Here is a 141,054-nt window from a genome sequence, read left to right on the forward strand (position 1 = left end):
TTCAACGGGGAACCTGGAAGAGATGAAAGTTTGTGGGAAGGGAGGGGGATGCAGACCAGGGAGAGAGTGTTGGCTCTGGATCCTGGGGTTGAAGAATGTGTGTTCAAACCTTGGTCCCCCTGACCCAGCCCTTCTAGAACGGACTGGCTTGTCCCAGGGGATGCGGGGATGCTCTTCTCCGATGAGAATGCCAGCTCACCAGTGCAGGAGGAAAGAGAGCATTAGCGAAGTCACCATTTGCAACTCTCGATAAAATAATTTATTCGGAAAAGGATCATCAGTGGAGATACTAAAACCAGGAAGTGAGAGGTTGTTGGGAGAGCAGAGTCCTTGCGAGAGGCCAACATATCCCCTTCAGAACCATTCAAAGGGAAAAGAGAACTCATCATTGTGGAAACGTTAGTGGCCACCATCTCCTCCAGGCGACCCCACTTAGCATTGCTGAGAGCGCGACAACCTTCTGTTATGTGTTTATGGGAAATAGAGGAGAGAGAAGAACAAGAGAAATCCAGAACGTGACGTAGGCCACGAGATAGCTAGATACGTTCACTTCAAAAGTCAATGACATGGGGAAGAAAGGTGGAGGGAAAATGTTCTAGGTTTCAAAAGATTCAAGAGATGAGAAAACGAAATGCAATGTGAGAACATTGTTGGATCCTGGCTCAAAAGCAAAACAGCTAAAAGGATATTTGGAGGATAACTGGGGAAATTTGACTGTGGCCTGCTCAATAGAGAGTACTAAGGATTTATTCTTAATTTTCTTGGTGAGAAAATGGTGGTGGACATAAAGGAGGATGACCTTTTTCCTTAGGAAATGCAGCTGAAGTGTTTAGGGGTGAACCGTCACGATGCCTGCAACTTTTAATTAATTCACACATATGCATGTGCGTGTGCGTGCGTGCACACGCACGCACGCACGCACACACACTTACAAAGATACGGCAAACTTGGCCAAAAGTTAACTTTTGTTAAATCTAGGTGGCAAACAACTCCTGTGTGTTTGACAATTTTCATAATAAAAAGTTGGAGTAGGGCTTCCCTGGTGCCGCAGTGGTTGTGAGTCTGCCTGACGATGCAGGGGACACGGGTTCGTGCCCCAGTCCGGGAAGATCCCACATGCCGCGGAGCGGCTGGGCCCGTGAGCCATGGCCGCTGAGCCTGCGCGTCCGGAGGCTGTGCTCCGCAACGGCAGAGGCCACAACAGTGAGGGGCCCGTGTAACGCAAAAAAAAAAAAAAAAAGTTGGAGTAGAAACCCAGCCCCATCTCTTACTATGGAGTGACCTTGAGAAAGTGAGTCTAGGGCTGTGACTCTCCACTTCCTCGTGCATCACATGGGAACAATGACAGCCAAACATTCATCAAGCCCTTGGAAGTATTCAATGAGACAATCCGTGTAGAAATCTTGATTTTAAGGCTTGTCCCCTCACAGCACTCAGTAAATGGTAAATATTAGCGTCATTAGCAGGCAATTAACCTAAGTAGCCCTTGCTCTAACCCCAAGACCCTAATCCAAATAAACTCAGAAAGCACAGAATAATCGTCCAGGACCGGAAACCAGTGTTTTCCCTGGTCTCACCCACCCAGTGCATTGACCCAAATTCAATACTCCTGGGAGACAGGCTGCATAGGACCACAGTAGAGCCAGGCCCCCTGGAACGCATCCCTCTTTGATCATCTCCTAGGATCTTGGTTTCTATGTAGGGAGACAAATGTAGGGTTCTATTCCTTGCAATAACACGCTGTGGTTATGTGTTCAATCGGCAGAGATGGAAAAGGTTGATCACCTTCAGGGTTGGTGACAAGGGGTCCCTCACATCCACTCCCGGTGGACTGTAGCCTGGTACAGCTTTCCTGGAGGGCAACTGGCACCGTGCAGCAAAATCCCTGGGAACACGCGCGCCCTTTAATGCAGCGAATTCAGTTTCCAGGAATTCCTCTTAAGGAATGAAGGACACGAGCCCATAAAAAGATACAAGGACATTCATCCCTGAGCCCATTTGTAAGAGCAAAAGGCAGAAACTACCTAAATGCCCATCAACGGGGAAACGTAAAACAAAATAAGAGCCATCCAAACCATGGAATGATGTGGAATCACTAAAAACGGTGACGTGAACAAACATGGATTAACGTGAAAAGATGTTCACTGTAGATTAATGCAGAAAGAAAGAGTTAACAAAATCATGTGCGTAAACTAACCTGACTATGGCTTAAAATGTGTATGGGGTTGTGTTGTTGCATGAAAAGAAGTATTAGGAAGATTGGTTAAATATGTCATGGACAGCCATGTGATGGAATATCACACGGCCATTTTTAAAAATGGGGGAACTCGGGCTTCCCTGGTGGTGCAGTGGTTGAGAGTCCACCTGCCGATGCAGGGGACGCGGGTTCGTGCCCCGATCCGGGAAGATCCCACATGCCGCGGAGCGGCTGGGCCCGTGAGCCATGGCCGCTGAGCCTGCGCGTCCGGAGCCTGTGCTCCACAGCGGGAAACGCCACAACAGTGAGAGGCCCGCGTACCGCAAAAAAAAAAAAAAAAGTGGGGGGGGAACTCTTCTAAGTGCTGATGTAGGAAAATCTCTAAGATGTATTGTTGGTAGTAAGGTAGACAGCAATATGCATAATACTACACTTTCTGTGAATAAAACAGGATTAAAATACATATTTGTATTTGCCTGTAAACTATATACAGATCCTTACCACTAAACTAATAAAGGATGTCACCCGTTGGGTATAAGGAACTGGGCCAGCGGGCACCAGGCAAGGAATAAAACTTTATAGTACATGCATTCTGTGTTGTTTTTGTTTTGAACCATAAGAATATATTACCTATTCAAAACTTTTTCTTCTTCTTTAATGTATCATAAAATAATTCTATAAAGACATATGCTAAAATGATGTTAGTGGTTGTTTCCAGTTAATAAGATTCCTAGTAATTTTTATTTTCCTCTTTACGGCTTTTTAAATGTCTGCCTCTTTTTTTCACAATGAGCATGCATTATTTTCATACCTAAAAACTTCTCAGACATTTCCATTCTAAAATGAAATTACAAAAACAGCCACACGTGCTTTTGTTTCTCCTCTATTTCCCAGTTTTAGCAAGCCCCCCACCCAAATCTGGTCATCAAACCCTGCCCTTAGCACACACATGCGCGCGCACGCACACACACACACTCACACACACACATTTTCACGGCTTTATTTCCTGACCCCTTCAGCTCTCTATTTCAGGTCTATTTATTTATTCTCAGGATTTGAGCAAACAGCTGAGGGCTCCCACACCCAGGGACAAAGCTAGAACCATTTCACAGAGCACAGGGCAGAGAGGGGCGAGCCAGACGAGATGGCCACAGGCCTGCAAAGTAAATAGGAAATGATCTTCTCTAGACAGAAATTAAAATCAAGTCCAAAACCATGACAGCTGTGTTCCAGAAACTAATCACAATGGCAGCTTACTTTAAAAATAGGAGAACAAAAAAAAAAAAAAAAAAATAGAACAACTTTTCTACGTCAAAGTGAAGAGCAGCTTCCCCTCAACACTCAACCATTATAGATGGAGTCAGAGAGAGAGAGAGAGAGATGTTTGGTTACCTGTCTCATCTAATCCTCACCACAAACAAGTAAAGAGTATTAGAATCCTCATTTAAAAAGAAGAAAAAACAGTAATAACTAACATGAATATGGTACCTAGTGTGTGCCAGGCACTAATCTAGTGTTTTAAAAGATGTTAACTTTTCTAATCTGAATAACTATGATTTTTCTTAATGTATAGCTAAGAAAGCTAGGCACAGAGAGCTTTAGTAACTTTAGTAACTTTAGTAACTTTTAGTAACTTGCCCAAGGTCACACAGCAGCTGAACAGCGCAGCCAGAATTTGGCCCCTGGCTGTTTGGCCCCTCTTCCATGCTGCCACCACTGATCCACACTACCCCACTGTCCTGGGGAAGGAAAATGGCATGAAGATAATCTTAAAAGCTTGCCCAAGGTCTCAGAGCTACTGGCTCACCCCTCCTCTCAGTTAGGATGATTTTGGATGCAAGTTACAAGGGAACCCTGACTCAAAAGTGGCATACATAAAAGGACCTGGGGTTCTCTCACCTAACAAGAAACCCTGTGGCAAGGAAGCTCAGGGCTGGTCAATATGGCATGGTTATGAAGGACTCGGGTCTTATCCAAACTCCCTGCTGCTCCACCTACCGCCACACGCTGGCTTGGTCCTGGCTGGTTTCCTCCTGGTCCCAATATGGCTGCCATTGCCCCAAGAGTCACATCCAGGCATGACTACATATAATGAGAGAAGGGAGACTCTTCCTCTGGTGCATCTCTTTTTAAGAAGAAAGATAACTTTTCCCAGGATGGATCCTCTTCACATCTCATTGGCCCCAACTGGGCAGAGCCCAGCCCCAGGGAAATGGGACTACCTTGATTGGTTACGCTGCTCAGGACCAGGGCTGGGGCTGGGGCTGAAGTACAGACCCCTGGGAGGAGGGTGGATTCCCTCAACAAAGCCAGGGCTCTGTAGAAGAGGAGGAAGGGAGCAATGGCTGCTGGGAAGCAGACAACCATGGCTCTGCCCCCTTCCATTTACCAACGGGGAAACTGAGGCCAAGAAGGCAAAATGAGTGCGGGGATCCTGACCCCCGCCGGCACATTTGTACACCAGCCTAAGCCCAGCCAGCGAGCTTTGGGGTTGGGTATTCCAGGCGAGTGGTCTGGGCTCCAAAGGATGACAACACGGTGGCCCCCTCCCCCTGTGGCCCCCTGGGCAGGGCGGCGAAGGGTTGGGCTGGCTTTCCATGCCTGCAAATGCATACAGGGCGCACACATGTCCCCGGGCCGTGGGGGCCCCCAGTGCCCTCGTTTCATGCCCTGATTAATCCGTTCTCAATCAGCGCTTGCAAGGATCTGATCTCAATCCGATCTACTGGGGTCCAGCCTGGGTTCCCCCAAATTACATTGTTTTTTGTGCACCTGACTTGGAGGCAAACAGCGAAGAGGTGGAAACGGCCTGTTTCCTGAAGGTCGACAGCGTGGCTGGAGGACAGTGGCTCTGCTCTCAGTGTGCCGGGCACCACGTCCCCCTTTCTTTCATAGCAGAGACACCCCAGAGAGCTCCCTTTGCTATTCTGGTGACATGGGCATCCCAAGGCACCATCTCTCTGACGAGGAAAGCCATCGTGGCCTGAGGTTGGACAAGCTGGACAGTCCAGCGCAGGCTCTCAACCTCTGACCGTCTAGAGGAGACATTGTCTCCGGTTGGGTCTTAAAAGATTCCATGAGGCACTGTACCATCTCCAGGTGGAGGCTGGGACTCAGAGTCAGGCCCTGCTATGCCCCACTTCGGCCTGAACTGGGACCCCGGTACTTTTCACAGCCCTGTCGTTTCTCAGCACCCCACACCATCAGAGTTACAGACCCTGCATTACTCCTCGTCTCCCCACACATGTGTCCTGTGCACCCACGCATCTTTCAGGCCCAGCACAGGGCCTGGCACATACAAGGATCAATATTTGCTCAATCACGTGACTAGAAAAATGAAATAACGAGGATTTTGAATCTCCACTAAGTAGGGAATGAATGCAGTAGCAAAGAAATTAGGTCACACCACGGGCTCTGATGGCCGTGGACCCCCCTAGCAAGCCCAGTCTGGCCCCCCCGGCTGTGAACGAACACCTTCTCCTCGGGCTGCTCCCAAGTGGGGTCAGCTGGAAAGTACTCATGCCGGCCCCTCCCAGTGACTGACATTGGAATCACTTTGGCCTTAGAGTTTTGAAAGAGGTTGATTCTGATAAACTGACCTGAATGTTAAAGGCATGGGAGTTTAATTTGTATTCAGACGGGAAGAGAAGCAGCCACTCCGAGGAGATGGTGCTGTTTAATTAGGTCTAGTAGTTAACTCAGAATAAAGACGACGTGCAGCAGGAACCAGGAAAGGAGAGGAAGTCTCTTGGGAACTCGCAGACTTCAGAGGAGCTGCAAACTAAGGAGCCAGTGGTTTAGAAATGACGGATTTGCTTCCTGAAAGAAGCAGGCTCCCAGTCCAGCGCCAAGGGTGCTTGCCCTCCTGGCTCCTGATTCAGCCAAAACTGAGGAGAAAATAGCTAAAAATGTGCAGGTCAGGACTCAGGCGTGTGTGCAGGACATACGGGTCCACGGGTCCAGCTTTTCATACAAGCAAGACAAACCCCTTCTAATGCTCACGACAGCACATTTGGTTCATAATAGCCCCCAAACTTGGAACAACACAAATACCCGTCCACGACAGAACGGATGAGTCATACGCTGGACTACTATGCGGCCATGAAAAAGCACGAGCTCCTGCCACGCACGAGAATGTGGACAAAATGCAGACAAATAATGAGGAGTGAGAAGGGTGCCGCCAAAGGTCATACCCCGTGTGCTTCCATTAATCAAAGAAGAGAAAATACAAGAAAAAGTAATCTACAGTGCTGGGAGGTAGACGAGCCCTTACCTTGGCAGGAAGCACAAGTGGGTGTTGAAAATGCTCTTATCTTGGTCACAGTGGAGGTTAGACAGGCACGCATGTGTGCAAAGTTCAACATGGCTACATGCGAGGTACAGGAACACTTTGAGCCACGTGTTTGGTAAGACCCGAGCACTGTGCTGTCTGTATGTTAAACCTCAGTTTAAATATGTGTATATTTAAAGAAAACCCTATTCTAAGTAACACGGCAGCTAAGGCGGGCTTCTCTGCCATGGCTCTGCTTGGTGTCACACTTCTGACACGTGCAAGCTCGCCGCCCTCATCCCTCCCCACGCAGCCGACAAGCACGGTTCAAGTAATGGGAGCGATTATCCTCACAATTATAGGTTGAATCCTTTGCAGTTATCTCTCCAGTTTACAAAATATATTATACATCTTCCCTGCACTGTCTTTGCCCACATGGTTTAATCAAGTGGGGAGACTTGGCACCTCTTGCTTTTGCTTCAGGGCTCCAAGCGGCAGGGAGACAAGAAGGCACTGCAGAGTATGAACTGCTTTGCTCCTCGTGAAATTATACGGTAAGTGTGAAGCCGTCCCCATGGCCACGCAGGCGCAGGAGGGAGAAATGAATTATGCCGCAAAGTTCTAAGATGTGAAAATTGATTCGGGAGAGCTAGCTGTTTTCAATTTTATATTGCCATTTATTTTAAGAACGCCCGGGCTCTCCCAAACAGGAGTTTATAGGCGGATAGAAAACATAATTAACACCTAAAGTGACACTCCAGGTCTTGGGGAGGTGTCTGCTTATATGCTCTGATCTGCATAGCCAAGGCAAATGGGATTCCAACCAGCCTTAAACGAGGCAACTATGAAACAGCGAACAATCAATAAAACATTAAAAATCTGCTGCCTTTTTTCAGTTTCTTCTCCCTATCCTGTCTCTCTCTGAGCTTTTATGTGGCAACTTCTCTGAGAGGGGAAGGAAACAGTTGGTGAGACAATTCCAGGGACTTTTAGATTCAGCGTTTGAGAGGAAACGGATCTTGTGAAGTTAAAGTGCCCAAGAGAGACGATTTTGTGTGCGCACCTGCAAAAGGGGATCACGGGGTGGCAGGGGGATCATGGGGTTAAAGACAGAAAGATCTGCATCCCAGGATCAGCTTGGCCCGGTTCCAGCTGGCGCACAGCACGCCACCTCTTGAGCCTCAGCTTCTTCATCTGTAAATTGGGGGTAACAGCAGTGCCCGTCACCTAGGGTTGTTGGGAGGATTGAACGAAGTGATTCATGCTAAGCAACAGCAGGGCATCGGGACGAGCGGCCAGCGCCGGCTCTTTTCATCATTACATCCTGTTGCCTAGTTTCCAGCAACAAACAGGTCAGGGGCCTGGTCACAAACGCCGAAAAACCAGGGCCCTGCTTATCACCTGGAACAGGGCAGCTACATAATTTGTGGGAGCCAGTGGAAAAGAAAACTATGCAGCCCTTCTTCAAAAAAGCAGGGGAAAAGTGCCTTTAAAATTACTATACTACCATCCTCTTTCCTTCCTTCTGCAGTCTCTCTACTTGTTGTGGTGCTTCCTATTTGCCATTCGAAGTCATACTAAGTAAAGAAAAACTGTTAAATCGTTAGCATGAATTTTATCATTCACCTTTATATTATGCAATGTCCGTTTTAAATACAAATATATGAGCGTTTAACTCATAGGCAGCATCACTGAGATGACACAATTTGTATTTTGTAGCTCGTACAGCACACGTGTTTTGTTCTAACCAGAACGGAAGAAACACCGCACAAAACTAACTCGACTGTTCTTACTTCCCTGCTTGGTACGCACACATTCCGCCGACACTCCATCTCTGTCTGGCTGATGAGAAAGGAGCTGGGGTTGCCTTCCTCTCCCTTTCTCTCTACGGTGTGGTTTCCAGCCTACATGTCTGGCTGGTGCAGGGAAATGGCAAAAAAAAAAAAGGGTATGATGGGTCACTGGTGTCTCTCAGAGCACAGTTGCCTTCTGTCTGCGTCAGAAGCAAGTCCTCATTCAGAGGGAGAGCCTTCGGGTGTTTGCTGTGAACGGAACACACTCCCCTTGAGCTTGCTGAGTTGGCCCACATCTTGGGCCCCCAGAATTCAGCCTTGTGTCGGGGTCATCGTGAGGGCTACGTGTGGACGGGGCAGCAGGGAATGAGGGCTCACGGACCGTGCGTGTTCCCTCTGCTTACACGCACTCTCCATTGCCCCATGGACTTCACTTACAAAACACAAGTTCAAAGATAAGATGATTCCACATGTGGAGATGGCAGCGACAGCAGAGCATTGATCCAGGGCGTGATCGCAAGGGGTCCCCCCCGTGAAGGTCCTGGGAGGCTTGATCTGCATTTGAGCGGAAGCCTCAGACTCCACGCCGTTGAAGAGCGTGGACGCTCAATCCAAGGGCCGGGGCTCTGGGGCCAAGGTGGGTACAGTCATCATCCCCAATTTACAGACAAGCAAACTGAGACCCAGCAGGTTGTCTTGCCTCAGGCCCCACCTCCAACAGGGGTAGAAGTTGGGCTGAAACAGCAAGAGTGCAGCCAGAGGCCCTGCCTCACTCCCCTGGCCCCTTCTTCACATCTTGGGCCCCATCTTGAAAGGCCCAGGTGTAACACAGATATTGGTCCTGAGGTCAGAAGATGTGCTTCCTCCCTCCCTCCCTCCCTCTCTCCCCAACTTCCTCCTTCCACTGCTTCCTTCCTTCCTTCTAGGGTCGGGACTCGGTGGGGACAAGGGGAGGGAGCAGGGCGATGTCACAAAGGGCCTCGGACCTCCTGTCCTCGGGGACCAATTGGTTCATTCTTATGTGGTGACGGGTTCAGCTCCTCCAGGCCCTGGTGTGGCGTTTCCTTTTCTCCTGCACCTACCGTATGTGAGTGAAGGAGAGGGAGGTCTCTCCTGGGAGTGGGCCCATTTAAAGACATGAGACCTCACACCCTGCTTCCCACTAAGTCCCCCCCTTGGGGACCCCTGCTGCCCTTGCCTGGGGAAGGAGTGGAGCCTGCAGGACGGATCTCAGGATGCGCCCCCCTTGCCTCCCCATCTGCCTGGACCCCTCCCATTTACCACCCAGCCTGGAAGAGGAAGGAGGCTGGGGTGACAGGAGCCCTTGAGCCCCCAGGAAACAAGCCCAGAGACGCTGCATGCTGTACCCAGCAAGCCAGCCATGATGCCCCAAATCAGTGCCCACTCTCCCCCACCGGTCCCCTCACTCCTGGAATTCTGCTCGTGAGCTGCCCTCTGGGGAGAACAGGATAAACCGGGCCTGCCTCGGCCATTCATCTGCATGACCAGCTCCTGAGGACACAGATTCTGTTCCCCATTTAACAGAGGGGGAAGTCGAGGCCCAGAGGGGTGAAGTCGGGGCTGGAAGTTCACAGCCGGGAAGTGGTGACGGGAGACTCGCTCGGAACGGGGTCTCTCCAACCCCTCGTTTCTCTGCTCTGACACCAACAGAAAGGCATGGATACGCTGTATTTTCTACACCTCAGGCTGCTACTTTTCCTGACTTGAAAAATCCTAAAATCCTGTTGTCACAGTTTCCCACTGCTGTTCCTTCAGCTCATCTTTTTTTTTTTTTTGGCGGCACGCAGGCCTCTCGCTGCTGTGGCCTCTCCCGTTGCGGAGCACAGGCTCCGGACGCGCAGGCTCAGCGGCCATGGCTCACGGGCCCAGCCGCTCCGCGGCATGTGGGATCATCCCGGACCGGGGCACAAACCCGCGTCCCCTGCATCGGCAGGTGGACTCCCAACCACTGCGCCACCAGGGAAGCCCTGCTCATCTTTTTTGAGGCTGTATTATTAAAAATTTAAAAAGCAAACACACAAACCCTTTTCACCAAAGGACTGTTACCCATAATGCATATAAAGAAACCAAGCCAATAAGAAAACGCCAAAACCAGTTTGTAAACAATGGGCCCAGTATTTGGATAGACACTTCACCATAGAAGATACACGAGTGGTCGGAGTACAAGCGGCCTCTGTTCCCTCCTGTGTAGGGGAAGGCTGGCTTCTGGGGTGCCCTTCTTGCAGTCTCACAGGGCCCCGAGGTAGGGACCCACACACATGGTTTAATGTTCAGCTCTTGCTCTCTTGAAGTTCTCAATACATTTTGAACAAGGGCCCCAAGGTTTCATTTTGTGTCGGGCTCTGCAAATTCTGTAGCTGGTCCTGGTGTGGCGGCTTGGCCACAGTGGGAAAGACCTCTGTTCCTGTCTGTGTGGGGATTGACCACAGTAATAACGACCTCTGCTCCTGGCCAGGTCATAACAACTTCCATTTACTGGACTCACTGCCTACCAGGCCCTGTGCCAACAGACCTACAAAATCATTCACTGCATTCTCACAACATCTCTGGGATAGATGGCATCCCCATTTTATAGATCAGGAAACTAAGGCTAGGAGAAACTTGCCCAAGGTCACAAGGCCAAGAGGTAGCAGACAAGATTTGAACCCAGGTCTGGTTCAAACACAACGGGATTTTGAGTTCTGTTTGAATTCCATCACACCATCAACATTCCTGATGTGATACTGAAAATTAAAAAGCAGGACACCAGAGTAGGACTAGAAAAGGAGACTAATGAGGGTGCGGACGCAGGCCCTGGAGGCCTGATCAAGCCATTCCTGAACTCCCACTCACACAAGTTGTGCCCTGGGAGGCTCCCCAGTCTTATTCCTCAGAAGAATCGCTCCCAGGGCCTCACAGAGGAAGCTGGCGGGAACAGACAAGTAACCCCTGATGGCGCTGGCACGTGCTGGGCTCGGCCTCAAGCTCAACCCAGAGCCCAGGACTTTCCTTTGGGAACACATGGGAGAATCACAGAGAAGGGCCAGAGCCTGGGTCTGAAGCTGGCAGAATCAGGGTTTGCACCTTGGCTTTAGCACTTAAGTCTGTGGTTTGGGGAAGTTCCTTTACCTCTCTGAACCTCAGCTTCCTCATCTGTAAAATGGACTAGAACTTCCCTTGTGGAGCCTTTGGGGGGATGAAAAGAGTCTAAACAAAGCCCTCAGCTCTTGTCTACCAAATGCTGATCACTCAGTGCTAGGCCAGAGCTCCTCGGCCTCGGGAGCCACGCTGTTCTCAGAGGAGGGGTCTGGGGCAAAGTTTCTCAAAATGGAAATGTGACACACCACATCCCTGATGACCGACAGCATTTTCCTGCTGATAAAAAGGTCAATTCAAGGCTCAGAGACTGACTCCTTGCTCGCCAAGGATTCTTTTGTTTTTCTCTGCTGAGGAATGTTTTGCTTTCCCTTCTTTCTCCTGGGGGCAAACCCACTTCCCTCTCCATATCGCAGGCTACAAACCAGAAGGGAAGAGAAAAGCATGCTTGGTCCTGGGGCAGGGGGGGGGGGGGGGTGGTCCATTGTAAATGCACGATTTAATTATCTCCAGTTGAAAACTGGCAAGCTGTCCAGGGTCTTCCGGCAAGACAGCCTGAAGGTTTCCCTTCGTTGAATGTTAATGATGTTTTGGGAAACCTTTAAGCCACACTCCCAAGGAGAAAATGACTCCATGTGGTGGGGAGAGAAGGAGGGGGGCTACCTGGGAAACGATGGCTGGATTCACCACTGTGGGTTCTACACCCTGACACTGGCTGAGCACGCGCTCCCTGCAAGGCCCTCTCTCAGCTCCTTGCGTGTCCCAAGCAACTTTCCCACCCCAGGGCCTTTGCACGTGCTGTTCCCATGGATAGAGCACTCTATTTCCAGATGTCCTCAGAGATGCTCATCCTCATGGCTTCAGGGAAGCCTTTCCCAAGTCCCCCCTCTAGCGATGGCTTCCCACACCCCCATGTACACACGTTTGCTTGTTTCCTGCAAAGCACTTACCTCAACCTGCAATAATTGTAGGTGCTTGACCTGTTTATTCATCTTGCCTGCTATGACGTAAGTACTTGAGGTCAGGGCAGGGTGTCAGCCTCACTCGGTGCCCCTGAGGCATAGCACGGTGCCTGTAGGTGGGCGGGGCGGTGGCAGGTGCCCAATGAATTAATGAAAGTTGAATGAATGAACAGACAGGCTCAGTGTTTGAGAAAGGGAGTGACAGGGCAAAGAAAGAGTAGGCCCCTTCCCCAGACCTCAGTGTCCCCTGGGCTCACCTGCTTTGCGCCAGCTACTAGACGCCGTGCCAGTGTCCTCTTCTCCCACCACAAACATCCTCACCCCTCCTCCCCAGAGTGTGGCTGGATGGGCAGATGGGTGGATCCAGGGAGGGGTACATAAGTGGGGACGCGCTGCGACTTTCCTGATTTGGTTTCCATGCGGGGAGACAGGCATCCCTGAGGCCGGGACGGTCACACAGCAGGCATCTCCTGGGCCCCAGGCAGCTGCTTACGCTTCCTCCCAGCCACCCTGCAGCCCTGCACTCGTGCCAGGACACACTTCTACCTTCACTGTTTCCTTGCTGCGGTTTAAGGTCAGTGTCTCCTCCTGTAACCTTTCTCTTGCCTGGGCCGAGCCCCAGACAGCTGGGCTGAGAAGGCACCCTCGCGATTTCCCTGCTGGGGCAGAGCAGGGAGGGGCGTCGTCAGGCCCTTCTAGGCACATTGAGGCTGTCCCCGGGTTACTGGTTCTCACTTCTCTCAGGCCAGAAACCCAGAGACAGCTTTCCCATCCTACAGGCAACCAAAGTTTCTGAGCAAGTAATCTGGGGGCGGGCAGGGATCAGTGACTTGCCTCTGGGCTGCGGGAGGTCCCTTCGTTGAAGGGGTGACTGAAGCATCCTTATCAGCTGAGTTAGCGCTAACTGCTCTTGCTAGGTTTTGTTCCCATCTCCGCAAAACTGTTGAGATTTTTCTCTTTCCCATTACAGATCAAATGACACTTCTGTTTTGCATTTTATGCAACTGATCTCATGCACTTGGTCACTTTCTTCGAGCTTATAGAGCTTATATCAGCTGCAAAAGCCCTGGGGAGACGGGGCTGGGGTTCCCCCCCTTTGCGGTGTTACACTCACAAGTCACAGCTCCACAGGTAAGGCCCACAGGTCCCCCCAGGTGGGAAGCAGCGCTGCCCCCAAGAAAGGGCTCGGAGCCCAAGGACGGCGCCCTGAGTGTTCACAGCAACACGCCCTTTCCAAATTGCCACCCCGTCACCTCAACTGCTTCTCACCGCAGCCCAGGAAAGGAGGAGGGACATGACACGTGAGGGACAGTGGGGCTCTGGGGTCATTCGCTCATCTCACCGCGCGTTCATAAAGCACCAACTGTGCGCCAGGGCTGCCTGCGCGGTGCCGAGAACGCAGCGGTGAGCAGAGCAGACCAGAGCCCCGCCCCGCAGGTGTTCAGTCTCCAGTGGTGAACAAACGAGGAGCTCCGGCAAACCCACAAAAAAAAGCGAGAAACCCCAAAGGGAAAATGGACAAAAGATATGAACAGGCAATTTGCAGACAAGGAGACTCAAAAGCTGATAAGCACAGGAAGAGAGGTTAACATTCACCAGCAGTGAGAGCTATATGCAGATGACAGCAAAGTCTGACAAGAATTTAAAAGGCAGCCGAGGGCTGGAGGGGTGCACAAGGATGGCCAGGGGCATAGTGTCCAGTGCACTCGGGGGCATAGTGTCCAGTGCACTCGGGGGCATAGTGTCCAGTGCACTCGGTGCATACAGTGTCCAGTGCACTCGGGGGCACACAGTGTCCAGCGCACTTTATGGCGTTTCAGCAATTCTGGATTCTGGGTGTAAATGTCAAAGAAATGCTCACCGAAATCTAGAGAATGAATGAGTTTTTCATCACTGCCTCGGTGCAGGGCCCCTGGCAACCAGCTGGCATCCTTTGTGGGGGATGAAATCCACGGACAGACAGGAAGCAGTTAGAAGCAGCAGCCCGGATGTACCCGTAGCAGCGTGGATGTGCTTTACGGCAGGAGGCTGAGAAAACAGAAGAAACAGTGAGATCTGGCTTCTGAGATCAGGCTTCTATCATTTCCATAAAATAAAACGCACACACACAGAACAACAAAAGGACACACATCAACACCGTGGGAGGGGTGGGTTGGGAGCGCTGACCAACCAGAATAAAACAAATTAAAGCGAACGTGACAATGGTGTTAGCTATCATTAAACGTGCTGCTCGAGGCTGGTCCAGGGTACCGACTCGCCTGGCTGGGAGGGGTGGGCTCTCGCTGGAAAGCCTTGACTTTGGGGAGGAGGAATGTCAGGGGGCCACAATCTCCCCACCTCAGCCAGGCTGAGGGAGGACCCCACTGGGAGCCTCGGGGACAGAAGAGAAGCCCACTCCCCTTCCCACCCGGCACAGCCCACCCACCTGCCGGCAGCAAGTGCCTGAGCATCGTTCCTCTGTCCACCCCCAGGCCCCGGGGCGCTGAGTTGTGCACGAAATCATATATTTGGACCAGCTAGGCCTGGAGTCAAACAGCCCCCGAGCCTCCTGCCTCAGAAGTGAATCATCACCTCCCAGCTCTGCCATCTGGACACCGGGTCTCCCTCCCACCACCAGCTCCTGGGCCCCCAAGGTCTCTCCGTTTCCCCTTTGACTTGTCCCTTCCTTCCCTCTCCACTGACCAAGGACTGAGTCATTGTGCGTCGAGGCTCCATCTCCACTCCATCCTCACACTACCCACACTTCCTGAGCACCTGCTCTGAACCCCGGAAGTTTTACACTCGGCAAGCTGTCCTCAAGCTGGAAGGTTCATGCGTTATGATACCCACTTTGCAGATGAGAAAACTGAGGCCCAGAGGGGCACAGAAACCACCCCAGTTCATGCAGCTGTGCAGAGAGGAGCACAGGCTCTGTCTTCTTCTGCCACTGGCGACCAACAGAGAGAGTTTGTGGGGCCAGTGTGGAACTTTCCAGAAAAACAGCCCCTTCTTCGGAGCAACATCCTGACAGAGCAAATCTGCTCTTTCCTGGCATCCCCTCCACTCCCGGTCTGACCTCCCCGTTGCAAGTCTGAGCCAAGAAAGCCAGCTCACGTTCAGAGGATCTGAGGTTTCACAAACACCCCTCAGGCCAAGAACCCCTTAAGGACCAGCCTGGGTCTCGTTCCCCTTTGCCTCCCCACACTCAGTCCTGAGCAGAGGAAGGTGTCTGGAGTCACATAGACTGGGTTGAAATCCAGTCCCCCAGGCTGTGTGACATGGAGCAGGTCCCCTCACCTCTCTGAGCCTCCGGGGTCATGGGGGTCATGACCTTTGCCACGGGCCTGGCCCCCAGCTGGCGCCCACGTTCCACTTGTCAGCACGGACTGGGCTTCATTCTGGAAGGTATTTGCAAACGCTTATCCACCCTGGACCAACAGCCCCTTGGGGAAAGGAAGGGAAGGAGAGGGGTGACATCTCCCCCACAGGCTGGGATGCCTGAGGCCTGCGGCCTCGGTGAGCCGGCCAGACAATGCCCCAGAGGACGGAGGGCGAAGCCAGGATGGGGGACAACATTCCAGGGTGGAGAAGCCATAATTCCAGTGGGCGCCACAGACTAGGTGAATGTCCCTCTGCTCCCAGCGACCCCGGTCTTCTCTTCAGGGTTCAGTTTCTTTCAGTTAATCCAATTATTTCTGCTACCAGCCCCAGACGTCTGGAGACCTGGGGTTCCTGTCACCACAGGCCCAGAGGGGTTAGGTCCAGTCTGGCCGGAGTCACACGATGTGAGCAGAGCAGGACCCAGGGACCCGTGTCCAGCCTGGCCCGGTGCCCTGCAGGACCCGCTGCTACAGCCCCTACTCAGGAGGTTAGCTCAGCCAGCACTGACTGAGCACCTGGCACCATGCAGAAGGGGGAGACCTGGGAGACAGAGGGCCGGTGGGCAGGCTCCCTGCTCCCACCAGCTCAGTCTGGGGCAGGAGAGGCTGAGCAAGAGGATATCTGATGATTAAGAGGCATGGTTGATAGGGGGCGGGGTGGTTTCTTCCAAGAAAGAGGCCCTGGAGTGAGGGGAGATTTGAGACCCAGACTACAGGAAGGTGACAGACAGAGAGAGAGCTGGAGGAGAGCACTCCTGGCAGAGGGGGCGGCAAGTGCAAAGGCCCTGGGGTGCGAGTGTGCTGAATATGCTGAGAGAAGGAAAGGGGGCCGTGGTGCAGGGATGTGAGCGGGGCTGGGGGGGTAATGGGGAGAGCGACGTGCAATTCGAGGGAAGGTGCCAGGGGACAGATCACTCGGGCCTTGCAGGCTGCAGTGAACAGTTCGCATTTGACCCCAAGTGCCCTCGGAAGCCGCTGGAGGGTCGCAAGCCTGGCAGTGACACGACATGAGCCTCCAAGCGTTGAAGTCTGAGCTGTGCTATCCCAGGAGGCCACCATCCCCCTGGGCTCTGTGCGCCCCCGACAGGGTCCTGAGATCAGCCTGGGGCAGGGCCGGGCTCTGAGGCCTTCAGCCTTAGAGCAGTGATTGCGGGCTGCAGATTTGGCCCTTTTACTTTTCCCAGAATCTTCTGCGTTGCTTCCCACATTGGCCGTGCCCATTTCACTCCAGCCACAGTGGGAGAGGGTCCCGCTTTCCCCACACTTGTCCAAATATTTCCACACTTGCCCGGGTGATGGGAATCACAGGGGTCCCTGCTGCCCACTCAGCCCCAGGCCTGTGCTCATTGGGGGTCCTGCTGAGGGGGTTCATGACCTCTGCAGGCCCCCAAGAGTCCAGGTCACAGAGAAGACCTGCTGTCTGAAGCGCCCACCCCCCTACTCATGGCGCATGGCCAGCATCTTCCTCCCTTCCCTCTTCCATTTCTATATAGAAAAGGCGTCGACGGGAGCCCACCATGGCCGCCTCCCACCACCCGGGAGCTGATCTGGACAGTGTCTCACCCAAACAGATGGGGGAGACTGAGGCCCGGGGAGGCAGAGACAAGTGTCCAGGGTGTGCGGGTAGATAAGTGCCCCTCCAGAGAGTGCCCCTGGCTGTATGTCGCTGTCGGTTACTGTCTTTGTGTCTCACCATCCCCCTCCTGTCCCGGTGGTTTAGCTCCACGAATGAAACAGGTTTTGGTGAAGAGGGGCCTGGGACCCAGGGGCCAGGAGGCAAATGTTCAAGCCTCCCTGACCTCCTGAGTGCAGTGGGGAGGTGACCCCAGCTCTCACCCAGGAGTTGGGAAACCAGGTGGAGGTCCCAGCTTCCCCCAAATGCCTCCACAGGACCCTCAGCTCATCATAACTCCCGGGACAATTCCTGCTCCATGTTAAATTGGATAATAACTCTAGCTATTCAGCTGCATCATGGGCTCTGAGAGCCTCGAATGAAATACTGGATGACGATAATGAGAGTGGTGATGACGATGATGACGACGATGGTGAAGGCGGTGATGGTGATGATGGTGAAGGCGGTGATGGTGATGATGATGATGGTGAAGGCGGTGATGGTGATGATGATGATGGCGATGATGGTGAAGGCGGTGATGGTGATGATGGTGATGATAATGATGAAGGTGAAGGCGGTGATGGTGATGATGGTGAAGGTGGTGATGACGATGATGATGATGGTGAAGGTGAAGGTGGTGATGGTGATGATGATGATGGTGATGGTGAAGGCGGTGATGGCGATGGTGATGATGATGATGGTGAAGGAGGTGATGGTGATGACGATAGGATGATGGTGAAGGTGGTGATGATGGTGATGATAATGATGAAGGTGAAGGTGGTGATGGTGATGATGATGATGGTGGTGATGGTGATGATGATGATGGTGAAGGTGGTGATGGTGATGATGGTGAAGGAGGTGATGATGGTGAAGGAGGTGATGATGGTGAAGGAGGTGATGATGGGAGTGTCAGTATGATGGCTGCTCCTCTGCCCTGACCCCCGTCACTGGCTAGGGGCATCCATCCCCCAGCTGCTGTGGGTAGGGGCTGCCTGTTAATGGTTCCCAGTTAACCCCTGATACAGAAGTGACGCCTTTCACAGGGGGTCAGCAACCTGCAACCAAAACCCGACTGAAGGGGTACGAAGGACCAGTCCCTTGCCTCAAGGGAGGCCAAGTCTGTTGTGCAGTACACGCCAGGGCTCCCCGTGGGATCAGGCTGAGGCCGGACTCCAGCTGAGACCACACCCTTGTTCACCAACCTCCCCCCATCCTGCACCCTCTCTCCCTTTCCTCAGAGAGCAGAATCGCGCAGGCCAAAGCCCCGTCTCAGGACCTGCTCCTAAGGAGCTCGGCCTGAAGCAAATTCACAGGAACATGGCCGTTTATAATCTTACAAAGCACATCCCAGAACGGGAGTCCTGAGGCTTGGGAGGTGCCGGAGAAAGCCGCTGCGCCCTTTGCCCGCCTGGCTCTGTGGCTGTGTGGTCAGGTGCAGCCACCAGAGCAGGGCCACTGGCCAACTGAGACCAAGTGGCACGCGAAGCCTAAGTATTCGCCCTCTGGCCTTTCACAGGAAAGGATGGCTGACCCCCTGCTGTAGACCCGCCCCTTCCCAGCCTCTGATGAGGGAGGGAAAGAGGCGGAGGATAGTGACTGGACTTTTCATAAACGGTATCATTTAATCCTGAAACAGCTTCGTGAATGAGGCACTAACGTTATTCTCATCTTAGAAACGAGGAAACTGAGTCTCAAAACGATGAAAAAATCAGAAGTCAGGAGTCAGGATCCCAGCACAGGACTGCCTGGCTCGAAAGCCTTTAAGGTTCTTGCATTTGAACGAGGGGGATGGTGCAGACAGGAGGCTGACTTTGACGAGGGTAGCCTCAGGGAGAGACACCCCACCCAGCCTGGGGACAGGCCCTCAGCGTACTCTTGCCTGGGGCGGATGACTCATTTTTTAATTATAAAAGCAAACTGGGTGTAAGGTGTCTGCCTGGGCCTAGCAGCTCCAGCTCTTTGGGGGGTGGGGAGGGGTGACGAGCAGGGTGATGGCTGTTAGGGGCGCGAGACAAGGGTCCCAGCCTGGCCGCTCGGGTCCTCCCTCCTGCATCCTGACGACTGGTGAGTAACCGCCCTGTGGCATCGCGCCACTTCCCTCCCAAACAGCTGGTGGAGAAAAACAGCAGACACAGGGAGGTTTCTTCTCCAGTGATTTCTGGTCCCTGGAGCAGAGCTGGCTGTGAGAAGCTTCTCGATACAAGCCTCGGCCACCCAGGGAGGGTCTCGCCTGGACACTGCAGCGGCCTCCCCTCGCCTCCCCCAACCCGGGCCCACTCCATCTGCACCCCCGCGGCGGCCAGCTGACCTCATCACCCGGCCTGGGTCGTGTTGCTCCCGGCTTCTATCCTCCTGGTCTGAGAACAAGTTCCTTGCATGGTCTGCTAGGCCCTGCAGGTAGGGTTGCCGGATAAAATACCGGACACCCGGTTTAATTAGAATTTCAGATAAATAACAAATACGTTTTAGTATAAGTATGTCCAATACAATACTTGGGATATATTTATATGTTTTCAAGTGTGTTTGGCGTTTACCTGAAATTCAAATGTAACCGTGCAACCGTATTGCACACCTTTTAACCAGCCCTCCCCATCCCCCTTGCAGCACCGCTCCCCATGTCTGTTCTGGAACTTACCATGCCCCACACACCACAGGGCCTGTGCCCAGGCTGGTTCAGCCTCCTCCCACTTGGCCTCATCCTTGTTAAATTCCACTCATCCTTCAGACCTCAGCTGAAATGTTACTTCCCCAGGCAGCCCACCAGCCTCCCTGAGCAAATCACGTTCCTGTCTTCTGCACACACAGCTCCCGCCCTGTCCGTACCCTTCGCACATCTGTGGTTTACACGTGCGGATGTGATGCTCGGGCTCGTGTCCAGATCTCTGACCAGACGTCCATCTGTACAGGCAGGATCGTGTCTGCCTTGTTTGTTGTTGTGACCCTGGCACCCCGCACAGTGACCGACACACCGGATACTCAGTGAACAAGTGTGCAAAACACAAATGGACCAGGGCCGCAAAGGTCGAGTGAAAGCCCACGCAGGCCCCAGGCCTGATCCCGTCACCGTGGTGTCCTGCATGGGGGTCGCAGTTTTGCTGCACACCAGCAGGCAGTCCAGCGCCCCTTGTTTGCGTGGATAAGGACTCAGAAGCAGTGTCTACTTAGCAGAGCTGGTCTGGGGAAATAAAGGGTGGAAATTCTGAATTACAACAAATTCTGAATTACTGCAATGCATCTTTTTTTTTTTTTTTTAAAGTTTTATTTTCCTGGCAGGAAAGAAAGATGCCTTTTCCAGAGTTAATATGGAAGAACTGACGGGGCTTGAAAAACTGGCCAGCACCAGCTCCGTGTTCTTCCACGAGCAACAGAGAGATGCTTGTGAAGATAACCATGAGACCAGCCTCGGGCCCAGCACTGTAAAAATACACATATTTTCTCATTTACCCAATGGCCCAGTGGCGTAGAGCTTACAGATAAGGAAACAGATTAAGAAGTAAGAGAACCAGCTAGAAACCAGTGCTGGAAACATCTGTCTTCTAAGAACCAGGTAGGAGATAAAAGGACACTCACTCAAAGGACCCCAAAATTCAACCAGAGGACTTCCACTCCTGGTAAGGACTGAACAAGTCCCTCACAGAACCCAATAATAAAACCAGAGCCGGGCTTCCCTGGTGGCGCAGTGTTTGAGAGTCTGCCTGCCGAGGCAGGGGACACGGGTTCGTGCCCCGGTCCGGGAAGATGCCACACGCCGCGGAGCGGCTGGGCCCGTGAGCCATGGCCGCTGAGCCTGCGCGTCCGGAGCCTGTGCTCCGCAATGGGAGAGGCCACAACTTTTGGCCTGAGGCTAAGTGCAGGTGGCACAGTGCAGCCACAAGGCAACAGGACACCAGGGGAACTCGGTCTCTCTGGACCAAGAAACCAGAAAACGGAAGCTGGTAAACCATGACTGTTGACGAGAGCAGGGGACTCCTGGATGGGAAAGATTCAGAGGAAATCCCCCCGGTTCTGTCTACCCCCACCTCTGACGGACCCCTGACCACTCCTGGAGCAGACCCAAAGCCGCCCAGGTAAGATAAAGCCGTGAACGGGGCCAGAATTGCCGCTCCGGATACAGAATTTGAAGTTCAAATTCGGCCAACGTCACTGCTTGCTAAAACACAAGAAACAGCACTCACTGGATAAAAATAACAAAATCTTAGAATCTTCAAAATGTAACATTCATTATATCCAGGTGTATTCATTTGCTATGATTTAACCAATTCCCGGGAATTCCTGGTGGTCCAGTGGTTAGGACTCAGCACCTTCACTGCTAAGGGTGCAGGTTCGAACCCTGGTCAGGAAACTAAGATCCCCGTAAGCCTCATGGCATGACCAAAAACAAGCAAACAAAAAACAAATTCCCACAAACTTCGTGCCTTAAAAAAATACAGTTATTATCTCACGGTTCTCTAAGTCAGGAGTCTCAATTCGGTCAGCAGGGGCTGTGCTCCTGAAGGCTGTAAGGGGAGATCTGTTTTCTTCCCCTTTTCAGCTTCTAGAGGCTGCCTGAGTTCCCTGGTTCATGGCCAAGGTAAGTGAGGAATAACCCTCTGTCATATTAAATCACTGCAATTCTGGGACTGTTTGTTACCACAGCATAACCCAGCCTATTCTGACAGATACACCCTGATATCCATGTTAAATAGGTCATTCTGGATGCTCTTTGAAGAGAAGATTGAAAGGTGGCAGGACCTGTTAGGGGAATCTTACAGCCTTTCAGGCAAGACCAGGGCAGAGGGAGTGAGGATCAAGAAAAGTGTACTGATTTGAGGGCTTTTTAGGAGGGAGGATGAGTGAGCTTGGGGGCTGGATTGCATGTGGGGTGTCTGGAGGAGGTCGATGACACCCAGGTCTCTAGCTCAAACACCGTGAGGACATTAGGAGAGGACCGTTCACCACGAAAGGGAACACAGCAGACAGTACCGTGGGGGCTTAGATAAGGTAGCCAGCCGAATAATGGCCCCTTCAAAGATGCCTGCACCTTAACCCTCAGCTCCTGGACTGTGTCAACTCACGTGGGAAAAGACACCTTGCAGATGTGATGAAGGGCACAGACCACAGCTGGAGAGAGCAGCTGGGTGGGCCCAGGCCAATCACAGGGACCTGAAAACCAGGGGACCTCTCTTAGCTGGGTCAGAAAGTTAAGATGATGGAAGAGGCCAACAGATGCAGCTTGAGAAGGGCCCCAGCCGTCACTGCCAGCTTTGAAGATGGAGGAAACGCCACGGGCCCAGTAGGGCAGTGGCCTCTAGAAGCCAGAAAAGGCAAGAAATGGCTTCTCTCCGAAAGCCTCCAGAAAGAGGTGCAGCCCTGCCGACACCTTGATTTGAACCCACTGAGGCCCTTGTGGGACTTCTGCCCTCCAGCACTGTAAGATAATGAATGCGTGTTGTTTTAAGCCACTGAGTTCGTGGCAAGTTGTTACGTCGGCCACAGAAAATGAACACAGAAGGCGAGTTCACATTTGGACACACTGAGTTTCAAGGGCGTGGGACCTCAGGTGAGGGACCAACTGTAGTTAAGTGAGGGATTTGTCAGTGCCCTGCTGACCCCTGGGGACACCTTGCGCCGCTTCTGTTGCCTGTGGCATCTCTACAGCGCACCTCCCCTGGGCCACTGGAACCAGAGTGCCTGGAAGTTAGGGTCTCCTATGCAACAAATCGTCACCAATGCCTGGCCGGTGCAGGGGGACAAAAGTCCAGCTCTGCGCCTCCAAACAGGACAAGCTCAGAAGCACGATTTACACACCAGACTCCCAAGGATCAGACGGCTGGTCCTCCCCTGGGGCTGCACCTTCTCGCCTTGCTTGGCGTCTTCTCCTGCCTGAACTGCTGCCCCATCCATCCCAATTCCTCCTGGGAGTGCTTCCCTAATAAATCATGTTCACGTGTATCCTTGCTGCTGGGGAGCCCCACGTAGGTCCAGGTAGTTGAAAAGGAAGGTCAGGGGCGCCACTCTGCAACACAGTCACCACTAGGTACACGTAGCTGTTTACACTTACAGGTAAATGACTTAACATTATATGAAACTAAAAATTCAGATTCTCAGCTGCAAGCTCTCAGTAGCCTCGCTGGCTGGTAGCTACGGTATCAGAGTAGAAAAAACGTTTTCGTTGTCAAACGGTTCCATTGGGCAGTGTCGGTTTAGAGCTTAGGAAAGATGTCAGGGCTGGGGGCGGGGAGGGGTGGTCATCGGGTCTGTAGATGGAGAATGAAGCCAAAGAGACAGGCTGAGCTCCCAAATGCACACAGCGCAGCGCTGGTTGTTCCTGGCCATTCTGGACGCGCAGTCCAGCCACGGCGCGCCTGTCTCTCTCTCTGTGAGCTTGGAACCCCTGCTTCTTGCCAGGAGGAACTAGATCACTGGGTGCTCCATGGAAAACCAGGAGGAAAGATGTATCATTTCCCCCTTCGGCCTGTCAGTCACATCATTAATATAGATGCGGTGAGCGAAGGCAACCTCTTTCTCGTTGCCTGTGAGCTGCTTGAATACGCATCCGCAAGCTGACAACCAAGTGCTTTCCCACTGCTCCCCGCTCATCTACATCCTGCTAATACCGTCAATGGGCAACAAGTCACAGCTCCAGCTGATGGGTGACGAGGCCACTCGGGGATGACGGGCCACGGGCTGGAGTCGGCGTTTGTTGATCTGCAGTTAGAAGCACGGGGCTTGGGTCCAAGGCGACCTGGAGAGAAGTCAGTAGCTGCAATGCCGTGGGCTTATCACCTGATGCCTTTGAGACTCAGTTTCTCCTTCTCTGGCGGGGGCGGAGGTGGTTCTAGAAATCCCTACCTCCCTGGACCACTGCCGTGAGGACCAGATGAGATGATGCTGGAAGATGGTCTCACGGGACGTCGTACAACATAAGCCCTTAACAAACAGTAGTTGTTGTCAACATTGTTTAAATATGGAAGATGGTCCATGAGTGGCCTGTCCCCTCTCGACCCCCTGAAGTCAGAAATATAACAGCACTACTTTGAATCAACAAGTTCAAATCTTCTAGGAGATTTTCCCCTAACTAAGAACTGATGTAAGAGGGAGGGCATGGGTTTAGTGTCACACAGACCAGGGGCCCCTGGGTGGGCCATCTCACCTGTGTTTCCCACTTTCTTTGGTAACAGTGACAATGCCTCCTCCGAGGAGGGTGTGGGGATCCACGTGCAAACCACTGGGGAAGGGGAGGTACTTCGTTAAAGGATTTCTCCAGTGCTTTCCTGCAAGCAAGAGTTCCCTACTGGAGAGAAGAGTTGGCCTTTTGGCGAACGTGCGTAAGAAACTCTCCTGGGGGACCCCATGGAGGGTCTAATTCAGTAGAGGTGAGCTGTGGCAGAAAGCCCCTCGGCCCAGAGGAAGTGCTGAGCTTGTGTGAAGGCTGGACGTGTGCCAACACCGAGGACATGCAGGTCTGCTCCGTAGACTTCAGCATGGAGAGAGTTGAGAGGTGAAGAGTCTTGTGGCTTTAAAGTATGTCCACAGGTTCTCCCTCCTCCAAGAGGTGGAGCTGCGTTCCTCTCCGTGGAGTGACAGCTGGATTTAGGGACTCGCTTCTAACAGCTGGAACATAGAGGAAGTTACCAGGGCATAAAAGACACTGCAGCCTCCTCCTCACTCTTTCTTGGATGACTCAGTCTGGGATAAGATGCTGCCATGTCCTGAGGACACTGGAATAGTCCTACAATGAGGCCCAGGTGGCAAGAACTGAGGCCTGTGCCCACCTCCGTTGTGTGAGCCAACCTGGAAGCAAGTACTGCGGCCCTGGTCAAGCCTTCAGATGGTACAGCCCCAGCCAGCATCCTGCGTGCGACCTCAGGAAGGACCCTGAACCAGACTTACCAGCTCAGGGTGACCATGGAAACTGTGAGATTAAAAAAAATGGTTATTGTCATAAGTCACTAAGTTTTGGGGAAATTTGTTACATAGCACTAGATAACTAACACAGGCTTTCACTTGCTTATTTGAATGAGTGGATGAATGTTGGTTTTATTCTTACTTGGTAATGAGAGACAGGACAGAGTAATACAGTGATACTATTGGTTGCCTACAAATAACCATTGCCCCTTCCTTCTTTCCCCCCGAAATTTTAATTTTGTTCAGGTATCTACCTCTCACAGGCACCACTGTAACTGAGGAAAAGCTGACTCCCTCCTAGATGTAGTAATTGGCAGGTCCCTGATTAACCGACCTAAGCCAGTCGTGGTAATCTCATCTCTCTTGCTAGGAGTTGGTGCAGTTTAGCCAGTCAGCTCATAGAAATGCCTAGGCAAATACTCCTGTTTAAATAAGGGGCATGGGATTTAGGTTAACCCAAAGAGACCCAAGAAAAGGGAGGCTTATATGCCATAGGCTGTTATGAACAAGGAAGCCTGCTGCTGCTGGCAGCATCTTGTGACGTGAGGGAAGCCAGCCTGAGAACAAAGCAAACACAAGGAGGACGGCAGAGCCAAGAGACTTGCAGCACGATGGAAGCAGAGCCTTGATCACAACATGCCTGAAGCCCTCCCTCTGGACTTCCTGTTACATCAGATACTAAGTCTCATTTTTTAAAGTCTTCTTTTTCAGAATTTCCATTTTTATGCACCTTGTTCACCTGTTTCTTTCCATCATTTAACAAAGATTTATTGAGCAACTACTCTGTGCAGGCATGGTGATATTCATCACTGAAGAAAACAGACTTAGGGCCTGACCTCAAGAACTTATAGTCCATGGGGCCCTAGTTGACCTTCAACCTCTTCAAATATAATGGAGAGTGGGAGACAAGTGATGGCTATGAGGATGACCTAAGACCAGAAACAGCCTTCTTCATCTAACAAGCCCATACTGTGGTGGAGTGAGGGGCATAGATGTAGACAGCCCCCGAAAGCCCCAAAGGGAAGGATGACAGTGGGACTGTGAAGGCCCCAGACCCTAACATCTGTAAGATGAAGCTAATATTAGGATCTACCCCATAGGGATGTTTGGAGGATTAAATAACCACAATTTAGTCGAAAGAGAGGGTGGAAAAGTGATCTGTAGAGCCTGAACGTGGGAAGTGGGCTTGGCCTCCCACCAAGATGTATAACAAAGGGGGTCCCTAAATGTAAGAGAGGGGTTCAGACTCCGGGTGGCCAAAACATGACACATGCCTGCAGCCCAGGTGTCTGGGACAAAAGCTTGCACATTGAAACGCACGTGTGGCCCAGCCACCGAATGGCTAAAATGAAAAGGACAGACACTACCAAGTGTTGACAAGAACATGGGGTAACTGGAGCTCCATACAAGGGGTGAGGGTGCACGATGGCAGGGCCACTTCGGAGAACTGCTTCACAGGATCCACTGAAGCTAAGCCTTCACCTGCCAACAATTCCACTCCCGGGAACACGCCTGGGACAAATGCACCACAGTGCACCAAAGATGTGTGCCAGGTACTCATAGCAGCACCATTTGTTAGAGCTGGAAACGACCCAAACGCCCATCAACAGCAGGGGGGTGAGACACGGTAGAGCAGGGCTTCCAGCTTCAGCACCGCTGACATTTTGAGGTCGATCTTTCTTTACAACAGGGGCTGTTCTTTGTATTGTCCTCTACCCACTAGTGGCTAGTAGCGTGCTCTCCCCAGTTGTGACCATCAAAAATGTCTCCACACATTGTCAAATGTCCCCTGGGGGCTAAATCACCCCCAATTGAGAACCACTGCTGTAGAACAAGAAGAAGAAGGAAGGAAGGAAGGATGGAAGGGAGGGAGGGAGGGAAGGAGGGAGGGTGGGAGGCGCAATCCCACGTGCAAACACAGGAACACATCTCCAAAACATTGTGTTGAGCGAAAGAAACTAGACACAAAAAAGTGCCCAGGGAGCATGTGGGTCCATGTACACGAAGTTCAAGAACAGGCAAAACTAACCAATGGTGATTCCATCAGAGCAGTGGTTATCTAGGGAGGGGTCGCTGCCAGATGGGCTTGAGGGAGTCTTCTGGGTTCTGGGAGAGGCTTATACAATGGACACTCACGTACAATTTCATCAAGCTGTACAAATAAGAGTAATTAAGTTTACTCTAGGTTTGTTAGATCTCAGAAAGTACTTAAAAAATAGATGTGACCACTCTAGCCATCTGTCTCCTAGGGCCCCCTCGTCATTCTCAAGCCCTCCCCCTGGCAGAGAACCCCAGCATCACTACCATTACTCCTCTCTCCAGCTCCTTTTCTCCCCCTTCCTCACTCCCATCTCCCAGGGAGCCACGCCCCCTACACACACACACACACACACACACACACACACACACACACACACACAGAGCAGCGCAGGGCTCCCACCCAACACGGGTGCCGTGGCAGGGGGTGGACCGCATCTCGAGCTGCAGTTCTCTCCCAGGAAGCCAACAAGCTCTGTAGAGCCCACCTTGGGCCTCCGGCTCCAGTCCGCCCTCCTGGGGGGCGAGAGGAATCTCTCCTCTTGTTTCACAGTCCCAGACCAGCCCACAGCTGACCCCGACCCTGGTGGGATCCAGCAGCGTTGGAAGAGCCCCACGCTGTGGCCTGGGGGTTGGCAAGCAAAGCGGGCTCTCTGCGTTAACTGAGGTGCCCTTGCAGAGTCTGGGATCGAGGGCAGGTGGCCCTGTAACAAGACTCACCCACCCTGGAACGTGAGGGCGTCCAACTGCTTCACTGGACGCATGGAGCTGCAGGAAGATGCATACACACAAGGAACCCAGCGTGGACAGAGGACCAAGAAGAGCCCTGGTTTATGCCCCCATCCTTCCATTCAGCTGAGAGGCATGGAGTCTGAGTCCATACCAGTGTCTGTAGGAGGTGCCGGGGATGCAAAATCAGTCACTTCTCCAAGGCAGGTGTGCAAACAGCCAGTGAGCACATGAAAAGATGCTCCACGCCGTTAGTCACTAGGTTAATGCAACCAAAACCACAGTGAGACACCACTTTACTCCCACTAGGATGGCTAGAATCAGATAAACGGACAAGCACAAATGTTGGTGAGGGTGTGGAGAAGCCAGAATTCATATGAACACTGGCGGCAACGTAAAATAATCCAACCGGTGTGAAAAACAGGGCTGGCGATTCCTCAAAGAGTTAAACACAGAATTACCACAGGATCCGGTAGCTCCACTCCTAAGAGTATACCCAAAGGAACTGAAACAGGAACTCAAATATAATGTGTACAGACGTCCAAAACCACATTTATCATGATAGCCAAAAGGTGGAAACAACCTAAATGTCCATCGGGAGACGAATAGATAAGCAAAACGTGGTGTATCTATACGGTGGAATATTATTCAGCCTCAAAAAGTTATAAAGTACCGACCCAGGCTACAACGTGGAAGACCCTCAAACACATTATAACCAAGTCAAAGAAGCCAGCCACCAAAGACCACATATTGTACGATTCCACTGATGTGAAATGCCCAGAACTGGCAAATCCATAGTGACAGAAAGTAGATTGGTGGTCGCCAGGGGCTGGGGGACGGGGGAGGGAGAAGCGGGGAGTGAGTGCCTCATAGGTACGGCTTTCTTTGGGGGGTGATGAAAATGTTTGGGAACATGTTAGAGGTTGTGGTTGTACAACAACATTGTGAATGTATGAAACACTGCTGAATGGTAGGATGAAAATGGTTGATTTTATATTGTGTGAATTTTGCCTCTGTTTTTAAAAATCAATGAGATAATCCCTGTTCTGAGGAATCCCAGAGGAGGCCGACTCTTTGGAAGGCAAGGACACATACAAGCACATTGTTCTGATTATTTATTATTATTACATTATTCTGATTATGTCTTATTATAATTTGAGTAAAAAATTACCCAAAATCCAGCGGCTCAAAACCATTTTACTTTGCTAACAATTTATGGGTCAGAAACTCGGACAGGACACAGCAGGGATTAGTTGTCTCTGCTCCACTATGTCCTGGGACTCAGCTGAGAAGACTCAAAAAGTCAGAGCATCTTCCGGAGGCCTCTTTATTCACATATCGGGCACCCAGGCTGGAGTCATTCGTAGCCTGGGCTCAGAGGGGAGCCAGAGCACACCTTCACTGGACCTCTCCACATGGGCTGGGCTTCCTCAGAGCATGGCAGCCTCAGAGCCCAGGCAAACCAGGCAGAAGCACTATGGGCACTTCTAACCCACCATGTGGTCAGATAGCATCACTCCCGCCATACTCTATCGGTTGAGGCAGCCACAAGGCCACCCACCTTCAAGGGAGGGAACATAGACCTTACCTCTCAGTGGGAGGAATGTCAGAGCATTTAGCGATGTGTGTTGAAATCTCCATGCCCATCACTAGAGTGTTAGATAACTTATGCCCGTCTATATAACGGAATACTATGCGCCTGTCGGAAAGAATGAGGCAGCGTATGATGTACTGATAAGGGAGATCATTCGAGGTGCAGAGTTAAGTGAAAATAAGCAAGGGGTAGAGCAGAGCACCAAGAAAAGAGGGATGTAGTTACAGCAACTGCTTCTACATGCACAGACTGTCTAGGAGGACGCATAGGAAATCTGTCATAGGCTTTGCTTCTGGGGAAGGGAAATGGGGGCTGGGGACACTGTCAGGAAATGGAGACACACATCATTTTCACTTTCTATCATTTTGCACAATTTTTTTTTTACTATGTGTCTGTATCATAGGTTCAAGGGAAAGATTTATAAAAATTAAAAATAAAGGAATAAGTTAGATAAGCAGTGCCGTGGAAACACGCCAAGACGTTGTTTTCAAATTTACTTGTTTTCCTTAATATGCATAGTACAACCACTTTTACAGACAAAACAAAACATATACACACACTCACGATCACACTCCTGAAGGTCAGGAAAGACACGCACCAAACCATAAGGAGAGGTATAGGATCGGGTGGGGTGAGACGGCCTCATTTTACTCCTGATGCTTCTGGATTTTTTTTTAATCTTTCATAATAAGAATGTTTGCAAAATACTTATAAAGACGTTTTAGGGAAAGTTTACAGCTTTAAACAAGAGACATCACCATTCAGGGATTTCCCTGGTAGCGCAGTGGTTAAGACTGCACGCTCCCAATGCAGGGGGCCTGGGTTCAGTCCCTGGTCAGGAACTAGATCCCACATGCATGCCACAACTAAGAGTTCTCATGCTGCAACTAAGGAGCCCATGAGCCATAGCTAAGGAGCCCACATGCTGCAACTAAAATAAGTAAATGCACAACCAAATAAGTAAATAAATAAATAAATATCAAAGAGAGAGAGAGACATCACCATACGGCATGATGTGTGCTAAAAGGGGAGCCTGGGGCAGCAGAAGGATAGAGGAGGGCGGCTAAATTGAGCTGGCAGTCAAGGAAGGCTTCCTGGAAAAGGAGGCATCTGAGTTCTCAGAGGCTGTTGTCTCTCCCTGAGTCAATGGAGGAACTGCCCTAGAGGGAGCCCCTCTGCTTGGTCTCACCTGCTTCTCATCCAAGAGGACTAAGTCCCAGTAGGACCTGCCTCTCCTTCCTCCATCCAATGCCATTGGGATTTGCTGGGCCAAGACTGAATGCCTATAGACATGGGAGCCCCTGCTTCTCTTTTCCCTCTTTTCCCTGCTCTTTATAATAATAATAAACTCAGATTAATTAATAATCACCACTTTGTGCCAGTTGTTGCTGAAACACTTTATTTGTCTTAACTTAAAGAGGAGTACTATTATGATCAGTGTTCCAATTTTACAGATAGGAAAATGGAGGCACAGAGAGGTTAAGTGACTTGCCAAGGTCACACAGCTGGAAAGTGGCAGAGCTGGGATTTTGAACCCTTGATGTCTGGCTCCTCAATCCAGACCCTTACCCTCTCACGGGGCTGCCTGGCCTTCCGGGTACTCACTCTGTCCCCCAGTGGTCCCCAAATCCCTCTTCCTCCCGTACGTTTCTCCCTCTCTCCTCTCATCTCTTCCCACCTTTCCTCCCTCACATCTGCTGCCAGGTTGGCCTTGAGGAAGGTCAGCTTCCTTCCACAGACACAGCACATTTCAGCCAGCTTGGGTTCCTGAAGGCGACCCTACTCCCAAACTCTTTAAAGTGTATTTATCTAATTAAAAATCTCTCAGCAGCCCAACGTGCTGGAAGAGTTCATATTTAACCAACATACATGGTCAACTCAACCTGTCCGGGCAGGGCAGCCCCATCCCAGGAGCATCACCCTGCCAGGCCTTGGGAAGCCGGGGACGCCCAAAGGAGCCATCCGTCCCGCAGAGTCAGCGCCAGCCAGCTGCGTTTCTGGCCACTGAACCTGCCACTCAAAGCCCCCTTTTTAATTAACTCCAAATCTCAGGGGGCCGGAGCACGTGGGCAAACTTCTGTCTGACTTCACTGCAAAGCCCAAGCACATCCCAGTTTGCTTTCCAAGAATAGAAGTGGGAGATGGGGGAGGGAGGAGGCTGGGATCTAAAAATGAATTTGCAGCCCAGAGCAAAACAACCCAGCCGAGGAGAGGGGCGAGAAAGCAACACACACGCATGCAGCCCAGCCCAGTGGGGGCTGTCTGCTGCCATCCCGGGTGTGAATCGCGGACCTGGCAGTCTGCCCAACTGTCTGGCAGGGACGGTGGGGGGGGTGGCGTGGCTCATGCCAGGAGCAGGCAGCTGGGGACGCCCATGGGTGTCTGGATGTTTCCCGGGCTCGTTGGTTTTCCCCAGTAGACAGAAGTGACTCACGGGCTTGCAGGCTGGGCTCGGGGGGTTCATGAGTGCCCCAGATGTCAGTCGCAGGAGGTTTCAGGCATTCAGAAGCCAAACGCCTGAGGGGCAAGGGACGAGATTCCACCTTCAGGGATACCCTTACCCCCACCGGGCCCCACTTAGGAATTGATAGGTGTGGCATACTTACCTGCAAATTATAACAAAATCAATAACAGCAACAAGAATAATAATAAACAGCTTCTATTAATTGAGATTTCACTCTGCCCATCGCTGCTCCGAACACTTTGCCTGAAACATCTCATTTGAGCCTCACGACAACCATGTGGGGTATGAGCTATTCTTGCCCCCATTCTACTGATGAAGAAACTGAGGCCTGAGGGTTTGTCCCATGCCCAAGTTTGTCCCATGCTCAGGAAGGGATACCCTAGGATGGGAACCCAGGTGGGCCTCTTGTACCGCCCAGGACCTTCACGTCTCAGCGGCAGCATCTCCCTGACAGCCCACCTGCCTCTGGTCACCCACGGCCTACGGCAGTGCCGCCTAGGCATGGCCTGCCTCCCTCAGGAGGCTCTTAGGGGTCCTCAGACCCAGCATCAATTAACAAACTACACAGAAAGGGCTCTTGCCTTTCCATTCTCTTTCATCTCTTCCAGTGAGATCTGTCACAGAGAAAGTCTCTGTGGGGTACTAGCTCGTGGCCTGTCCTTAACACCCCCTAGCCCTTACTAGGCTCCCTCTGGGGCCAAGAGAGCAGGCTAGCACCACCCAGAAGTTTATGACACTGATCTGTTCTCTTTGTGTTTATCTTTCCATCTTTATGGAGAGTGACCCAAATTTTCCTTTTAAGGTTGCGATACAAGAGTTCGCTTTTAAGATAAACTCAGTTTAAAAAGTCGAATGTTTTAGAGACAGGTACTGAAATATTTATGGATGAAATGACATGATGTCTAGGATTTGCTTCAAAATAATCTGGAGTGGGGGCAGACTCTGAGTCAAGGTATAGAAGAAACAAGATGGGCCACGAGCTGAAGTTTTTTGAAGTTGGCTAATGGGTAGTATATTGTAATAAGTATAATTCAAAATATGTTTATATATAATTTTATATAAAATTTATTTAAAATTTTAATATACCATCGAATATAGTATATTATAAATTATATATATTAAAATATTATCAATTATGTAATAAATAATTATATAACTAGACCCTATATTAATTACACATAATATATTATATTGCAATATAGTTTATATTTTATGTATTACATATTGTGGGTACCTTGTATTATTTTATTTAAGCTACTTTTGTATGTATTTAAAATTTTCCATAGATACAAATGTTTTTCTAATTCTATATAAAAAATTCTATTAAAAAAACTTTTCAGTAAGTTGTTTTAAAGAAAAAGGTGAAGTAACAGTGTAAGCAGTACCCAGAGATGACAAAAACCATGGCCGGGAAGAGCAAAGGAGCAAGGCGTGCAGAACACTGGCACGCGACTTATTTTCAACATTTACAAGTTTATTTTCCTTCCCAGGAAATGGGGAGGGGGGAGTACTCCTCCCCCTCCCCAGGACTTTCTTCCTCTGGCTGCAGGACGTGGGCCCCTGATGAGGCTAGTGGTCTGATGTCATCCTTGCAGAGCTTGGGAGAAAGGGCAGGAAGGAAAGCACTGCCTTTTTATCTTTCCCTTTCAACGATATAAAAGTGCAATATTGCTAAAATGATCCCATCTGGAAATCCAAATGCATTAGGAGCAAACAGGCCTGGCTCGTGGAGGGGGAGTGTTGAAGGGCTCTGTGCTGAGGGCATCCGCAGGCCACGCTGCAGGCTCCACCCAGAGGACCTAGGCACTCGGAGCCTGGGGGAGACAGGCCATCTGGTCTACCCAGAGCCCCGCCCCACGGAGGCTGCAGACCCTCGGTGGAGCCGAGCCAGACCCTGAGCGGAGCGGCTCTGGGCCCTGGGAGTCGGCCCAAAGGGACCTCACAGAGCAGAGACCATGAGCCCAACAGACAAAGGCAGGAGGGGCCTCAGAGTCCCCACCCAGAGTCCCAGATCCGCACGTTTCCCCCCTCGGGCCCCTCCCCCCAGCAGGGCTTCAACTGTAGCTTCAAACCCCAAACAACTACACGATGCCCCCCTTCTCATGGACTTTCATGTATTCATGCATGAGTTCATTTAGTTATTTAACTAACACTTATTAAGCGCCTACCGTCCACAGGGCGGGGGGGCGTGTTCTAGAAGCCGAAAATACAACAGGGGTAATGACACTTCCCAGGAGTCTTAACACCGCCAAGTCAGAAGAACACTTTCATCACATCCATTCTCAGGTGGGGCCTCTGGGGCCCACACACAAGGTGCCAGGGCTGCAGACAAGGAAACAAAGAGGTACAAGCAGCAGCCGAGGCTGACGTCCACTGAGCCTGCGCCGGGGCCAGTCCTCCCCACGCGGCCCCGGGAAGTGTGCGGTCAGCAGGTGCCCTCCTCACACTGAGCTGAGGGGTGGGAATGAGGCTGGCCCGAGGTCCCCTGGCTGCCACGTGGCCAGGCAGAGGTTCCATCGATGGCAGCGGTGGACCCCCGGCCACCGGGCCGCGCTCTGCATCGCCAACAGCCCCGCCAGACTCCTGTTGCGGTGACCAGTCGGTGACCGAAGATACCGAGGCACAGGAAGAAATGGACCCTGGTCTGAAGTCGATGAGCACTTGCCTTGTTCCAGGCGCCACGGGGGCCCCTTTGCCTGGATCTGCGTGGTCCGATGCTACAAGCCCTGTGAGATTTGAAACGTGGCTGGTCCAAAATGAGACGAACCGTCAGTGTCAAATACTTGCTGGGTTTCCGCTGGTTGATATGAAAACGAAGTATAAAATATCTCAATGATAATTCTTTTATTTGCTTACATGTCAGAATGATAAGATTTTGGATATATCAGGTTATACATAATTTTAAGTATATCGTTAAAATTAATGTCACCTGTTTCTTTTTACTTTTCTAATGTGATTACTAAATTTTAAATTACATATTTGTCTCAGGCTGTTTTATAGGTGGGGAGACTAAGGACACAGAGCGGGGAGCAGAGTCAGGGGAAAGAAATCCGTCCAGTCACACGGGCCCCCGGCTGGGAGAGGTTATTGCCATCTTGAAATTCTTAAGAACCCAGGAACGAGGGGTTGGGTGTTTGCATTTTGCGCTCGTGCACACACAGAGGAAGGCCCGCTGCCCACGCTGACCGCAACGCGAGTGTGCAGCAGAGTTAGCTTCCAATGCCGCGGCCCAGGCGCTAACTCTCAGCGCTCCAGTGCCGCCGTCTGGGTTTGGCGGCTGAGCGCAGCCCAATGGCTGCAGCTCCACTGTGCATCTATCCGCGAGGATGTGGCCTCTTGGACCCCAGAGCCCACACCCTCGCCCCCTTAACCATATCCTTGGTGGTTCCTTGACCAGATTCCTCTCCCTGAAAATCTCTCCCATGTCAGGTATGAATGTGCAATGAATACCTCCCGGCCCTTGCTACTTATAGTTCCCAAACGGGCACACCTCCTCTCTGCCCCAGAAGGCTCCATCTAGCCCTCCAGCCAACTCCTCACTCATTCCCTGGGTAAACAGAAGCAAAGAGACCTAATTGGGAGCAGTTTATGATAGGCGGGAATATTATCCAGGCACTTAAGAGGTTATTAACACCTTTTATGAACCTCATTGTTTAAAAGCCTGCCATGCTTAATCATTTTAGCACCATTAACTCAGTATTAACAACAACCCCACCACTTGTACTCCGAAATGTCACCATTTGATAGCACTCATGAAACGCAATGCCTTGGAAAATCCGAGCAGAACAGTTGAGTGTTCAGCTTCCCTGCAAACGTGTGTCCTCAGCTTGGCAGGTCCCAAACTAAAAGGGAGGGGGGCTGCTACCTGGGGTCTCAGAATCTGTCCCCTACCCAGCTGCTTCCCAGTCATTCCCCCTTCACTAGAGCAGGCCTGGGATCCTTCCAGGAGACCTTCCGAAAAAAATCACCCATGAGCCCCACTCAGAAGAACACCCTGGGAGGTAGGAGAGGGCTTGAGATCAAAAGGGTACCTGACTGGAATTGTGTGAACACCTCACATTTTTATTTTTCTCATGCTTGCCCAACGATATACCCTTTTGTAAAGTAAAAAGTGTTTGCCCTTCTCCTCCGCACTCGAATCCCAGCTCTGCTACTCGTGAGCTGTGTGACCTTGGCCAAGTGACTTCACCTCTCTGTGCCTTCATTTGCTCATCTGTAAAAAGGGCATCAGGATAGCACCTACCTCCTGGTCATGTTGTAAAATTAAGTGAGAGACTCTGTACCTTCAGCACAGTGCTTAGTACCTAGTTAACACTCAGCAAAGTACGCGACCTCTTAAATTCCAGAGGTAACATTGTCAGCAGATTGGGGTGTACCCTTTCAGACTTTGGTGCACCTATAAAATACATCTGCATGCATATTTCTAGAATTTTTTCATTTCATTGTTCTTTCACTGTTCTTTATAGAACTGAAACCCTCCCATTTATGCTGTGGTACATCTCCACCCCTATTTAGGTATTTTTCTCATGTGACAGTAAGTCCTGGAGAGCCTTCCACCCCGATGTTTATTGATGTAGCAGTTTTTCTGAAAATGGTCAAAGAGTAAATACTGTAGGCTTTGCAGGCCATCTGGTCTCCATGGCAGCTACTCAACTCTGCCATTATAGCTTGAAAGTAGCCGTAGAAAATATGTAAATAACTGGTGTGTTCCAATAAAACTTTATTTACAAAAACAAGCAGAGCACCATCCCTAGCCCTCAGGCTGCAGTTTGCAGAGCCCGACTCCAGCCCCGCCCTTGTGGATAGCTCCCCGGTATCCCCACGCAGTTGTACTGTTGCGTACTCAGTTCCCTTTTGTAGGGCATTTAGGTCATTTCCAAGTTTGACTTTTCAAACGATGCTTCCAGGTTTCACACCCAGGTCCCTGGGCGTCTGTGGCAGGAGGCTGCATGTCTCCCACTGGGATTGCTGGGTGATGCAGGAGGGGCCCCTTGAACGTTACGAAGGAGTATTTTAAATGCATAAAGCACATCCCTGGGCAAGTGCAGGCTGAAAGCACATTGAGGGATCAACTGTTTCCACTCTTGCTTTCTGAAAAAAAGCAGGGCTATTCTATGAACTTGACCTCTTCAAGGTCACTGACAAGGTGGTGGGGAGTAAGGCCATAGGGACCATATTTCATGAGTGGAAACTCAGCCTGGGCTGCAGGACACAGCCCCCTCCTGGAGCTCTCCCTCAGATAACCATGACCGACCTGTAACAATCCTACAAGGTAGGGACCAGTGTCGTCTGCACTGTTAGCTGAGGGGGCAGAGGTTCAGAGAGGGGATGGCAGAATATACTTGGTCTTGCCCCCAAATGTATTCGGATCTCTGTATAACTTATTTTAATTTTTTTTAACCTGGTTGCTAAAATGTACATATCAGGACATTTCCCATAAAAATCAGGATTTGGGCTTCTCTCGAGTATTCAGACAGGACTCGTTAAGGGCGCAGACTCGGGCAGAGGACCATCTGTGCTGGAAGCCCAGCCCCGTGAACTTGGACAAGCCACGCATCTCCTTGTGCTTTGGTTTCCTCTGAGTTAAAGCAGTGATGCGAAGAGCACGTGTTCCCTCCTTCCTCTTGCTCCAGAACGTGCCTCTCTAGTTTCTCAAACTCACCAAGGTCTTGTCCTTAACGGGCCGGACTGTTCCTCGCACCCCAGCCTCTTTCCAAAAAGAGCTCCTTCACGTCTGGTCTTTCTGGCCTCAGCACAGAGGCCTCGACCCCAGGGAAGCCCTCCCAGACCTGCAAATCCAAAGCAGGTCCCTCCTCTCCTCCTGTTCCCTTATCTCCCCAGGAGTGCCAGGATCTGCCATCACTTGGTATCATTTGCTTGTTTGCTCCTTTGCTGTCTGTCTCCTCCCACCTCCATCACCCCCTCGATGAACGCCCATTCAGCCACTCAGCCCTCAGCCCCCATAAAAAGGCAGAGTCGGAATTCGAACCCAGGCTCCTCTGACCACCGGGGTTCTTCCCTCTAACCCTCGCGCCCCCCTCCAGCATCGTGATAAGAGATCCTCCATGGTGGACATCGGGGCTCCAGAACCACACCACTGCAGAGTCTGAGTCCCCCTCTCTGTCGTTCATCTTCCTCAGCTGTAAATGGGAACCAGCGCCCAGCTCCTGGGCTCATCCGGGCATTAGATGAGTCCGTAAGGGTTAGAACAGTGCCCCGTGTGGGGTATACGCAGTGTGAGCCATCACTATGTCATCATGATTCTCCACTTCTCAGCAGGTACACAGGTCCCCAGAATCCCTTCCCAATAGCAAATCCAAGCTGTCCTGGCTTCCCCGAGGGGCCAGCCAACAGCAGTCCTAAGCACTTTCCAACTCACGGACCCCTCCCAGCAGCTCCATTTCCAACTCATGGACCCCTCCCAGCAGCTCCAGGAGGTGCATTCAGTTCTAATTCCCACTCTAGAAATGAGGAGACAGAGGCACCGAGAGGTTAAGGAACGTGTCCCAGATAAAATGGTTGGTGAAGGGCAGAGCCCAGATTCGCCCTCACGCCCTTGATTCCAGGACCCACTGTTATAATCGTATGCACACGAGGCACCGCCTCTTCGGAACACTCTTTCAGGCATCAATTCCACCGATGGGAATTCATCCCAAGGCAAAAATCAGACAGTTACACAGAGGATGATGTTCAGGGGTGCTCTCTGCAGCACCACGTACACTGTAATGAAAAACCAGAAACAACCTAAATGTCCATCCACCGGGGATTGCTCACATCACAAATACTACACCCAAACCTCGATGCTCTGCCGCCATGAAAGATGATGAGAAATCTATGTTCATTAGCATGGAAAGCTGTGACAGCGAAGTAGAAAAAAGCAAGCCACTCAACAGCACTCGTAGTGCAAGTCTATTTTTGCTTCAATATGTATTTAAATATATATATTAAATACATATATATCCCCATGTGTGCAAATATGCATAGAAATGAGATTGGAAGAAAATGCATCAGAATGTTAGAAGTAGTGTTTGTTTCTGGGCAGTAAGATTCTGGATTCTTTCCACTTTCTTTCTCCTTATAATTTTCTGTTTTCTCTATTTTTTGCCATGAGCATGTATTGCTTTTATAATTGGGGGCGGGTGGAGATGCAAAAACCGATTTAGCTCTTTTCATTTGGAAAAATGTACAACTTGCTTTCTGTACTTCAAGATGAATCGTGGGCACCTCTCTAGACCTACAGATAGGAATCAAAGCCTTCTCTGTGATCGCTGCCCTTGTTCTAGAGTATGGAGGGATCACACTTATTCAACCATTCCCCCAGTGACAGTTAAGGGTACAGGGTGTCACCCCTGTGATCACCTCACGGCACACGGCAAAGCTGATGGCGTGTCACTCCCACGCTTACATTATGCTGTAAGGACCGTCTTGCTGCCAGCCTCCCTCTGGACACTTGGCTTCCTCACTGCCTTTGAAGAAGCAAATGGCCATGAGTCCTACAGCCACAAGGGAATCAATTCCACCAATAGCCTGAGGGAGTGCCGAAGCTGATTCCTTTCCAGCCTCACACCCTGATTTCAGGTGAGACCACCACCCCAGTTAGTACCTTGATCTCAGCCAGGTGAGACCCTGAAGCAGAGGCCAGCTAAGCCATGCCTGGTGTCCTGACCCACAGCAACTGTGAGATGATGAATGTGGATTGTTTTTTTAAGTATAGTTGATTTACAATATTATATTAAGTTTCAGGTGTACAGCATTGTGATTCAGTATTTTTACAGATTATACTCCATTAAAAGTTATTACAAGCTAATGGCTGTCATTCCCTGTACTCTACAATATATCCTTGTTAGTTATCTATTTTATACATTACAGAGTGAACGTGGATTGTTTTACACTGTGACGTTTATGCAGTAATAGAGAACTAAAACATCCTTGGTAATTCATTCACCCAACTCAGCTTTGCTAGGTAGGGGTGTCTGATTTAGGAAATAAAATACACGATGCCCAGTCATGTTTGGATTTCAGTGGAACAATGAAGAATTTTGTAGTATAAGTATGTCCTCTGTAATATGTGGAGCATATTTATACTAATAAATTATTTATTGTTGAACGGAAATGTGAATTGACTGGATGTCCTTTCTTTTATCTGGTGCCCCTACCGCGGACGTCATCGGTAGAGAGCTGGGCATATACCCGTACCTTCTGCTGGAAAGGCCTGCACAGCAAACCCAGGGACACCCTGCGAACAACCCTACAAGACCAGATAGGTGAAGACAAGGGCCTAACCCCAAGTTCCTCTTTCGTAACCCCAGATGTTCAGCACCATATCTCTGGCCCTAAATTGAAGCGCCCTGCCCTGCATTTCAGCTCTCCTGGGTCAGAACACACCCAGGACCCACCTCCAGGACTCCTGGCCCCAACAGCAAGGGCTGGTCCCTTCACACGTGATGCTCTCCCGTCCAGTGGAGACAGCCCACCCTCCGCATAGCATAACCCAGGGCCTGCGACTCTTGGCACCAAGCTACAAAGGTAAGTAAGATATAGTCTCATCCCTCAAGTGGGTCACGGCCTAAGAGCCAGAGAGAAAGAGAGAAAGAAAGGGGGGAGGGAGGAGGAAAGGAAGGAGGGAGGGAGGGAGGGAGGAAAGAGATTCATACGTGCAAAACTGTCCATAGATGCATTATTCATTATGGCCAAATACTGGAAACAGCTCCCGCGTGCCTCACAGGAGAAGGGATAAACACACATCGGGGGGCTACTCAGCAACAGGAGAACCAACCGCCGACACAAGACAAGGGTGACGTTTCAATCATCATGTGGAGTGAAGACGCCAGAGACACAGAAAAGAACATCTTGTATGATCCGTGCACATGAAGCTCCAGAACCATCAGCTTAATCTCTGTGTTAGAAACAGGCTGGGGGCCCCCTTGGATGGGAGGCAGGGACGCGAACCGGCACGTGGTCTCCGAGCTGCTGCTCTCGTCCTGCATCTCTATCTGGATGTTAGTTGCAAGGGCGTGTCCACCATGAAAATTCACCCATCTGGTCACACAGGAGTTGTGCACTTTGCTGTATGTGTATCATACGTCAGTAAATAATCTCATTGTAAAAAAGAGGTAGGTTGATAGGCAGGTGAATGGAGCTGGGGTCTATCCACACGACGGAATACTACACAAAGATAAAAAGCAATGAACTATTGCTACACACTGCGACATGCCCAAATCTCAGGCTAATTATGTTGAGTGAAAAAAGCTAGACCCAAAAAAGCACATACTGTATGATTCCATTTATATAAAACTCTAGAAAATGCAAAGTAATCTATGGTGATAGAAGCAGATCAGTGGCTGCTTTGTGGGAGGGGGCGAGAGAGATGGCCGGGGGCACAGGGAAACTTCTGGGTAGTGACAGAGATGTTCCGTATCATGATTGCGAGGATGGTGTCGTGGGTGTGTCCCTAGGTCAAGACTGGTCAACTCGCACATTTCAAATACGTGTAGTTCATTGTTTGTCAACAATGCCTCAATAAAGTTATTGTTTAAAATAGAGGTAAAACCCCAGGATGTGCCAATAGATGGCACGTGGGGGGCAAGGGACAGAAGGGAGGTGTCGGAGGGACCCCAGACTCATGGATGAAGGAATGCGGGAGAGGTGGTGCGCCCCCCAGGACAGAGAGTTTTCTGGCCCCAAATGTCAATAGCGACAACACTGTTAGATCCCAGCCTAGAGGTAGACCTCCAGGGGTTGAAATTCTGGATCTGCCGCTGTGGGGTGAGAAGATGCAGCAGAGGGAGACCTAGGCCAGCTCACGCCTCCCTTGGGAAGCTCACAAACGAGGAACAGAGAGCACCAGCCCCCCCCACCCCAAAAAGAACAGGCACATTGTCACATGCCCTGAACGCGTGTGTCTGACGGTCGAGTTTGTCAGGAGGATGTGTAAAATGATACACAGGGGTCTAAAAATAAATAAATAACTGGAGAGGCCCGAATTAGCCGTCTGATGGTTTTAGCATGGAGATTTGGTACAGCTCGCTCCAAGCATCCTGGTTTCCCTGGATACGTTGGCCACGCATTAGCTGTCTCAGGCCAAAAATAAAAGAATTGCAAGAAAGAAGCCACGGGACATTGTCGCTGCCACCGCTGCTGTCAGGATCGCTCGTCATTTTAAAAACCAGACACCCCAGGCTCCTGGGACAGACGAGTGCCTCACTCTCTCTTCATCCTGACGGCAGGACAGTGCAGTGCCTGACGAGGTGGACCCTGGAGCCAGACTGGTCTGAATTCAAATCCTGACCCTAGGACAGCTTGTAAACGTATCATTTGACCTCCCCCAGCCTCTGAGAAGTTGCCTTCTTTGTTCAGCAAAAGGGAAGATGTTCCCACCTCATAAGGCGGTCCGGGGTGTTGGCACAGAGTGAGGCCTTAAATCTAGAAGCCACTTTCATCACTTCCAGAATAGCTGGCACAGGCGGCCAGCGTGCAGCACGCGGAGAGGGGGCACCATTAGATGAGGCGCATCCCTGAGCCGGCATCCCCCCGTGCCCACCCTGGCTGGAGCCCAGGGAGATGGCCCTCAGACAGGCCTGCCCCGCCCCCTGCCCCACGGCTCAGTCTCTCCCTGGGGAGCTGGTCCTGGTCTTGCCGCTGCGTTCTGGTTCTCTATGCATGCTCTGCGTTGTATCGACAGCAAAAAAGAGGAGTGGTAATTAACGGGCAGCACCTAAAGCAGCACTCTCGGCCCTGGCTGCCCATCAGAACCTTCTGCGAACTCTTAAACATCCCCAGGGCTTCCCTGGGGGCGCAGTGGTTGAGAGTCCGCCTGCCGATGCAGGGGACGCGGGTTCGAGCCCCGGTCCGGGAAGATCCCACATGCCGCGGAGCGGCTGGGCCCGTGAGCCATGGCTGCTGAGACTGCGCGTCCGGAGCCTGTGCTCTGCAAGGGGAGAGGCCGCAACAGTGAGAGGCCCTCGTACCGCAAAACAAACAAACAAACAAGAAACATACCTATGCCCAGGTTACTCCCTGGACCAGTCGGGATCTGAGGCTGGGCCCTGGGCCCCAGTGTTATTAAAGTTCCCCCAGTGTTCAGTGGAAGTTGAGACCCAATGTCTAGACAGGGGTCGGCAAACTTTTCTCTTAAAGGGCCAGAGAGTAAACGTATTCGGTCGTGCAGGCCCTGAGGTTTGTCGCAACTACTTACCCCTGTCCTTGTAGCAGGAAAACTGCCACAGCTGACTCGTAAAACGATGGGCATGTCTGTGTTCCAATAAAACTTTATCGATGGACACAGAGGCTTGAATTTCATAGAGTTTTCATGTGTCATAGGATATTTCTCTTTTTGTCTTCTAACCTTTTAAAAATGTAAATACCACGCGCAGCTCAGATGCAGGCGGCAGGCTGGATGTGGCCACGGGCTGTGTAGTTTGCGCCCCTGGTCTAGAGGAACCAGTGAATTTTTAACTCGCGTTGTTTTATTGAGCATCTACGATGCGCCAGGCACTGGCGTACACAGCCAGACTCTGGGATACAGCGAGAAACACAACAAAGTCTCTTATTTACAAATCAGGGGCACAGAGGGGACCACATTTTCACCTCTTAACACCCCCAGGAGGGGAGGCCCCGCAGCTGCCAATAGAAGCCTGAGTCTAGACCAGAACTCAGATTCTGTGAATTGACACCGGAAGCTGACCCCTTCCTCCTCAGCGAGGGGCCCGTGTGCCCCCTGACCCCTGTGTGCCCCCTGACCCCCGTGCAGGGTGCCAGGAAGGGCCACACAGGAATGCGGTCCACTCCTTCCCTCCAGGGGAGGGGAACCAGCACTGAATCTCAGCCTCACACCTCTATATCCCAGGGAATCATTTTTATTTTCCCACCCATTTTACAGATGAGCTAACTGAGCCCGGAGAGGTGAAGCAATTTGCCCCAGGACCTTAGCTGGGCGGGTCCAGCTCTCAGGAAACCAGCCCCACGGAGGGGGTTGAGGTGATCCAGTTTCAGACAAGTGAAGCTGTGATGAGACCCAGGCACCCAGCAAGCTGCCCCCACCCTAGGGCTGGACTGACCACTTCAACGTCCCCCTCATGGCTTCCCCCAGCCTGGTATTTCCCCAGAGCCCACCATGGTGCTCTGAATAAGAATAAATATTCTTATTTATTTCCAGCATGCGGACATTTCACCCAGTTGTGCACGTCTGTCGATATTTTCTTAAGGGTTTTTGTTTTTTTTTTTAAACTGAAAATGTAAGCTCTCTCCTTCCACATTTATCCCCACAGTCTCCACCCCGCAGGCGCTCCTTTAGGACAAACATACTTGCTTCTCCCCTCCCTCTGAGTTCCTCTTCGATGGGTCAATTTCAGCATCTCTAAACCTACCCTCAGGCACTTGGATCCTGAAATTGCACTAGCTGAAGCCAGGAAATGGGATTTTTCCAAGCTCACCTCATCCCAGCTTCTCCATAACTTGCCAGGGTGGGTCCTTGCAATATCCCGTGCTCCTGATGAGGCCAAGAAAGGTGGGAAAGGTGTTTCTGGGCTAATGGGTGGCAGAGCCTCGTGGATCCACCCAGACCTGGGTACTTGGGTGGGGTAACCTGGAGAGGTGGGCTCCCCCATGGGCAGGACTCATGGGCTAGTATACTTTTTTAAAGGGCATTGAGGAGACCACCATAGGTCAGTAAATTTTATTGTTTATTTATTTATTGGGGTGCAGGATCTTAGTTCCCCGACCAGGGATCAAACCCATACCCCTGCAATGGTAGTGCAGAGTCTTAACCAATGGCGCCAGGGAAGTCCCTGGTTAGTAATTTTTAACTTGCCAACAAAGAACGTTTTGCAAGTTACTTTCTGCGGTCAACGTCATCTCATCAGAGGAAGAACTCTTTAATATCAACAAAATGGAAAGCAGACTATCTCTGCAGAAAGTTCACACATCTCCCTGTTGGTCTCATTTCACAGTGGCCTGATGGAAAGGTCATCCCAGACCAGAAGCAGTCCCTAGCCCTGAGAGGGACAGTCACTGGACACGTTCATTTCTCTGAGCCTCAGTTCTGTCATCTGCAAAATGGAGATAAAAATAACCGCCGCCCAGGGCTGTTCTGCAAGCTGGCAGACTCATCCCTAACAGCGCCCTGCACCTTGCGCTGTGCTGCCCGCGGGAAACGGCTGGAAGGCTGTAGAAAGGAGCTGCAGGCAGCTCTTCACACAGGGCTCGGCTCAGAGCCAGGCTCGTCAGTGGCCGCTACCCTGGCTGGGGCTGCAGCGTCGTGGGTGTCACTATTACTGCTGGAGTTGTTGTTGCTGCCTTCATATCCTCCCCCCGAGCCCCGTCCTATCTTCTGATTCCAAATCTGAGTCCTTCCATTAATCAGATCCCGTGTCTGTAAAATGGGGACCCTACGGAGGCCCACGTCGCAGGATCCTTGTAAGGATCTTGTGAAATAATGCAGGTAGAGACCTGAGAACGGTGCTTAGCACGTGGCAGGAACTCAGACTGAATTCACTGTCATTATTGCTGTGGCTGTAAGCCAGCCCGCCCAACTGCGGACCCCATGCTCTTTCCACGACGCCATCTGCCCTTCTCTCTCCCTCCCTCCCGAGTCCATTTGACTAAAGATGTCGGGACCCACAGGCCAGAGTGCCAGGCTGTCCTTGGCCGTGAACGCAGGAGCACTGAGGGGCCCTGCAGGTAGACGCAGTGTGGCTTCTACACTGACCAACTGAGACCTGCCCCAGAAGGAACCAGACCCTCCAGGAAAAGGAAGCCTGGGCCACCTGTCCTTGCAGAACCCAAAAAAGTCCCCCAAATGTCAAACCAAGAAAGCAGTTTGGCTGTTGGATGGCTCCTGAACTAACAGGTGAGGCTGGTCCTGCCGGAGGGGCCCACGCGGCCCTGCTGACTTCCGATAGGTGTTTCCCATCCCCCCAGTCAGGCTGCCTCGGTCACTTTGAACCCTGATACCTCACAAAAGCAGTCAAAGCACACGGCCCCCTAAACGGGGCACCTGATGACCCACCCCACAGGAGAACGCAGCAGGCTCGGACATCTCCGAAGCCAGTTTGCCTCCTGGGGAGAAGGCCCGAGTTCATCTGACACATGTTCATTCAGCAGCTCTGCTGGGCTTTCTCTGTGCCGGGCAGGAAGCTGGGGTCGTGCAGCAAACAAGCCAGACGGGCCCCTGTCTTCGCAGCGCTTGTAGTTGGTGAGGCAAAGGCATGAACAGCAAACAAACACACACGTTCGTACTCAAGGGTTCTTGCTAGGGGCCCAAGGGAAAGAAACAGGGCGATGGGGTAGGACACCGCAGGAGGCCAGGGGGAGGCTTCCAAGAGGAGGTGACACTTGAGCTGAGCCCTGAACGACAAGATGGAACTGGCCGTGAGAAGACCATTCTCAGCAGAGGGCACAGCAAGAGCAAAGGCCCTGGGCTGGGGTGGGTCGGGAGGTGTCATGTCCAAGGTCATGCAGCTTTGGATAAGGAGCAAGAAGCAGTGGGAGGAAACCAGGCAGGGCAGGTGACGGGGCAGGTCACGGGCGGCTTGAGTGCCACAGGCAGGGATGTGAAAATACAAGAGGAAGCGTCCAGAGACTGCAGCTGCCCCTGCCAGGTGGCTCTCCTCAGCCAGCGCTCCTAAGGCCCTGGCTGGCAGGAGGCCTCATCTGTCTCAGAGATTCAGCCTGAGGTGGGAGAAATGTGATCTTCTCATCCAGGGGCAACACGTTTGGAATCGGATTGCTTTGTCAGCCTTTGGGTGAGGAGAAAAGGGGTAAGAGTTGAAATCTGGTCCAGGATGGGCATTTGTGGTTTTGCCTGTTTCCCTGACAACATCTGCTCCCAGAGGCACGAGCAGAGTCAGGGGACTCAGGTGTCCTTTCTGATCGCTGGACCACAGGCTGCATGAGGTCAGAGACTGCGTCTGTTCTGCTCCAAACCAAATCAGCAGGGGCCTGAACGTGGATGAGCACATGAGATGAAGGAACAGGGAAATTCTGGTAGGTGTTTTGGCTGTACCTGAGATCTTCGAAGCAAACTTACAGAGGATTTCCTAGGGAGCCATCAACGCGCCGTGGATTCGAGAACACCTTTTCCAGGAAAGGGAGCCCTGAATGATACATGCCTATCCACTGCAACTTATGTTCCGTTTCAGAAACCGAGGACTGGACCTCCTGGAGAACAGGGTGATACCGGGTTGAATGGCAGCCCCAAAATTCGTGTTCACCTGGAGTCTCAGAATGTGACCATATTTGGCAATAAGGCTGTTTCAGATCTCATGAGCTAAGATGAGGTCCTACTAGACTAGGATGGGCCCTAAATCCAACGGCTGGTGTCCTTATAAGAAGGACAGAAGAGATGGCGTGGCCTCTATAAACCAGGGATGCCAAGGGTTGCTGGCAGCCACCAGCAGCTGGAAGAGAGGCCCCTCAGAGCCCCTAGAAGGATCCAACACTACCGACACCCTGATTTCGGACTCCTGGCCTCCAAAACCGTGAGAAGATAAATTTCGGTTGTTTGCAGCCCCAAAAAGACAAGGACCCTTTTGCAGCTCCCTTACCGTGGCCCACAGCGGCTGATGACTGGGGAGCCGTGTGGTCCAGACATTGGAAAAACAGCATTCCAGACCTTCCACATTCAGTTCCTGGGGCTGCCCAAACCAATTATCACAAACTTGGTAGCTTCAAACAACAGAAATTCTTACTCTCACAGTTCTGGAGGCCAGAAGTCTGCAATCAGTATCACGGGGCCGAAATCAAAGTGTCTCAGGGCCACGCTCCCTCCAGAGCCTCCCGGCGAATGCATTCCTGCCTCTTCCAGCGTCTGGTGGCTGTCTCTGTGCCATGGCTTGTGTCCGAATCACTCCGATCTCTGCCTCTGAGGTCACATACCTTCTCTGTGTGTATCAACTCTCCCTCTGCCTCTTGTGATACCTGTGATTGCCTTGGGCCCACCTGAATAACCCCGGCTAACGGCCCCATCTCAAGATCCTTAATTTCATCACGTCTGCAAAGAGTGGATGGTCAAGTGACATGATTTTCAACAAGGTGCATGGCTGGCTCTCCTAATCAAATGACCGTCCTGGAATCCCCCCCAGTCACATTCTGGAACAGATCTGTGAGAGGCCCTGCCTCAAAGGCCCAGAAAAGGAAGTGATGCGCAGGGTCTGGCAAAGGTCCCCTCGGAATAAAGGTCACTTCCATTTTCCATCAGTAGACCCGACAGGCAGGCTGTGGTGATGCTCTCAGGCCAGGCTGCACAAGCGGGGAGTGGGGAAAATGAGGCAAGCTAGGCCTGAGGTCCTCACCCCCAGGACACAGCACCTGCTCAGCTCTCACCCCGTGTGGTCTGATCGTTTGGTTTATCAGGAACAGCCAGAAATTCAGATTTGTGAAGGTGAAATTTCCTCATTAAGTAAGCAACTAATTTAAAAAATTTAAAGTGCTCTGTAGATCAAGCAAGACACATCCAGTGGGTGGCCAGTTCCCAATGCCTGCTGTTGACTGGGGTCTATCAGAACCCAGCCAGCGTTTAGGAAGGTCTTCTCTGGAGCAGTATGGGAGGAGTGTCCACAGCTGAGGCTCTGGGGACAGATGGACTCGGGTTCAAATCCATCCTTCACCAGCTGTGGAACCACAGGCAAGCTACAACTTCCAAGCCTCAGTTTTCCTATCCGTAAAATGGGGTGATAAAACCAACCTGCCCGGAATGGGGACTGACATGTACACACTACTATATATAAAATAGATAACTAATAAGGAACTACTATATAGCACAGGAAACTCTACTCAGTACTCTGTAATGGCCTATATGGGGAAAGAGTCTAAAAATAGAGTTGATATATGTATACGTATAACTGATTCACTTTGCTGTACAGCAGAAACTAACACAACATTGTAAATCAACTATACTCCAATAAAAATTTTTTTAATTTAAAATATAAAAATTAAAAAAAATAAAATCAACCTCCCTGGGAAGTTCACATTGAGATGCTCCAGGCCCCCAGCACAGGGCCTCCCATTGTGAATGTGCTATAAGGACTGGGCGTTATTATTATTGTTGTGTTTCTGAGATGCATCCTTTTGCATATTTTAATCATTCATTCATTTGGCTGCAACCTACAATCACTGTGTACATTTAACATCTGTTCTGCCCCCTCTTCTCTCTTCCAAAGATGTTCTTAAATAGATTGTGTGACTTTAAAAAGATCGGATACCTTCCTGCTCAAGGTGTGGAAACGAAGTGCACGATGATCACGTCGGGAGAGATCAAAGACTCGAGACCCAGCTGGGGAGAGAAGTGTCCAGGAGGAAGCTGGGGCTCTCCCTGCTCTGCGGTCTGTCCTGTTCAGAGTTTCATCACTCACTTAGATGAAGTCCATGCTTGTGAAATTTGCAAGTGACCCCAAGGGGGAGGGGGAGCTCCAGGGCTGGTGTGTGAAAGTCCAGGGTTCGCCAGCGGTCAGGAAGGAACAGCAAGTGTGAGTCGCGGCACTCGGCTTCCTTAGGTCAGTTCCAAGGGTCAAGAGTGACATCACCAGCATAGCTGCAGTGAAAACAGTGGCGATGGTGAGTGTCGGCGAGGCTGCGGAACACCAGCAAGGCTCACGTGACTGCTGGCAGCAGGGCACGCTGGTACCACCGCCTCTGGAGACTCTGGAAATATCCGCTAAAGCCAAACACAGGCCGACCTCTGCCCCAAAGCCCCACCCCTGGCAGTGACCCCAGGATAACGAGTGCACACGCACGGTGAGCACGCCGAGATGGTTCCAGAATGCCCGCGGCAGCCCTGCCTGCGACGGCCAACAGCTGCAAACAACCAGAATGAACAGGAGGACCCACAGGAGAATCGTGGTGTGCCACGACTGCTACAGAGCAACGCAAAGGAGCAAACCACGGGTAGAGCGACGCCACGACTGCTACAGAGCAACGCAAAGGAGCAAACCACGAGTAGAGCGACGCCACGACTGCTGCAGAGCAACGCAAAGGAGCAAACCACGGGTAGAGCGATGCCACGACTGCTACAGAGCAACGCAAAGGAGCAAACCACGAGTAGAGCGACGAGGATGAGGCTCCCAGAGTTAACAGCGAGTGAAAAGGTCAGACACAAACAGCACGTACTGTAGGATCCGGTTTATATAACGTTCAAGAACAGGAGAAGCGAATCCGCGGTGAAAGAACGTAGAATGATGGCTACCTGCAACTGGGTGTGGTGGGTAGTAACCGGGAAGGGACTGGAGGGAACTTTCTAGACTGGTGGGTGGTGGTTACATAGGTGTATACAACATGAAACGTCATCCAGCTATAGACTTTGGATCTGTGCAGTTTACTCTAGATATATGTTCACAATGACAGACAAAAAGTCGAGTGCGGAGAGCGCCAGCGGCTGTAGGGCAGGTGGCAGGGTAGGATCTGTGAACCAGGACTCCCGAGGAGGTGTAGACCATGCCAGCCGGTGCCTTTCCCTGGGCCCAGCTGGAAACCCTCCTCATTCCGTCCTGGTCCAGGCAGACCTCTTCCAGCAACATGCGGATCTGGAGGACATTACAGGGCCAAAGACCACCCATGGGAGCAGGGCCCATCCATGGGGTGTGACATGGGCAGTCACATGGGACTCTGCCCTCAGAAGGGGCTCTGAACTCTGCTGTCACCACCTTGACATTCTTACTAATTTTTGAACCAGGAGCCCTACATTTTTAGCTTGCACTGGGCTCCACAAATTATGCAGCCGGTCTTGAATGGGAAGCCGTGATGTGTAGCTGGGTCCTCAGTTTCTGAAGGGCTATTCTATGGAAACAGAAGCACATTTTTGGTGGCAAGAGCATGAAGTTATGGAAGTTATAGAGCAACTGGACCTCAGCTTGATGTAAGGAAGAACTTCCTGCCGGTGACAGTGCCTCCCAAAGAAAGATCAGCAGCCCGTTTAATGAGTGCCTGCTGTGTGACAAGCATCTTCCCTGCATCATCTAACGCTTCACAATAACCCTGAGAGGAGGGACGATTGTTATCCCCATTCTGCAGAGGAGGAAATGGAAGCAAGTTTTCATGGTCGAGCGTCACTCAGCTGCTTAGCAGTGAAGCTGGGATTTGAACCCAGGTTTAAATGAGTCAGAGTTGGCATCCCCCACCAGAGTTTTCAGATATTCCAGTGAAGGCTGCACGTCACGTCAGGGGCCAGTGGAGGGGCTTTCAGCTTTGGGAGGTGCAGGACTCCAGGGCTCAAGGTGGAGATTCTGGGATTTTAAATGCAGACACGAGGCAAGGTAAAGAATGCCAGAGCCTCACCTGAGTGCCACCCCTGAGGAGGCTGGGCTTCAGGTGCCTGGCCCCACCTGGGGGCTTCCTTCATGGTTAAACCAGGGGACAGAGACACTCAGGCGCTGGCAGGGACCCTTGAGTAAAGGTAGGCATGTGTGATACAACAGGGAGGGGTGGGCACTGTGGCGACTTATGCTAAAAAGCTTAGAAAAATTGCAAACATTAGGCAGGCAGAACCTAAAACACTTCCGCAGGCTGCCCACAGGTCACCAGTTAGTGGTTGCTGGTTTAGACTGCCAGCCCCATGAGGGCAGGGATGGATCTGTCATGCCCATCAATGTACCGCTGGCCCAGCCCAGCACAGGGCCTGGCACGCCCCAGTGGCAGCCTCTCTGTTCACCCCTCTTTGACCTCTGCTACCCAGCAGAGCTGGGCAATGTGGTGGGTGGCAGGACTCCAGCTCACCTGGCTGTGCCACCCCCACCTGATTCCTCCCTTTTCTCTGAACTCCCAGGAGCACAGGCTGATTTACGAGAATTTTCTTAGAAAAGAAAAACAAGTACTGGATAAATATTGGGATAAGGCAGTGGTTAAGACCAAGGCCTCTTGAATCTAACCCCACTGCCTCCTAGCTACAGGATCTTGGAAAAGTTACCTGGCCTCTCTCTGCCTCGGTTTCCACATCTGTGAAATGGGAATAATAATGGTACTTAGCCTGCTTGTTGTAACTCTTAAATTAGGGAAGACTTGAATCTTGTGACTATTAAATGAGGTAATACGTGGCAAGTGCCCAGAGCGCCTTGCACACGGTAGGCGTTTAATCAATGCTAGCTATTGTTCTTTATTGCACAAACAGCTACCATTTATCAAATCTACTACCTGGCAAGCCCTGCGCTAAAAATCGGTCTTTGAAATAATTATTCCACAAGTACATGTTGAACATGAACTATGGGGCAGACCCTTCACAAGGCACACGGTATCCCCGTCACTTACTCCCCTGGGAAGCTCACATCTTGGGAGAGGTACTGAGTTAGCGCTAGAGAGCACAGCAGGGTGGAGGTAACGGTAAGACACTTGCTGGTCGTTACACAGGAGCGTGGATTCTCAGGGTATCTCTCGTGGGTTCTACCTTATCCCACCAGGCCCTGCTTGGCACACAGTAGAGGCTAGCAAACATCTGTCCGATGAACGAATGCCACTGGACACTCACAAGACCCTATACGGTACCTGCTGATACAAACAGGTGCGGTGAAGCTGATCACCTGGCCCAGGACGCAGGAGGCGTGGAGGATGGCAACCACGCACACCCTCCAGGGCAGAGGACTCTCTCCCCAAAGGCGCCGCCGCCGCTGCCGCCCCGCCCTTCCACCACCATGTGGATTTAAAACCCACGCTGCCGCCGGGCTCCTGCCCCTCTTCTGCCATTGGGCGAAGACGCCCGCACTTGTGTCCAATCGAATGGCTGCTCCCAGAATGCAAACTTGGGATTGGCTCGTCCGCTGTGTCATTTTGGGCTGCTTCTGACGTCAGTGGTGTCTGGCACCCCCGCCTCTTCCGCATCTTGACTGGAGTTAAAGGAGCCGCAGGGGAGAAGACGCGCGAGTTGCTTCAGAGACACCTTTAAGTAGCCTTTAATTTTTTTTCTTTATTAACGTTCATTGTAAAAGCTACAACAAACAGTGTAAGAGAAATATAAGTTTCATTTAATCCATTACACAAAACTAACCACTGTTAACATTTTGGCAGTTATCATTTCATTTTTTTTTCTAATAATATAATTTTATTTGTACAAAATTCGGATCGGTTCTGAAGCCTATTTTAAAATTTACTTCATGAAGGACTTCTCTCTGTATCGTCAAATAATCTTTGAAAACATGTTTTTACACAGTTGCATTATCTTTGACCTTTATTCAAGCAATCCCCTATATTTTTCTTAATTTCATTGAATTTTGCTTTTCCAAATGAAAATAAATATTCTTGTCCTTAAAAATCAGTTCTCTGATTATTTCCTTAAAATATGTTGTAGAAATGGAACCAGAGGGTGAGGACACTCGTCCTTTAAGGCACATTGCAAAATTGTCTTGCATTCATTCATTCAGCAGGTACATACTGAGGAATTATACCTGCCAGTCGCTGCTAGGAGCTGTGGATACAGCAAAGAACGAGACATGTGTAGCCCACGGCTCTTTCAAAAATGCTGCGCCAGTTTCATCACCTCTGAAGCCAGCTCTGTGTTCCCAAACCCCTTATCTGAGCCCAGGGCTCTCTGTGCAGAGAAGAGGTTGTACCTCCAGCTCTGGCACAGGGAATGCAGGCAGAAGGCATAGAGCATATGCTGGGTGCCACACCCCTGGGGGGAGGGGGACTGTTGGGGTACCATGATGCCCCATTCCTCTGGACTCCAACAGTTCCTGTCTGGCATTCTGGAGGCCCTGGGGACATCTGAGCATCTGTTCCTGGGACCAAACACGGGACACGCAGGGCACAGTCCAGCAAGAGACACTGAACGAAGCAACTCACAAATTTATTTGAAAATTACAATTTGGGCTAACTTCTCCAAAGGGAAGGAGGGGATTTCTAGGGTTCATTTGTGTTTTGTATGGAACAGCGAGCTCCTGCAGCACGGAGCATGCAGTAATAGCAATAATGAAATTTTTTCAAGAGCTTCTTCCTAGCCAGGCCCTATGCTACCTGCCTTACAGGAGTTTTCTTATTTAATCCTCCCAATAGCACTCTAAGTTCCTTGATGATCTCCATTTTAAAGATGATGAAACTGAGGCCTGGAGTCATTAAGTAACTTTCCCAATCAAGGCCATGCAGTTAGAAGTGGTGGCCTATACTTGCGTGACCCCAGGTTTTGGCATGCAGAATTCAGCGTTTGGGAAATGAATCACTGAATGATTGAGCCCCCAGAGAGTAAACTCTACAAAGGCAGAGCCTGGCTTGCCACGGCTGCAGTGTGGAACAGTCTCTGTGTGCCAGGTATGGTGCCCGTCGCTGGCCCAGCCCAGCCAGGCGGACGCAGCCCTCCCTGCACCCTCTGCGACTAGCCTGGCCTGTACCCTCATACCCACCTCCTTCTTCACCAGCCCCCCTAATCCCAGCAGCAGAGTGCCACTGCCCAGCCTGGCACAAGTGCCTTTCATGCCACCAAGTATCACAGGTTTACATTATTACTCACTTCTGACAACAGTAAAATGTATCGTTCATGAGAACAGAGACACAGAACATCTCTGCCCCAGTATTTCTGGTCCATGAAATCAGCTTCAATGACAAACAGTTCTTTCTGGACGTGTTTTAGACATGAGCTGAACATCTGGAATCTTCCAAACCCCTCTCAGGCTCAGCCTGTGGCAGGAAAGTCTGTATCCTAAGCTACATAAGGTAACCAAAGACCCCGCAGGGCCTGCGCCGGGAGTCAGGAGCAGGGTGCTGGCTCAGCTTGGCCCTTCTCCAGCAGCTTGACCTTGGCCAAGTCATGTCCCCGCCTGGGCCTCAGTTTACCCATCTGTCAGAAGACAGGATTTAGCTGAAATGTTTCCCTCTGTCCTTTCCTTCGGTCCACCCCTCATCTCCCTGCCTTGGTCTCAAAGCCCTGTCTTCTCTGTAGAAACCAGTTCCCTGATGGAAATGAGAAACTACACAGGAGAGAAGGAGGTGACTCCCCGGTGGCATCTGTGACCAGTTTAGCAGGGCTCCTTTGCTGGTCGCTGGAGAGCTCAACCATGTGACATCTGTCCAGGAGCTAAGCTCCTGCATCAGCACCTAAACACGCACAACACAACCAGCAAAACACACAACACACACACACACCCCTCCCCACAGCACGAGTGTGTCTCAGGATACAGCCCACACACGTGCAACACATATATGCACACACACACACACACACACACACACACTCCTCGCATCTTTATGGTTACGACTTCTGGATCTGGTTCTGGTACGAGGCAAGCACTTGTTCTTGGTAGGCACTGCCCAGGTCTCTGGCTTCTGGACACTTAGAAGCTGGTCATTAGGAGAGCACATGGAGACCGGAAGTGAGCGAGTGAGCCAGCCAGGAAGACAGGACTGTCAGCCAGGCAGGAAGGTGCCCCCAAGTGTGGCTTATCTGTGTACGTGTGCGAGTGCCACTCATTTACTCCACGGAGGTTTGCCAAGTGCCCGCTGCATGCCAGGCCCTGCTCAGTGCACTGGCCAGGGATGCATGGGGGACAAGCCAGACTGTCCTGCCCCCGTGGGGTTACCACTCAAGTGGAGACAGACGGTGAACACGCAGACACGTGTCTGATGCTGCTGGTCACTGTGTTGAGGCCTTGAAATGCTCTCCCCACCCCACCCCATGAAATCCTGTTCCTGCCCCGCTGAGGAGTAGAGGAGATGTGGCTTCCACGAGGTGAGGCAGCCTGCCGGGGTCATCTACGGGGCGCCCGGAGGTGCCCCTGCAGAGGTCAGCTGCTCTTGGTCTTCGAAGGCGAGGTTTTACAGACAGAAATCACCAAGCAGTGGGGCAGATGGTGGCGCTGGGGAAGCCGCTGTGGAGCGCAGGACCAGCGGGAAAGACAAGGCGGACCCAGGCAGAGACAGTGAGGATGGTGCAGGGGAGCAGAAACACCGTTTGCTGAGGTCAGCCCACGGGCTCTGGGGCTCTGCATTCACAGCCTGCTCCACATCGTTCATGGGTTCCAGACCCTCAGCGGCCCCATCCGTCCAATGGAAATGCTGTTAGCTTGTACTTCACAGGGCTGACGTGGGGATCCAGTGAGCTGAGCCCTGGCTCCCTACAGGATCCCGATGCACAGTTGGTGAATGATGAAATGTACAAATACGAAGAGGCTAGAACAGGGCCTGGCACACAGGCAGTGTCCGATAAACATTAGCTCTTACTGGTGCTTAAAAGCAAAACAAGACAAAAATAATAATAAAAACACAAAGTCCAAAGATGCTAACTTGGGAAGATCGATAGGCCCATGAAAGCACCAGTAGCACTGGGGGCTGGAGGAGCTGAGGGAAAAAGTGACTCAGCGGAAGGGGTTTCCAAAAGTGGTGAGGTGGGAGAAGACGTGGTTAAACCACTTCAGGCCACCAGAGACTGTTTCTGAAAAGGCAGCTCTGTCCCGCAGGCCTGGGGATGGCATGAGGTGAGGGGGCAGGGCTGGACCTCACAGGCCGGGGTCTGCTTTGTCCCCACTGGCCGCTGTCAAAGCAGGCCCCAGCGAGCACAGTCAGGACACGGCCGGCCACCCTCGACCACGACCCAAACGCACGCTTGTTTCCCTGGTCCCTGCAGGGCCGCCGACGAGGGCCTGGCACCTGAGTGGGACCGTCTGCAGGACTCGCAGTGCCCATTGTTCAAAAACTATTAATTATGAAGAACTTCAAGGTGGTGACAATAGAACCTCAAACCAAGCAAGGGGCCCTTCGGAGCCTGGGGCCTTGGCATCTGCCTGGGCTGCACACCTGTGAAGCCGGCCAACAGTGCAGCCCAGACGGCAGGTACTGGCAGGCGCAAGGCCTCCTTACGGGGCTGGACCTTAACGTTTCTATCTAAAGATCCCCCTGTGGGAGATCCAACCCCTGCTAGGGGCAGACAGCCGCATGTGCTGTCTGGAGGCCCAGAAAGGCGTGTGCCAACGGTCGTCTGGGGACACACACCCATTTCACAATCCCACGACCTGTAACCGGGTTGGGAAATGCATTCCAAGTCCCAGATTTCCTTTAGTTCCTCTTCCACCAAGGGCTCTGGCCTGGCCATGTGCCGCCCCCAGCCTGGGGCTCCCTCCCTGCTGTCCCACCTCCCCAGAGGGGCCACCTGACCCCTTGGGCTCCAGCTGCATCCAGGCCGGGTCCCTTTGTTTCTTTCCAACTCTTGTCCCTCTGAAACCATCACTTGGACTTACATGTTTACGCATCTGCTGTCTGTCTCACCCGCAAGAATCCGAGCCCCAGGAGGGCCCTAGGAAGGTGCTCGGTAAACATGAGTTGAATGAAACACCACCTCCTCGGAGTGGGCTGCCCCGATCGGCAGCCCAACCTCTAGCCCATCATTACCGTGTCTGAAGTAACCGAGTTTAGCTACGGGTTTTCGGGCCTGTCTCTCGTCTCTCCTGACTCCCACGATGTCACAGGAGGGTAGGGAGTTTGTTTTGGTGGCTGCCCTGTGTCTAGTACCCAGCACAGAGCCTGGCACTGAATAGAGGCACAACATTTACTGAGCGAAGGAAGGAAATGTCTTTCCCTGACTTTCGGTCTCCTTCCCACGGACTCAGGCTGGCCCAGCAGAGGTGGGCCACCTCCCAGTACCCGCACTGCCAACAGAGTGAGCTCTCCCATCTCAGTCCACATCACCTCTTCCCGTGCCCAGCCTGACAGCGCGCTCTGTGCCCCGATCACTGCGCTCCCGGCACCACATAGGGTCATGCCTGGCACACAGAGGGTTGCCAGATTTAGCAAATAAAAACACAAGACATCAAGTTAAAATTAAATTTCAGGTAAGCAACACATAAATTTCCAGGATAAGTATGTCTCAAATACTGCACAAGATACACTTATGCTAAAAATTGTTCATGGTTTATCTGACATTCACATTCATCTGGCAGCCCTAGGCACACGTGAAGCCTCCCATGAGTGTGGGTAGTCAAGTGTATGCTTCTTCCAAAGCATCTTTGTCCTTTCCTGCTACCCACTCAGCCAGGGGCCCTGTCATTGTGGGAAGGCTTTCCAACTGTCAATATCCTCGTCTGCAAAAGTGAAAACAACATAAGGCCAGAGCCTCCCCGGCCGGGGTTCCATGAGGATTAAATAGCATAACTGCTAATATATACTCAGCCCTCTTCTTATGCCCTTCCAAGGCACTGCCCCCCTCACCCCCTCACAATCACCCCAGGCAAAGGCACCTTTAGCATCCCCACTTTGAAGAGGACGAAACTGAGGTCAGAGAAGTGAAGATACTCAGCAAGGTCACATGATTGTGTCCCACTCGTCCTTGGAGGTGCTGTTGCCACCACCATACTGAGACCCTGCATTAGGCCTCCAGGCAGAACTAGCTTTGGAGCCAGGACGGAGACCACTAACTAGTCCCAGGTGTCACCATCAAAACAGTGGGGTCACATTATAGGTGCTCATTAAATGTGACCAGTGCCGTTGCTCCAGACAGATGAACCAGAGGTCAGTGTAGTGGGTTTGTTTTTAATCCACTGAATTAACTGGTTATTTTTGCCTGGTGGCAGTTTAACCTGAATTGTGTAAAATGTTGCCTCATTTCCAAGACAGTCAACGGTGTGTGATTCCTGCTGCCAGACAGGCCAGATCGGCTGCAAGAGAATTCAGGAGCGCAGGGGCTGCCCCTGGCCTCACTGAATTCCTGGCACTCAGGGCTAGCTAGAGCTCAGTGAAAGTCTGTTGATTGAATGAATGAAGGAATGGCTGAAATGAGGGGCAAGGTTGGTGGTCTCCTTTGGGGAATGAGTGGGATTCAAGGTCATCCCCAGGCCCTGATAACAATTTCAGGGACTCCCCAAGGCGTGTTCCTGACTCTCCAGCTTTTTCTCCAAACTGCTGAAGTCAAATTGCAGCCAGACCTCCCCTGTTCCTTCCTTGGACCTGCTGGCGAGATCGACCCCTCCTTAAGGTAGGGGCTGAGACTGTCCAGCCCATGGCAGGGGCGCCCTCCACCGTAGGCCCTGAGCGCTGCCCCCCTTCCTGGCCCCTGGGCTTGGCTCCCTCACCAGTCAATCACTCCTGAGCTTGAACCCTCTAGAAAAAGTTTCTGGGCCTGCCCTCCTAAGAAAGCAAGAGGCATCACTGTGCCCCCTTGGGGAAGAGACCTCACCACTTTTGGGGCTGCCATTCAGTGAGTTCTACAAGATACAGCTCTGGTTCCAGTCTATTAAAAGGAAATGCCAGTAACTTTTAACACCTACCCCTCCCAAATGCAAAAGTATTCTCTGCTCATTAGGAAAACTCCAGGCATTACAGGGATCTGTGGGTATTTAAAGAACTAAAAATATTTGGGCGGGGGCCAGGGTGGGGAGCTGACCTGGGTTCAGCTTAGACTCCTCCATTGTGTGACCCTAAGCAAGTGACCCCCTGGCCATTTTCCGTGTCTGTAAAATGGGGATAATAATATTCTGCCCCTCAGAGTAGGCGTCAGATTGCGTTCATGTTGATAAGTTTCTGGCGCACGATAAATAAGTACTTGTTAAATAAATGGAGATTTCGGGCAGGGTCTAGGAGAGGACACACCGAATTGCTGAGAGGATGTGGAGATGGGCCAGGGAGGGGGGCCTCTTACGTAATATTTTAATATCTTTTTAATTCCAGGAGAATGTGTTCTTGCAGCACTTCTGTAATTAAAACTTGAAATAAAAGTACACCCCCGCACTTCCTCCCCCGTCTTTAGAACTCCCGAGCTGTGCCCCTTCCTCGCCCCCCACCCCCCCCCCGCCCCAAGCTGGTGGCCCCTCGGGCAGCAGACGTTGGGTGTGGATTTGCTCCGGGCCCCGCCGGCTGGGAAGTTACGAGTCCCGGACACGTATTTACATGACAAGGGCTCCCGGGCGTTTCTCGGAGCTGTCCGGGGCGTGCCTACGCGAGTTCCAGTTTTCCCCAGTCTACCTCCTTTCGGTCGGGTTAAAGTGCGCGGGGGGCGCAGTGGGCTTGGGGCCTCCTGGGGCTGCAGATCTGGAGTCGGGGAGCTTACTGCGAAATCAGGTAATGGGTAACCTGAAGGGCTCCCCCCTTCCCTTAATTTCCCCTGCCCCGAGTCCCAGGGGCATCGTGCTTCTCTGGGGGGGTGGGGGACAAGCTTCCCCCCGAGAGCCTCGGTCAAGGACCCCGGGGACCGGGTTGGGAGGAACGCACCCGCGATGGCTGGGACACAATCCCGCTGCCCCGGGCCTGGTCTGTGCCAGGCAGAGCTTCCTAACGGACCCCCGTAGGGGAGGGGACGCTGCGCCCTTCCTCCGCCGCGCGGGTCCTGGGTCTACGCGGGCCGCCTTGCTCTGGCCCTTTAAGAGCCCGCCCCCTTCCCCGTCACCCCGCCCCGCGGCCCGGGGAAGGGGTGCGGGGGAACCTCGGCGGGGATTGGCGCAGCGCGCGCCCCCTCCCCGGCCCCCGCGCGGTGGGAACCGGCAGCCCCGTCTAGCGCTGACGTCAGACCGTCTGCCTGCCTCCGACCGCGGTCTCGGAGCGAAACCCGATCTCCTTGGACTTGAATGAGGAGGAGGCGGCGGCGGCGGCGGCGGAGGCGCTCGGCTGGGGGAAGCCAGCAGCGGAGGCTCAGCCCCGGCGGCAGCGCGCGCCCCGGCTGCCAGCCCATTTCCCGGACGCCACCCGCGGGCACTGCCGACGCCCCCGGGGCTGCGGAGGGGCAGCCGGGGGGCGCAGGGGAGCGCGGCCCCGAGCACTGAGTCCCGCGGCGCCCCGGGAACTTGGCGGCGCCCCGAGCCCGGCGAGCCGGGGCGCGCCTTCCCCAACGCGCGCCTCCTGCATGCGGGGCCCGAGCGCCGGGCGCCGGCCGGAGCCCCCCCCGGCCGCCCCCGAGCCCTCTGCGCCCCGCGCCGCGCCGCCGCGCCGTCCATGCACCGCTTGATGGGGGTCAACAGCACCGCCGCCGCCGCCGCCGCCGGGCAGCCCAATGTCTCCTGCACGTGCAACTGCAAACGCTCTTTGTTCCAGAGCATGGAGATCAGTGAGTGACCCCGCGCCCCCCTCCCCGGAGGCCCCGTCAGGCTCGGACCCCGAGTCGAGGCGCAAATGCGGGCGGGGGCCTGGGCCGTGCGCGCCCCCTCGGGCCGTGCGCCCCGCGCCCCGGCTGCGCCCGCCGCGCCCGGGGCGCGCCCTCCCGGCTCGCGGCAGCTGGCGGCCGTCCCGGCTTTGTCCCGCGGCGCTGCGAGCCTGGCACGGCCCCCGCTGCCCGCGCCCCGCCCGCCAGGACTCGGACCCGGGGCCGAGCTGCGCAGAGGGCGGCGGGGCGCCCGGCGCGGGAGGGCTGGGGCGGGTGGATCCGTGAAGTTTCCATTTTATTTCCCTAAAGGGCAGTCGCGATGGAGCAATTAGGCCGGCTCTTTATCAACTTTGGATTGGGGGCAGGGGGGTGTCAGGCGTGTGAGACACTGTCTGGCCTGCGCGGTGCCTGGGGCTCCGGGTGTGTGTCTGGAGCGTGCGTGGCTCTGTGGGTCTCGGTCTGTGTGAGTGGGTTTCCGTACGTCTGTGGAGTGTGCGTGTCTGGGTGTCTCGGTCTAGGTCTCGGCGTCCCTCTCTCTGTCGTGTCTGTGTGTCTGGCTCGCGGGCTGCCCCAGGAGTGTGTGTGCCCGAGTGGGTCTCAGGGTCTCTCTGTGTCCGGGTCTGGGTGCCTCTCTTGAGTGTGTGCATCTCTCTGGGGGTCTGGGGACCATTTGCGTCCAGGTGTCTGAATCCAGGGCTCAGCGCTGGCGGGTCTGGCGAACGTGGATCCTGAGTGTGTGTCATTGTGTGATTGTCTGTGTCCCCGACGCACCTATAAATAGCTTCTGTCTGGACAGCTTGGCTCAGTCTGGCTGGGACGGTGGTTACAAATGAGTCAAAGTTTGGGGCTGTCTGTATTTGGGACTGCCTTGCTCTGAAAGGGGGAGGTGGACCAAGGGTGGGGAGGGGAGTGTTGGAAGCTTGGCGCTGACTCGCCCTGTGCTCGGAGAAGTTGAGACAAATAAGCCTGGACGTCCGTCACACATAGCCCACCCAGGTGAACACTGGGGTGGATGGGCATTTGACTGGCACCCCCAGGGGACTGCCTTCTAACCTACCCTTTGGAGACCTCTTGTCTCTGAGCTTCAGTGTCCCCTTGGTCTCCCCTAATCTCCCCAGGCGAGGGTGGCACACAGCCCTTCCCTGCTGGGGCCAGCCTTCTTCCATCTGGGACCAGGAGTCCAGAGGCAGCCGCCACCGAGCGAGGGCAGTCACTGGGTGACTCATAAGCCAGTTTCCGCAGGCGGCTGCCACAGTTTTCGACCCCTGAGCCTGTACAGTGAGGCGCAAGGGGTAAAAATAACCCATGACCGGCCCTGCTGGGGCAGGCTGGCTGGCGTTGGTGGTGGGTCCTTCCATCTGCCGGTCCCCACTCCCTCCAGTCCTGGAATTGAAAGCCTTGCTCTCCCTCACCACCACCACCACCATCACCACCACCACCCCTCCCCCCCCGCCCCCCCGCAGCTGCCTCTTGCCAGGCCAGCGAGATGCCAGGAGAACCTGCCCAGAGCCAGCGTTTGCGGAATTGAGTTGCATTAAACCAGACTGCTTCCCAAAGGCCCTTTGTGAACTCGGGAGGCTAATGAAATGCAGGAGGATATTATTAAAATATGTTCGCACATGTTTGGAGAGTCTCTCTGGTGCTAAGTGGATTGGTGCTCAAGTACTCTTCGTGCCTCGTTTTCCCCCTCCCGTAAAAGTGCCTTAGGGAACTCCCCGCACCCCGGTCCACACTGTCAGGTTGAACTTATCCATTATGAGGGCTGAGCATGGCCGGACATTCTGCTCTTCTTTCTTTGTGTTCAGGACTTTTTAAAAAATTCATTTTTATTTCTGTGCCTTCTTGGGCTAATCAGCCCTGACAATATTTTGGCCGCGACACCGAGAGGCCGTTAAGTCCGATGCCTGTTTTGACCGCTGTGCTTCAGCATTTGAATGGGACCCTTGAGGTTATTAGTGCTTGGAACCCTGGCCCGCTCCAGCTGGCCCTGAGGTGGCCCATTAGTCATCATGCTCAGTGTATTTTTTACACACGGCCCTCTACTTCCTGGAAGAAAGCCCAGGGCAGGGAGGGAAGCGGTCTTTAGAGCGCAGGTATAATATAACAGTTTGTTGCGAGTGCTAATCAGATTTCCCGGAAACGGTCTGATGAGGACTGCTTTAAAGGCCTGGAGTTTCTTTGTACAAAAATAAGGAAGGAAGGAGGGAAGGGAAAATTGAAGGGAGAAAAGAAACGGGCAGTGGTCGCTGTGCATTTCTCATGATCTGAGCTGGGGGTTCAACTGGAACGTTAAAGTTGGATTTGGAGTTGGTCTGCAGGGCAGTGCCCGGGTGGCTCCTCTTTTAGAAGAGAAGAGGTTGCCCTTGGTAGGTCCGTTAAGCCCCCTGGGCCTCAGTTTCCTCATCTGAAAAACGAGACCATGATGGTTGAAATAAAAAACTCTACCGTCTTTCAAGACGAGACCTCTGCTCTCCAAAGTCTGGCTGGAGGCACCAGTGCGGGAAATGGCTTCCTGCCCCTCGAATGGCGCTGGGTCCTTGGTGTGGGTCTTCAGCGGCCCCAAATATCAGACCCGGGCGGACCCCGGGCAAACTCGGGGTTCATACCCTCGATTTATAGATGAGGGGAAGTGGCGGTGGAAAGCTTTGTCCCAGGTCCCCAAGCAATGCTAGACTCAGACCCAGGGTTATTTCTCATGGAACGCACACACCATCTTGAAAATGGAACAGGGGCCCCAGAGTAGGTCCACCTTGAACTTGGGGGCTGGAGGAAATCAGCAACATCTCCTTTGCACCTGGAAGAACGGGAACTGGGTCGGCCCTGAGGGAGCCAGATACCTGGGATGGTCTTCGCTTTGACAAGACACTGCCAAGACTCTCCAGGGGCCCCCATCTTTCCTGAGGGTCGAGGGCTGTGGGCTGCTGTCCGATGGGACTTTGCTGTTCTCAGAACTCACCCCACGGAAAAATACACCATTTCGGAAAAGAGCCAGGGTTCTTGGAATGGAAAACAACCAGCTCAAGTGACAGCCCACCGGAGATGACAGCCAGGGAGTTCGATGTGGCAACTTTTGAGGAAAGGATTCCTCTTGGCACACGCATTTGCATTTTTCTTGGCATTCTTTGACCTCTTTGCAGTTCTGCTGCATCTCTTAGCAATTACCCCCTGTCTTTCTCCTCCAGCTTCTGCCTGAGGCCGTTGGGGGCAGACAGATGCTAACTGTGCCTTCTGGACAGAGCGAGTTGTAGGGCCAGACAGCTGTTGGCTCTCGTGGCAGCATTTCTGGAGGGTCCTGGGAGGTGCCCCTGCCCTGGCTGCGCCCTGCACCTCTGCAGACAGTGTCTATGGTGGTGGCTTGGTTTTTTACCACAACCGGAGCCATTGAGCCTCGGATTCCTCTTCCCCGACCTCTCCTCCGATTCCAAACAGATATCCCCACGCACTAGAGACTCCGAAACTCACAGGAACCCCACTTTCTGGTGGCTTGTGTGGCACATGGGCTGTGCATGTGTAACGCTGGAATCCAGGGTATGTCACCCTTGGCACTAGGACGCCCGGGCCAGATAAGTCCCTGTTGGGAGGGAAGGTTGTCTTGTGTGCTGGCTGTTCAGCAGCGTCCCCGCCTCCACCCTCTAGGTGTCAGGAATAGGGTTGTACTCCCCCCAGCAAGTGGCAACAACCAAAAATGTCTCCAGCCTTTGCCAGATGCCCTCTGAGGGGCGCATTGTCCCTGGTTGAGAACCACTGGTTTAATCACTTACTGGTTTTTCCAAGGGGGCTGGAGGGGGCGGGAGGGCAGATCTCAGTGGAGAGAAGACGATCCTCAGTTCCTTTCCAAAATCAGCCCCTGTAAACGCCCAAGGTGACACCTGCCACTCATCCACGTAGCCTTTATTGAGCGCCTCTCGTGTGCCACGCAGGGAGGATTGGGGCTCCTTCTTGATGAGATTTCCGGTTTTCGCCTTGGATTTGCATTTATTAGGAGGAAAGACTCGGGCACCCTTGAAAGCTGATATTTCGGGTTTCCGGTTAAACTGTGGACGTCCAGCCGGCACCAGCTTTTACCCCTGTGGACCCTCTCACCTGGGACTTTTAACCCATATGTTTTCTGACTGTCCGGGTTTTAGGTTGAGGCGCCATAGGAGGCTGAGTTTTGACTGGATCTCAGGTCAGGCCGTTGGCCACAGCTTCCCAGGAAGTCTGGGTTAAGCCAGCTACCCCGCCCAGCACGTCCTGCGGGCAGGGGTGAGCTTAGTGTTTGTCAAGCCACAGAATAACTAATGGCTTTTGTGCACGCACGCGTGTGCACACACACCCGTGCCAACACACACGCACACGTATGGGCTCACACACTCAGCTGCTACCCCTTTCTACCTTTCCGGCCAGCTTCTCTCGAGGTTGGGAATGGTTACAGCTTCTTCTGGGCGTGTGAGACAGACACAAAGGAAAAAAGTGCACATACACGTACTTTCTCCCCTATAAGTTGTGCAAATGTACGCACTCTCCCTTTGAAAGAGAGGAAGGGAGATGGAGCTGTGTGTGAGGCTGCCTGGGAGAGGAGGCTGGCGGGGCGGGATGGCGGGAGCTGCTTAACTTCGGGACAAGGTGAGATGCACTTGAGCCCCAGTAACCCCAGAGCGGCCAGCTCAGGTGTGCCCAGGTACCACCTCCACGTACCAGCCCCACCTCGTCTCAGAGTTTTTAAACGTCCATGGTTTGGTCAATTGTTAAAACATAAGGAAGTGTTGGAGAGGAGGACACGGGGCGGTGGGGGGGCGCCCAAGCCAGAGGGCCCGTGTGGCCTTGTCTCCAGGTGTCATCACCCGGAGAGAAGTTGGCAGGCAGCTTGGCACCTGGGGTCCCACGCGAAGAGAAAGAGCTCTGGCGCACCGAGTCTCGGAGACTGTGCTCCTGCCAGCCTTGGGCTCCTGTATGGCACACGTGCTGAGGAGGAGATCAAGGCCGAGGACACATTCTGTGCTTTTTAAAAGGTGTCGCATGCATGCCTGCACGTGTGCGTGTGAAGACGCTTGGCTAGGGGTGGGGCTGGGTGCCACGTGCCCCCTCCTCTTGGTGTGCCTGAGGAGCAGAGGGGATGCACCCCACTGCTCCGGGCCTTCCAGAGGCCAGCAGAGCACGGTTCAGGGTGGCAAACTCAGTATCCTCTGTTTCGGAGCGGGGAGCTGCAGAGAATGGCGGACGGACGTCCTGCCTAAAGGGACCACTGCCACTGGGCTCACCGTTGTCACTCACGTGGGCCCTGTGAGGCCAGATCTCTCAGTTTCAGGGACCTGGACAGCTAGGTTTTGTTGTAAAACTCCTGGATTCTAAGGACTGACAGTTCCTTCTTTTCTCACCTGCTCGCAGGTCCTCTCTCTCCCGAGGGCTGAAGTGGGTTAAGAGTGTGACCCAGGGCCAGAGGGATGGAAGCTCTGCCCCACTCCCAGACTTGCTGGCTGTGTCACCTTTCACTGTCACTTGGCCCATCTGTAGGTCTAGGTGACAGCAGCTCCGGTGTGCTGGGGTGTTGGGAGGATTCAAAGATGATTCTCGGGAAGTGTGGCCTGGCGTGTGCACGGCTCTGCGTTCATGGGAGTCGGTGGTGACAGTGCGGTGAACTAGACCCGATGACCCACTTGTCCTGTCCCCTAGCGATCACACTCTGGCACTTTGCCTTTTGAGAAGGACTTCAGAAGAGGGTTCCTCCACCCTGGGGCTGGGCTGCCGGCACTGGTTGGGGATGTTGGAACGAACAGGCCCATGTGGGTACCATGACCTTGAAAGTGGAGGTAATTGAATATTTGTGTGAGTTTCCTTGTCCCTGGCTGGCAAACCTCCAGCAGGTCCAGCCTTGGCCCAGGAAGGCCCAGACATCTCTTAGGGTCCCCCGCTGGGTCACTGGAATCCAGAGCCTGCTTTGGGGGCAGAGACTGGGCTCTGGGGGTGGAGGGTATGTAGCCATGAAGAAGCACCACCCTGACTCCAGATACCCCACAGGGTCCATTCCTAAGACAGTTGGGAGCACACAGCCCAGAAACTCCAAATGGTTTGAGGCTCTCACTTTGAAAATTCATTTCCATTTTGAACAAGTGAGGGTGCAGGGGTGGAGGACGAGCCATCAGAAAGAGACCATGATCTTTTCTTCCCCGGTGGGTTTCACTGCTCCACCTCTGAGCACCCGCGTCTTCGCTCCTGCCCTTCCACCTCCCCAGGTGGGCTGTGCCCTCCATGAAGTCACGTCGACTTCACTTTCCTTTGGGTGACACCACAAAACCAAGCCCTGACATGGCAGGGTCTTGCCAGGGCCTCGTCAGGCACCGGTAGAGGTGTCTGTCACCAAGCCGGGAAAGGTCCCAGAATGGCTTGCCGAGAGGAGCAGGGGCTTCAGCACCCTGGGATGGGTTGAGAAAGGTTTGGGGGCATCCCCAGGCTTTCCAGGAGCCACAGAACAGCTTCTGTCTCCTGTTTCCAGGGTGACTGATGGGTTTTTGTTTCCACTCGCTTTCCTAGTTGGATATGAAGAGCTTATTATGTGCCAGGTACTAGTGACGCATTTTTCTCAATCTTCAAAACAACTCTGTGAGAGAGCTGTTGCTATCACCAATTTGCAGATGCAAAAACGGGATCAGAGAGGGTAAGACACTTGCTCCGGGTCACACAGCCAGGAACTGATGCTCTGTTGGGATTCAAACCTCAGCTCCCTGACCCCACAGCCCATGCTCCCGTGGTCTCTTCCCCATGACACCACACCGACTCCCATTCATGAGGGAAAAACAAATCTCAGAGCATGCAGTCGGACAGCATGCTGACTGACTTTCATTGGAAAGGTCTCCCCCAAACATGTGTCCCGCATCAGGCTGTCTCTGTCTCCTGCTCCTTCCTGCACCCCGAGACCACCACCATCCAATCCTGTGGCAGGGGCTTGCTAAGTGGCCCAGGGCTGTTCCTGGAGGGACCATAGCTTAGCTTTCCTAGGATTTCCAGGCCGTCCGGGGTCTGAGCACTGCCAGCCTTCTGGCCAGGGTGAGATGATGAAGATCTAGACTTTACGGGGGACCTACGTGGGGCAGAGCATCCCGTAGGTGCTGAGTAATTCAGCGCTTCATCCTGCACCGCGGGCGCTGTTCCAAGTACTGCTCTGGGCACCGCAGAACATCAGGGGACAACTACACAGATAAACGTACCCTCCAAGGGCTGCCGTTCTAGTAAGGACAGGGACAAGAAAATGAGTTCATTTCGGGGAGGAGGGCTGAGAGGAAACCGAAACAGGGGCAACCTCAAAGCGTCTTTCGGGGAGGCCCCCCGGGCTCCCAGACTGGTCACTGTGTTTGGGCTCCCAGAGCACCCTGTGGGTCTCTTTCCAGACCTATCATGTGGTATCGAATATTGTGTAATGAGTTGTGTCATCTCTCTTCCCTCTGGTCGCTGAGAGGTTGGGGTCCATTTAGTTCGTTATATCCCCGAGCCTGGTTGGTACCTTGTGTATGAGGGGGGAAGGAAGGGGGCAGGGCGGGCCGGCAGGCTCCTAGAAGATTCCAGGCAGGACAGGAGGTGGTCAGGATATAGACTTGGAAAACCATCCTTTTGGGGATCCCTCCTAAGCTTCCCCGCTTGCCCCTCTGCGAAACAGAGGGGAGATTAACACCTGCTTCATAGCTTGTCGAGACAACTGCCCAGCAATGAAAAGCACCGCGGGCACAAAACATTTTGAATGCTCCAGTGACGTTTCCACTGTCTGGGGCAGGAAGCCGTGCCTCAGCCCCCTCCCCACCTCTGCCTCGGGGGCAGGTACTGAAACCCACGCAGAAAGGGGTCTCTCAGCGTCACTTTAGTGCCACTAAGAGCTTAGAAATGACACAGGTGCATCGCCGGGCCTGCCCCTCGCCCCCAAAAGGGGGATTTCTAGGACGATTCTTTTCCGCACGCAGCTGTTTCAGACTCGGAGGGTTTTTTGATTGCTCTGTCCATTTGTCACCCCCGGTGGAGCTGGCGTCCGCTCGGATGTGACGGTGAGACCCACACGTTGCAAGGAGTTAGGCAGCTACTGTGACTCACCGTCCGAGGTAACCAGGTGGTGATCGGATCTTCTGGACGTTCCGCAAAGTCTGATATGTATTTGTTTTTCACTGGAGTGGGAGGGGGGAGGAAGGGGGTGGTCACCTGGCTTAGAATCGGTGCCTCTGCAATGCACTTGTAGGATGTTGAAAGCATTGGGAAATGTGGAGTCTGATTTTCTTTACCTTCAGATGTATTTTAACTATAGTCATTTATTGCTGTAGTCGGTGGGTTTGGGAAGTGGTTCTCCTGGCAGAAAATAGAGTTTTAATTATTTGGTAACAAGTGTAAACTCCCAGGGGCTCTGGGATCTGAACGTTGTGGGTAAAGTTCGCTTCTGTCTTCCGTGAGCCACAGCTGTTAAAGTTACACTGTCCTCTGGAAACGTCTCCTGGTGCCCCATGCCCGGCACTGGCGCTGGGCTCCCCGGGGCTGGACAGATACACCTTAAACCGCTGAACAGTCATATGAGTTCAGGACACCAACGTGCCTTTGATGTTTGGAGAAACGGTCCCATATCTTCTGTCCCTAATACGGACTTTGGTGGTGATGGGGCTGGGGGCAGCTGTGCCAGGTTCTACTTAGGATGCGTACAACTTTTGCATGATCTTGGCACAGAGTAGATGTTCAGTAAACAAGGAAGCAGTGAGTGAAAGAGTGGATTTATGGTGTTCCTTCGTCACCCCCGTGGCTGCTGGGAGCGTGCACTGAGGTTCTGTAACTGCCGGCATTTGATCTGTCACCTTCTATCATCGCTGTCACGCTTCAGGGATAGGAGAGTCTCTGTAGGTCCTTAAGGTCTGCAGGAGCTGATGTTTCTATCCCTGGCTTTGCAGTTGCAGGCAGAAGTGACAGATCCAGCTGTGGATCTGTGTGGGCGTCAGTGGTTAAGAATACAGAAATATGTGCTTTAATATGTAAAACTGCATATCATTGGGTATAAAAATACATACATATATAGACTTGTATTTATAATATAAGATATGCAGAATATTTTAAGACGTGTGCATTCCACCCAAGGCTAGGAGACTTCTCGGAGGTCCCCCGACTGGAGGCCACAGCGGGAACCACATCCCCACACCCCCTGCAGGTGTGCTTTGCCCTGGGCTCCCCCAGGGAGGTAGAATCAGGGTTCCCAGGCTCTGTCCTCAGAAGCAATAGAAACGAGCAGCTCAGTCAGTTTTCCTGCACATCTTGGGCAAAGCAAACTGCCCTTTCCCAAAAGAGGTTTTTTCAGCCCCGCTGGTCTTGGGTACCTGGTTGCTGACTGCTCATCTGAAGTAGATTCCGCAAGACGGCCCCGTCGCTCCCCTTGCCTTGCTTTGCCTGAGAGGGTCCGGGCAGCTGCTGGTAAGTGGGGCTGCCCGAGAGCGTCAGCCAGGCGTGAGCTCAGTTTTGTTCTCGCTTATGTCACTTTGCCCACCAGGGTCAGACATTCCTGACGGGGATGCTTTCAGACTGTGCTGAAGCTGCCCTATAACGTTCAAATGCCTGACCAACAGCGTCAACCCAAGCCCTGTGGGGTGATTCGTCCCAGAGGCCACATTTACACTGGGGAGGCTCAGAATTTGCACGTGGCCATAGCAAGCGCTCTTTCTCCATCTGCCTGAGCTTTATAGCAGGTAGAGTAGCTTTGCTCTGATGTCCCTCCAGTGGACGTCAGTTGAGAGACGGTGGAAGAGTCTGGTGGTTGTAGATGATGTATTTCAAAATCCCGATCACAGAAGGGAGAATCTGTGTGGTCTATTACGGCTGCTCCACTTCAGGAATAAAAAATAAAAGTCAACACCAAGACGTTTAGTAAAACTAAGTGCGTACATGCGTACTTCCTTTACACAGTTCATGTGGCTACACAGCAAGGCTTCATCAGGGTCTCAAATAACCCTCCAGAAGAAAGTAGAAAGCGAAGGAGGCAGGGAGGGTCCATTCAGCCTGGGGAGCCCTGCAGGAATTTGGTTTCTGCCCCTGCCCCAGTTTGCGAATTCCCAAGTCTGAGAATTCAGGCTGAGGTCCTGCAGCTGGTCACGGGTCTAATCGCCTTCCTGAAAATAATTTAGTCGGTAATAATTCTGTAAACCTATGAATCAACTTTGCGCAAACACCCTGAGTAATTTCTTTGTTCTTTTCTTTCTACTCTGTAAATTGGTGTCTGTAAAAGCGAAGGTTTGGTCTCGTGGAAGGCATGATTCATTTATTGGTGTCTGTGCTGCCCCGTTATCGTCCAGTCATTTCAGAACCCAGTCGCGGTGAGCCGGGAATGATTCATACGGGGCTGAGTTGAGCAGCCGATGGGGGTCACAGCCACAGGGGAAACAATTTTTTCTAATCTGTTTACAGTATGGGAGAAAAAGATGGCTGCATCGAGATGATGGAAAGGGTGTCAATTACATCGGTGAGTGTAGCCGATGAAATGACACCAGCCAGCCCTTTGAACACCCCTCCGTTTGCTGCTGTTGATCGTCCTGATGGACCACAGCTAAATGCACTCCTATCTCGGGTGTATCTCTCCTGTGTTTTGTGGATCCCAATCTCTGAGCAGGCTGACATCTAGGGACACCCCCAGGCAAACCTAGAGCAGACTTTCAACCCAGAAGCCACAAATGCAGAGAACATTGCCTTTTTAAAAAGTCTGTCCACTAGGTTCACCACGGGATAGTTCAGATATCCAGGCTTAAGGGTCAGGGACCACTCCCGTCCCCCCTCTCATTTCTCTAGCAAGGACAGTTATTAGGTGTTTGCAGTTGTCAAGTCTCTGCATTAATCTGTAGCGTGTGGGGACTTACACGTGGAACTGCTAATTTTGTCTAATTTTATTAGTTACTTTTCGCCCTAAATAAAATTGTCACCATCCTCCCATCTAGAGGGTAATTAGAGTCGCCTGCGACGTGGCGCAGAGGTGTAATTATGAGTCCAACTTCCAGTCATCCACGTGAATCTGGGCCCTGCCTGCAAGTGCATAACCCAGAAGTCGCTTATGTTTAGTTAAGGACTATTTCTTCCTGTGGCCATTTCTCTTCTGAAGTCTCCTTGTCTGGTTGATTCTCCATCTGTGTGACTTGCTCCACTGTATCCCGTCCTCCGCATCGCTGAGTAAGGTCCTGGCTCGGGTATCCGTGGATCCCCAGCTCCTATAACTCTTTAGTTAGAGGAGAATTTAGCTGGTACTTATGGAACCACTTTGTGACTTTCAAAGTGTGGATCAGGGATGAGTGCGTGGCGTTTGAGCATCACTCCCCTTGCTGCCCGTGACAGACATTGCTAATCGATCCCAGCATGGGACAGTGGCAAGGGCTGCAGAACTCCTGGAAGGGAAGGGACTGCTCCTGCATGCAGCCACCGGGACTCCCCACCTGCTCGTCATGTCACATGGAGGCCCTTGGGCTGCCTGACGAGTTGGGGACAGTCCCTACTATGAGTTCTTAAGGCTGTACCACCACTTTGATGTGACCCAGGCCCCGGCTTCAGCTGTCAGGCCTGGGTCTCTCCCAATCCTCTGGGCTCATTCATGGTGAGATCTGGAGTAAGCCCCCTACCCATGTTACTCTCAGCTCCCCAATATTACTTCATTTGTCTTTCTTTAAAATCGGGGTCACCAACTCAAATGTCACAGAAGCCTCCATTTTTACCTGGGATGCATGTTGCAGCGTTCTTTTGCAGTCTAGTGAGAATGAGCTCTGAACCCTCTCCTGGAATAGACCCAAGTGAGTGGGGGTGGGCTTCAGGAAGAAGAGGAAGAAAGGAGAGGAGCTGGGCAGTCAGTATTCAGGCAGTGAGCCCCCAGTGTCCAGCAACTCTGTCTGTTTCCTTGATGATTGCCATAGTGGCTTTTCGAACCCCAGCCATTCCTGCCAACAGTCACAGACACTCACCAAGCACCGTGTACGCCCTCGGGGCAACCCCGTTGGCACAGGAGGAAGCGGAGCTAAGGCATGTGCCAGGGGGCGGAGATCACCAGCCAGGAGCAGAGCAGGATTTGAACTTGGGCTGCGGGACTCCAAAGTCTGTGCTTTGCCCGCCGTCCCCCCAGCTTCAGAACCGCCTGTCGCCCGTGTAAGGCTGTGGCCGACTCCAGCCCTCTCCGCCTTTGCCCTCGGGCTTTTGCAGCTGGGCCTGCGTCCTGTTCATCCCTCCTGCACACGCTCCCCTTCTTGGAATGGTCACCGGCGACGATCCCGGGGCTCCGTGCCAGCGAGAGCAGGAATCTGTCCCGTGTCGGGTTGCAGCTGACGGGAGAAAAGGGTCATGGTGACCTGTGGGGCGCTGGGCAGGGCCTGGGCTCCCCAAGAAGGGTGCCTCGGGAGAGGGCGCGAGGAGAGGGTCCAGAGAGCATTAGGACTGAGGTCCCTTTCCAGCCTCCTTCTCAACAGCCTTTCTCCATCCTGCTGGTCATGGAAGCCCTGGGGGGTCTGCAACCCTGACCCTCAGGCACACCCCAAGGCAGGAGTGGAGCTTCTTAAAGCTCCCCGGCTAATTTCCAGGGTGCGGCTGTGGTTAAGCCCCGCTGGGCTGGCCCCCACCCCGTGCCTACAGATGGAGAAACTGAGATTCAGTCGAGGGAAAGGAGGAAATCCGGGCTAGTTTTCAACCTGAAGCCTCTCTGTGGCTAATCAGAGCGCTGCCACTAATAATGTCGTCATCGTAAGGACAGCAGGCTGGCCGGACTCCGTGTGAGCCAGGCCGGAGCTCACACTTGCACGCGTCACTGTGCGCTGGGCAGCAGGACCGCGGGGCCCGTGAGCCCTGGCGTCGGCCTCATCTTCCAGCGCCTGTCCTGTCCTTCCAGGCCGGGTGCTCCAGCAGCCGAGCGACCCCTGAGGCCTCTGCCAGCTGCGGTGCAGGGGAAGGCCTGGGGTCTGGTGGGTGGAGTGGGGGCCCGGGGCCTGTAACTTACCGTCTAGTTCAGGGAATGGTAGGGGCCCCCGGTTTCACCAGGATCAGGCTGGGCACCCACCGTCCTGGCTTCCTCTTCTGCCGCCTGTGGCTGCCGGACACGCCTTTAACCCACCCTTCAGCGTGAGCTGCCCCTACCTTTGCCTTCTGGGTTCTTGGCTACCAACGTGTGGCCTTCTGCTTCACCAGGGGCGGCACGTCTCTTCTCGAAGGGTATCTTTCCCGGGGGGTGGAAGGGAGAATCACGCAGAGGCGGGAACAGGGCACTGGTGGGCTTGCAGTTGAAGGCGGAATGTTCCAGACACAAGATTTTCTCATCCTGGAAGCCCCCGATGAGCCCTGCTCATACCTCTCCCCCGACCATTTCTTTCCTTCCCCTCCCTTCTTAATTTTGTTCTCTGTACAACGGGCTTCATTGAACCCTGAGGCTCTTGTGAGAAGGAAGGCGCTGCAAAGACCCAGTCAGACCTCACCGGCTGTCCCTTCCCTTCCCTTCAGTTGTTAAACTTCCTCTTGGAACCTGCACTTCCCCTGCTGTGACGTGTCTGTTGAGGTATAATTCATAGACAGAAAGCGCACAGACGTAAGGGTGCACTGTGATGAGGTTTGGCACGTGTCTGTGCATGTTACCAGTGCCCAGATGGAGACGAGGGACCTTCCGTCTCAGCACCGGCCCCCTGCCCCTCCCAGGCTGTACCTGCCCCACCCTGCCCCTCACCGAGGCAGTCACTGCAGATTCAATCACAGAATCTCAGAGATTGAAATTTAATCTCAGAGATTAAATTTTCTGAGTGGAGAACTTTGCATAAATGGAGTCACACTGTATGTTCACTCTTTTTTTTTACTTTTTATTTATTTATTTATTTTTTGAGGTACGCGGGCCTCTCACTGTTGTGGCCTCTCCCGTTGCGGAGCACAGGCTCCGGACGCGCAGGCTCAGCGGCCATGGCTCACGGGCCCAGCCGCTCCGCAGCATGTGGGATCTTCCCGGACCGGGGTTACGAACCCGTGTCCCCTGCATCGGCAGGCGGACTCTCAACCACTGCGCCACCAGGGAAGCCCTGTTCCTTCTTTTTGTTTGGCTTCTTTCACTCAGCCTCCTGACTTTGAGATCCATCCGTGTTGTGTGTCTCAGTAGTGATTCCTTTTTATTTCTGAGCGGCATTCAATTGTGTGGATGAACCACAGGGCTGCCATTCAAACAGGGAAAAGCCCCGTAAAAGGGGCATGTGGACCCAGAGGAATGACTATCTAAGGGTGGAATTCCAGGCGCCTTCGTGGGGAAGAGCTTTTATAACCTGAATCTGAGCCCCATAAATGGGCACTTGGGGCCTGGGCACCTGTCCAGCCCTAGCCAGGGAGACTCAGGGTGGTGGCAGAGGCTTTGGAAACTCAGCAGGCTACACCTCTGCCGCCACCTGGCACGGCCCCGCCAGCCACAGATGCCAGCCCGCCAGCCCGCCTCACCTGGCCCGCATTCCTTTGCAGGGAATGAGGATGTGGGTGACCCCAGACAGGTATGAATCATGTCTGGGGGAGGCGGTTACTCAAGCAGAGAGCACCCAGGCTGAGTTCCTGACGGCTGATGGCTGACGGATGGCTCGGACCTCGGGATGGAGCTGTATGTCCTGGGGGTTGGGGCATGCCTCACTGGAGAGCGTGGAGCTGGCAGACGGGGTCCCCGACACTGGGACTCGAGCATTCCCTGAAGAAGAAAAGGATACCCGCAGAATGGCTTCCGAGGCCAAGTGCCAGTTCAGAATCGTGGCTGTGTTGCTTACCAGCTTCGTGGCCGCCAGGCCTCAGTTCTTCGTCTGTAAAATGGGGATGTTAGTAAGCGTTCTGAATTTTGGGGGCTGTACGTGACAACACATAGCTCACGCCAGGTATTTAGTGAATGCCAGGCACCGTGCGACGTGCAGCTTTGCAGGAGCTGCCGTTCCTAGATCTGTTTTTCAGACTGGCAGGCTGGGGCTCAGAGGACAGAAGTCACTTGGGTCATAAGTACCTGACCTTGTAAGGTCAAAGAAATCGACAGACCCAAAGCAAACTGGCAGCCCATGAGAAAATTTTAGATGGCATGTGGATGGGTATTTCATATTTAATGGTTCTATTCTTAGGTTAATGTATGTTAAATGTAAATACGGAAGAGCGGAACAAGCAAAAACAGCACATCATTGACTTCATGAGTGTTGTTTAAAACGAGGCTAAGTAGTAAAACTCAGTCGATCGAGTATTTATTTTTTTAAAATATCAAGGAATTTAAGTTCCTTTAACGGGGTATTTGGAAATGGCAAAGGTCAGGAAGGCTGGTTGACGTGATGTTTAAGATGCGCGCCCGAGGAGTCCTCGGGGGTCTTTAATAAGCAATTACAGACTCACGGCACCTCCTGCAGAGTAGAAGCACTTTGCTCTTTGCCCCTCTAAGGTCACCCGGCCGTTTGAAGGTCGGGGTCAACTCAGTTCTAATGAGATCTAGGTCACGGGGTCGCGTCATGGGCGGGAACCCGAGGGGAAGGTTCATGGGTAGAGTTATGGATGGAGGGGAAACTCTCATCCTTCCCCCAGACAGACAGCTCCGAGCAGCTTCCGGCAGGTGACAGGCTCCAGCTTTATCCTCAGGAAGGTGCTAGTGGGGAGAAGCAAACCCATTGCCCCACCAGATCTCAGGGCCGTGGTTTGCACAGGAGTGCTCTGGGGCCGGGGTGTCCACGACCTGCCCCGCACAGCTGTGCGTCATCCGGATCTCGGTGTGTGTTTGAATCAAAATTTCTACGTTCTTTCTTTGTAATGGGAAAAATCTCCTTAACTTAATTGCCCTGCGCTGCCTGAAATGATTTGATGTTTTGCAGAATAGACCTGTGATTTATTACGTAGCCTGCTAATGCACCTTTTCGGCTCTGGGGAGAGGGAGACACAGTGGGAAGAAAGGGAAGCGCAGGGCCCGGTGGGTCCAGCTCCGGCCGGGGCCTCGCGGGGGGTGTGGGCTCCTGCCCTCTGGCTGAGATGCCCCCAGCATCACCTGGTCACTGCTGGGACACGTCCCGTCGTTGGGGGAAGTTCTGCCACCTGCCTGGCTTGGGGTTTGGCAGAGCTGTGCTTATTTCTCCTATTTTCCGAACAGTTTGCATGTGGAAATCCCCTGGCGGTCCAGTGGTTAAGACTCTGCGCTTCCACTGCAGGAGGCGTGGGTTCCACCCCTGGTTGGGGAACCAAGATCCCGCCTTGCCACGTGTTGCGGCCAAAAAAATAGAAAAAATTCAATCAATCAATCAGTGTTAAGAAAAGAAAAAAAACAGTTTGCACGTGACAGACGGTGGCGGGAGCTGTTTGAAGACCCCACGTGAGACTAGAATTGAGCCTCTTAGTGGTGTCAAGGCTCCCTGGGGGCCCGACCCCGTGAGGCTGCTCCAGCTGGGGTGTGAGCTAGGCTTCTTCCTAAAGAGCCCCTAACTCGGAGACCTTCCCGCACCCGGACCCCAGGTCTCAGACCCTGGGCCTGGGTCTGGTCCTAAAGAACTGAGAGGAAAGGGCAAACAGGTGGCTCCTTGAACCCACTGACCCTACCCGTGGGGCAGCGGAGAGCACACGGCCCTGGTCCCTGCCCTCCCTGCTCATCTGGGGCCCGCCTCGTCCCTGACTACCTGTCTAGGAATTTTTATTGCAGCCCACAGAGGCATTGCAGCTTGGCTGGAATGTGAAAGATCCTGGTGTGCGGCGGGCATCCGTAGGTCCCGGCCCCTGGGCGGGAGTGCAGGGGCAGAGGCACCCGGCCTGCTCACAGGTGAGCATGGCCGGCGTGGTACCGCTGCTTCGGGCCCCAGCTGGCCCTTGTGCTGCCTCTTTGGGCCCTGATTCCCCTCTGGGTCCATTTTGCTTTGACCATTTCCCCCAAGACCTCAAACCACAGCAAGGACTAGGCAGCCCCACCGTGTCCCCAGGAACGCGGCCCGGGACTCTCCCTGTGACGTGGGATCCTCCCGGCGCCCCCGGCAGGCAGGACGAAGATTGTTAGTCCCCGTGTACAGACGCACACGTGCTGAGGTCGAGAGGGCGCCGGGCTTCCGGCTCGTGGCTGCCGAGGGGCAGGGCCGGGACCTGAATCCCAGCAGCGTGGCTTCAGCTCCGCTTATGTGTCCGTGTGGGCTACGGGCTCGGCCCAGGATCTCATCAGCCTTGCCGGTCAGCCATAGGAAGGCGGGATGGTGGCCTGGGGTTCCCAGAGCTCTGCCTTTTCCCTCCACCCTGGAGAGTGGACAGAGGGGCCCCAGCCTCCAGGCTTCGCAGGCCACCCTGCCAGTGGGTGCCGAGCTCGCGGTGCCGGCCGGCGTGGCAGAGCCGTCCTGCCTCTGCTCCATCTGGCAGCCTCAGCCCTCGAGGAATTCCTCCTGCGGCCAGGAGTGGCCATGTCATCCCCTGCCGGCCACAAGCCAGGTGGAGACCGGGCTTCCCTGAAGGAGCAGAGGAGGGGGCTTCTGGGGGGCAGGACCAGGCTGCCCCGTGGTTATCCGCCCGCCCCCATGATTCACGGGCGCATCTGATCTGCCCTGAAGCGGCAGCAGCAGCATTTGGAGCCCTTGGTGAGGCCAGGCCCAGCGTGTAGGGAGTAAGTGGTCCCTGAGGACCCAGACCCAGGGAGCAGGGGGCATGGGTCTGCCCGCCGCAGCCTAGGAGACGGTCCTCGGTGCCGCTCCTGCTCTCGGGGTTTCTGCTTCCGCCTCTGCGCAGTGGGGGTGGTGAGAGGCACCCACGTTATGGAGTCGTAGTGAGGATTACAGGAGAGAAGACATGCTTAGCTGAGCAATGGGTGCCTCGTAGATGCTTCGGAAATGCAGCCTCTTCTGTGGTTTAAGACGTGGCCAGTATTGAGGGAGAGATGGCTACACCCGCCCCAGGACCTGCCTGTGAGAAGGGAGGGGAGAGTGATGTGGAAGCCCTTGGCTCCAGTGGGAAAAGTTAGACGGGACCTTGAGGCATGAGTAGGAGTTCTACCCAGGGAGAGGTTTCTCCCGTGAGATTACAGGGACCAGCCCCTCCCAGGCACACTCAGGGTTGTGTTCACCCCACTCGCCAGAGGAAGTAGAGGCACAGTTGTCCATGGCCGTGCAGTCGGGGCGGCGTTAGAGCTGAGGCTGTGGGCACCAGCGAGGTGAGTCTGGGCCCCTGTGTTGTATGTGTGTCAGGGACAAAACCTAGACCAGGAGACGTGGACCTGGCCCCAGCTTGCTCTGCAGCCTCGGGCCGGTTTCTTCCCTGCTCTGGGAGTGTGGAGGGTGTGGGCATCTGCCCATCTCCACTCTGACCTGTTAGTTTTCCACAGCAGAGGAGTGATTTCTTTGGGGGAAAAGTTTGCCCTTCCCCCACCCCTGAGGGACCAGGAGAGGAGTTCTGGGGGATGGGAGGAGCTGCTGCCTCAAGGGGGCCTCTCCAGACCCTGCCCATGGGCCTGCCAGCCTGGGCTCCCCCAGCACCTCCTTCACCTTCCCGTCTACCGGCCCAGAGACCCTTGATGACTCAGCCCTGCAGACCCTCCTGAATCCACCCCTTCTGCTACAGAGCCTGCCCAGGGCTCCTGACCAGTGCCCCACTCAAGGCATCTATGGGGCACCCATCTGTGGATGCAAGAGCCCTTGGCCCATCCTAGGGGTACTGGAAGGCTGGATGGGGTGGGTGTGTCATCTGTAATTTTGTGCTCATTAGGAACCTTACTGATGGGTAGTTTGCCTGAATATTTCATTCCTTCACTCGTGAATTCATTTGACACATTTACTGAGCACCTACTATGTGTTGGGCCTAAGACTCTGGAAGTTCACAGCCATGTAAAAGGCAGACTCACTTGAGTGGGGCAGACAGGAAGTAAGGAAACCAATGCAAGTGTAACAGCTTTCCCAAAGTCCCACAGGAAAAGGGAGAGGCGGGCGGGGCGGGGGCCGGGACCCTCTTTCCCTGTTTCCTTTGCTTTTCCATCACCCTTGTAAACTGAGGTTATCCTGTGGGACCAGTGCAGCCCATTTTATCACGTGCATTTGTTCTTAACTCAGATATGGAGCTGAAAAAGAGGAACTTCGCGACTTTCCCTCTGGGGCACTGATCCAGAAACCTGGGGTGGGCCAGGAATCAGCATTTTTATAGGTTTTCTTGTAGGAGATACAGATTCAAGAACACAGAGTCCTGGATTCCTATCAGCTGGGGCCCCCGCAATGCTGGCATCCAGGGCCCATCCCCAGGGGTTCTAGTGGGTCAGGGCTGGCCTTGAAGCCTCTGTCCCCTCTCTGAGGTTTCCTAGAACAGATAGATGCCAGGCAGTGGAGTCACAGGGCTAACCCGTGTGCTTGCTGTTCAAGCTTCTGCTCGTGTTTCTAAACGGACCCCTCGGAACGCCCAGAGCAATGTATACCAGCCCTAAAGAGATAATGCTGATTTCACAGTGAAAATAGCCTGGTTCTTCTGATAGAAAAAAGTGATATGTGCTCCTTATTTAAGAAAAATTCGAAGAATTTGATAAATGACAAAGACAGAAGTGTAAACGCCCACAGCCCCATCACGTGGAGGTGAGTTTACTCCGCAGGTCTGTTTCTAGGCATCTGCACTGCAGGCTGATGAAGGGCAGGTAGCAGTGGTTGGAGGGAGGGGTGCAGCCCCCTCCCCTGCAGCGGTTTTTGCGAGGGGGAGGAAGACGTCCCCTCCAGCTTGCCCGTGCCTCGTCTCCCCACTGAGACGTGGGGTCTGAGGCCCGCCTGGGGACCTCCTGCTGATGCTGGTTGCCTGGACAGCAGCCTGCGCCTTCACCTCTGATGGCCGTTGGAGAGGCCGGGCCAGCGCCCGCTGGACCTCAGCTGCTATGGGAGACGCAGCCTCTCACCTCTGGGGCTCACATCGGCCGAGTAGTGCTGCTTCTGTGTCCATTTGATATCGCGAAGCTCCTGGGTCAGACTTTCATTGAATTGAAGGTCCTTGCTGGTGAAACATGGTCTGAAAAACCACAGATCTTATTCGAGCCTCTTTTTACAGACAAGGTGTCCCAGAGGCCCAGAGAGAGTGAGTAGGAACCTGGAGTCACACAGCCAGTGTTCACCACCCAGGTGTCCAGGAACACGTCCCCTCCCCTACTCGGAGCAAGGCCTTCCAGATGCTGGAAGACGCCAGGGTCCCTGCTGGGGACTCTCCACCCTGGTCCCCTCAGCCCAAAATACACGTGAAGCTTCTAAACTGATCAAGATGAACAGCTGACATTTATGGCCATGCCTGGATTCAGGCACTGCTCCGGGGCCTTCCTGTGAATTAGCTCCTCGAGTGAATGAACGTTTTAGTGACAGGCTAAGGAATTCCCTGCATTTAGTTTGGAGATGGCATGCCACCCAGGCTGGATCCTCGGGGCTGAGCTCTGGCCACATCTCTGTCCCAGGAGGGACAGGCAGCGAGCGTAGGGGACCCGAGAGGTGTCAGGCCTTCACCACGCCCCTCCCGCCCCCCCCCCACGCCCCAACCTTTCCGCCTGGGAGGCCAGGCCTCCGTCCTGATCATACAATGCCCCCTTCTCACATTCAGACTGGCGGTCTAGACACTCACGCTCCCTTTTGTTCTGGAGGGTCAGGGGTTGGGGAGAGGCCCCAGAGAGTGGGATTTGGGCCGAGGCAGGAAGAAATCTTCCCCAAAAGAAGAAAGGGGTGGGGGTGGGTGAAGAGACACCCATTTCAAAGGAGGCAGCCCATTGTCTCCCCTGCTCGGCCGGTGACTGGCCTCCCAGCAAAACATGCACCGATTTATAATGATGGGGGCAGCTCCCGGCGCAGACGCGCCGTGAAACCCGACGGAGCTACGCCCCCTCGGGCCTGTGCGCCCGAAGCTGCCCAGCGGACGCTGTCTAAATAAAGTCCTGCGGCCCATGCCAGGAGATCTGGGCCAGGCTGCCAGCCAGGTCCCAAGGGCAGTGCTTGGCCCGGCCTGAGCCCAAGAAACCCCGTGGGAAGAGACACAGCCGTACCACATCCCCCGGCCTCCAGCCGCCACCTGCTCAGGGCGCTCCCGATGTCTGGGTGCTTCGTCAAGGGTGAGGCGGACCAAAACATCACTAAGGTGGGAGCCCAAAGCCACCTTGTCCTGTGGCCTTTGTTGACAGGAAGCTCATTGCTCGGGAGCTGGCACTGGCCGAGGAGAGACGCAGAACCTCCAGTTTGAAGCTCAGGTTCTAGGCCTGGTTCTTGGCTAGCAAGGTCTGTAACCACTTAGAGCCTCGGTTGCCTCATCTGTGAAATGGGGACACACATGAGATTGTCCACATTCCCTGCCTGGCACCAAGTGAGTGCCGTCCCTCTTGCTGTTGGTGATTGTGACATCGTTCAGTCTTGGAATGAGCCCCTTCCCCTGGGGAATTCGGAGGCAGTAGGCAGCCTGGGCAGAGGCCATCGCAGTTAGGAAGAGAAGCATCTTCGAGTGGAGGATGGCACTGGGAGGTAGGGGCAGCCGTGGAGGCCTGGGACTGGGGTGGGGGCGACATGCCCAGGATGGGAGTCAGGCCAGTGGGGCTCGGCTCAGACCAGGACTTGGTGCTGTGTGATGTAGCCAGTCGCTTGCCCTCTCTGAATGGCGTGTTCTCACCAGGAGGCCCCTCCCAGCTCTGCTGTGCTAGGGGGAAGCCCCCAGAATCGGAGTGCCACATAGCGCTCATCACCCAGTCAGGCCACAGTACCTGTTGGCCCAGCCTTGGGGAAGGAGAAGCAGGATTCCATCTCAGGGATGAAGATTTCCTGCTGAAACCAGAAAAAGCGTGCAGTGGCTTTGGGACCTTCAAAGCCACCACGGTGGCTGGAGCTGATGGGTGAAGAGGGGGCCGTTAGAGTTGGGAGGATGGGGTCTGATCTCGCCTGGTTTCAGGGGAGTTTGGGTACTGGGGAGCCCTGCAAGAGTTTAGAGCAGGGGAGGGGGGCGGGTAACAGGGTCCAGTGGATGCCCATCTCCAGCTGCAGAGTAGAGAACGGGCTTGAGGCGGGGGGGCAGCGAGGGGCGGTCCTGTCGAGGTCCATGATACCAGGGATGACGCTTGGACCGGGTATAAGGGGAGGGAGGATGGGCTCAAGGTTATGGTGAAGACAGAGGTTACAGAAGGACCTGGACCACTAGGCTGACCTCAAGGTGCTCAGAGCTGAGGGCAAGACAGAGGGACACAGGACCCAGAATGGTCAGGGACAGAGGCTGTCCCTGAGCCTGGTGAGGAGAACTTGGTTTCCGCCCCTGGACACTTTCCTCCACTGGTGGAGAGAGCTGCCCCAGCCTCCCAGGAGCCTTCTGGGAGGCCCTGGGGGTCTGAGATGAGTTCGGGAAAGCAGAGCAGGGTGGAGAGAGGCAGGCAGAGTAGGAACCCGTGTGGGCAAAGGTGTGGAGAGAGGCTGGACATTTCTGTGGGTGTCTGTGATCCCTGGGGCCCAGCCCATCAGTGGTCCTCCCAGCTGCCCTGGACCTGGTCCTGCAGGAGTTCTCCTAGTTCCTGCCCGTATTTTATCATTTCCTTTCAGGTCAAAGACTCCCTACGACTGTGTTTGGAAAAGAGTTGGCAGAGAACATTTTACTTACTTCCTGGGACACTGGGGACAGGAGGCTCCCAGAGGCCTGTGCTGGGCTCGGGGAATGTGCAGTTATTGATTAGTTATGTCTGCTGTGGTTGCCAGATGAGAGTGGCAGCAGGTGTGTGTAGGAGGGACTCACCAGTGCAGGAAGTATCTGGGTTCTTTCTAGTTCTGGCTGGGTCACCTGGGCAAGTCGCATCCCCAGTGGCCCTGGCCTTGGGGTCCAGTTGTTAAATGGCTGTGCTGACCCAGCCGGCTCCCATCCTTCCAGAGCTTCAGCCCTGTCCCAGGCGCAAGAGACCGCGTGCTCCCGTTTCCCGTTGCCTCGGTTGAACCCCTTGACCAAAGAGAACACCGTTCTAAACCCCGGTGTCATATACCCCGTGGCAGTGGATGTCTTGCAGAACCTCCACATCCGTGTGTCTGGGTGAAACCAGAGGTTCTGCCTACAGACGGTGGAGCCTGTGGGCTGTTCACTGTGGGAGAAGCAGCCTCTGGAAAAGCAGTTATTAAAAATGAGTCTGGAAACCAAAACCAAATAAGGGAGGAAACACTCCATTCATTAGTCCTCTGACATGTAGCCCACAGTCAATCCCCCGTTTATTTGAGTGGATCAGGGTCCCTGTAAGGACCAGCGTGGGAGGCTGCTGACGCTTTATGTCATCAGCACGCTGACCTCCCCAGTGGACAGTGTAGACAGCTTTCATTGGTGAGCCTCCCAATCCTGGCGGTGTTTTGTTTACGGACCGTGTGCCTTGTGTCCTCACTTTCGCCTCCCAGCGTGTGAAGGAGGCCGGTACCCACTTCACAGGTGAGGGCAGCGAGGCCCGGACCTGGGACTGGGCCTGCAGGATGCCGGGCCAGTGGCGGGGGCATTTAATCCTCACGACAGCCCTTCTGGGCAGGTGGCCGGGACCCTGCTGCACAGGTGGGGAAACAGGCTCAGAGAGGCAACCTGCTTTGGGCCACGTAGCCTGAAAGCGGTGGAGCTGGGGTTTGCTCTGTGTCCGTCTGGCTCCAGGGTCTGGACTCCGCACGTTTGAGAGACGGGGGAGGACAGAAACCCAGCACCCTGGCAGAGAAGGCGGTGAGGGTTGATGGAAAGAATGACCCCGCATTGGGCACCAGTGGGCACCAGGCCTTCCTCTAGAAGTTGGCAAATCTGAATTGAAGAGACCGGAGACCCCATGTCGGGGACCCGCCCCGTCTGGCCGCCCCAGGTCCTGCACACGCCCTGGGCTGGAGCCCACGAGCTTGGGTGCGGTTTCTCCTCCCTCTGACCTGACCTGGCCGAGTAGAGGCACATCCTCTGGTTTTGGGGGGGTTTGGGGTACACTGAACGTGTCCAAAGGATGCACCCCTGAGGCCGGCCCACCCCCGACACCGTCCTTGCCTGGGAAGGGAGGACTTTTTGCCTGTTTTGCTGCGACTCTACAACAGGGGCAAGGGCCGCTCCTGCAAAATGCACGGTTGGAGGTGACGCCAAATTCCTCCTCCCCGTTTATTCTCCGTGTCTTTCCCCCCACAGAGGCAGGTGGAGACAAGTTCTCATCCCACCCACAGCCCCCGCCCATGCTTTTTTTTTTTTTTTTTTTTTTTTTTTGCGGTACGCGGGACTCTCACTGCTGTGGCCTCTCCCACTGCGGAGCACAGGCTCCGGATGCGCAGGCCCAGCGGCCATGGCTCACGCGCCCAGCCGCTCCGCGGCATGTGGGATCTTCCCGGACCGGGGCACGTACCCGTGTCCCCTGCATCGGCAGGCGGACTCCCAACCACTGTGCCACCAGGGAAGCCCTGCCCATGCTTTTTAATGTAACCCTGCCCAGCCTGGGTGTTAGCAACATTTTAGCAGCCGGCTTCTTAGAACAAGAAGAGCGAGAATTATGTGCCGGTGGGCCACGTACAAGTCCTCTTCTCCAGGCCACCTGGAGGGCGGCCCAATCAGAGATGATGTGTTTTCTATTTCTCCGGGGCAGCCCAAGCCCCTCCCCGCCCCGTCCACCGGCAGACCCCAAAACAGACCATTAACTTAGCGTTTTCATTGAAGTCCATCTGACAAATGGTTTCGACGGAGAAAGCAATACTGCATCTTTAAATGGCGACTTTGTCAGCGCGTCTCTGGGCCGCCGTAAAAAGTCCTTTGTTATCTGTGTCTAGACAGCACGCCAGCGGGATATTTGGTCTGCGTGAGGGAGAGAGATCTGACAAGGTTGAATTCATTTACCGGCTTATTTAAAGCAGAATTTCCAAACACTTGCTCATAAACTGTTTTCGGCCCAGACTGCCCCGGCCTCCCCCTCGCCCACGCTGCCTCTTCGTGCTTTTATAATTTTTCGCCGGTTTGGGCAGTGAGCGGGTTGCACCCGGTGCCCTGGCGAGGGGAGGTGAGGGGCGACGGAGGCTTGCGGCTTTTTTCTTTCTTTAATTGTCCTCTTTATGACTGTCTGGACGCCCTGCAGATGTACGTTCGCAGGGAAATGGCTTTTCCCTCTGGTTACGGGACACTGAGTAGGAAGGTTGCAGAGCTCCCCACCCCCTACCATCTGACTGCCCTCCCCCTGCCCAGAACCTTCTCCCGCCATCTTCCCTCCCTTAACTTAAGGCACTTCGCCTTCTGGCAGCGTCTTTGTGTTTATAACACATTTACTTGACTGTGCTAATTTTATACCGCCACCAAAAAAAAAAGAGAGAAAGTGACATCCAGGTTTTCTCCTCTCGGAAGGGTGGGCCGAGACCCCTCCCATCCCTTCCCCCAACTTCCCCCTCTTCTTATCACTCTTTGGCATTCCTTCCCCCCGCCCCGGGGGCATAGGCTAATAAAACGAAACATATAGGCATAGACTAATAAAACACCAGAAGTTAGCTTTTTAAGGATGAAAGTATCAGGGCGACTTGAATGGGGTCCTAGGTTTTAGTTATTCGAAATAGATGCATTCATTAACTTCCTTGCCGTAGCGACTAGGGGACTGTTACCTCAGTGAACAGGGAGCAGCCTGTGCGGCTGGAGGGTCCCCGGCCCCCAGACACCCATCGCCAGCCCTGCAGGACCTGAACCTGCAAACAGGCGTTGTCCTGCCAGGAAGGGAGAGTGGGTGCTCTGGGCAGTTTCCAGACCCTGCAGTGCAAGTTGGGCTTGGAGGCGGGATGCGGGGGGGAGGGGGTGGTCCTTCTCAAACTCCCCTCCCCTTGGGGGCAGCCACAAGGCGCTGGCGTTAGATAGGAAGTCGAGTTGCGTTGCAGTCCAGCTATAGGCTTAGGCTGGGAGGGAAGCAGACACCAGACCTCCCGTCCGGAGCGGGTGAATATAAGACGGAGACAGGGCTGCACTGCCTCCCTGCCTGCCCCCCCAGCCAAATGCCACAAGGTGCCCCCCAAAAAACTATTGTCATCGCTGTTGACCTGGCTGCAAAGCCATAAATTTCCACCCTCCGCCCCGCGGTCATGAATCGGCCCTCTGGGCTTTACATGGTAGGGGGCACAAAAGGTGGGGAGGGGGTTGGAGGCGTCCAGCTGACCAGATGTCTCCTGGGATCCCTGAACTGCATCTCATTTCTGCCGGCCCAAGCAAACCCAGCATATCAATCTACTTCCTGGGGGGGGGGGGGGGGGGGCGGGGATTGGACATTTCATCCGCAGGAGATGGGCGATAAAGTACCCAAAACACTCTGGGCTTCTGGGCCCGATCCTTTCATTTCTTCCCCCAAACAGACAAAACCCACAGGCAGAGGCCTGTGACACTGCTCCTCCCGTTGTACCCCGGCACTGGTTTATTACCGGCTTTGGGCGGGCAGCTCAACGACGGGCGAAGGAGAACTGGACCGCTGTGGGGTTCCAAGCCTGTCCTGGTCATTGCCTTAGCCTGAAATTCTGTAAGTCCAGATCTATCAGTTCTGATTTGTGACTGAATTGTAATATTTTGAGTTCCACAGTCATTGGGGTCTCTCCCCGCTCCCACATTACTATAACGTACGTCTTGAAGGAGAAAAATCCAAAATGAATGTCAGGGACCTTTTTAAAACTAAAAGAGAGGGCTTCCCTGGTGGCGCAGTGGTTGAGAGTCCGCCTGCCGATGCAGGGGACGCGGGTTCGTGCCCTGGTCCGGGAAGATCCCACATGCCGCGGAGCGGCTGGGCCCGTGAGCCATGGCCGCTGAGCCTGCGTGTCCAGAACCTGTGCTCTGCAACGGGAGAGGCCGCAGCAGTGAGAGGCCCGCGTACTGGAAAAAAAAAAAAAAAAAAAAAACTGAAAGAGAGAGCCTAGGACAGCATCGCCAGGTTTGTACTGTGTGCAGATGCACTGCTGACCCTGCTCCCTCCTCCAAGCTCCCAAGCAGGAATGGTCCTTAAGAAGGATGGGCTATGAGATATCCTCAGGCTGGCAGACGTGTCTGTGCTGTAATTGGGTCTGTCTTGGAGTAATTAAAGGAAAATGATTATATTAACCCAGTCACCAAGCCATCGTGGCATAGAGAAACAAGTGCCACCAGTATTGATGTTCACTCCAAAAATTGGCCTTTTTCAGCACATCAAAAATGCACTCTTGGCTTGAGTTTGGGGGGACTTTTTTTTTTTTTTTTTTGCTTTTTTTTTTTTATACTTGATCATATGTCTCCTGGTCTTCTTTTTCCTTTTAAAGAGCAGCGGGATCCCCATTCCCTCTAATACAAGCAGCTTCAGTTCACACAGGGAGATGGGAGCTTTGAAAGCCGAGCTTAAGGATGTGCGTGGCACAGATGCCCCGAGAGCCTGCAGCTTGAGAGATGAGATTGAAAAGAGTCTCGTGTCTCAGGCTCAAATCTGGGAGGCCTGGCCTTGTTTTTTTCTTCTTGGGGAAGCTGCAGTTTCAAGACGGCCTTGCTGTGCTGCCTTATTTAGGAGGCGACTTGCTGCTCATTTGTCAGGCAAAACAGATGTGGTAGGGAGACAACATCTATTTTCATAATTCGAAACAAATCTGGTGGCCGCCTTCCTTTTCAGTGGGGCCTGCTCATCCACAGGGCCCAACTCCCCGGCAGCGTTTAGCAGAAATATTTATAGCTCATCAATTGAACCTTTCTTCTTCCAGGAGAAGTTGGTTTCTGCTGGCGACTGGGAACACTGACTCTTGCAGGCAGTGGGGGCTTGGCAGGGATTTTTTTTTTAATGGAGGATTGGGGGTGCCAGCCAGTCCGAGCAGCTGTGCTCCACCCCATCAGCAGGTCTTCTCAGAGTGGGCTGTTCGCTAAGGAGCCCTGCTTTCCTGTCACTGTTTGCACCTCTTTGTCAGGAGGGGCAGTTGGAGGTTGGTCTTGGGGGACCCCTCTGGGCAGGCAGCTGGCACCCCCGACACTCCAGGAAGACCCAGGACCTGGGCCTCTATCCGTGGGGAGTTCGTGCTTAGGTTTGCAGGGTGACCTGGGTGTCATTTCCCCATTTTATGGATGAGAACACTGAGGCTCAGAGAGAAACAGCTTGCCCAAGATCATGTGATGCATTGATGGTGGAGCTGGTCTCCTGGCTCAGGGGCAGGGTACAGAAATGACCCGGTTTGTTCAGATTCTGCTCAAGCATTCATTCCCAACTGCAGCTTTCCAGGTACCATAACCCCCAGCTAAACATAGCCCGGTGTCTGCGTACATGCAGTTTATGGAGGGAAAGAGAGTGGCCCCAGGGTTTGGGGAATTGGCCGTTGCGTGTTCATCCATCAGATGGTTGAGCTCCTACTGTGTGCCACTGAGGCAGCTGGTGATGGACAGTGGTGACCGAAAAGGGTCTGTGCCAGTCCACGCGGAGCTCAGGCGCTCACGGGGGAGCAGACGGTAGTTTCAGGCGCTGGTAATGCCAGGGTCACGTGACTGTGCCTGGGGGCGTGTGCTGGGCGGGAGCTGAGAGGCCTCTCAGAGGGGCTGACACACATGCTGAGATTTGAGGGATGAGACCCAGCCAGCAATGGGGAGCTGTGGGGTCTGCTGGCCTTGGCACCTGGTGGAGGGAGAGATGGGGTTCAGTCCCCTCGCCTGAAAAACGCACGTTGACCAAAAAGTGGGGAAGTTTCAGATTCACGTGGGAGAGCCACAAATGATGCAGTTCTGCAGGTTGGTAACCACTGGGGACACCTGGACAAAGGTGTAGGGAGATCTCTCTATAGTATGTGAATCTATAGTTATCTCAGAATAAAAATTGTGTTCTAAAAAGCGGAAGACCTGGCAGGACCCCTTCCCTTCTCGTTGCTGGGACCACCCTGATGCGGGTCCCTTAGTATCCTTACCATTGTAGCCCAGGAAGAGAAAACGTGGATAGCTTCTGTCTCGTGTTCACCTGCAAACTATCGGGTGGGGGCTCTGGGCAGCTTGCACACTGCCCCTTGTGGCCCTGGCAGAAAGGAGGCCCATGCAAGGGTCAGGGTGACTTCTGGGCCTCACACAGGCAGCTGGTTTGGAGGGCATGGTGGAACCCAGTGAGGCAGGGTTTCCCGTAACCACCAGGAGTTGGAAACACACGCATCTCTTGTCTGTCCTGCTGGCGCCTGGGGCAGACATCACTAATCACTCACAGCACCCTTTGCTGTGGGCCTGGACACAGCCTTACCCCCTGTCGGTGGTAGAACCTGGGGTGGATGAGTAGGGTGTCGAGGCCCGGGAGGACTGGTCGTGAAGATGGCCATGCAGAGGGCCCCGCTTTGCGTCTGGAGGCTAAGGTCACCCGGGACATTGCAGCTGCCTGTAAGACTGAATGAAGACACTGTGTTTCTTTGAGGCCCCTGAGCTTATGGTCTTTGTGTTCGGGCAAAAGCGCTCTCAGATAGTGCCTGCTGTTTGCACAAAACTCCAAAGCCAGAAGTTTTCATGGACCCCTGTTTTCCTACAGAGGGACATCCCGTTCCAAAAATCCCCTTTCTCACTGATCCGGGCCCCGCCCATGGTTGGTTCCTTCTCCTTCCTGCAGAGAAGGGCCTATAAACAATGCGGGGGCTGCTTTCCCTCATTTTCACTCATTTACTCCTTTCACAAGCATTTATGAAGCACCTACTGTGTGCCTGGGACAGGAGGTGCGTCTGTGATCAGGGAGCGGCTGCAGCTCCAACCTGCGGAAATTTACAATCCAAGTGTTCAGTGAACAAGTGCTGTTCCCTCGTTTGTCTCCTTTCACATCAGATGTTTCGACTGGGCTGTTGATACTCTTTAAAACAGCCGTGTGTAACTTAAGTCCTTGCCGCCGTCTCCGTCCTGAGCCTAATGAGGACTCTCGTGTTGCCTGACTCCTGTTTAGGGAGCAGGTTTTATGTACCAGGCGCCGTGCTTGAGAATTACCCATCGTCCAGAGTTTCTCGACCTCGGCACTGGTGGCACCGGAGCAGGATAACCCCTTCCTGTGGGTGCTGTCCTGTGTGTTGTAGGATGTTCAGCAGCGTCCCTGGTCCCTTTACCTGCTAGAAGCCAGTAGGACCCCCTTCCAGGTGGGACAATCACAGTGTCCACAGGCATTACCAGATGCCCCCGGTGGACAGAATCGTCCCCAGGGAGAACCGCTGCCTATACCCTCAGGGCCTGCCCTTGAGGTGGCCGTGTGAGTGTGGGCGGGCTGGCAGTCTGTCTCTTCATCTGTCAGGTTAGGCGCTGACAGGACATCCTGTCAGTGGCTGGCTGGGAGCGAACGATAGAATGCACTTACAGCTTGTAGCACAGCCCCGCCCAGCCATCGTAGCTGGTGTGGCTGATGGGCAGGAGTCATGCCTCCCGTTCACGCATCCAACCTGGGGCTTTCGGTGACCGCGAGGCAGTCTCCACGCCACCTGGAAAAGAGAGGCAGGGTCCTGGTGCGTCATGCTGACCCCCACCAGGTAATGCCGGTGTGGGAGGCTGGCGCCAGCCCCTCCGGCCTTGCCCAGGTAGCTCCGTGACTCTGAGCAGGTCTCTTCCCCTCTCTGGTCCGTCCTTTTTGTTTCTGACCCATGTTGGGGGTTTCCAAGCTGCTGCCTTCCCCAGAGGCCCAGCATCCCGCAGGCTTGTTTTCTGTCCGGCTTCGTTCCTGACCCCAGTCGCTTCAGGGTTCCCTGAACTGCTCAAGGTCCCAGGTGTCCACCCCTTCCTCTCCCTTTCACCTTAATTAGTTTAAATATTAAGTTCCGGCATTTGCTTTTACATCTGGGACTTGAGTGTAAGAGTTTATTTGAACAAGTGGATCCTCCACTAAAGGAGTGAAAAGCCTGATAGAAATCGACTAATCCACAGCAGGGTGATTGTAAGACACACCAAATCCTGCAGGTCCCTGAACACAGCACTGGAAGATGTCGACTCGGTCGTGGACGTGGGGGCCGTGTGCTGCGTTTAAGGAGCTTCCACAGTGATCCTGATGTGTGGCCATGTTCGGAAAATCGCGCTGGAAAGTGAATCATTTTGAAACTCACACTTTCTGTGCTGCTTCTGCTTGCACGCACACACCCAGGCACCCCAGAGACTCTCGTGTACTTTGCCGGCCCCAGAGCAGCTCACTCCACTTCATGCCCTCACTCCGTGGCCCAGAGGCATCAGTCTTCTTTCTTCCCCTTGAATGCGGCAGACGTTCCTGCCTCAGGGCATTTGCACTGGCCGTTCATTCAGCCAGGAGTGTTCTTCCCCCAGCTCTCCTCATCCTTCAGGTCTTGGCTTGAAGGCCACCTCCTCAAAGATGGGTCCCTGACTCCCCATCCAAGGAGCCCCCCCCCTTCCTGGGCACTCCCCCCATCACCCTCTTGTGCTGTCTTCCTAAACACCCTTAGCTGTTGGTGCTTATTTGCATATTTATAGCTCAGCTTTGGTCCCTCCCCAGTCGACTTGAGCCCCATGGGAGCAGGCATTGCTTCTCCTGAGCTAGCACAGGGCTGGCCTGGACCCCCAGATGCGGAGGGACCAGCGCTCATCACAGGTCAATTCCGGTTCCGGTCAGGTTTCCTGAGAAGACAGGTGAGCCGTATTTGAGAGGACACTCAGGTGTCTCCCAAGACGCCGTGTTGTTTGAAAATCCCTGCAGCTCCTGACTCTTCTGTGCCCGAGATGGCAACCAGCAGCAGTTTGCAGTCACTTCGTCATCGGCGACACGTTGATACTTAACAGTGATGCTTTACCTTGGGGATACCTGACGCTTTGACCTGTCGTTTTGGGGCTATTGGGTTGTATTGGGGATGTGGTGATACTTTGGGGAACCCAAGCTGCTCTCTCTCCCTTTGGGACAGAAGTAGGAGGTGCTTTGCTCTCTGCTGCGGGGGGTGGGGGGGTAGGACAATGCTTAGAGGTTACTTAAAATCTTCTTTCTTCATTTCTAAATTTTAAACGGCATGTTTAGAATTTAATCTTCAAACCTGGGAGCCAGACCTGCAAGTTGAGAGATGACAGCCGAGGGATGGTTTCGTCTGGCTGGCTGCAGCACAGATGACAGATGCTGTGAGCGGGAGACGGAGCGAGGCCGGGGCAGGGGGGCGGGGGGGCTTCTGTTTCGGCTCTTACCCTCCCCCCGAAGTAAGCCATCCTCCCAGCACCAGACCTGGGCCGTGCGTGCCCCAGGGATCGCTTGAAGCAGCTGGCATTGCCCTCTGCCAGGGTGATGTAGGGCCCCAAGAGACAGGGCCCCCCATACTCCTCACTTTTCTTTTTTAACTTTTTGTTTTGAGATAATCATAGATTCGCATGCAGTTGTAAGAAATGGTACAGGGAGAGCTCTTATACACGTCCCCCGGCTTCCCCCAGTGCTAACAGCTTCTGCGGCGATGGCCCAGTATCCCAGCCAGGAATCGGCGTTCAGTAGCGTCCATTGACCTCGCTCCCATCTTCCCCATTCTCATGCACTCATTTGAGTGAGTGTGTTTGTGCACGTGCGTTTGTGTGTACCTGTGTGCATGCTTAGTTCCATGCAGTTTTATCAGATGAACCACGGGCAACCAGTAATCTGTTCATCTCTATAATTTTGTCGTTTTGAGACTGTTATATAACTGGAGTCGTACAGTATGTAACCTTTTGAGGTTGGCTTTTTTTCACTTGGTGTGACTCTGAAGAGCCTCGCAGGTCGTTTTGTGTATCAGTAGTTCATTCCTTTCCATTGTTTCTGGGCCACGGAGGTACCCCCGGTTTGTTTGACCACTCACCTGCCGAAGGGCATCTGGGCTGCTTCCAGTTTGGGGCTGTTTTGAATAAAGCCCCTGTGGACATTCACGCCCAGGTTTTTATGTGAACATAAGTTTTCGTGTCTCTGAGCTAAAAGCCCAGGAGCGTAATTCCTGGGTCGTATGGTAGTTGCATATTTCGTTTTGTGAAAGACCCTCCACTTTTCAGCAACACCCATCCATCCTCTGGCCTGTGGGGAGAGGTGTGAGTCCCGGCAAGTGGACCTTGGACGTGAATTCCTTCCTCCTTCAAATATTAATTGAGGGCAGCGTACGGTGCCAAGCATGGTGTTGCCCTCCAGGGGTTCAGCGAGAGCAAGGTAAACAAGGACCTTCGCGTGGAGCTCTCTTGCTGCTGAGGTGAAATCAGCAGTAAACAACCATCGAATCAGTAAAGAAGATACAGTTACTCTTACACGGTGCTGTGCCCCACGCCACGCACTCTCCAGGTACATTACAGTCCTCAAGCCGGCCAGGGAGCGGGCGCTATCCTTTGCAACGCCCCTCACTGCAGATGCAGATAAAGAAACAGAGCCACAGAGAGCCATGGGACAGAGTGGATAATCCAGGCTCCTAACTGTGCACTGTGTTGCCCCTCATGGCCAAGACAGGCCATCAGGAGGTGCAGAGGGTGGTGGGAGGTGAGTGCATTTGGGATAGGATGACCGGGAGGCCTCCCTGAGGTGGGAACGTGAAACATCCCAGGACAGAATTGCACGTGCAAAGGTCCTGGGGTGAGAACAGGAAAAAGGCCAGCATGGCTGGAGTGTGGTGAGCGCAGGAAGGAGACCAGAGGTACAGAAATGAGGTGGAGTGGGCGTTGCAGGGCTTTAATGTGAGCGTGAGCCAGGGATCCAACTGGTGTTGTTTAAAGACTGCTCTGCCTGCTGGGCACAGGGTAGACTGGGGAGGGGTGTCAGCGTGCAGTGGAGGAAGCAGGGAGATGAGAGAGAACACATAGGCAAACCTTTTGCTCTTGAGGAAGGACCCCCAAGTCTCCTCCAACCTCAGCCTGGGAAGACCCCCGCAGGCTCCCCGTGAGGGCGGTGGGCTCCCTCTGGAGCACAGCGCAGGGCAGAGTCTCCCTGTGGCTGGATCTGCATCTGATGAGCCGTTAGGGCAGGAAGAGGACCCCCGCCGGCCACCCCCTCGAGCATCTGGACCTGGACTTTGGACTCCCCTGTGGGTCTGTCTCCTGGTGACTTTCCTGGTTTTTCTGTCCTTCTCGCCTTTTTCTCTCCTCCCTCTGTCCACGCCAGTTGTTATCCCACAAACTGAACTCGCCTGCTCAGCATCGTTCACTCCGGATCGCTGATGAACACGTGCGGACGCTCTCGTGTCCCTCACACCTGGTCAGGTGTGGCTGCCTGCTTTTTAATCTAATGACGCCCACCATTTATTATGTACTTGCTGTGTACCTGTTAGTGTTGGGAGAGCTAGTACACATCTACTAGCTCAGTTCATCCTCCACAATCCTGGGAGGTGATACCGTTACTGATCCATGCTTTACGATGGGGAAACAGAGCAAAGGGGGCCAAGTAGCCGCCGAAGGTCACACATATGGGAAGTGGTAGCTCCTGGACTCAAATCCAGAGCCGGGCCGCTTGTCTCCCACGGCTTTGCTGTGTCCCCATCTCAGTCCCCATCATAAGCTCTGCTTCCCTCAGAGAACAGCTGTTCGGAACCTTGGTCTTTCCATTCTTTGGAATTTTCTGCTCCTGGAAGATGTTCAAAAGGAAATGATACCAAGTGCTGGAATAGCCTCACCCGTGGCGTGGGGACCTGGAGAGGCAGCTGGTGTCTGGGAGGCTTGTAACTGCCCTCTGGGAATTTGTTTTGCTTGTTGCCTGAAAAGGAGAGAGGAAGGGACGCATAAGAGTCGCAGGGAAAGACTGGACAGATCTAGACCCCAGACTGTCACGCACACGCACGCACACGCACGCACGCACGCGCACACGCATACACACACGCACACACACACATACACACGCACACACGCGCGCGCACGCAGGAGACACCCAGAAAGACAAACAGCCCGAGAGAAGGCCATACGAACGCAGTCAACGATGCGGGACAGACACACAGACGCCCTCAGACAGACCCAGGCTCACAGGCCCTCGGAGAGGGGCAGAGACAGACGCTGGGGCTCCCACCTGCTGGGGGAAGGGGGGTCCTGCCGTGGTGACGTCACTTCCCCCACCCGAGCTCTTCCTGGCCGTGGGCCCTGCCCAGCCAGGGAATCCATGCAGTGGCCGACTGTCAGTGTGTCCAGCCTTGTTTCCTAGATCCCACGCCCCCACCCCCTGAAACCTGTAAATAAACTCCTGGGCCAGGGCTCTTCCTCGGGACCCGAGGCCCACATCGAGGTGATGCACCACCTGCGTCCCCAGGCCAGCACGTTGGCACGCGTGTCACCTTGCAGCCCAGTCTGTCTCCTGACGGACTCGGCCTTTGCCGGCTGCCGCTCTTTCTACGAGACGAGAGGAGGTGAGAGAGAGTGAGGGACCACTTCAGCCTGGGGCTGCCGGGAGGCGGTGGTTTGTGGTGTGGCTTCGTGTTGAGCTTCTTGTCGGGAGAGGGTGACGGTTAGGACACCAGGCCCCGCGTGGAAACCTGTGTGAGTGTGGGCGTGTCCCTCCCCGAGCCTCAGATTCCCTGTCCCTGTAATAGGGGGGCCATAAGACTAAGCCCGCCGCCCAAACCTGGAGCTGCTGGGAAAGCTCCATGAGATGAACCCTCGGACCCGGGAAACACGGGGAGTGGGGGCCGCACCTGTTGTATGCGTGTGTTGTTAGAACGGCCTTGGGAGAATCCAGATCATTGCTTTCCTGTCCCAGAAATAAATCCACCCAGGGTTCTGAGCACACAGGTTCGAATCCTTTTGCCACAGAGAGCAGGATTTACTTACCGCCCTGGATAGCCTCAGCTCCCGGGGCCTGGCTCTGAACCCCCAGGGCCTGGTGCAGGGCCTGGCACATAGGAGGTGCGCAGTGAACATGCGCCCTGGAGTGAATGAATGGGACTGAAAAGTCCCTGAGGCTGGATGTAGATGACAGAAGAGAACGTCCCTCCTGGAAAATAAAATCACATGCGCCCTGGGAGATTGCGGGCAGGCTGTGGGCTGTGCTTCTGTCCCCGTGGGTGCACTTGTGTCTCCATAGGCCCATCCCCACCTCCCCACCCAGGGCAGGTTTCCTGCCTCCACGGCTCGTAGTTGATTTCCCTGCATCAGCTCCTACTGTTCAAGGTGCCAGTAGATTGGGTTCTGGTGAGGGCTTCCCTCCTTGCTGGTAGACGGGCCACCTTCTTGCTGTGTCCTCACATGGCCTTTCCTTGGTGTGTGTGTGCGGAGAGAGAAGGTGAGCTCTCTGGTGTCTCTTTTTTTTTGGCCACACCGCACAGCTTGCAGGATCCTAGTTCCCTGGCCAGGGATTGAACCCGGGCCCCGGCAGTGAAAGCTCCGAGTCCTAACCACTGGACCACCAGGGAATCCCCACTGGTGTGTCTTATAAGAACACTAATCCTATAGGACCAGGGCCCCACCCTTATGGCCCCATTTATCCTTAATTGCTTTTTCGGAGGCCCCATCCCCAAATATAGCCACACTTGGGGTGTTAGGACTTTAGCATACTATTTTTGAGGGAACGCACATTCAGTCCATAACACAAGGTACCCTTCTGCTCCGAACAGAGGATTTGGGAAGGCAGGTGAGAACTGCCACTCCTTGTAAGTTGATCTGTTAGCACCAGCCCCCATAGTAGCTATCACTTTAGGGTTTGCTATGAACCTGGCACATCCAGGTCTACACCTCAAGCCTCTGCACCGCTCTGGAGGCTCCAGGCTCCTTGCTTTTTGGCTAGGTGTTGACCAATACAAGTTTCTTTGCTGCCTGAGCACCATGGTGGGCCAGATACCAGTGAGAAACCAGAAAAGGGGATTCCCTCTTCCTTGGAGCTGGGAATCCCACATGGCAATGGCCTAGGCTTGACACCATAATAGGATGTAAAAGTTGCTCTGGGACAACCACAGGTGGGCTTGAGGGTTGAAGAGGAGTGCGCACCGCCCCCCCCCCGCCCAGCAAAGACTGGGCAGAAAGGCTCCTGCTTGCCAGTCTTATGCTGGCTGTGAGGAAGCTGCAGGACAAGGAGACAGCATCCTGATGGTGTGGACAGACTGACAGTGGCAATAAGACACAGACCAAGGGAAGGCTAAGTCATGACACATACATTTTCTTGGAAGTCATAGCGGATATCCTGGTTGGTATTTACAACATTAACCACCCGTGATATGGGAGAGCTTAAAACTGCCAGAGAAAGCCAGAGAAGGAAGTGACTGCGGGGGCTCAGGTAGTTGGAGCTGGGCTCAGAAGCCGGACTAGGAAGAGGAGAGGGGGCATCCCAGGAAGGTGGACCACCCTGGGCAAAGGCCCAGCAGAAGGGAAGCGGAGATCCTGCTCACGGGGCAGCAGGGATGCTGTTGGCTGAGAGGATCTTGTAGGCAATCAGGAGGCGATGAGCAATGAAAGTCGGAGAGCCGAGCAAGTAGCCCTCGTGAATGACAGCTGATGCTTATGGGCCACTTAACATGCTCCGGGCACTTGATACGGATTCAGCCGCCCCATCCACCTGCATGACTTAAGCTGGGCGCTCCTGGTGCCCCGCCTCTCCAGATGCGGAAACTGAGGCGCAGAAGATGAAATAATGTCCTCAGGTCGCACGTTTGGCCATAGGTAGAGCTGGGGTTTGGATCTAGGCAGGCCAGCTCCAGGGCCCCTGCTGATGCCACTCTAGGTGTTTGCTGAATCAGATTCAGTTCCTGGGAGCCCAAGCGTGCAGGGGACCCTGTCCTGCTCTTATAGCTTCTCCAGCCTCTCCTGACGTCTGACCTTGGCCATCACTGCATCTCCTGCCGCTGCCCTGGTTGAGACCCAGAATGGCTGGGCCCTTCATGGTCCTAAGGGAAGGGGCACCCGTGGCCAGCGCTGAGATCCCTCCTGACGGAGCGGATCTCGCCGACCCCGAAGCCTCCAGCACGGGGTCGGGTTGATGGAGGAGCTATTGAGAAGCGGCTCAATACCGGCCGCATTGTGGGCCGATTCAGAGCTGAGCTCTTTGTCTGAGAGGCCTGGAGACGGAGCCGCATTCACTTTCCCTCTCCTGGCGCTGCCCTCCAAGCCCCTCCGAGCTCATGTTGGGAAACACCAGGCCCTTGAAAATTGGTAATTGAGAGAAACATCTGCTGGTTTCCAAGGAGCACACGGTGACTCCTGAGTGGTGAGGGCAAGCGAAAGTCGCGTTGTCACCGCATGCTGAAACTCACACACACACACACACACACACACACACACACACACACAGGCACACACGCGCCTGAGTCTCTTTGGTATGTTAATTAAGATTGATTAAATTAAAGTTGTCAATGCTTGTTATAAAGATACAAGCAATATAGGCATACAGAAAGTAAAAAGGATAGACTCCCTCTTTCAGAAGTGGCCATCACGAACAATTTGATTTTTATCATTTTTGCTATAAAAATGGGTCCATATTATATATACTGTTCCGGTTTCATTATTTCTGCTCAGCAGTAATTGCAAACAGCCAGCCACCATCCGACCTATAGATCAGCCGTTCTCAGCCAGGGGTGATTCTGCCCCCCCAGGGGACCTTGGGCGATGTCTGCAGACGTTTTTGGTTGTCACAACTTGGCAGTGATGGTGCTCCTGGTATCTAGTGCGTAGAGGCCAGGGGTGTGGCTAGATATCCTACAATGCACAGAGCACACCGCAGAGAAGTATCCAGCTCAAAACAGCAGTAGTATCAAGGTTGGGAAACCCCACTATAAATTTATGTACCTTTCTAGTGGCCCCATTGTATTCGATAGTGAGATAGATAGATAGATATATTTATACACACACCAGGGTTTGTCTAGTGGGATTTGGACGGTCTCTGGTTGTTCACGTTTACCAGAAACCCTGCAGAGGTGTCCTTATACGTATATGCTCTCAGCTCCTTCTGCGAATTTTTCTGTTGGATACAATCTCGGAAGTTAAAATTGCTGGGTGGAAAGGTAGTATGCATTTCAGGTTTTGGTACGTACTGCCATGGTGCCCTCCGAAGTGATTATGACCGTTGACATTGCCACCACAGACAGCTCACTCACCCATGCCTCCTCTCCTCAATTAACAAAACGCATTTCATTTATTTCAAATCACTTTCCACTGCACCTCCTTGTCCACTGACAGAAAGGGCTCTCTCACCGCAAATTCACTCCATCCTGCCAATAACTCTCCAACGGTGATGGCTGTTTTGCCGACAGTGGCTGTTTAAAGACATTCGACATCAGTGACAATAGAAAAAAGCAAGTCCCATTAGTTCTTTCCATGTGGATAATAGCAAGAAAGGTAAAAGGCACTGCTTTGTCTTTTCTTATTGAAGGAGCATTTAATCGTGAGGTTCGAAAATGATTATAAAGGCCTTCTGCTCTCCCTGGAGTTGATTTCCCCACCCCGTTCCCACATGCACTTTGAGACCCGGGGCTCACCCATCGCCCAGCTGCAGCCCCTTCCCGGGCCACCTCCCAAAAGGCGACCTCGGGATGAGGCCCCGCACACTTCTGCCACTCGGGTACAAGAAGGCAGTTCGCCTGTAACCGGGACAAGGTATCTTACTAGTTAAAAGGAGACGCACACATAAGCAGGATATGTGGGGCTAATGATTTACCATCAACACCCTTTAAACCTGGCCCTGTATTTATTGTGTAATTAATGAACCTTGACTGTAGGGTCCCCTGGGCTTCCGGATGCTTCCACCGCCACTGGGACAGACTAGAGTGGACCTTCTCTGTTAGACTGCAGCTGTGGGGGGCTGCAGAGCTGCTTCCGGTGCTCCCATCCCGTGATGCTCTAGACTAGAGTAGATGAGTGTAAGAGCTGGGAGACTGATGCCCACATGCTTGGGAGCTCAGGGGGGCGTGGGGGGCAAGCCCAGCAGGGAAGTACGTGCGTGTGTGCGTGCGTGTGTGTGCATGCGTGCGTGCGTGTGCATGTGTGTGTGTTCATGCATGCACGTGTGCGCGGGTGCAATCCGGGGGGGGGGGGAGGGAAGTGGGGGAAGGGGTCAGCTGGGCGAGGAAAGGCTGGAAGTGGTCGGGCAGAGGGTGTGGCTCAGGTGTGAGCATGGACCATCCCCTGTCGTCCCATTCGCTCTACAGCACCACACACTGCATCCCCGGGGAGGCCGTCAGTCCAGCCAGTGTTGGGGAGAGACAGGGAGCCACAGTCTCATGGGGCAAGCTGTGCATTCATCCACACGCGTCTCCCCTCTCCAGGCGAGGGGAGGCCAGGCCCGGGGACTAGATGACCACCTGGCACCTGGGTATCACCTTGGGCTCCTCAGCCGGGGCCACCTGGAGGGGCCATCAGGCCCTTCCATGCCCCACCAAGGGCAACCTCAGTGCCGCACCTAATCTCCCAGGAACAGTCAGAGGCTACCCGATGCCTGGGCTCCACTGCCCTCAATCCCAGACTGAGATGCTTGATCCAGACCTGCTGCCAGACCCAGGATGACAGCACCTCTGCCAGGAGACACCTGGTAAGCCCCATTACGGGGAGAGGCTGCCTGTTTGGATACTGACAGGTGCTTCTTACATCTTTGTTTTTCTCTTTTATTATGAATGTAGTTACACACGCTCGACAGTGCTGAGTGTGCAGGAGCGTGTGTTACAAGGAAGGGGCCGTCCCCTCTTGGGCACCCACTAGGGTAACCACACCTGTCCCCTGGTCTGTGTAGACGTATGTAGTCACGGGCATATGTATTTATCGCAAGATTCGCTTTTGTTTTAAAATACACACGTTTGTGCTTTTCTAAACAAAGATGGGCTCGTCCTATCTGGTGGCTTCTCCTCTTTCTCACGGGGCATCTTTCCGTGTCAGCGCCCACAGACCTGCTGGCCGTGCCTTCCTGGTCGCGTCGACCCCTTGCAGGGACGTTTACGTGATTCCCAGTCATTCTCCCTTTTCGCGCAAACCCGCCGTGGGCCTTCCTGACCCTCCTCTGTTTACCTGAGAGCCCTGGGATCCTTATTCCACACACTTATTGTGCGTCTGCTCTGGGAAAGGTGCTGGGGACACAGAATGCTCACAGGGTCACTGGACACTGGCATTCGAGGAGGGAGAGGCAGGAAATAAGCCGTTAGACAGGCCGCATGTGGCCTCTGATTACAGCTGCAGAGAAGACTGAAGCCCGCACGGGACACGGGGTCCTGGGGACTGGGGCAGGCACTGGTTCAGACAGGATGCTCAGGGATGCTTCCTGAGGAAGTGACGTTGGAACAGAGACCAGAAGGTAAGGAGGGAGCGAGCACGTGGATGTGGGGAAGGATCATTCCAGGCAGAGGGAGAGGCACGTGCAAAGGACCTCAGGTGGGCTGTGTTGGGACCTTTTACAGAACACAGAACAGAACTCTTATTAGAGCAGAGAGAGCGAAAGGGAGAGGGTCCCGGGAGAAATGCACGTGGAGATAAATACCCAGGAAGTGATTTGCCTGGTCAAAGGTTGTCTCTTGGAAGTTCTGAGAGATCGTTATTTTGCTCTGCAGAGATGCCCCCAGCTTGCACCGTCCATCAGCTACCGCACTGGCAGAGGGGCCCACTTGGATGGGCCTTCTCCAGCTACTGTGGATTCCACAGCTCAGGTCTGCTAGGGGATAGGTGTGGCCCAGGGCCTGGAGTTCTTGGTTCCCGTAATGAGGCTTCCCAGGTGGTCTCCCTGCAGAGGTGCTGTCATCCTGAGTCCGTGGCTCCAGTTAACTCATGTAGTTCTCACCACAGCCATGTGAAGTGGGGACTGGGTGATCCCTCTTCCCCCCGCCCCCAGATGAGGACACTAGTGATATACCGAAGGTCACAGTTTAAGTGGTAAAGTTGGAATGCGAACCCAGGAATCTTGGGGGCAGACCTCGTGTTCTGAGTCTGTACCCTAAATTCTTCCACGAACAGCAATGCGGGGAGCCCCAGGCCCCTGTGCAAGGCCGGATCCCCCCGCCCCAGCCAGCCTAGAACTTGTTTGCCCCTAACCCGCAACACCAGACAACAGTGGATAGTATCTCACGGTTATGTGTTCCGGTATGAGGTGCCTGGAGCCCAGCCGTGTGCTGGGCACAGAGTAGGTGCTTGGGTAAGCGATGTGGTCTGTCTTTAAAAAAGAGAAAACTGGCCTAGGTTTGCTGCCCACCTCCCAAACCTTAAGAGAAAGACCCATTTTTTACTTACAAATGGTCTTACCCTAAGAAAGAAAGGTCCGTCAGGGGTGCTTGAAATAGCACCAGGAGCGATCAGAAAGTTATTCCTTTGACGTCTGGTTCAATTTTATTTGGAATTCCAGGGGGGGAAGGAGCTGGGCTCTTATTCAAATGCAGTGGTGGAGGAGGGGCAGCAAATGAAGTGGCAGGAACCCCAGGCAGGCTAGGGCTCCACTGAATGACAATGAGGCCCGCCCTGGCCCAGCCCCGTCGCATCCAGGCAGGCCTAACGAGATTAGATTTTCATAAATTTCAGACAGTGCCAATTCCTAATTCCTCGGCGTACGGCCGGGAGGCCAGACAGGGCTGCCTGCACGGGCTGCTTGTTAACCAGGAAGCACGCTGGCTGCCCCGCCGCCCGGAGCAGACGCGATGGGGGCAGGCGGCGGGGGAGGGGGGAGAGCCGTCTGGTCTGGAGACCTCCCGTGGGCTGGCAGGAGTTGGGTGGACTCCGGCCCAACTCTCCAGCCAAGGAAGGAGAAAAGAGCCCCAGCGCCGGGCTGCCGCTCCGATTATTAACTGAGAGCCCAGTGACAGTCGTGCCCACGTTGCATGGTGAATTCTACACCAGCCCCATTTACAGCCGGGAAGTGGCCGGACAGGGGTTTGAACCAAGGCTCCTGCGTTTGGTTCACGTTGTGGCTCCATCACCAAGAACAGGGGACCATAAGCTTGGACGCAAAAGAATTGCATCTTTACCTTAACCAGCCCGAACAGGAACATGGACACCAAACCGCAGGGCGTCAACAGCACCTGCGATGTGGTCGCCGGTGGAAACCATAGGCTGCCTGTCGCATCGAAACCGGCCGGGTTATATTTACTGTGATAGTATCCCCGGGTCACACGTGTGATCCTGTGTATTCTTCCTATGTCGCAAGTCTGGTTGAGAGTTTGAGAACTATTTTGATACGGTTGGCTTCCTTTCAAAGCCTGACTTGAATTTTTATTCAGTTTAATTTTATTTTAAAAATCTCATTCTGAGAGCACGTCCTGGCTCCCCCAGGTGCCGGAGGAGGAAGCCTCGGAGTCAGGACTGTTCTCTTCTGACTCTTGGTCTGACCGACGTTGCTGCCCCTGGGGGTTTGTGGGAATGAAGAGGGAAGGTCCTGTTCTGGGCGGGTGCCTGGCACTCAGGTAGCAGCAGAGGAGAACGCAGCTGTGAGTATCTTTCTGCAGTTTCGCGGGAGGTGCCCAGAGCTGCCCTGAGTGCCTGGCACGAGGTCCTTCTAACCATCCTGTGACTTTCCTCCATGCTGGTGGGGAGGTGGTTACTGCTGGCCAAGGACAGCAGGACATGGTTCGAGGACACATGACAAGCGATGCTCCAGCGGTCCTGAACCAGCCTGGCGACCAAGCCCACTCCACACAAGCGCCTGGCTTGAACCCACACTGTTCCCGACACTCTGGGGCCACGGCACCCAGGACCGCTGGGTGTGGGGCATCAGCCTGACCAGGCCCTGAAAGTATGGGCTTGGGGGGTCTGGGCTCTCTTGGGCTGTGTGGCCTTTGGCCAGTCACCTCCCCTCTCCCAGCCTCAGTTTCCCCATCTGTAAAGTTGGCGGCGGGGGTCATGTTAGTATCTACTTCACAGAATGCTGGTGACGGTTCAGTAAGATGATGCCTGTACGGATTTGGGCTGTGCCTGGCCTTGAGGGGCCTCTCTGCGACGCTGCCTCTCTCACTAGTGTCAGAGGGACTGGGAGAGGATCAGAGATGCCCGTGCACGCGTCTCGACGTGACTGCGTCTGTCTCTGGAGGAGGAGACAAAAGGAGGGTCAGGCCGCTCCAATGAGGCGGACGAACCTGTTAATTTGAAATTATTCACGAGGAAAGAAGACACTCAAATTAGAATGACCTTACTTTGCATGTGGAAGATGGGCTTGGCCACCCCCAAGAGCGTGCCACATCCATCACCCATCCCAAGGGGGAGATTATGAAGAAAAGTGGCAGGACCTCTCCCCCACCCCCACCCCTCAACAGCGAGCGGACTTGACGCCCAGAACAGGATGAGGGAAATGTGATGTTTCCTCCCCAAAGGCTCCTGTCCTTGGAGCAGAGACCAGTGCCCAGAAGTCCAGCCGCCACCCTGGGTGACCTTTCTGGACTGACCCTGGGGCAGAGGCCCGTGAGGCATGCTCAGCGTTTCCAGGGCATCGGCCTGGGTGAGGGGTGCCTGTTGTCCCCAAAGGCATGTTGGGAATTGTGACAGGATCACGTGCTGTTTTCTGCCCCGTCCTGAGCTCTTGACATCTATTATTTCATCCCCCGGGGACCTCACAGGGGTGCCTGTGCCCAGGGTCACACAGCTAATAGCTGGCACATGTAAGGAGACAGGACTGGGCATCCTCAGAGGTATTCCCAGCGTGTGAAGGGGAAACTAACAGACACTTCGGGAACGCTGGGAGAATTTAGCAGTTTCCCCTTCTCGCTCCCTGAGGGAGGCTCTGGGTTCGGGACCGGCCCTGCCCTTTGATCTAGAGCAATTTCTCCCTATGCCTCGGTTTGCCCATCTGTAAAATGGCAGTGGTGGTGGCTGGCGCCTCACAGACTCGGGGGAGGCGGGCTCAAAGCAGGGCCGTGCGTGTGTTGTACGTTATCATCCTGACTGTAGTCCCAGTGAGTAGTCGCCACGACAACGGGGAGCTTGGGCTGTGGACCAGCCTGCCATCTCCTCTTGCTCTAGTCTCCCTTTGTCTGTGACCAGGCTTTGCTGTGAGTCCCATGGCCACAGGAGACTTGAGCTGAGTGGGGGGCAGTGGTTGGACCCACGCCTTCCACCACTGTGCTGGGCACTCGGCCGCATGTCCAGCAGGATCGGTGTGGCTCCACATCTTGGGGGCTCCTCTCTTGGCTGGAACTCCCGAAGCTGCCTGTCCTGCAGGCTTTGGCCTGCTCGGTGCTTTCAGAACTCTAGAATGTGTTGCCGGCGTTAAGGCCCAGGCAGTTCTGGGGAGATGGGGAGGTGTGGCTGCACTGGGCCAGCCTGCCTGGGGGCTGTCCTGTTTGGCCTGCTGGGCTTTCAATTAGCAGTGCCTGTCTAGAGTGCCCTGTGGACCTGGTGAGGAGGACCTCCTGCTCGATTAGTGATGCCTGCTGTGGGAGCAGGATTGAGGAGTTGGGTACGAATGCTGAAACCCAGGCTGCCCACAGGGGCCAGGCAGATGCTATCAAGCAGAATGGGGGCCGAGGTGGAGCTTGGGGCCCAGCACAGCCTGTGTAGTGAGGGTGGCTGCCCTGCAGCTCCGTTCCTTTGAGTGGGGGCAGGGGACTGTGCATGCAAGCACTCTCAGGTCCCCAGTTTGCCACCGTTCCCAGCAGGTCCTTTCCAATACACTTCCCGGAAAGGTAGGTTCCTATCGCCCAAGGCAGTGTCTCCCGGAAGGAGCCCCCTGAGAGTGAAAGTTCACTGTGGTGCTGTCGGCGAGACCAGAGCCCCCTCACCCCGTGGCCAAGGTCAAAACACCCAGCCCAGGGTGTTCTCTGCCTCATGGGTTGGGGTGAATCACCTGCCGGCCAGGGGGGCCTCTCCTGCACCCCTCAGTGCCCGCCCTCCCCCGCCCAGTCCGTGTCTCTGCACGGCCCGGAATACCCAGCTCGGTCCTGCTCGACCCTCTCTATTCAGGCTTACGGGTTCGGGCCGCCCTTGTTTTGCCGTGGCTGGAGTGCTGCAGGGCCCCCCACTAACTGGTCACCCTGAGGAGTGCTCTCCGCGCGGGGCACGTCGCCCTCGCACCACCTCCTCCTCCACACAGGGAAGCTGGGATGGATTCAGTGAGTCAGGGTGCTGGAGCCAGCCTGGGGGTCCCCTTGGGGACCTGCCCAAGGGTCTCGGGAGCCCGCAGGAGTCTCCCTCCTCCTCTGGCCAAGACCCCAGGCCTTTGGCTTCCAGAATGGAGCCTAGAAATGATTCGTGGTTTCTCTTCTTCTGAGCGTTTTCCCCTCTCTTCTCCCACATGGATGTGCACAGGGCTGTGGCCCAGGGACCAGGGTGGTCACGTTGGCACTTTCGGCACCCTGGGCTCCTTCCTAGGGGTGACGCTTCACGCTGGACCCCGGCCCCCAGAAATCAGGTCCTCCTGCCCTTTTGGGGTCGGGAGAGCTGTGAGGTTTGTTCACACCCGCTCGGCCTGCTGGGGCCTCGTCCACTGCTCTCTTTCAGGCCCTACCGGCCTTGTTGCCTCGGCCGCTGGACAACACCAGGAGGAGGGCAGAGGCCTGGCCAGGGCCCTGCAGGCCGCCGGGGCCAGGGACAGAGACGGAGGCAGCGCACACCTCCTTTCCTGCAGGCCCGGGCGGGCAGGGCGCCTGGAGAGGGCGGGGGGAGGAGCAGAGAGGTGCCCACCCCCAGGTCCCCGGCGGGGTGAAGAGTGCATGGCCTGGGGGGAGCGGGTGCGGGCCTCTCTGGGGTGGGCCGTGGGTGTTGCACAAAGCCAGCCTCTGTGTCTCCTGAATGGGCAGCTTCATCCCAGGCCCTAGCGGACGGGCCCTGGACCAGCCCGTCTGGGGAGGCGAGAGGTGTGGCCGCAGTGATCGGGGCTGAGGCCAGAGACCTGGCCTTTGCCCAGCCCAGGCCCTGCCGTCCTCCTGGCGGGAAAGTGAAGAAGCCCCTCAGAGGGTTTGAGGCTTGTCCGATTCCCCGCTAGGCGGGGCACGGCCTTCTGGGGCTCGGGAAGGTCTCACCAAAGTCCCTGGCTACTTCACCCTCCTTCCTGGGCCCCCCAAGGCGAGGGAGGGCTGCAGCTCCACACAGGCCGGAGCCAGGGCCCCAGCTCCAGACCGAATTCCCGGGTGCAGAGGCGGCCGTCCAGCGGGTGGTCGAGCGCTGGGCCCTGGGGCTACACGAGTCTGTCACTAGGCCTGAACCTGGGTCTCCTCACCTGCAAGACGGGATGATAAAAAGTACCCGTGTGTACGCTCAGCCCTGAGCAGAGGTCCTCAGCCCCGGCACACTCTTTGTCCGGGGTGCCCTGTGCCCTGTAGGATGTTAAGGTTCCAGGAGCGCCCCCAGTTGTGACAAGCCACTAGTGTCCCCAGACATTGCCACGTGTCCCCTGGGGGTTAGACTAACCCGACTCACTGACGGCCTCAGGCAGACATTGGCACAGCTGGGCAAAGGCTTGACATGGTGGAGGAAGGTGGGCGTCCTGCAGAGCCCTGGGTGGGGGAGAAGGGGTGGCCGGGGCTTCGGAGAGGACGTGCGGGCAGGCTGCGTGTGGAGGAGCTTCCGCGGCTGTACCAGCAGGGACGCCCACCCGGGATGCCCCGATCTCCCGCGGGACACCGAGGCTGGCAGCAGGAGGGTGGGCCCTCGCCGGGTTTGGCGGGGCCCCGCTTGAGCGACCCACGAGCGACACAGTCCCCACCTGCGGCCCGCCCTCCGCACCCCAGCTTCCTTGCGTCTCTCTGGGGGGAAGAAGAGCTGAGTTAGTGGCCCTGAGCTTGAACCTGTGCCCCTGGGGAGCCCTCCGCCAATTGCTTGTTAGCGGGGGAGGGGGGCCTTCCTGCTTGCCCTCTGGGATCGTCCGTGGGCGGCCTCAGGCTGGCGGAGGCCGGCTGCGCCCCCTCTGCTGCCCTGTCCCTCCCCAGGTCCCCGGCATCTCGCCCGCCGCTGCTGGGGACTCTGCTGGCACCGGGCACGGCCAGCTGCCGCGCCGCCCGACACGGACCCGCTCGAGTCAGCAGAAACCGCCCGACTCCGGCAGGATCAAAATAACCTCCTTCCTTTTCCAGCACTTGAGGGTTTTTCCGCCTTCTGGGGGAAAAACAAAACAAACCCGAAAAAAAGAAATGAGAGCTGCAGTGTTTGCAGCCGCCCGGAATGGGGTTTCTCTGAGGCCTCTTCCCGGCGGTGGCCCGCACACACTCTGTCCTGTGGAGGGTGGTGTGTCTTCGTGCGTCTCGCGTGTGTGATAGATGTGTCTGTACGTGGCTGTGTTATCTGTGTTCGTTTGTGTTGGCGTGTGTGTGGGTGTGTAGGGGTGCTGACGCTTTTGCGTATTAGGTGTGCATGTGTGTTGGGGTGTGTGGGTGCTCAGACGCCCCGAGCCTCTGCCCGCACCAGCGTCCCTGAGGTCTCACGTGTCCCCTTGGTCTTGCAGCGGAGCTGGAGTTCGTTGAGATCACCGTCATCGTGGTGGTGGTGATGGTGATGGTGGTGGTGATCACGTGTCTGCTGAGCCATTACAAACTGTCCGCGCGCTCCTTCATTGGCCGGCACAGCCAGGGCAGGAGGAGGGAAGACGCCCTGTCCTCGGTGAGTGCCTGCCCTCCCTGAGCTTCCGGGGGCCCGTGGACGCCCCTGATCAAGTGCCTGTGGTGTCGGGGTCGGGTGCTCACAGGAGCTGACGGCAGGGAGGCAGTCTGGGGGGAGCTTCTAGGTATAGGCAGTGACCCAGAAGGAAGGGAGCCCGTGGACCAGTCCATGCAGTGGGGCTTTGGTCCCCAGATCCATCCGTCCATCCATCCGTTGGACAGACATTTACTGAGCACCCTCTGTGTGTCTAGAGCCTTCCCAGGCATTGGGGGGAGATAGCTTCGAGCAGGTCGCAGGGGGGTGCTGCCTGATGGGAGGGATGTAGACAGACAGGAGCGCCGGCTGCTCCGAAGGAAGCTGAAAGGAATCACCGGGAATCCCAGAGGCTGGTTTACCCAGGACAGTCGAGGTGAGCCCCTGAGGCCGAGCTCTGAAGGGAGAAACAAGGGTGGGGTGCAGAGTGGGTGAGTGCAGGAAGGGTGAGAAGGACAAACGCGGCACGGCCCTTGCTGTCCCTACAAAACTGCAGTTTGATATGTTACTAGAACTGTGTGCCCTGTTGGGCATTCTGGAAACCCAGGAATATCCCCACAAAACTCCACAAACTGGGGCAGGTGGAGCAGCTCCCAGCGGTTTGGGAACTCGCCCTCGTCCAGACCTGAGCACCCACGTTCCCCTCATTCACCTGCACCTTCGGTGCCACCCCTGCCTGCCGCTCCATGTTCCTCAGCAGATGGACCAGGGGGCGGTGTAGAGTCCATCACTAAACAGTTTCCATCTCCACGCCTGTCAGGTGTAATTTAACAACCTGGACAGGAGTAGCTGTCTGAGGGACGGGCTGCAGATGACACGGAGAGGGGGGCCCGTGGGCGGCCCCGGGGCTGTGCAGGGAGCACATCTCTGAGCCCGTGTTCACTGGGCGCTGGGGGGAAGCGGCAGCAGGCATGGCCTCCCGGCTCTGGGGGACGCCTGGGGCCAGCGCTGGTGCCCAGAGTCTGTGGGACTGAGCTGAGTCAGGCTGGCAGGCCTGTCCCTGGCAAATTTGGGCATCTTCGCTTGCGTCAAGCCTCAGTATGTCACCAGGTTGCCAGGGCTTGGAGCATCCGCTCTGGTCCCTCTGACGGGAGCACTGGGTGCCCCAAACCCGAGGCCGGTGTGTCCGGAGGATGCTCGGCAGCTCCCTGCAGGGCTTACCTGCGTGTTTATTTGCTGTCGCTGTTGCCTGAGTGACAGTGCCACCAGCTGCACTGCCACGTCTGCGCTCAGTAATCCCTCCCACATTTTACAGAGGAGAAACGGGGGCTCAGAGAGGTGGGAACATTTGCCTAGGGCCACACAGCTTCTAAGCGACAGCTTGAAGAGCCCATGACCCGTTTTGTCCCACCTCGGATGCTGGGGCAAGCTTTGGACAAATGAGAAGACGTCAGCCTGGTAGCCGTGCTCCAGGGTGGGGCATCCTACCCCCTCTGAGCCTCAGTGTGTGCGTCTGTAAAATGGGTGGAGCAAGCCTTTCTCCTTCCTACCCTGCATGGTCACAGGGAGGGTGAAGTTAGCTGAGGGAACTGGGGAGATGGCAGAGGTTCCGGCGTGAGGGACCCGTGCCACCATAGCGGGGACAGCCCTGTAGGCAGCACTGGGACTTCGTGCCCAAGTGGAGGTCAGGATTCGGGTTCTGGTTCCTGAACATCTGAGGTTAAAAGAAAGTCTCCCCTGCCCCCCTGCCCCCGGCGGACTTCTACCAGACACCTGCACAGGCCCCCGGGGATGCCCAGCTGGGTAAACATGGAGGCTTGTTAGACCTGAAGTACGTGTGGCGGCTCCCCTGGGGCCCCTGCCAGACAGGGCGTGTCTGAGGAGTCTCGAGGGCCCATGACCTCCCAGAGAGACCCAAACGCAGCCGCCGGCTGCTTGGCGCTGGGCCCACCCCTGGCATGGCTGTCCTGCCGTGGCCCCTTTTCAGGGTGAACCTCTGGGAGTTCATTTCCTCATCTGTCAAGAGGGTGGGGCTCAGGTGCAGGTAAAGCCCTGTGGCCCTGGGACCTCACTTCCCCACCTGATGCTGCTGCCAGAGAAGCTGGAAAATACTGCAGGGGTACAGACTGCAGCTGAAGGCAGGGCGGGAGTCAGCCAGGTCCACATAGACCAGGGCCGGGTGCCCACTCTGTGAGTCAGGTTTCTGGGCTCATCCTCACGATCTCTTCTGTGGCTGCAGTGGCCCTGCAGCAGCCTTCTTGGTGGTGTGACAGACTGTCTGGCCCTTTATGGAGCCAGTTTGCGGACCCCTGGTCTAGATGGGGAAGCCATGGGCAGCTGGACGAACTCTCGAAGGAAGCTTTTAGAAAGAGAAGGAGGTGTCGGGGAGTGGAGCGGGGGTGAGAGAAGGAGCTGCCAGGAGCAGCCCTGTGGGCACTGGCACCTGGAAAGGCGTCAGGGCCATTCACTGAATAAGAGAACGAGGTGAGTTAAGACACGGCCTGTGGGCAGGTGTAGTGCAGCCAGCTGGCCTCCAGGTTCCTCACAGCAGGGCCAGGCTGATACAGGAGCTGAGATGCTGTGGGAGGGGCATCCGGCAGATGGGAGGTTCCTGGAGGCCTCCCTGGAGGAGGAGGTGACCTCCAGGTGCACAAGTTGGGGGTAGTCAGGTGACAAGGATGGAAGTGATTCTGGGGTCTGTGGTGGGGCCTCCCAAGCAGTGACTGGTATTTTCCTAAGCACTGTGGGTGGAGACTCCCCGGGCTAGGGCTCGACGGAGGGCTGGGGGGTGGGCAGTGGTGGGAAGACATTGTGGGGACCTCGAACAGAGGGCCTCCTAGGGGGCTTTTAGGCAGGGGCCCGTCTGGGTCACATTTATCCAAGTTGACCTTGGCTGCTTGCACCCCTCCCCAGGACTCCCGACTTGAATGGGGAGCAGGTGGATGTCCCCCCATCTGCTTCCTGGTGCTCACATGGACTGTGCCAGGGGCCCGACTGGGGGCCACAGAGCCTGCCAGGGTCGGCTTGAGCCCGAATGCTTCTGGAGGCGGTGGGCGAGGTTTGGATCCCAGCACTGCCCGCTACCAGCGGGAGCAGCTCGGCTCAGCCACCTGACCTCCGCCTTGCCGGCTTTGTCGGGATGTCGGGAGAGTTGAGTTAGTGCTTTAAAGAGCGTAGCACAGTGCCTGACGCCAAGGCGTTCCTAATATCAGTAACAGAATGGCCCTTGATGACCATATTAACAGTAATCGTGTATGTCTGCCCTCCGTATCCCCACGCCTGGAATAAACTAGACCCCGGTGAGTCTTTGTGGGGTGCTTTCCTCATGAGAGACACAGAGCTCCCCTAGTGGCCATATAGGAAATTGCAGCCCTCCTGGCAATTCCTCCCCAGACTGCCGGTGAGAATCGTCTTACAAGGGAACCCTCAAGAAAACATGTCCCCCAAAAAACTCTGGGGTGATAGATATGTTCATTATCTTGATTGTGGTGATGGGCTCCTGGTAGATACCTATGCCACAACAACCAAATTGTATGCTTTGAATAGGTGCAGTTGATTATATGTCGGTTACATCTCAATAAAACTATAAAATTAGAGGAAGGAAGGCATCCCTCCCCATAGGCCCGGGCCTATCCATGTGTATCACCGGAACAGAAGTGGTGCTGCATGATTGCATGATTAACTCTCCTGTATTTCTTCATCTATAAACTGGGCCCCCAACAACGGGGGCAAGACAGACTATAGTAAGTGCTAAGTAAATACGTGGACAAGGTGATTACAGACATGACGGATGCTTTGAAGGAGATAAGCAGGTGACGGGATGTTTAATGGGAGAAGGCCCTTCAGATAATGGTGCTAGAGAAAGCCTGCGGTGGGCACTGGAATTGAAAAGCGAGAAGGAGCCAGCTGTGCAGTGGGGCAGCCAGTGCGAAGGCCCCGTGGTGCACAGTTAGCACTTCTATGCACTAAATAGCGGGTCAGCGCGACAGGAGGGAGGGTGGTGGTGGCACCCAGCACTGTCACAGGCTCACTGAGCGTTGCGCGCACCCTGGGGGCTTTTGCATGTTCGCCTCCTTCAGTTCTTCGACAGACACTGCAGTTATGCACGTTTTCAGATGCAGTAACTTGACCGAGGTCGCACAGCAAGTACCTAGGCTTTCTTAGCCGGTTCACCCGTGCATTTGGATGTGTTCTAAGGCCCACGGAAGCTGCTGGAGGGTTTTGAGAAGGAGGGACCCACGAATCAGATGTATGTTTTGGAAAGTGTGAGTTCGGAGGATGCATTTTCGGGGGGCAGCCTTGGGACCTGGGAGATCAGCGATTGTGTCATGTCCGAGAGAAACGTCCAGGCCCGGGCTGGGGTCGCTGCAGTGGGGCTGAAGAGGGGGATGGGTGCAGCATCTCATGCCGAGTGGAGGCTCTCAGAGTCCACGCCAGGCTGCCCCTTGGCTCTCCCACCTCTGCCCGTCCCGCTGACCCTGTCCTCTTCCTCCCCGTACAGGAAGGATGCCTCTGGCCCTCGGAGAGCACGGTGTCAGGCAGTGGAATCCCGGAGGTGAGACCCAGCGCCGCCTCCCCTCCACCACTACCCTCCCCCCGCCCCCCCACCCCCCCACCCAAGACTGCTGTAGTGGACGCCGAAGGCCCCCTACCCAGTAGCTCCCCTAATCCGGACCAGAGGCACCTCCCCTGCTAGTAGAGTGGCTACAGGAGGCCCACACCTGCCCTTCTCTGAAGAATCCTCCTTGGTTGCTGGCATCGTCCCTACCGGGACATCATACGCTCCCCACCCCCAGGGAGCAGCTCTCAGTATCTGCGACACCGAAGGCCAAAGGCTGCCCTCTTCCAACTGTGTGACGATGTTCGCACTCCAGGGCTCGCCAGTCATCAGGGGGCTGGACCCTGGGCTTGGCTCCTCCCCCCGCCACCCGGCGGCCATGTCTCCCTTTCCCCAGAGAGCAGAGTCACAGGGGCCCTGCCGCTGGGGGGACACTCACTCTGCTCTTCCCCTCCAGCCGCAGGTTTACGCCCCGCCCCGGCCCACCGACCGCCTGGCCGTGCCCGCCTTCGCCCAGCGGGACCGCTTCCACCGCTTCCAGCCCACCTACCCGTACCTGCAGCACGAGATTGACCTGCCGCCCACCATCTCGCTGTCGGACGGGGAGGAGCCCCCGCCCTACCAGGGCCCCTGCACGCTCCAGCTGCGGGACCCCGAGCAGCAGCTGGAGCTGAACCGAGAGTCGGTGCGCGCGCCCCCAAACAGAACCATCTTCGACAGCGACCTGATGGACAGCGCCATGCTGGGCGGCCCCTGCCCTCCCAGCAGTAACTCGGGCATCAGCGCCACGTGCTACGGGGGCGGTGGGCGCATGGAGGGGCCACCCCCCACCTACAGCGAGGTCATCGGCCACTACCCCGGGGCCTCCACCTTCCAGCACCAGCAGAGCAGCGGGCCGGCCTCCTTGCTGGAGGGGACCCGGCTGCACCCCGCACACATCGCCCCCCTGGAGAGCACAGCGGCCTGGAGCAAAGAGAAGGATAAACAGAAGGGACACCCCCTCTAGGAGTCCCGGGGGGCCAGGGCCGGGGCCGCAGTAGGTAAAACAGCAAAACACTCCGCACTTCTTGAAAGAAAAGAGAGAGGAGGACGGGGCGACACACAGGAAACTGCGACGCATGACCATCCTCTCCCCACCTCTCTGTGTGTAAATATTTACATGTTCTGTCTGGTCTGAATGCACAAAGCTAAGAAGACTTGCAAAAAAAACCATGTTTCTCTGTTGAGCTGCGTCTTGAAGGCAAAAGAGGAAACAAAATTCTACGCTAGTCTTTCCTGTTTCTAGTTGAGCTGCGTGCGTGAATGCTTACTTTCTTCTGTTTGTTTATGATGATTTCACTTAACTTTAAAGACATATTTGCACAAAACCTTTGTTTAAAGATCTGCAATATTATATAAATATAAATATATATAAAATAAGAGAGACTGTATGTGCGAGGGCAGGAGTATTTTTGTATTAGAAGAGGCCTATTACAAAAAAAAAAAGTTGTTTTCTGAGCTAGAAGAGAAAAAAAAAAGGCCATTTTTGAGTGCCAACTCAGAAAGTGTGTATTACCTTGTAAAGAAAAAAAACTACAAAGCAGGGGTTTAGAGTTATTTATATAAATGTTGAGCTTTTGCACTATTTTTTAATATAAATATGTCAGTGCTTGTTTGATGGAAACTTCTATCAACGTCTGTCGAGACTTTTAAGGGAGAAATGTTGGAATTTCACGGTGGACGTCAGGCAGAGGGTGGGCTCCACGCTGAGTCTGGAGAGAGGCTCCCAGAGGGGCTGATTTCCTGCAGAGTGGAAGCTTCTGTCTAGTGATAGGTTATTACCTCGTTATACATTCCCTCCCGAAGGAGACGCATTTTTTTCCCCTCTGGGCCAGGACAGCCTTTGGATCGCAAAGAAAATAGGAAAGTTACTCGAGGCCCCAAGTTCCAGGAGGTGGGCTTTGCTCTTCCCAAAATGAAGATACACTGTTACTGAAGGAATCTTAGTATTTTCTCCTCTTTTCCGAACCACGAAGGTCCCTGTAGGAAGGGGCTCGCTAAGGTGCTCTCTGCCCCCTGCCTGCCTCGCCAGGGCCACGCCAGAGGCGGTCAGGTGGCTCGCGCGTGCAGGATGCTCTGGTGATTCAGACTCTACCGGCTGAGGTGGGTGCAGCCCACTGGCGTATAGGAAAGGCCCAAAGGACTAGCCATGTGACCTCATCCCTGTCTTTATGTATTGATTCTCACGTAACAGGCCCATAACCAGAAGACCAGAGATGAAAAGGTGACACGCCCAGGTTTCTCCCAGGACACTGCAAAAGGGTTATAACGAGAAAGACAGTCGAACCAACGCGAACTCGAGCTTTAGGATGTAGAAGCAGAATTCTTTCCCTTCTCCTCTCTTTCGCATTTCATTCCCTTCCCCGTGGAAACCATCGTTTTTGATGTGTTTGTGTATCTGTGTTTTCATAAGCGTCTTCATCAGACACAACTCTTGTTTACCAGGGTTTTACTGAGTAGATGTCGGCGGGACCCCTTGCTGGTGGCGTGCGTGTGTGCAAGTAGAGAAGGCGGGGAGAGAGCGGAGTCGGGGTCCTCCCTCCCACCAAGGGTGGGCTAATACTCCATGGGGTGACGCCCTTAGCAGGAGAGCAGGCCACCCTGCCCCCTGCCCCCTGCATCCCACGGAGGTGTCTTTTCATCTTCGGCAGAATGCCAACTAGCCGGTTAACATAAGAGAAAGGTATAAGAGGCAATAAGTATTGATTTTAAACAACTTTTTTATTACTTGAAAAACAAAAACTCGAGAACAGTTTTGAAGTTCTGACCATTTGAACTCTATTTCTATACGTACCTTTTAAGACCACGGTGACCAATAGATGACCGAGGTGTCTGAGTACCCGCTCACCAGCCTGGCAGAAAGTTCTGGTACCTTGACAATAAAACCTGCCTCTCCGTGGGGTCTTCAGCCTAACCTTTGCCTAACCTTTGCTTCTCTCTCAAAGATTCTTTGAAAAGGTCATTCATGCAGAGACATCCATAGTTTGTCCTGAAAGGTACAGGGACACATTTATAGATAAAGTTTAAAAAAAAAAAAAAATATCGTTCCTTTATGTGAAACGTCTCCCTAGTGCCTTACTGAGAAAGCGGTGGACCCCTTTTGTCCCCCGGCAGCGGCGTTCCTGGACAACGCCCTGCTCACCCGGGCCCGGCCTTCCCGCTCGAGGTGGACAGAGGGCTACTGCTTCTTTAAAAACATCCCCATCACCTCGTGCCGTGTCCCACCCACCCGCCCTCCACCCTGGATGTGCCTCCCTTGGGTCAGGCCACCCCTCCTGCCCCTCCAGCCTCTTGTCAGTACTCGTTGATCTCCCACCTGGGTCACAAACCTAGTCGTGGACCTTGTTTGTGTGAGTAGCGTAGCAGCAGACGAGAGCCAGGCCCAAGTGTTCCCGAGGTCCTCGAACCAAACCTTGAATCTCGTTGCTGGGTGGTGCTGTCTGCCGTTGCCATATGAGCAGCGAGGTAGAAGAAGGAAGCAGGTGAGGGGGTTACTGACCTCAGCTGGCTTGAGGGCAGAGCACCCTCCCCACGCCCCCATTACGCCCCAGGATGGCGGTCCAGGCCTCAAGGCCGCCGCATTGTCCCTGGGCTCCATGCCTAGTGGATGACAGTTGCAGAAGTTCATGGTGGAGCAGCTCGTCAAGGCCAGGGCACCTCCCAAGAAAACCATGGGGTGTGTTTCTGCAGAGCCCTGAGGGTACACTCCTTCCACTAGGTGTTAGCTGTCGTGTCCTTACCTTCGAAAAGCCTTTGCGCATCCCTCGGGAGGCCCCCTTTTTTCAGTAGAAAGTTGGTGGGGTGGGCGGTGGCCCTTGGCAGTGGCCGGTTGGAGGGGGACCAGGCTGGGCTCAGAGAAGGTGGCAGAGCTTGGCTTTCTCTAAGCCTCTCATTGTTTCCCCGCTTGTCAATCATCACATTTCCTCCGGAGGAAAACTCTTTCCCCCGCCAAGCCCAGGTCCACACAGACGGACTTAGCAAAGTGCCCTAAGAGCCGTCCACGTCCCCGTGTTTTTGCCAGGAGCTGAGAGCGACGCCTCCGCACGGCTAGCAAACACCAGGGCGGGGCGAGGACCGAACCCTTCCCAGTCCTTTTCTGTCTGCTCTGTGAATTGTACTTTTCAGAGAATTTTCTTTTCTACGTGCAACACCAAGCTTCCAGATCCGTAGAACGTGCTGATGACAAAGGAGAGAAAATGTTCCGTTTTGTTTGGTTTTCCGGAAACTGCGCTTCAAATTCTGCTGTACTATAGAGCTCAGAAGGACCTGCTGCGTTCTCATTTGCCTGCCTGGTTCCATGGTGGTTGTGCTGATGGTGACGCTTTCACGTTGCTCCCTTGGCGTTGGAACCGCTCTCTTTCGCAGCCCTGTTTCCCAAGTTCTGTTCAAGTTACACGTATGTAAACTCTCCGTGGCACGCTGGGTGCGGCGCCCGCGTTGCTGCTGCGTAAGACTCTGTATTTGGATGCCAGTCCACAGGCCTGATGAAATCGCTTGTTGTGTATCAATAATCATTAGTGGCAATGATGACATTCTGAAAAGCTGCAATACTTATACAATAAATTTTACAATTCTTTGGAACGAGGCTCTTTCGCTTTCTTGGGCTGCATTGCTTTCCCCCTACCACCCCACCGCCCTCAGCACCAACACTTGGATGCCTTTAGTGGGAAGGAAGCAATCCCTCGGAGCTGCTGTGTGGCCTTGAGCGACTCCATCAACCTCTCTGTTTTAATTCAGGCAGCGTTCAGGGAGCCCAGTGAAAACACTTGCACGGGCAGGGGGTGCGTTGGGTGACATTGGGGTAAAAGAGTTTGCAAACTACTGCCTACTTTTCCCCCCTCTTGGGATATCAGCCACCGTGGCACGATGAAAGCTCTGGTAAGGGCTGCGAGAAAGAAACTGTCTTAAATGGGGCTCTTCCAGAGACGTGGACTTGTGTGAAGGGATGTATCAAAGTTCTGCTCCCAGGGGAGACAGTGAAGGGACCTGGGAAAAGGACAGAGGGAGGAGAAGTGCGAGGGGGACTGTTTTAGGCCAAGTCCCAGCCTCAGGCTGATCCGCAGGGAGTCTGGGAAGCTCTGGGATGCAGACTGCACCCGGGAGAGGCAGGCTCTCAGATGCTCCTGGCTCTTCCTGCCTGAGAGTGGGGCAGGGAGGACTCCCCCAGGCCCCAGGGTGGCCCTCTGAAAACATCCCCAGATGCCAGCCCTTAGCAGCGACCCACATGGAAGCAGGGAATGGGATCCCGAGGGTCTGGGGGGGGGACACTCACAGTGCCCACTACAGAAATTCTTGTTCATTTCTCTAAATTGAACCATTTTTCATGTCTGGTCAAGGATTTTTTTTTTTTCAAGTCAGCCAAAACAGAGCTGATCCCCAGGGATGAACATCGTTTGGCCTCATTCCAGGTCTTGTAATCTTCTGGGCCATAGAGCCCTGTGATTGGGGCAGAACCGGACACACGTCTGCCTTACCTGTTTCCCTCTCTGGTGAAAAGATTACAGAGAATTGGGGAGACACCAAAAGAGCTCATTGCTCTTGGCTGGTGAGAGCAGGGACCGTGGTGCTCTGCCCTGGCCTGGCTCCAGAACCCGAGTGCCTCTTACTGGCGGTCACTCCCCTTGCTGACCCTCAGTCACCTGGTCTGTAGAATGGGTTGACAGCAGTGCCTGTGAGGTGGTGTCTGATTCAATAATGCCAAAGGGTGCCTGGCAGACACAAATATTAGCCACTCTCATTAGTCACAGGCTCCCTGGGACAGTTTCCCTATACCTGAATGTCCCTCGAAGATTCTGGATGAGTTTGCATGTCCCAGGCTGAGCACACAGACAGCACCACCTCCCCAGGTGGTGGGGTCGGTCGGAACAGAGCTTTTCCCCACTGGAGAGGGAAGTTGCGGTTCTAACCAAAAAGCTGACACCCCTGCCCCACTTTGAGTTTAGCTCGAGCAGAAGTCGCCATGTGGGTCCAGGCTAACAACTGACGTCGCTGCGGCTAATGCTCACTGAGCATCTACTAGGCTCCAAGCACAACGCCAAATTCTGAGTGAAGGTGGCATCTCCTTTCGGGAGGCCTCACTTTGCACTCACTCCCCCCACGTTTTCTGAGCCCTGCTGAGGGATGCTGGGGCATCAGACCCGACCCTGACCTCAAAGAACTCACCTTCTGGTTCTAGAGATAGACTCGCAGCCTGGGACCACAGCCCAGTATGGTGAGGGCAAGGAGAGTGTGCTGTCAGGAGCTGGGAGAGGTCTGTGAAGGCTGGATTTGGAGCTCAAGGATGTGAGGAAGGAAGACGAGGACAGCAGAGACCGAACCAGGCGCTCGCGTGAGCAGAGGCCGCGAGGGCACTCAGCAGGGCACCTGCGCAGCCTGGCAAAACCATGCCCTGGAGGGGAGGCTGAGCCCCTGGCTGGGTGGGAGTGGGGGCACGGAGAAGCCCAGCGCGGTTAGAAACACCAGGAAGATAATCATGCGACCAAGAGAAGGGCGTAAGTTTCCTTTAGAGCCTATCTGATAAGCAGGAATTTCACATCCTCTGTACGCCCGTACCAGGGACACAGGATGACAGGAAAGACCCCGTCCTCCCTCCGCAGCCTCCAGGCTGGTGTGTGCTGCAGGTGATGGGAAGAGCCCCTGACTGGCCTCCCGCAGGTCTGACATTGAGATGGAGTAGCGGGGGGCAGCCTTAGGTAGCTCTTCGTGAGGCCAGGACCTCAGCAGTTACCTAAAAATCAACAGGCCAACTGGTCTCCCCCATCACCCACCATCCCCATCACCCAGAGCCAGTGCCTTCTCTACTCTCCTATGACCCGTGGACCAAATCCCCAGCTGTCTGGTTTTGTAAATAAAGTTTTATTGGCACAGAGCCCCACCAGTTTAGTTACACATCATCTATGGCTGCTTTTGTGCAATAACGATAAAGTTTAGTTGCGACAGAGACCAAATGGTCCACAAAGCCTAAAATATTTACATTTGGCCCATTACAGAAAAGTTTTCTGATCTCTGCTTTAGAACCCCATGTGGCTGCAAGATGGCTGCTGCAGCTCCAGGCATCACAACCAAAGATAGAAAAGAATCCCATTCTTCTTTGTATCTTTTTTAAAAAAAAATAAATCTTAAAAAATAAGCTTTATTTTTAGAACACTTTTATGTTTATGGAAAAATTGAGAAAATAGTGGGCTTTCCATACACCCAGTTTCACCCATTATTAACATCTTATACCAGGGTGATATATTTGTTACAATTAATTAATCAATGTTGATATATTATCATTAACTAAAGTCTAAACTTTATTCAGATTTCCTTAGCTTTTCCCTATCATCCTTTTCCTGGTCCAGGACCCCACCTAGGACACCACATGACATTTAGTCATCACAACTCCTGAGGCTTCTCTGGACTCTGACAGTTCCTCAGACTTTCCTTGTTTTTGATGACCTTGAGAGTGGGAGTCCTGGTCAGGTATTTATTTTGTAGGCTTATTTTGTAGGATGTCTCTGTATTGGAATTTGTCTGAGGTTTTTCTCATAGTTTAGACTGGGGTGATGGGTTTTGGGGAGGAAGAACCCAGAGGAACTCATCACATCATATCAAGGGTCATACATTTCCAAAGATACTTAGGTCAGCACCCTTTCCCCCAACCCCTTTCCCTGAGGCAGTGACACATGTTTGTAAGACAGTTAGTGTCTTGTCACATTCTGCCTTCCATCCAGGGATCCTCTGACCTCCTAAATGTTTTTTAATTTACATACACCAAGGTTCATCCCTTGTGTTGTAAAGTTTTGACAAATGCATAGTGTCATGTATCCACCATTGCAGTATCATACACAAGAGATTCACTGTCCTGAAAAACTCCCCTGGGCTTCACCTGTTCCACCTCCCCTCCCTTCAAGGTCCTGCAAACATGGATTGTTTTACCAACCTGAGTCCTGTTTTCTTCCAGGAAACAGGCCTGGGAGGTGAGTCCTGCCCCATGGTTCTTGCTGAGAGGCCCACTGAGATCAGCAGGACACTGTCCCTTATAGTCTGTAACAGGCAGGGATGTGGTTGTTTTTTTGTTTTTTGTTTTTTTATTGTGTATATTTTACATTCTTATCAAAGTAAAACAGCAGGTCCAAAGCAACAGCCTCCTGCCCCATCTTTTCCAAACCCACAGCCCAGTCCTTGGAGGCAACAACCGTTCTTATACCTCTTCCTTCTGAGAATGACTACTTCATCTCCAAAACAATAATCTTCTACCTCTAGCTTGCGGTTTCCCAAAGTCAAGACGTTACTTACTGACTTCCTGCTTCGACAGACAAATATTTAGCACATTGACACGCCTCCCTACTTCCCAATAAAGAAATGGTCTTACTTGGGTTCCTTTTATGATTGTCTTTATGACTTCAAGTACTGTTATCTACACCTCTGTTTTGTGTTCCTTCTATGAGGACAGTGTTTCTGGACTCCCCACCTGGCAAGTTGAGGAGACTGTACCCCTGGCCTGGCTGGTCTTCAGCTCACCCCCTCTTCCCAACCTCCTTTCACTTCCTTTCTACCTGTGTTCTCTCCATTTTTACTTCCAACTTATCAAGATGAGTGACATTTCTATTCTGCCCATAGCATAATTCAGTCCTCTGTGCTTTATCTGTGAGTTGATCCTAAAACTGAAATTCAGTAAATGGCGTTTACATTGTTGTGACTATGTGGATATTGTTCATTGCACGCAAAGTCCCATTCAATATAAAGAACTGAGTTTTGATATTATTTTTTATTACACTCTACTATGGACTGAATTGCGTCCCCCAAATTCATGTGTTGAATCTCTAACCCCCAATGTGTTGGTATTTGGAGATGGGGCCTTTGAGAGGTAATTAGGTTTAGGTGAGATCATGAGGGTGGGGCCCCCATGATGGGATTAGTGCCCTTAGAAGAAGAGATACCAGAGAACTCTCCCAAGCCCCCACCCCATGCTCTCTCTCCCTCTTTCTCTCTCTCTTTCTCTCTCTCAACCATCAGAGGACACAGTTGGAAATCAGCCATGTGTAAGTCAAGAAGAGAGTTCCCACCAGAACCCAACCAGGTTGGTATACTGATCTCAGACTTCCAGCCTCCAGAACTGTGACAAAATTAGTTTCTGTTCTTTAAGCCCCCAGCCCCCCGTCTTCTGTGGTATTTTGTTATGGCAGCCCCAGCAGACAAGATACACAGGTAATCCACATTTATTGTAGAAAATGTAGAAAATTATAGAATACAAATTATATTGTAGAAAATATAGAAAACCAATCACCTATGTATTGCTAAGAGATAATCCGTACTCTGTCTAGGCATTTTTCTGTGTTATAGGTAATCACATATGTTTAAAAATGGAATCATCCTCTAGTTTTATAAACATCCTTCCTTAATATACTATAAACACTTTTCTTTATCCATAAATACAGTTCTATATGGCATTTTTTTCAGAGCTTCAGAGAATTCTATTGTACAGATTTCCTAATTTACTTAACTAGTCCCCTTTGGTTGGACATCTAGGTTGTTTATAATTCCTTCACGTTTATAAACTATCTTGTGATGAACAGCTCAGGCATACGTCTCAGTACACAGGTGATATTATTTCATCAGGATAAAAGAAAGAAGCTCCTAATATTAATGTTTTTACAGAACACAGTGGTTCAAACTGAGGGTGAAAAAGCAGAGGTCACATGCCAAGCATATGGCAAAAGGATTCTCTCCCTCTCTATCCTCCCTCAAAAATGCTTTCCATTCCTAGATGTCCACCAAGTAGCCTTGAATCAATTCATCCAGTATTTTAGTCTTCTGTCTGATAAAAGTGTATGTTCTTGTTAATTCTTTATATAATAAATGACCCAAAACAACTGAGACTGAATTCAGCAGAAGAGGGAATCACTGACTCTTGCAACTGGTTGGGAGCTGGGCTAGATCACATGCCCTCCAGGCCCAGATGTGCACACCATGATGTTAGGAAGGTGTCTGTCTCCATCAAACTGCCACCTCTACCAATTTCCCTTTCAAGTAGATCCTCCTCTCCCACCACCTTTTCTCCAGGTGCATTTCCTGACAGCTCTAAGTCAAGTGGGAAGAAATTAGCTCTCAATCTTCTATCACGAGTCCCAGAATAGAATCCCATTGGCTGGCTCAGGTCATGTGCCCATCCCTGAGCCAATCACTACAGCCAAAAGAAGAGAGTGCTCTGGTTGGCCTGGTTTGAGTCTCATGCCCTGCTCTGGACCTAGAGGTGGGGTCAGCTTCCTCCCATCCATGTGGATTGAGAAGGGGGTGAGGTGGCTCACCAAAGGAAAATTGGAGTGATCGTGCCAGAAGAAGGGGGCTGGGTGCTGGACAGCCAAAAGCAGCAGGTGTCATTACACTGGACAAGTAAAGGCCTTAATAATGAAAACAGAAAACTTTCTATAAACACAGCAACACTTCTGCCATGTGTAGCCTGTGCTGCCTCCTTTGCACCGAGCTGGGGAAGGCCGCGGTGCCTGAACCAGCCCTGCCATTTTGACTACTTCAAGTTGGTTTAAAGTTGATATTTGTTGAAATTATTTCAGCATGTGTGTCTGGCTTCCTGTCTCAGTCGCGGGCATAGATGGAACGTTCAGAGTGAGGAAGGATGTGTGAGCCAAACGGGGGAGACAGAACACACAGGAAGTCTGTGCCAAATCAGCATCGCATTTTCTTTAACACGTTGTACAGTTGTCTCGAAGTAAAAGAACTGTTTCTAAAAATAAAACAAAATATTATAAAAGCTTCACAATTAAACGATTTGGAATAAATGATGGGTTTAAATGTGCAAATAAAAGTTTAAAATAAATATCCACCCGTGCATGTGCGTGTGTGAGTATGTGTGTGTTCATGCCCGTGTGTGTGGGCTGGCATGATCTGCCCCTCCCCGCTGCCCCACGCCCCTCACCCCCACTCTCCCCTCTCCTTTGTGGCCCCTCCCTGCCGTGACTGATAACCCTGGAAGCAAAACACTGAAACCATGCTGTTCAGCTTATTAAAAGGCTTTTATTGAGCTCAAAATAATTAAATTTGCCTTTAAAAGCATCTAACTTGATTGAGTGAGCAAATGTAACAATGAATTTTTAAAATTCATGGAGTTAGACTTCTGCCTGCTCTTTACAGGTGTGGGCAAAGGCAGGGGAAGCCGCAAAGGATGGACTCAGGGCCCAGCTCTGTGATCATTTGATCTGGATTCAAATCCACCCCTTGTCCCTCTCCAGCTAGTTAACCCTTGGGGCCTCAGTGCCAAGAGGAGTTACTTGTGCAGAGAACTGCAGCAAAAGCCATCAGTAACCCCATCATACCTCCTTGGCCTTCTCCATTTCTTTCATGTGGGTCCAGCTGCCCACCATGCTGCAGGCCAGACAGGCTGGCCAGGCAGGCTGACACAGTTGGGAGCAGCCTCCTTCAGGGATGGGAGTGGAGGGTAAGCACCCCAGCTCCCTCAACCTCGGTGGGGAGCCCTGAGAAGATGTTCCCCATGCTCCCAGCATTCCTAGCGCTCCCTGTGGCACTGAACCCCAGGTGCCCCCAGGGGGCTTGCTTGACGGCGAAGCCCTCGATTAGCCCATCCTTCCCCTGTCCCAGGTCCCCACCACCTTCCCAGGGTTTCCTAGCATCACCTCCCAAATAACTCCTTGCACTCAACTCTGTGCCTCAGAGTGTGCTTCTGGGGCACCCAGCCTCAGACTACAAACTCTAAAGTGGTGGTGGGTACAGCAAGAGATCAGAGCACCTTAGAGAGAAGAGCTCCCTGTGAGGAAGGTATGGAGGGGGTCCTGTGTGTCCGCTCAGGTGTGGACATACAGTCACCAAGTCTTGTTTTTAACCCAATATAGCCAAAATATCATTTCAATCAATCAATATAAAAATTGTTAATGAGAACAAAAATTTTAAACATTGGACTCTTTTCTACTAACTTAGGTTTCTGTGTCTCCGAGGACTTAGGACAGGGCTGTGCTCATATGGACACTGTTAGGAACTGAATATTTGGGTCCCCCTGCCAGCAAATTCAGTGTTGAAACCCTACCCCACCATGAGACAGTGTTAGGAGGTGGGGCCTTTGGGAGGTGATTAGGATTAAATGAGGTCATGAGGGTGGATCCCCCATGATGGGATTAGTGCCCTTATAAGAGTCAGGAGACAGCTCGCTCCCCCTCACCCCCACCATCTGAGGACACAGAGAGAAGACGGGTATCTAAGAACCAGGAGGTAGATCTCACCAGACACCAAATCTTCCAATGACCTTGGACTTCCAGCCTCCAGAACTGAGAGATACATATTTGTTGTTTAAGCCACTTGGCCTATGGTATTTTGTTATGGCAGCTAAGCTGACTGAGACGGGCACACTCAGTCAAAGAAACTTTAGAAAAAAGAATAAAATACCAACCTTTTTCCTGCTAGATCTGATAAGTCACACCAGGCAGCACTAAGTTGTCCAGCATAGAAAGCGTTGCTCCTTATCCTGTGGCAGGATGACAACGTACCTGTTCACAACAATAGAAATAATTGCTAAGAGCTTGGCTTCTAGAGCTCGATAGCCTGGGTTTCAACTCCATCAATTTCACCCACTGGCCACGTGATCTTGCCCAGGTTACTTAGTAATCTTTCTGTACCTCAGTTTTCTTATCAGATTTAATATTAAAATGCAGATTTAATATTACTTGTCGGATTGCTGGAAGAATTGAATAAAAGAATGTAAAGCACTGGAAATAGTAAGCTCTAAATAAATCAGTTGCTATCCAGTTGATGAGTCTTTTAAGAAACATCTTCGGGTCAAATTTTAGAGTACCTTACCCATTTAAAACTAAAAGAAGTTATGAATTAACTCATAAAAGTATTCTGCTGGTGCCCCATCTTCTACCCCATACTTGACAATACCCTGGCCACAACTCACCTTGGGCCACGATCCCCAAAAGACCAGGAATCCTGGCCCTCGTGATCTGTCTCTCTGCCTTTCCCCGTTTTATCTTCTAGGTGTGGAAGTCTTAGCACCTCAGGCCTACAGATGCTTCGAGAGCTTTTGAAAATGAACTCCAAAATATGGGGGGAAAACCTGGCAAAATCAGAATCAATAAATGTTTAATTAAATATCTAGAAGACATAACATTATGTCAAGTTCATTAGCTGTTCCATTTGGTCGTCAAAATGTTTCGTTATATTTGAAACGTTATATTTTTCATTATATTTGAAACAAACTTATAGGTGAGCTCTCTTCATTGTGCCAGATTTCCCAAGAATACTGGACCCTCGGTGGAGGAATTGCGGCCAATTGTAATTAAATGAATTTCTTGTAGGCAAAGAATTTTGGAAGCAGCATTATCAAAAAATCTTTTGATTATAAAAATAAAAGTTAGTTGTGAATTCATTTCAATCTATTTTGGGGGATGTGGGGAAGGACTTCTAAATAGAGTTAGTGGGGGAAGGAAGGGTGTGAAAGCAGCCTGATGCTGGCCACAGGTCCCTCCCCTGGACTCCACACAGCCTCCTTGTGGCCGCAGCCCCTCTCCCCCGTCAACCTCCTGCCAACGCTCTCTGGCACCCCTGGCGGTCTCTCCCAATCCCCAGCCCACCTTGGGTGAAAATCTTCCAGGAACTCTTCCTTTGCCCCGAGGGAAGATCACAAGTTTCAATCACGGCCTTCAATGCCCTGGCCCCTGGCCAGCTCCCTGACTCCTGTGACCCCTGCCCAGCTCCCCTTTACCAGCCAGCACTGCTGGGAGTTGGGGGAGGGGACCCAGGACTTGGCCTGAGTCACCCGTCAATCCCTCGATTGGGTAGTGTGGCCTTTTCTGCAGCCGACGTGGGAAGTAGAGCCAGGAAATAGGAGGGGGTCGGGGCTTTCTCCCTGCAGCGCCCTCACCCCACCCCGCCCCCCCACTGGCTCCAGCACTTCGCCTGGGATAAAGGAGGCACAAGGAATGAGTTGGTGCAAGACCAGATGAGTAAATGGGACTGCTTGTCACTCAGAGAGGGACAGGTGGGTCATACCATGAAGATACGATAGCTTCTGCTTATTGAGCACATGCTACGTGCGTGGTGCTCTGCTGGGACCTTCCGGAGCAAGATCTCGGATCAGCCACCAGCCCAGGGTGGAGCTGCTGTGATCCCCTTTTACAAAAGGAGAAATGGAGGCTCAGAAAGAGTAGTGACCGGCTCCAGGTGCAGAGGTACGAGATCGGGGCCCGGGGATCAGAACCCCAGGTCTATCCGACGTGATGACCCAAGGAGGCTCACTGAGCTCTGCCTTGAAGGTCAGTGAATGGAGCCCAGGCAGATGCCTTTGGGGGCTGCACTGAGAACCCGCTGCCCGCTGCAGCCCCTGGTTGGGTCTTTGCCCCTCGCCCTCCGCTGGTAGCTCTTGTGATCTCGTGCAGTCCCTGTCTCTGGCCACCTCTGGCTCTCTGCCCTTTGCCCCTGGCCAAAGACACATTATTGTCCCCGCTTGGTGCCTTCAGACCTTTCCACTCCCTCCCCCCGAGGTGAATTCACAGAGGAACCCTGATCGTAACATCCAGGCTGCCGGGTAGAAAGGAGACTGGGTTTTGCCAACACAATGTGCAGTAAAAATATCTCTCTTTTAAAAGAGAGAGAGAGAGAAATTTAAAGACTAGAGATCAGTAACATGTAATTATCATCTGGTTTGGGCGGAGAGTTCTAATAGTTTCCAGAAAAACACAAGCCATGAAAAAGGAGTGTGCTTTCCAAGACAAAAAGGGATCTGGGCCCCAGCAGGCAGTAGCGCCATCTTGGAACTCCTGTGGGCTTTGAGGTCCTTCCCAGGCAGAGTCGGGGGTCACCAGAGTCCCTGTCTCCCTTCCTCTCCCCTTTTGTCTTGCATGCTGGACGGGAGTCTCTGAGAGTGTGGGAACTACCTTTGAACTCCGCCTCGGACCTGCTTGGGAGAACAGATATACTTCAAGGCATAGAGGAGGTTTCCTCGTTCCTTTCTTGGGGGGATAACAGAGCCTTGCAATGGCAGGGACAGCTAAGTATCCTCTGATATCTGTTGTCACCTATTTGGAAGTTAGTCAATCCCTTAATTTTAGCTAGGTGCCTGGTGGCCCAGAATAAAGATCTTTCCTAGCCTCCCTTGCTGGGCCATGGGACTGACGGATGTCAGGGGAATGTCTGTGCAACTTGTGATTATGCTTAAAGGAGAGGTGCCTACTCTTCTTCCCTTGCCTCCTTCCTGCTGTAAGTAATGCAGTTGTGATGGCTGGAGCTTGAGCAGCCGTCTTAGAACATAAGGCCACATATGGCAGAGCAACAAGATAGAAGGGGCCTGGGTCTCAACACTATGGTGTGCCACACCACACCTGGACTGCCTACCAGACTGTTGTAGGAGAGAGACACAAGTTTCTGTTTCGTTTAAGCCACTGATATTGCAGTTAAAGACAAACCTCATGGTCAAAATTACCTGGAAAGTCTCTTAAATTGAGAAGAGGAAATGCAAGCTAATTAAAACTTTAAAAGTGAGAGCCCCACTCAGTGTGGTGAGACGCTCACAGCAGGTACATGGCTTCCATGAATTCCAAATTGCCACAAAATGCTATGGAAGATGGAGCCCACCCACATTAAATTGTTTTTTCTTTCTCTTTCTCTCTTGCTTTTTTTTTCCCCCCTAATGTCTAAAAGTTATATTATGGAGTTATGGAGATCCAACACATCACATTTTCTAAATGATGCAAATTTTGTGAACACCAACTAGAGGTCAGGTAAACATGCTTTTTCTTATCTATTATCTTTGTTTTATAATTAAAGAAACCAAGGCTCAGGGAGGTAGTGACACACAGCTAGGGAGGGGGTGATGGGGACACAGGGGCACCGGAAAAGGCCATCCAAACATGTCCAGACAGACACGGGCCAGAAGCAAAGTTGACCCTCAAATCAAGCTTGAGTTCCTCAGCCGGACCTGCAAGCCCACCAGGCACCCTAGTCAAGGCCTAAGTCGGGGTGTCCATACTAAGGGGTCAGCAGCACGCAGGGAAGGAGCCAAGGAGCCTGCGTAGGAGAGGCATGGGGAATGGGGAGAAGCTGGGGTACAGCCAGATGGAGTTGGGGTTTTTCTAGGGTGGGGGACGGGGTGAGAGGCACCCCTAAATCAGAGGGACCGGACGAGGGAAGCCGGGACGCAGGCTGGTGAGCGGGCGCCATCTAGTGGCTAGTCCAGGCACGGCGCCTCCCAGCCTCCCGCAGGGGCTCAGCAAGAGCCCGGAGGGCGCCCCACAATCTCTCTCAACACCCGCAATGACTTCGCATTTAACATTAAGACTGTCAGTTTACATAGAAATACACGTTTCTTTGGTTTTACATGAAAAAAGGAACAAAAGCATCATCGTGGCTTCCTGTTTTTATTGAGTTGTCCAACACTCCCCCTTTGGTTGGAATGAAATCACCTGGGACTCTCGGCCCTGCCTCCCGAGATTGGGGTTTAAGTGGTCTGCGTGTGGACTGGGCATCAGGATTTTTCCTGCTTGCTCTGCAAGGACAGCTTTGAGTCAAGTCTCCGGGGCCCTTTCCATGGCTATACTTGCTCCTGAGCTCCTCCCTTTGCAGAAATGCTAGGGATGGGGACCCCTGGGAGCCTGGGCCTGGCACCCCCTCCCCAGCTTCTGCAGCTGGGATCCCAGGCTCAGGGGCTTCCAGGGTTGAGTTCTTGACACTCTGGGCTGCCTCACACAAAGCCGTTCACCTCTGTAGACCTCAGTTTACCGTTTTGTTACCTGGACCAGAACAGTGGCTCTGAACTGCTTGGGGCAGGGGGGGTGTCAATGGCCCCTTTGAGAATTTACAAAAGCGATGCATCCTTCTTCCAGAAACAGGTAAGTGGGTGTCCAGCTGTGTTCATGACTGTAGAAGGCATGAATTAACCCTTTTAGTCCTCACTACCACCTCCTGAGGTTGCTACTTGTATTAGCCCATTTCATAGATGAGAAAACTGAGGCATAAATAGGTTAAATAACTTGCTCAAGGCGCCACAGACAGTAAATGGTGGGGCTGAGTTAGAACCCAAGCATCTCTGTGGCCTTGGACAAGTGGCCTCACTGACCCAAGCTTCAGTTTCCTAAGAAAAGAGGCCAGTACTAGCCCCTACCCTGTAGATGATTCAGGGGCACACGAGATTGGAAAGCACATAGTAAGTACTCATTAAAGAGGGTTGTTGTTCTGATATGCACAAACGCAGGCACCCACCCATCCACCCACCCAGGTGTCTTGGCCTGAGTGTGGGGCTCAGGGTGGGCAGCGGTGGGAAGTCCCCTGGCCCCAGAGGAAGCGCTGGTCTTGCCCAGCTCAGCTGTTCCCTGCTAGCATCTACCTGGAGGCCTAACTGTGTCTCACTTATCAATTTCATTTTCGGTTTTGTTTCCTTCAAAAGCCACACACGGAAGTTTCATTTTCTTTTTCTCCGGAATCTGATCAGCTTGGGCTAACTGGGCATCTGTTTCCGGGGGGTGTGAACAGCTGACAGCTGGCTGGGTGAAGCTGGCATAGCTCCACAGCTGGCAAAGCACCGCCAGGACCACAAAAGCACACCCAGCCTCGACCGGGCCCACCTTCTCCAGGCCACGGGGTCGGGGAGCCTGCCGCTGCCCTCAAGTCGCCTGGGCTCGCAGCTGCCAGCATGGCTGAGGCCCCTGCCAGCCCAGGAGACGCAGGTACGTTCTTACTTCTAAGGAACAGTGGGAGTGCCCGGGTGGGACTTGCACCTTTTCTCTGGTTCCTTTTCTTGGTCCAGATTAGAGTCACGAGAGGACAGTATCTGAAAGCACAACGGTAGTAAGAAAGAGGGACAGAGGGCACGGCATCAGGTTCAGAGCCTTGCTCTGCCCAGGCCTCTTGCAACATGCTTCGTGTGCATCTTGCAATAACGCGCAGGCCCGATGAGGTTTCCATCTTATGTGTGAGATCACTGAGGCTTGCAGGTGAAATGACTCAGGGGACCACGGCAGAGCCTGGGGCCTTAACACCCGTCTTCACACTCATTTTGAGGAAGGACAGAAGTTGTCTGCTAAGAGGGGCAAGTGCATGTATGTGGTTTTCCTCCTGCTGCATTCATTCCTCGGATAGCACTCTATTCCTGGAAGCACATGATGCAAGTTAACTGTTACTGAGCAGTGCTTTTCCTAGGGTCCCCACTGAAAGCGTGAGGGCTGTGGGCTGGGACGCTTTTTGTTTGCCTTTTTTTTTTTTTTTTTTGCGGTACGCAGGCCTCTCACTGTTGTGGCCTCTTCCGCTGCGGAGCACAGGCTCCGGATGCGCAGGCTCGGCGGCCATGGCTCACGGGCCCAGCCGCTCCGCGGCATGTGGGATCTTCCCGGACCGGGGCACGAACCCGTGTCCCCTGCATCGGCAGGCGGACTCTCAACCACTGCGCCACCAGGGAAGCCCTGTTTGTCTTTGTTTTGTGATTGTTAGCTATTTAATCCTCACCACAATCTCTGAAGTAGCTGCTATTATCACCATTTCACAGATAGAGAAACTGAGGCCCAGAGAGGTCACATAGCTAGTAGGTGGCAGAGCTGGGGCTCAAAACCAGGAAAATAGGGTGTGCTGGGGAGGGGTGCCGACTGGGTGTGACCCAGGACCCCAGGCTGGTTCCCAAGCTCCTGTTGCACTTCCCCAACGAGACATGTCAGGGGCACCCGGTAACTGAATTTAACTTGCCCCCCGGCAGATTTTCCTTTTAACTGACGTGTCACTTACACCTCATCCGTTTCACCAGCCTGAAGACTCAGCAGGTGACGCCAGCCCCGCCATGGACCCCATTTCCCCTTTGAGGTCAGGGCACTGGAGGGGGAGGAAGAGGCTCCCCCAGGGGCAGGTTTTTTAAGAACCAAAACTCTTTTTAAAACTAGGCAAAGCCACAGTGGGTTGGATGGGTATCCCAGTTGAGGGGTAGTTTGGTGGGTGAAGGGGTGGGTGACCCCACGTGTTCTAATTGCACATCACCTGCGTCCAGAAGGACGCAAACATTCCGACCATAAGGGCAAGGCCACGGTGCCCAGCGCAGAGTTGGCAAATGGGTTGTCCCTTCCCCCGCTAGTGCCGCCCACTAGGAATCCAGGAAAAACCCAGAAGGTAAAGGATTGGGTTGCTGCCCTGGAAGGGGACCTAGGTCTTCCCAGGAAGGGCCCTGCTTTGCATTTTCCTCAGGGTTCTCGGGGCAGACATTTCCTCTCCCCAGCCCCTGGCGCTGCAGGCCCCGTGTCTGACCAGTTCTCTCACTCCCCACAGGGCAGCTGGCTTGGGTTTACGGGAGCCTGTCTGGGAGGAGTAGGGGCCATTTGGAAAGTTCCTTGTTGAGCCTCGAGGCACCCTGCTTAGGACCATTAACTCAGGGGGGGTGGGAAACAGAGGCCCCGGAGAGCTACTCATCCCTCGCCCAGGTCATCTGGGCAAACACCTACCCAGCAGTGTACGCTCACTTTTTCACTCAGTCACTCCTTCATTCAAATGCTATTTCCTGAGACCCTACTGTGTGCCCGGCCCCATGCTAGACACTGAACCACTACACTGAACCTGGCAATCACAGCAGGGGATCCTTGGGGACACTCTGCAGGGGACTCACACACACCCAGCACCCCACCCACGCAGGGCATCCAGGACAGCTTCCCAACGATGGAGTCTGAGCAAGACCTGAGGTGGAGTATCCGTTGGACAGGTGGAGGGAGGGAACGTTGCTCCTAACAGAGGGAAGAGCATGTGCAAAGGCCCAGGGGTGAGTGCGTCTGAAGGGAATGCAGACAGGTTGGCCCTTGAAGGGAAGCTGAGGGCGGGTGAAGACGAGGCTGGCAGAACCACGAGTTGGTGGCGTTGCTGTCATCCGGGAGATGGTGGTGACAAGGAGTAGAAGGTAGAGGCAGCGAAAGGAGAAGAGAGGATTTGAGGCAGCCAGGGACAGTGTTGCTAGGACTCTGGGATTGGGCATCAGGGTGAAAGATCCATTTCTGAGCGGCTGTTGGGTTCCTGGTGGGATGAATAGTGACATCGCCCGAGTGGATTGTGAGCCCAAGAGGACGGGCAGATTCCACCGGGAGGAGAAGGATGGGGGATGGAGGACACCGGGCTGGGCCTCACTCCCCCCACCCCCCTTCCTGTGCTCTGCCCCACCCTCCAGCATCCTGCCGCCTCCACTCCCCTCTCTCTGAGGACGTCTGAGAGCTGAGCGTTCCCACCTGCCCTCCAGCACTCACTCAGGTGGGGGACGCTCGGAAGGCCTGGCACCGCCTCTGGCCACCAGGCTGTCCAGCCAAGGTCATTTCTGAGCAGCCCATGTGCCCCTCCCTGTACAGGGATGCTGGTGGATGTCTGCTCAGACCTCTGTGCCTGCCTCTGCCCTGGATCCCTCTCCTGGAGGGCCACCAGCCCAGGCTGGGTAGTTGGGGGGACTCAGTTCTGTCTCTGCCCCTGTCTCCCTCCCCCAGACATTGAGCAGAGGATTTTGGAGGTGCTGAGGGACTCTGGCTCCCCTGTGAAGACTGCCCAGCTGGTAATGAAATGCCAAGTGCCCAGGAAAAAACTCAACCAGGTCCTCTACAAGATGCAGAAGGAGTCCAAGGCAGTCCTGCTCGTAGGCCCCGCGACGTGGAGCTTGGCCAATGGTGGGACCGAAGAAGTGGTTCCTGCAGAGCTGGGTAACCTGCCACCCCGGGACAGGGGCAGTTGGAGGGGGTGGGTGTTGGACCCAGCACGAGCAGTCCTGGCAACGGCCTAGCCCAGATTTGGGCCTGGGTTCAAATACAGGCTCTGCCCTCAGGGACACATGATGTACCCTCACTGCATCTTGATTTCTTTTTCTGGCCAGTGGAGGTAACAGTAGGGCTGCTTTGTAGGGTTGCGAGAGGATTTGATGCAAAGGGCTGAGCCTAGTGCCAGTATGTAGTAGGTGCTCAGCAAAACATTAATAATGATGATGATGGCAGTAACGATATGATAATAATAGAAGAGCCGTAGCATCGCACGAGATCCACTTTTCTAGTTCTGGTGCGGTGCCCGGGGGTCCTCTAGCCCGCACACAACCCCAGAGGGAGTAGATGGTCTTCCCCCAACCCCAAGCCACACAGCTGGAAGGGAGCGGGGCGGGCTTTGAAGCCAAGTTCCTTCCGAGTTTGGAGCGTCCATGCGCTAGGGGCTTCTGCAGAGCAGCCCACCTCTGTCTGGTAGGGTCCCCATCCTCTCTCCCGCTCGGCTGACCCCTGACCGTCTTTCTTCCCAGCAGAGAGGCCCCAGAAAGATGCAGCTGCAATTCCCCGGAAGCCTGGTCCTGAGCTCAGTCAGCGGCGTAAGCATCTTGTTTCCTTTCAGCTCTTGTTTCCTCTGACCCCAAACCCTCCTTGGCCACTCGAGAAGTTACAAGTGTTCAGGGGCCACGGCCCACCCACTAACAGGTCCCCACAAAGCGTTCGGAGGCAAGACTCTGTCTTTCGGCGAAAGAAGGTAAACGGCTGAGAAACCATTTGATGGGCGCTTGGCAACTACTGTGCGCCCAGCACGCGCCAGGCACTGTTCAGAGCCCTTGACGAACATCCCCAACCCCCAGAACAACCTCTGTGGTCCATTATAATTATGCCCATTTTACAGATGAGGAAAATGGGCACAGAGGCTGCGTCTGTCCCAGGTCACACAGCGGGTAAGCAGGGGAGTGGATTCGGCCTCCGGGGTCCTCCTTAACTACTTGCTGTTCTGCCTCCCAGAGGAAGAGATCTTCCGGTTTCTGGAAGCCCATGGGCCCCATAGAGCCCTGCTCATTGCCCAGGCCCTGGGAATGAAGACAGCAAAGGAAGTCAACCCAGACTTGTACGCGATGAGGAACAAGCACCTCCTGGACTTAGACCAGAAATCAAACACTTGGGCTATTTATCGACCAGGTAGGCCCTTTACCTGCTGCCCACACCTGGACGGGGCAGAAGGTATAACACCCAACACCTGGTCCTTGCTGGGCTCCCGCTAAGCTCTTTGCCTGCCCCACCTCGTCAGAAGCTTGCTGTGCTCTTGCTGACCCGTCCCTGGAAGAGGGTTCCAGGAGGGAGGGGCATGCTGGCAGGAGTAACCAGGGAGGGCTTCCTAGAGGTGTGGCCCACCCCTGACTGTATCAGTCCTGGGACGCAGGTCTCAGCCTGAGTTTGCTAACAGTCTTCTGTAAGCACTTTGCCCAACTTGGAGTTTTAAGGCTGCTGAAGGAATAGGCTAGGCTGACCTCAGATACCCACAGGGTAGAGTCCCAGAACCGACTTATCCATTACATGCAGCAGGTACCAGGCCTAGAGCCCACTGTGCTTTTAGGGGGTCACAAAAATGCTCTAGTTTCTCTTAAAATCAGAAGAAAAAAATGAGTATTATAGTAACAATGAATAGCTAATAATGACTCTAGCCGATATTATATTTGTCTATATCCCAACGCAGTCATAAAATGTAATTTTAAATATTTTTTATGGATGTAGGGGCTCACAAAGGCACAGGAGCCGAGGGCTCCCGGAGGTGGGAATGTGGCCCCGTGTGTGGAGCCCACGTGGGGCTGACACCCCTGCTTATGGTACCCAAGGAGGGTCTCAGCCTCCTAGGCTGGATGTTAAACACTGGTGACAAATCCAAATTCATAAAAATGCCTTGTGGGTCAAGCAAAGTTTATCCCATGGCCAGAAACAGCCTGTGGACGGCCACCTCGCATCCTTCCCTGAAGGAAGAGAGGACCCTGGAAGCAATGGTTAGGGCTGTGGGTTCCTCGCAGTGAGAGGTACAGAGGGTGGGCAAGCATCAAGGCACCTGCCATCCTCCCAGGGTGGCAGAGGACACAGGGGTAGGGTGGCCTGCGGGACAAAGTCCAAGCAAGGCTCGTCTGTGATACCTGCAGTGTTTGGTAAACACTCCACTTCCTGGGGCACACCTTGGACCTGCTGACTCAGAGCCCCAGGGTGGGCCTGGGAATCTGTGTTTTAACCAGCTCCCCAGGAGATTCTGATACTGCCAACTAGTATTTGGAACTTCTGACTCCTAGAGAGATACAAAGGGATTGAGTGGAATGTTACTTTGCAGAAGGTTCTACAAATCAGTCCACCCCAGTCATTTACCAGCAAAATCCAATCAACATGATCAGTCAGAATGGACCAAACGGCCACATTTCCATTATGAACTCCAAAGCCATCCAGATTGGACACAGGAATGTCATGGTGGGACAAATGGCCTCTGGGGAAAACGGTGAGTCCTCTGAAATGTCCAGGAGAAGGGACCTGTCGGGGCATCTGCTCCATCTGGGTGGGGGCAGGGAGTGGGGGGCATTCAACCTTCCAGGGAGGAAGGGCAGCTTTCAGATCTCCAAGGTCCTTCCTGGCTTTCTCAGGAATAAGGATGTCCCTGCTTGTGCCTGGATCAAACCTCTCCTGCTTCCCCTTCCTGCCGACATCTTTTGCCTCATTTTCATCGGGACCCAATATTTTCCCACAAGAAACAACTCAGTTCGCTCTTCCTCTCTAGGATGTCACAAGGGGTCGTTGAGCATTCTGTGTGTCCCGAGACACTCTTTTTTCCCATGTGTTCACATCTCAGAAACTGGGATGCATCGTATGGGTGTATCCGAGCTTTGGTGAGATACAGTAAGCAAATGAGTGCCTGCTGCACGGCGGGCACTGTGGGCAGAGGGGCCAGGGCCACCCATCAGTCCAGCCATGGGACGTGAGTGAGAGCGCGGGCCCCAAAGTTGGAACGCTCCCTGGGACCTCGAGAGAGCCCTTCCCTGCTGCAGGCCTCAGTTTCCCCAACTGTGAAATGAGGAACTTGATTCTAGAATCTAGATCAACCTTTCCCCAGCTTTGGTCCTCTGAGCTCCACCTCCCTCATTTTGGCCACGCCCATGGCTGATTCTTTACGCCATGTTGTTAAATGGTTTACTTTTTATTCTACTCAAGTTAATTTTAAAGTAAACTTTCACAGCATTACCTTGAAAACTACCAAGGTTACCATCAAAAATAAATGCTGACAAAATAGAACAATGTCAGAAGCTCTGAGGGCCCCATGCCAACAGCAAGTTAACCCCAAAGGAGACTTTCTCCTGACGGGCCCAGAGGACTGAGAACAGCTAGGAAGCAGTGGATGTGCCCATTGTCTGGGTTTTCAGTGCCCCAGTGACGCCCCAGGCACCAGTGGTAAAAACCCCGGAGCCCCACGCTACCTGTTCTGCCGGCCCACCTGCTCTCCAGTCCAGACCCTGAAGTAATCACTCCCAGTCTGATGGGGTCCAGAAAGAATCCCGAAGCCTGTCTCCTCTGTCCGGCCAGGACTTAGTGTGTGTATGTGTGTGGGGGGGTGGGTAGGGGGTAGGGGGAGGTCAGAGGGGGGGTCAGGGGTCACGTTTCTGTGTCTCCTGCCAGGCTCCTCGGCTCCCCTCTACCTCCCTCCAATGGCACCCACTGATCCCTCAACTCAGGGCCCCCTGGCTGAATCCTGGGGGCCCCAGGACATCCGGATGGAGAAGTCTGTGCTCAGACATGTACAGATGGGACACGGCAACGAGATGAGTCTTCACGGCAACCCAGCCAAGGGCCCTGCCCACAGCGCCTGTGGCAGCCCCCCAGGTAACTGGAGAACAGGCTGCCACCCCACCCCCAGCCCACTGCATTCGGCTCCTGGCTAGATGGAACTTGAGCCGGTCCTTGTGGGGAGAGAGGCATGATGGGAAATTCTTTCCCTCCCACCAGGAGGCTGTAGAGCGGGGGGCTCTTTTAGAGTTAGCACCTGGGTTCCCATTCCCTACTACCCCCCTCAGGAAACCTCAGTTTCCTCATCTGTACAATGGGCAGGGGTCATTTCCTGGGCCAGCTGAAGCGGGAACAGAGGAGATGGCTGGACTGGAACTGGACATGCATTTAAGGAGCCACCTAGGCGCTGTCACCAGTGACCAGAGCTCCCAGGCCGCGTCCTCCCTGGCACTGGTCATCGAGAGACAGGCTGGGGTGTGGGAGCACAGCAGAGAGGCCTGAGAGAGAGAAGGAGAACCAGGGACGCCAGGGGACGGGTTTCCAGAGGAGGCGAGGCCGGTGAGATCAAGGGAGGGCTGTAGGGTCCAGCAACAAGGGGTCAGTGGTGACCTGAGGGGACAGAAGGGGCACGGAGAGTGGAAGGAGGGGAGACAGAGCACGGGCAGCTCTTTCCTGACGTTTGGCCGGGAGAGGCAGGAGCGAAACAGCTGCGGCTGGGGGCCGGACTGGGGGGCCACAGGGAGATTCTAACCAAAGATGGAGAGGGTGTTCCAGAGCTGCCAGGAAGCAGGCAGCAGAGAGACGGGAAGCAGGAGGCAGCAGGGGGAGGGGTTGAGTCCCAGGGGAGGCCCAGAGGACCAGTTCAGCTGGGCTGGGCTGCAGGAGGAGGGGCACCCAAGCTGGCAGAGCCGGGGGCCGAGGGAGCCGGCAGCCCCAGCAGGTGAAAGGCATGCGCAGATACGCCGTGTGAGGCCACGCGTCCACCAGTGACAGAGCACGGCATGGGCCACTGAGGGGAGGTTCCAGGAGGACAGCCGTGGAGGACCTGAGAACCAGGCTGGGGGTCAGGCCCACCGTCCAGCTGCTCTCACCGTCCACCTCCCCTCCCGCCCACCCCGGCATCTCTCTCTTTGGCTGACCTGCAGTCTCTGTCCTGGGTACAGGCCCGGAAGCTTCCATCAAAGTTCAAATCCCCGAACCAGGACCTCACTCCGAAGGGGGCATGGCCCAGAGAGTCCACATCCGCTCGTGCTTCCTGGAGGAGACCACCGTAGGCAACAACAACAAGATGACTGTCAACCCAGGGGCGGCTGATCCCAGAGGAGTCGCAAGGGCTGGCGAGCCAGGAGGGAGCACAGGTGAGCCTGGGACACCTCGTGTGTCCTATTTCCCTCTCTCATTCATTCATTTATTCAACAGTCACGAGCCTCCCATTTCTGGAGTCTGGGAGACAGGAGAGGGTCGTAGCAGGAGCGGGGGCTCTAGGGTAGAACGTGTGGGGTCCACCTAACCCACCGCCCAGCTTGGAGCCTGTTTCCCCGTCTGTAAAATGAGGGTGGTTAGACTAGCCTGTGGCTCCCGAGTTGGAGTGAGGACTGGATACGCTCCCCTCACTGCTGGGACACCTGGACCGGACCAGTGACGTGACTTGCGGTGCCCAGCGCAACCAGTAAAAGCAAGGCTCTGTGTTCAAAACCTAGCAAGAATTTCAAGACAAAGACAGCAGAGCAGTAAACTGAGCACAGGCCCCTCTGAACGGGCCTGTGTGACTGCCCGGGCCACATGCCCGTGAAGCTGGGCCTCCCTGGAAACTTCTGGAACATGATCCCTCCTCGATTCTTAGTCACCCACTTCACCGATTCTTCCCCCCAAATAATGCGGTAGCCACCTTACGCTTCTTCCCCGTTTCAATTATTAGGAAGAAGTCGTTCATTCATTTATGCACCTGCTCAGGCCCCACTCCTGCCCTCAAACGCTCCCTCCCCCCGAGATACAGCTAAGGGCACAAACAGACAAACACTACCCACTCACAGGGGCCAGAGGCCAGTACAGGGACTAGAGACAGTCACAAACCAAGCCTTTCGAGGCTTTGAAGACCAACACTATAAAAAACTATAAAACCTGGGGCGGTGGCTGGGCAGCGCCGTGACGGAGAGGAGCTGCCTTAGCCAGGCCGCCAGAGAAGCTGCAGGAGGAGGTGACATCTAAGCCCGGGCCTGTGGGGAAGGAGAAGCTGGCCAAGCACAGATGTGGGAACAGCATTGCCAGTGGAGGGAACAGCAAGTGCAAAGGCCCCGCGGTGGGAAGAAGGGTGACGTCCAGAATCACACACACACGAGCCCAGGGAGCGGAAGGGAGTAGATCCGGTGGGCAAGGCCAGGTCTCTCTGTGCCGGGAAGCCCAGAAGAAAGGTCCGGATCTTATCTGAAGTGACCTGGCGAGGCCTGGAGGGTTCAACCAGGGGCAACTTGATGTGGGGCACGATTTAAAAGTCTGGCTGAAGACAATCGGGGGAAAGCAAAGGGGGCTGAGGAAGCGGGAGCAACGGTAGAGGGGAGAAAGGACGGGGCCTCGGAGATGGGGACACAAGGTCACCCACCGGGGAAGCCTGTGTCCGGGGCAGCAGCCTCAGTCCCGGTGAAGCAAATCGACTTGGCTATTCGGTAATTCGAGGGGAGGCGGCTCACGTGTTCCTGGGGCCCCATCTCTTCCCTAGACCCTCCCTCCGGAGCTGCAGGATCCAGAAGCGAGGTCCCTCCCGGCAGCAGTCAGGCTGCCCCCGTCAACGCTGAGACGCTCATCTCAGAAGAGCTAGCGGCTATGACACTCAAAACGCAGGGGTCCCAGAAGTGCAGAAGACACCTG

General features: G+C 53.8%; 2 protein-coding genes and 1 long non-coding RNA gene across 4 annotated transcripts in view; 2 read left to right on the forward strand and 1 right to left on the reverse strand.

Moving 5' to 3' along the window:
- Window positions 1-48,883: 48,883 nt before the first annotated feature.
- LOC113609442 (uncharacterized) lies at window positions 48,884-52,714 on the reverse strand. Its single transcript, XR_003428625.1, has 2 exons — window positions 52,467-52,714; window positions 48,884-49,527 (listed from the first exon to the last, which is right to left on the reverse strand). It is a non-coding gene; the product is annotated as an uncharacterized LOC113609442 (long non-coding RNA).
- A 7,269-nt stretch (window positions 52,715-59,983) lies between these two features.
- On the forward strand, window positions 59,984-116,736 carry PMEPA1 (prostate transmembrane protein, androgen induced 1). Its single transcript, XM_027086902.1, has 4 exons — window positions 59,984-60,930; window positions 108,983-109,137; window positions 113,612-113,665; window positions 114,126-116,736. The coding sequence occupies exons 1-4, from the start codon at window positions 60,819-60,821 to the stop codon at window positions 114,672-114,674; spliced, it is 870 nt and encodes a 289-aa protein (XP_026942703.1). The 5' UTR covers window positions 59,984-60,818; the 3' UTR covers window positions 114,675-116,736.
- A 14,467-nt stretch (window positions 116,737-131,203) lies between these two features.
- Window positions 131,204-141,054, forward strand: part of ZBP1 (Z-DNA binding protein 1) — an 11,308-nt gene continuing 1,457 nt past the window's right edge. Inside the window, exons 1-8 of one of the 2 annotated variants that reach the window (XM_027086904.1) lie at window positions 131,204-131,373; window positions 134,143-134,352; window positions 134,934-134,999; window positions 135,412-135,585; window positions 136,754-136,912; window positions 138,082-138,285; window positions 139,353-139,547; window positions 140,906-141,054. The exon at window positions 140,906-141,054 is cut by the window's right edge and continues 1,457 nt beyond it. In XM_027086904.1, coding sequence (XP_026942705.1) covers window positions 131,340-131,373; window positions 134,143-134,352; window positions 134,934-134,999; window positions 135,412-135,585; window positions 136,754-136,912; window positions 138,082-138,285; window positions 139,353-139,547; window positions 140,906-141,054 — 1,191 coding nt within the window. In that variant the 5' untranslated portion in view covers window positions 131,204-131,339. Of the gene's footprint in view, window positions 131,374-134,142; window positions 134,353-134,933; window positions 135,000-135,411; window positions 135,586-136,750; window positions 136,913-138,081; window positions 138,286-139,352; window positions 139,548-140,905 lie in introns of both variants that reach the window. The other variant, XM_027086903.1, reaches the window with a different exon arrangement.

This window comes from Aethalodelphis obliquidens, unplaced genomic scaffold (assembly GCF_003676395.1).
Source record: "Aethalodelphis obliquidens isolate GAN/ISIS:26980383/991018 unplaced genomic scaffold, ASM367639v1 scaffold57, whole genome shotgun sequence".
In the NCBI taxonomy this organism is placed as follows: Eukaryota; Metazoa; Chordata; class Mammalia; order Artiodactyla; family Delphinidae; genus Aethalodelphis; species Aethalodelphis obliquidens.

What these genes read in the sequence shown, in the direction of transcription:
- PMEPA1 (XM_027086902.1), top strand. Translation starts at nt 60,819, where the DNA reads ATGCACCGCTTGATGGGGGTCAACAGCACCGCCGCCGCCGCCGCCGCC. An exon ending in GGGAAGACGCCCTGTCCTCG is followed by an intron (nt 109,138 to 113,611) that starts GTGAGTGCCTGC and finishes CTCCCCGTACAG; the next exon opens with GAAGGATGCCTCTGGCCCTC. An exon ending in CAGGCAGTGGAATCCCGGAG is followed by an intron (nt 113,666 to 114,125) that starts GTGAGACCCAGC and finishes CTTCCCCTCCAG; the next exon opens with CCGCAGGTTTACGCCCCGCC.